Source organism: Equus asinus, chromosome 17 (assembly GCF_041296235.1).
Source record: "Equus asinus isolate D_3611 breed Donkey chromosome 17, EquAss-T2T_v2, whole genome shotgun sequence".
Classification (NCBI taxonomy): domain Eukaryota; kingdom Metazoa; phylum Chordata; class Mammalia; order Perissodactyla; family Equidae; genus Equus; species Equus asinus.
The window spans coordinates 4,958,079-5,102,257 of NC_091806.1; the positions used below are offsets into that span (position 1 = coordinate 4,958,079).

Here is a 144,179-nt window from a genome sequence, read left to right on the forward strand (position 1 = left end):
ATTCCTCCTGAGTCAGTTTTAGTAGTTCATGCCATTCTAGGAATTTGTCCATTGCATCTAAGCTGTCCAATTTATTTATATATAATCTTTTAAATCTACGTAAGGTTTATAGTAATGCCCCTTCTTTCATTTCTGACTCTACTAACTTGAGTCTTTTCTCTTTTTCTCTTGGTCAATCTAGCTAAAGGTTGGATAATTCTTTTGATCTTTTCAAACAACCAGATTTTTGTTTCGTTGATTTTTTTCCTTGTTTCGTTAATTTCTGTTCTAATCTTTATTTCCTTTAATTTTAGTTTGCTCTGCTTTTGATCAAGAAGGGCAAAACTTCAGGGTAGTGAGACATTCTGTGATTCTGAACATGCTGTCTTTCCTAAAGTGAATCTTGGTTCTACAAATATTTGTTTTATATTAATATATTAAATGATAAGTCATTTGGTATTAATGGAAAGCAGAGTGTTAAGTCATAGTAATAATCATGCTCACTCCATCCACAATCACGTATGACGTCTACATAGTTCCAGGCAGTTAGTCAAACTTCACATAAGATCAAAGTAACACGAAATCAAACTGAACTGTGATTAAACAAGTCGATTAAAGAACTGTATCCATCTTATCAACTCAGGGCATCCTTCCAAGAAAAAAATACTTTATGATTTTGGGAGACTTGAGTGCTGAAGACAATCATTCAAATTCCATGAGGTAAAATTTTGCATAAATGTCCAAGAAATGAAGCCAAATTCCAAAAACGTTGGTTAGCCATCTGAAAGATTCATAACTTTCATGATTACTGTCCGTGATAGTGGTCATTAAATGAAGATATCTTTGCCCATTAGTAAATTCCTTTACTTGGATTGAATCAGGGATTCACATATATATGTGTGAATATGTATATATGTGCTATTGTATATCACTCTGTGGCAAGCATTATTATCATTTTATGCACTAGAATCCTTGAGAATGTCTTTCTCAAATCTTGGTACATGTAACTCTTGAGGCTGTAAAAGTGTGGGCAGCAGCTTGAAAATTTCGATCACAGTAGGTAACATAATCTCCATTTTACAGATGAGAACACTAAGGCAGAGAAGTTAAAGCAATTTGCCCAAAGTCACAGGGCCAGTGCACGTGATGACGGCATTTGAAATCAGCAATCCTGACTGCAGAACCTGTAATCATAATGACTATACTATACTGACTCAAAACGTCATGAATCTTGGAGCACCAATATTATTTGAAGATTTTAGGGAAACACATTACTTTTATATTGAAATAAGCAAAGATATATTATGGAGCAGAATGAAAAAATGTATGAGAATTTTTCATACGAAAAAGGAGACTTCAAAGAATGTTTGTTCTTGTATCTTGTTTTCTTCAGGCTAAGGCATTTGATCTCAGGGGGTATGCATTCACTGTCCTGTGCCAGTGCAAGTACTTCAGTGACAACACGAAAATTGCTATATTATACAAATTCTCTCCTTGCTATGCATTGAATCTGTTAATATTTATAAGTTTCTTTTAGGCATGTGGTTAGACCAAGTTCTTCAAAACTTAGGAGAAAATAAAAATACGTTGAAGGAATACCGAAGTACATAAACACAGCTGCAATGGAAGAGTTTGCATTACCTAAATTGGTGATTTCTCTTTCTCTACCAGAATTTCAGCAATCTCACAGGTTTCATGGGACTTCAAAGGGAATCACTGCCACCAAGAGGATGTCAGGAATCCAGATTCCTGGATTCCCCCAAGTCACCCTGAGGTGGGCAGAGAGCTGAGGTTTGGACCTCCACGCTATCAATTCTAAATTTGGCAGATGACGCAAAAGTTGCTTTTAAAACTTCGGGTTGTGAGCTCTGTGACTTGCAGAAAATACTCTCCACCCCAAGTTGAATGGAGAAGATCTTGTAAATTAGATCTACTGAAACTCTACTGAAACTATAGACTTGTTCTAAATAACAAAATACATCTTTTTATCCCAGATGCCTTCGATTGTATGTTTCTGAGGTTTTCTTCCATCACTGAGAGGCCTGGCTACCATAAGGAAAGTGTGAGAAATTATGATTAAAAACAGCCAGTCAGAACTCTTAGAGAACTCCAAAATAATATTGGCCAAGACATATGTTAAATATATATATTTCTAAACATAAAATAAATATATTTGTACATTCAGAAGGGCCGGCTGGACAGGTGTCAACTTCTGACTTTGAGTTCTCTTGTTTAAAAAATGGGGATATTATTGTATGTATAAAGTTTTGACATAGAATTCATACAGAAAAACTTAAATAGTTCTTGTTGAAGGAATTATATTATTGTATGTATAAAGTTTTGACATAGAATTCATACAGAAAAACTTAACAAATAGTTCTTGTTGAATGAATTAATTAGGTATATTTAATGTATTTACATATTTACACGTAAGGTCAGCTCATACAAATAGAGCGGTCCACGTGACTATTAAGAAATTTGTAAAGATATCATTATCGACAAGAAGTAGCTAAGGCATATAATTTAATGATATTTTAGATATTACATACCACAACACTACCAAAAATTTTGCTACGGTGTGTATCATCTCATTTTTATAAACAGTAATGAAGAAATTTAGGAAGTTTGAAAATTCTGTTACTAAAGGTCACAGAAGTTGTAACTCACAGAGGATGGATTTGAGCCCATGACAGTCTGATTCCCAAATCTTTGTTCTTTTTCTAATGAACTTTCAATAGCTCAGGAGTATAGGAAATGTTTTTCTCATCTTCCTGAATGATCAATCCAGCATACAATGTTCCCATGAGTACTTACATGAGTTAATGCAACTATCACTAAGGCCAGAGGTATAAAAGTTCTGAAGCGTAAAATCTTTCTGAAATTTTAAATGAAACTGTCAATCCATGAGATTCCTTGGTGTCTTAGATAATAAAGAACAGGAGATTTTATATCTTGCAACTTAACTGAGTTCATTTATTAGCTTTTATACACTAATAATAAACCATCAGAAAGAGAAATCAAGACAGCAATCCCATTTACAATTGTATCAAAAAGAATAAAATGTCTAGGAATAAATTTAACCAAGGAGGTGAAAGACCTATACACCGAAAACTGTAAGACACTGATGAAAGAAATTGAAGAAGACACAAATAAATGGAAAGATAATCCAAGCTCATGAATTGGAAAAATTAATATTGTTAAAATGTCCACACAAATGTCCAAAGCAATCTACAGATTCAATGCAATCTCTATCAAAATTTCAATGATATTTTTCACAGAACTAGAACAAATAATTCTAAAATTTGTGTTTAAACAGAAAAGACCCTGAACAACCAAAGAAATCTTGAAAAAGAACAAATCTAGAGCCATCACACTCCCCGATTTCAAACTATACTACAAAGCTATAGTAGTCAAAATAATGATATTGGCGTAGAAATAGATACACAAATCAATGGAACAGAATAGAGATCCCAGAAATAAACTCACACACTTATGGACAATTAATTTACAACAAAGGAGTCAAGAATATACAATGGAGAAAGGATAGTCACTTCAATAAATGGTGTTGGGAAAACCGGACAGCCACGAGCAAAAGAATGAAACTAGAACAGTATCTTATAGCATACACAAAAATTAACTTAAAATAGATTAAAGACTTGAATGTAAAACCTGAAACCATAAAATTCCTGGAAGAAAATATAGGCCATAAGCTCCTTCATGTCAGTCTTAGTGATGTTTTTTGAATCTGACTCAAAAGGCAGGGGAAACAAAAGGAAAAATAAATGGAATTACATAGAACTAAAAAGCTACTGCACAGTGAAGGAAACCATCAACAAAATGAAAAGGCAACCTACTGACTGGAAGATATTTGCAAATCATATATCTGATATATATCCAAACAAACAAACAATTGAAAAATGGGCAAATGATCTGATAGACATTTTTCCAAAGAGAACATACAAATGGGCAACAAGCACATAAAAGATATTCTTTGGGACCAGCCTCATGGGATAGTAGTTAAATTCAGCACACTTCACTTTGGCAGCCCAGGTTTGTGGGTTCGCATCCTGGGCACTGACTTATACCGCTCATGAGCCATGCTGTGGTGGTGACCCACATACAAAGTGGAAGAAGACTGGCAACAGATGTTACCTGTGGTCTAATCTTCCTCAGCAAAAACAACAACAACAACAAAAAAACCAAGATGTTCAGAATCACTAATTATCAGAGAAATGCAAATCAAAACCATAATGAGATATTACTTCACATCTGTTAGCATACAAGAAATAACAAGTGTTGGAGAGGATGTGGAGAAAAAGGAACCCTCATACACTGTTGATGGGAATGTAAATTGGTGAAGCCACTATGGAAAAAAGTATGGAGATTCCACAAGAAATTAAAAATAGAGCTACCATACAATCTATTTATCCTACTTCTGTGTATTTATCTGGAGAATATGAAACCACTAATTTGAGAAGATATGTATGTACCTCTATGTTCATTGTAGCATTATTTACAACAGCTAAGATACAGAAACAACCTAAGTGTCCATCAATTTACTTGATAAAGAATGGATAAGATACACACACGCACACACACACACACACATAGTAGAATATTCTACAGCCATAAAAAAGAGGGAAATCTAGTTACTTGTGACAACATGGACAGACCTTGAGGGTATTATTCAAAGTGAAATAAGTCATAAAGAGAAAGGCAAATACTGTAAGATTTCACTTATATGTGGAATAAAAAACCAAATAAACAAAACAAAACAAAAACAAACTCATCGATGCAGAGAAATTGGTTATTACCAGAGGAGAAGGGGGTTGGAGAGTGGGCAAAATGAGTGAAGTGGGTCAGTTGTGTGATGATAGATGGTACCTAGACTTATGGTGGTAATCAGTTTGTAGTGTATAAAAATATTGAATTATAATGTTGTACATCTGAAACATGTAATGTTATATACCAATTTTGTCTCAATTAAAAAAAGAGAAAATATGAACTTATTTGACAATTATTTGTAACCTCAGTGAATTCCATATCGTGGTATCATAGCTGATGAATCTACCATTCAGATTACGATAGGAATCTACCATATTAGATTTGCATGTTAGAGTAATCAAATCAATAGTTTCACACATCGAGTTTTTTTGACATTTGTGAGTAACATTTTAGCAAGTTTAGGTTGAAGTCAGATAGAAAACTGTGAGCCTGAGGGGTGGCTTAAATATTCAAGCTGGTCTTTGGGAAAATCATCTTAATAGTAATTTTAGTAGTAATGTTAGTAAGAATGGTTCTACAGGAACTCTTTATATTCTAGAAAGCATGCTCATATAAACCATCTAATTTCCTCTTTGTAACACTTCTCTAAGGCAGGCAGGTAAAGTTTAGTATTCTTGTTTTAAAGGTGAAGAACCTGAGGGTCATAATGATGAAGCGATATGCCCACTGTCATGGGATCATGAAGTGGTAAATCTTGTCTTCAAACCCATTTTTAGCTTTATCCATCATATTGTAAAAGAGTAAATTTACAAACTAAGTTAATCCACACGGTATTGATGTTATGGTTCAAACAATAAACATGCAAATATGAAGTTTACATTACAGGACTGTTACATCTTAGGCCATTTTAACTTATGTTGCTTAAGTATTTGTGAGGAAAGAAATCCCAGAAACCTTTTAATATGCGAGTAGCGATCTGAGATACTCAAGTTAGATCTTGGTAGATATATAGAGAAATGTACTAACTGGCCTTATTATCAGATGGATATTGCATAACTTTTTCAAGAGAAATGACTGATTATAACAAAATATTATTCTTCAAGCTATGGACTTCCAGCTCTGTCTTTTTAGCTTCCCAGGTTTCCTTCACATGTTTCAAGGATGAAAGAATGTCTCAAAGCAAATACATATTTAAATTGAAATTTTTCGTATGTGTCATCATGGCTTTCTTTGTGTGGCGACAGAGGAAAAAATATTCTAACATCTAATTTCAGTGTATCCATTTTGCCGATGGAGTTTTCCTGGCATCATAGAGTTATGGCAGATTAGCAAATCTAAAATGCAAAGTGATGCTGGAAGTAAAAGAAGGTGCTGCATGAAGTTTCTCATGCAGTAGTCATTGTACACCGCAGAAGACTGGAGCTTAGTACCTTTAGAGACTTCTCTCTAGAACCATTGGAGACAATGTGATATTTGCATCAGTTATCTCAAATGCGGGTGAAGAAGCTGGGGTATTTACAGATCGCTATATCACTACGTCATTCCCACTATGTCATTGGCTGAGGGCTGCTTCCAGCGTTAAATCTCTAGTAGTTCCATCTTGCTAGTGTCAGTAAGTAGCCTTCAGTATGTGGAGTTGAGTGAGGGTATATGGTGGACTCCCGCAGTGTCTGCTACAGTCTTTCCTAGGGTATTCACCGTTCCCTAACTCTGCGCTGTCAACACTTCCAGCCTTCGTTCATATTTGGAATGCTTTCCACATGGGATACTCTTAGAGAATCTACTCACACTAAAAGATAGGTTCTTCTCAGAGTAGAACACCTCTCCACCCCTTCCTAATCGCCCTCATGTGGTGCCATTTTTCACCAGCAAGAGCTAAAAGTGACCCTTAGCTCCCTGTTCCACCGTGATAGAGTAACTCCTTTTTTCTCAGGCCCTCCCAGTTACAAATAAAAAACTTGAGCATAATAAAACTAGCAAACATAGGAAGACTCTGAAATGTGGTTAAAAGTTGTCTTGCCTAGAAACGTCATTACTTGAGAAACAAAACAGTAATGATTTCTGTGGATTTTCCTATTTCATCCCATATATTCTGGACAAGGTGCTGCAGAAACTGAGGACCTGGAACCATCAACAGGCATGCACAAAAATAGCTCCCAAAAGAGCCTGATACCCCTAGTTAAAAGGCCAGGAAAAGAGTAGCCTAAAAACAATAACACAAAAATGGTTTTGGTGATATCTGTCATACTTTAGCCCACAGGGATATACAATTAAAATGAGAGCAAATTTCTCATCTGAAACCACGGAATCCAGAAGTAAGTTGTTCAACAGATTCAAGAGCCACAAGACAAGTACTGTCAATTCCATATTCTATATTTGGGAAAAATAGCTGTCAGGAATGCAGAGGAAATCAAGACATTCTCAGATGAAGGAAAACTAAGAAAATTTCTTGCTAGTAAACCAATCCTTAAAGAATAGCTAAAGAAAGTTTTCTCAAAACGTAAATCCACCTTCCTCTTCAACTTGGATAATTTTATGTATCACTATAGTATATTGTGTTCAGAATTATATATTATTATTCATTATTGTCTCTCACCCAACAGCATGTAACTTATAAAGCATATAAATCCTGTCTTAAACTTTGTTGCGTCCTAAAAGTGCTGAGCACTGCCTTTCCATGGTAGTCATTAGAGCTATTTGCCAAAGTTCTCTTGCTCTCCATCTTCTGAGAGCAATATATTATTGCTTTTACTGGCTCCTTTGTAGCTGGGTTTGACCATGTATTATTTAGCTAGTGCTGTGAAACCAACTTTCCACCAATTAATGGCTTAAACTGGCATTTCCTTAGTTCATGCTTATGTGAATTGCAAATTAGGCTGGGCTCAGCTGGGTGGTCTTTTTGGTCTCAGAAGGGCTCCCTCATATTTCTGCGGTCGGCTTCTGGTTACTTTTGTTCTTCTTCACTTGGTTGACTCACTTGTCTGGGATCTTGGCTAGGAAAACTTATCTTTTCTCCATAGGGTTTCTTATTCTCCATCTGACTACCCAGGACTTGTTCATGTAATGATTTCAGGGTTAAAATGTTTAATTGTTGATGAAAGCTTTCCAGTTCTCTGTTTTTTCAGAAAAATATTTCAGAAGAAATAGACATGTAAATGAAATCTTCTTACAAAAATTTTACCTTGACAATTTGAGGGTGATGAAAGTTACAAATTCTAAATAGCAGTTCTCAAACCAGAGTTTTTGAGGATATATGGCTAATATTTGGATGAAAGAAAACAAAATATAAGCAAACAAAATGATTCACATTAGCTATATAATTTCAAAGTCTCTATTTATTTAACAAATATTTAATTGACCAAGTACTAAATGCCAGGAATTTTTCCAGCAACTAGAAATATAGCAATAAATAAAACAAACAAAAGTCACATCCAAGGGAAATTATTTTCTGGTGCCTCCATATTTGGTTGACAGAACAACCGCAATCAAAAAACTGAAAGTTAAATTATATTCTATTTTAATCCTTCCCCGCTGAGTTTATCTATAATTTCCATCTATATGTTAATAACACCCAATTTTATTTCTCTATTCTTGGTTATTTGCCATTCCAATTTTTATTTCTAATAGGCATTTCAATCTAACATAGACAAAACATAACACTTCATTTCCTCATACTCATCACTTCTTCCCCACTTTATCTTAACTTCCACCCTTCAAACATGTCCTTCCTCTCATCTTCTTTATGTTATATCAGTGTGGTGGACACTGTGATGTTCTACTAAGATGTCTCTTCAAAGTAAAATTTAGCACCATCAATGCTATCAATGCTGTTAGCAAACTGCCTTCAGGGGTCAGCCCATTCAGATATTGTCTCAGTGGCAGAGAACTACAACAGCGTTTCCCCTCAAAATTTCTCTTCCCACGGTGGCCCACATCCAATGACTGATTGATGTGGAAGTATCAAGGTATAGCTTTCTTGGTCCAACTCAGGGCAACCTTACATGATTACTGTAGCCCTGGAGCTTCCTGTGGTATTGGAGTAGCATATAATTAGGACTGCATCACAGCTCAACTTATCCCTCTTCCCTTCTACTTCTTTCCATTTTTTTTTCATAGATACTGATACCAAGGATACTCAATGAACACCTTGCAAGCTAAACACCATCTCACAGGCTGATTATTAGACAATTATTTTTGTAACGGTTGGTATCAATAATGGCCCAAGAAAGCAGATGCTAAAATATGTTTTGAATTAGATTATTCTCCAAAGGCCAAAAATGAAGACTCAATCATTGGTAGAACGTGGGATATAGACATGGCATCATCCTGCTATGATATGGATCCAATTCTTAAAGCTTTTCCCTTGGAAATTTAGAAGGTATGCCATCTGAAATGAATGCATAATCTGGTGCAATGTATCAGCTATTTTGGAAATTTGTGGGAATTAATAGTTATAAGGAAAATGGAATTGCATGAATATTGCTAGGCTTGGTTGAGGCCATGAATGGATAATCAGGAGTTCGATGGCATTTACCCCAATAATATCAATAAAAAAGTCATATTCCCATGTCCAATTTCTGGAGAGGAAATTATTTTTAGACCCAGAAACTCATAAACAAAGAACAGGTGAGTCTCCTAGAGAAAGGATTCCATGCCACCTCAGTAAGTGTACAAAATCGTAATTGCTAAGTCCTACAACAAAGGGAGATATTAACATTTATTCAGGTAACTATGCACTGGGAAAAAGAAACATTTCAAAGACGGTTGAATTCAGAGTCCAAGTTGACACTGACATCAAGATCAGCGTTGACTGTGGCACCATGATTACTTAGGGATTTCTGACTTCACGCCTACCTAGCGTTCCTGCTGCTGCTCTTATCCCCATAAAATCGATTCTTCTGACATCAGTTTTGTTTTTTTTAAAAAACGTGAGTCAGATTGTGTTATTCTTCTGCCTAAAAGCTTCCAACGCCTTTACCTTTCCTAACATCCCATTTCCAAAGCTCTAAAGTCTCTCCGAAATATCTGAATGTCCAATTGGCATAACTTTCCTTCAAGCTGAGAAATTTTCTTTAGCGTTTCTTTCAGTTAGGAACTGCTTTGATGAATTCTCTCAGCTTTCTTTTCTCTAAAAACATTTTTGTTCCACATTCATTCTTAAGGATTATTTTTGGCAGATACAGAATTAGAATTCTCTGTTGATTATTTTTTCTTTCTGCACTATAAAGATATCAATTCGCTGTATTCTGGACCCCATGCTTTTTAATGAGAAATCAGCAATCATTTGAATTATTGCTACACACCTTTTCAGCATGTAATTTGTTATTTTCACCCTCACTGCTTTCAGAATTTTCCATTTGTCTTGGGTTTTCATCTGTTCCAGGATCGTGATGTGACTAGATATGTTTTTCTTCTTATGTTTTCTTGAGGTTAATTGAAGTTTTTGAATCAGTAAAATTATACATTTAAAAAAATTGGTGGGGCTGGCTCAGTGGTGCAGCAGTTAAGTTCGCATGTTCTGCTTCGCTGGCCCAGGGTTCGCCAGTTTGGATCCTGGGTGCGGACATGGCACCACTTGGCCAGCCATGCTGTGGCAGGCGTCCCACATATAAAATAGAGGAAGATGGGCATGGATGTTAGCTCAGTGCCAGTCTTCCTCAGAAAAAAAGAGGAGGATTGGCAGCAGATGTTAGCTTGGGGCTAATCTTCCTCAAAAAATAAACAAAAATTGGGAAAGTTTTGATGCTTATTTCTTTAAATATTTTTTTAGCCCAATCTTTCTCTCTTTTCTTTTCCTTTTTTTGTTTTTGGTGAGGAAGATTAGCCCTGAGCTAACATCTGTTGTCAATCTTCCTTCTTTTGCTTGAGGAAGATGGGCCCTAAGCAAACATCTATGCCAATCTTCCTCTATTTTTTTAATGTGGGACATCACCACAGCATGGCTTGATGAGCACTCTGTAGGTCCACACCTGGGATCTGAACCCGCTAACACTGGGCCACTGAAGCTGAGCATGCAAACTCAACCAATATGCCACCAGGCCAGCCCCTCTCTCTTTTATTTATGGGAGATATTAGACTTCTTGATATTATCTCAAATTTCCCTGAAATTCTGTTCATTTTATTTTCAATCTTTTTTTCTTTTCTCTCTCTTTTACAATAGATAATTTCTCTTTATTTTCAATTTTACTTATTCTTTCCTTGTTATCTTCATTCTATTGTTAAATTTAGGCAATTTCAAATTTCAGATATTTTACTTTTCAGTTTTAAAATTTATAATTGTTTCTTTTTTAATACATCTTATTTCTCTGCTATTTCATACATATTCATTCATTATTAGCATATTTTCCATTTCATCATTGAGTATAGAATAGATGTTTGATATTCTTTTATGCTCAATTCAACATTTGGGTCAAATCAGGGTTGGTCTATATTGATTTACTTTCTCTCTTTCGAGAATTGGTCATGGTGTCCTAATTCTTCTTTTGTTGAATAATTTTGGATTGTATCCCAGACATTTTATATATTCTATTCTGAGTCTCTGGATTCTATTTTATTTCTCTGAAGAACATTGCTTTTTGTTTCTTTATTTTCAAGCTTTAAGATGTTTGGACTCAAAATGCAAAGTCTGTCTCTTGGGTAGCAGCTCAAATTTCCCCTCAGTTCTTTTATCCTTCACTGAGATGCTTTGACGCTACGTTGTGCATGTATAATTTTGAGGTCAGTCAGATATTTAGGCATAGTTTACACACAAAATTTGTGCTAACCTCCCCATCTCCCTTGCTTCCTGCTTCTCTAATATCTGAATCATTAACTTAAATTTTCAGTTGCTGTAGTTGCCTCAAACTCTGTCGTCTGATTTTCTAAGTCCCGGAAAATGGAAAGTTTTCAATTAGTTTTGGTCACTCTTTGTGTGCAGAATATGTCCTGCTCACAGGCCAGGAACTGTAAAATGAAAAGCCCACCCCACCATTTTCTCTTCTTAGTCTTGGCATCCTTCCAGAATCTGCCTGCATTGTTGCACACTTCAATACCTTCAGATAGTTGTGCTTTTTTGTTTTTTAAAATATTTTGTCCAGAATTTGAGTTGCTCTACAAGAGAGTCAATCCGATATGAACTTATCTCACTATGGAAGTGGCAGTTTCAAACTTTGCAATTTGATTAAAATCCAAATCCCTTATAACAATGTATAAGGACTATCAAAATCTGTCTCCTGTCCACCTCCCTTATCACATGTTGCTCCGTTCTCCCATTTGTTCATAAATCACCAACCCCATTGGTCTTCCATAAACATTCCAAGCTAGTTCAACTTTAGGATCTTTTTACTTGTCTTTTTTTTTCCACCTGAGATTTCTGATCCTAACTCTTTACTTACATGGCCATCCGTTTTCATTAAATTATAATTTTATATGTCACTTCTCTGAGAAGCCTTATGTGATCATTCAATTTCAAAAAGTGTTTTGTCACAATCACTCTGTTCTTACTACGTAGTTTCATTTTTCTCATATTAAATATCACTATATGAAATAAATCATTGGGTAAATTTATCCATATTTTACATCAGTCTTTCCTCATATATAATTTAAGACCAGAGATCAGCATTTGACTATTTTGTTTACTGGATCTCAACCACAGAGAACAGTCCTTTGACACATAAAAAGTGTTTAAGAAAAATTTGGGGGGGGAAATTTGGTAAAAAAAATTAAAGTATATTATAAATGCAATTTTTCTACTAAAAGATGTAAGATGTGTAAATGTATATACATTATTCCTCTGGAGTTTTACTTGGATGTGCTTGAGTGGAACTACTCAGTGTCTTCCGTTACGGGAAAATTTAGATATCTTTTGCTTTCCTCAAAATCTGTCATTAATATCAAGTCCCATTCCAATGAAATTAATTAAGAAACAAAGAAGGAAAGCAAGGGGAGTCCTTTTAGCATCAAGGACTAGGTTGGAGCAAATTTAATCAAATTTGAGCAAATGACACCCCTACATCAAAAATGGTACTGTAATCACACATAATAAGCTCGTTAGAAAGCCTCTCACTAGAAAGAAACTCCTGGATGATATATTCTAGATGATGGCTTATAATTTTTTAATTGCGTAACCATCATGTTTCTTTTGGGCTGGACAGATAGCCAACGTGTTTGTGTTTGTTTATTTTATGACAAGTGCTCATTTTGTACAGCTCATTTACTCATCACTGTGAAATCCAGATGTGAGTGACAAAGCTCATCTCAGTTCTTCCCTCTCCTTCCATTTTGTATACTAGTTTATATATAAATGATCTTGTGTCAAATTCTTATTCAAATCTGAGTTGTGCTTACATCAGAAATATTTGCAAATATTTCTTGACATGTCATGAAATAGCTTGTCAATTTGCACCTTCCAAATTTTTACACATACTGACATTCCAAATGCTGTCCTTGGCTCAAACAAGATGGCAAAATTACTCCACAACAGGTGTTTGTCAATAAGATTTATGTGAAGTTCTAAAGCTGTCCAAAAACCTAGAGAGGCTTTTCTCCACTTCAAAATTTCCATTTCATTATATACTAATCTTACATAAACATTACTTTAAGAGGAATTATACTTACAGCAAAAATAAATTATTTAACTTTTATGAAGACATGAAGAAGTCTTCCTTATTTAGAAATGATATTTATTTTTGAAAATTTAGCTAGAGAAAAAATAAAACTGGGTACTTAAACTGTAGGTAATAATTTCTTACCCGTTTCCTTAAGTAGCATTCTGCATAATTATAGTCTTCTCATAGCTTGGAATACTTTTCAGGAAAAAGACATTTTTTTCCCTCTATCTTTCAAAGAGAGACTATGTGAATATCTAATTGCATATCTCAGTTTTTAGATCATCAATGTTATATCTACAGTAAGTGCATAAATCTTAATTTCAAGTTTCTGGGAAACAATGAAAAGCACTTTTTAAAATTGTTTATTAACAGCCATTCTTCTTTAACCAAATCCAATAAATAAAATTCCAGTTTTACACAGAGATATATTGTGTAGACAGGGAGAGAAGAAATAACACACACGTTTACCACTGGGTACTTTAAAATATTAAATTTGATTTATGACGTACTATAGGAATTTATTTTCATACATTTTGTGGAACATAATGACTTATTTCTAAATACATGGTTAAAGCTATTATCTTAACTGTGGTTTAAATCCTCATTATAGTTTCAGAAGTAGTGACTGATAGGTTCAAAGACATAAAAAAGACAAATATTGTATATTGTATTTTTCTAAACCGTTAGTCATTATTGTTGAGGAAACTTTAAAGATTATTAAATAATGCCATAACACATTTTATAACCTCACTTATTCCTCAATCACCCAAATTTTAAAATTTAGGCTAAAAAAGAAGCAACATATTCCAGTCGTACAAATAACTTTCCTTCAGCACATTGTCACTTTCCTATTGGTGCTATTGCACAATATTTAATTAAGAAGATACTCTGTAAGCTGTGTATATCTGCAAGAGAATGGTGAAAATATATTGCAATTTTGGATAATCAATTAAGTACATATCTTGTGTGAAATGCTGATTTTTTTCAAGAAAATAACCTATTCTATAACTATATTTTTGGATCTAAAATAGGCTAATAATTAGATGATTTAAGTAAGCTTAGAAAAAGCTATGATCTTCCAGTCAAAAAAGGGCAAACAGCGTATATTGCAAGTACTCACTCCAAAGGTTCCACAGGACTGACAATAAACAAAATAAACAAATATATTAGTTGATTTTAAAAGGTAAGAATAAAATCCTAACAGCGAGGTAAAAATATCAGGGATACTGTCAGGACTGTCCTCGGGTTTGTGAATCTGAGGCAAATATTTTTTGGTGGGGCCCCTGTCTATATAAACAGTTTGATTTGACAATGTATTATAAAATTCACTGGCCATGTGAGATATATTGATTTTTCAGTAAACAGTTATAATAATCAATAGAGAGGAAGTACTAGCTCATGTGTATTATTGTCCAATCATATGAACATCCTCCATAGTGTCCAGGTAGCATCTCTTACCTTTCAGGTCCAGGAACTCTTTCTTGCTATCTTTTATTTTTAAATGAACTGGTGTTAGATAATTTCATATCTCCCAACACATAATATTGGGGTTGAACAGCATCAGTCAAAATTCATATGTTGAAGCCCTAACCTCTAGTGCCTTAGAATATGACCTCATTTGAAAATAGGGCTGTTGCAGACACAAGGAGTTAAGCTAAGATGAGGTCATTCTGGAGTAGGATGGATCCCTAACGCAATATTACTGGTGTTCTTATAAAAAAGGGGAAGTTTGAACACAGACACACACACAGGGAGAACACCATGTAAAGACTGGAGTTATGCTATCACAGCCAAGGAACTACGAGAAACTATGAGAGAGACCTGGAAGAGATCTTTCCCTAACACCTTAAGAGGGGGTATGCTTCTGCTAACACCCTGATTTTGGACTTCTGGTCTCTGGAACTGTTAAGACAATATATTTCTAATGTTTAAGCCACTCAGTTTGTGGTTCTTTGTTATGGTGGCCCTAGAAAACTAATATATGTGGGAAGAAGGTAGCCAACTGGTATCATCTGCAATACCATGGCTCTTCAGAAATGGCATTTATTACAATAATATAGATCTTCAGCTTCTGCTGTTCTCTAGTATCACTTGTTTAATAGTTTTACATCATTCCTCATGATGCTGCATCATTCTTTATGCAGCCGGTAAATATTGGCTTCCAATGGCTCTCACAAAGGTTGCTACTGTGTTTTGTCGATAATGACCATGAATGAAAGTCCTGGCCTGAGTATGCAGGAAAGTATGAGCAGTAATTTATTTTCTATTCATGTTCAATTTTCTGTTCAGAATTTCATAGTGTAAAGATAGAACATCACATCTTCCAAGATCTTTAGAGAAATCTTTAGACCAGAATCACTTCATCATTGAATTTGATCTCTCATTATTGATTACTCTCCTGCCTTCCACACATCACCACCAGTGGGGAAAACAGTCAAAAAGCCCATTGATGGAGTGATAAGAGTGGTTCTGTTTGTCAATGTTCTGTTTACCTGTCCCTCCTTTGCATGGCTTAAGATCCTTCCAGGAGAGAAAAACATTTCCACACGGGTAAGAGGCAAGAGAGGACATTAATTGCAGTAGCCCGTTGGCACTGCAAAGCAAAGGCCTCCAAAGCCTTTTGAGGACAAGCGAGAGGCCACTCCTGAATGACTTCCTGTGATATGTGATATGGAGCTTGCAAGGGGTAAAAGACTACTGTTGCCACTACGGTGATGGTGGGAACATGGCTGGATGAAAAACCAGGTGTGGGCCCATGGATGGGGAAATCAGTCATGTACCATTGATATCCAAGAGGCTTCAGTTTTTCCCTGTCCAGCGTGAGCAACAGTCATCTAAAATCAGCATGTTGGAATCACTCTTCACTCCGAACCATCTCGCAAAAGAAATAAGCCATTTAGTGGGAGTGACTCACTCACCAGACTGCCTTCCTAGAATTTGACAAACTACCAGGTCTCTGGAGCACATTAGTATTTTAGCTTGATCCCATGTGAAGTAGCCAGTAATAAAGAGTTGGAACGCTTCTGACGGATGTAAATGGTGACCCGAGACAATGTGGGTATTGTCCTGGCTCTAGGAATCCTGTCTTCACAGCTCTTCCAGTCTGGTTGGTGCCAGACAATAGAGAAGGTACTAGAAAATTTCAGGAAAGGCATTCTAAAGCATAGTTTATGCCACGGTGTGGGCTTTGGGCCGGGTACCCCAAATTGCCTGGGTATAAAGGTATTATTGCTACGAAGTTCAAGAGGGTTCTTCAGTGTAAATATGGCAGCACACACATCTACATCTACCAGGGGTTTTATCTGACAATAAATTTAAAAAAAATGAATACATAATTTTTTAAAAAGCAACATTCCATTCTAACAGTGCTGGAAAAAATGTAATGGGCACCATCGATGGTCCAGAAATCTTAAGAATATGTGCAAGGAAGCAAGCATATGAAATCCAATAGATGGAGAGCACATACATACATCATGAGCATGGACTTTCCTTGGGAAAGTCTGGGTTAACTGTGATCTACAAAAAGCTTGACAAAATCAGGGAACAATTACCAAGATAATTTATTTTATAATTGGTAATTGTATAAGTAGATGGTCAATAGCGTTCCTTTCTTAGGGAAAAGAGAATAGCTGGCAGGAGTGGCTTTTTCTTTCAAGCTAAAGCCTAAGAACTGGCCTCTATAGAGCAGGAGAGATGTGTTTAGGTATAGATCCTAGAAAGGTGCTGGGGCAGAAGAGAGTAGCAGAATAAAGGCTGAGGCACTATTATTTCTTTATCCCAAGAGAAAGCCTTCCTTATTTTCCCAATTGTGGAGTTTCACTTAGGAAGTCCCATTGGAACTCTTTCCACTTAATGGAACTAATGACTACCATTTCCATGTAAGAGTAGTAACAGTTGGAGAGAGAGTCTCATGTAACTGCAAGAGAAACCCGTGTCAGCTCCTTGTGCTAACAATAGAGCTCACGTTTTATAGAAAGGCACAATCAGCGCTAAAGATCATAGTAAATCTGAGGAACATAAATAGCATGAAGAAAATGAATTAATATAGGATGCAAAGCAAAGTGTAAACAAAATAAGCAGACAAAACAAATACAGAACAATAGACAAAGATAATTCGGGAAACCAAAGATATGCTTTAATAAAATTCTAATTACTATCCTCAGATCCAAGAGGAAATTTTAGACCTACTTTAAAAAACCTACTTTAAAAAAAAATGCAAAGAGAAAAAAAGAGTTTAAACTGGTTTTTAAGATAGCCATATCTGGGTTGATTAATTGTTCAGTGAGAGACTGTCTTCAAGTTTTGTCAGTGTCACTGTGATATTTTTATCTTGCGTCAACTTACCTACCTAGAGCCGTAGTTCCCAAAAATCACTTTTCTGAATGGAAGTTGTCCAAAAGTGAAATGTTCATGAGACTTAGAATTTGGAAGTGAAACAGCAGATAACTCTCTAAAGGTTGTCCTGATTACATGCGGCAAAAGACGGATGAGAGATGCCAGTGAATTCCAGCATGTCCTCACTCTCTGTTCAGCTCTTCTTCCTGACTGCCATATTCACCACCAGATGCAGTGACAATATCCGTAGACTTCTCCACCAATTCTCCTTCCTTGTCTCATTCTGGAGGCTACATATATTTGGCTTCCCCCATTTCTTTGCATCAGTACTTCAAGAGAGCTGATGGGTGACTTCTCTGATTCTCCAGCTTCCACTGTTGGGCCCTTGCCTCCCCAGCTGCTCCTGTGATTGGGTAGGTCTAGTTCCTATAATACATACTTCATTGCATAATATTCATTGTGGTTCTGCTTCTCTAACTGACCTCTAATTGAGGCATAATTTCTCTCCTAAGTAAAATGAAGGTGTCAGTTAAATCAGGTATTTTCACACTGGGATCTCCGAGGTCCAAGAGGATTGTAGCTCAGTGACTTTCACTGTGAAGTGGGTAGGAACAGCCAAAAGTTCGTGCTTGCACTCTCTGCCTTGAAGAGAGTAGCTATTTTATCTGTTCTGTACTCTGGGCTTCTATAATGATTTCATGAGAGTCAAGTTATCTGTGCCACCTACACCCATATTTGAAAACCACTGGACTAAATAATCCATAATATCTCATTTAATTCAAAATCCTTTCAAAATAGTGTGATGAACTCCAAAGTAATGTGTGCAAAGTCCATCTTCCTCTGCCTCCATGAGGATCTACAGAATTTCATTCTCTTTACTTACATCTCTCAAAATATTCTTTCTGGGGGAGCCAGACATACTTACAGTTTTATTGTCTGCATGGTCACAGTTGTAGCCTAGAAGCTCTCAAATCACACAAGCATCTTAAATTCAACATGTAAACCGCAGAACTAATTATATTATCATATAGCCTCTAAACATGCACGGTATTTCTATACATCATTTTTCAAAATCGGAATAATCATCACCAAGTTACTTCTCAAAACAGTAAACCAGGATATCTTCCTTGTCTTTCCCTTTTCCCTTACCTCCTCCATCGCCTGCCAGCCAAGAAATCCACTTGGCCATAAAGCGCTTTATATCTGTCAGTTTTCTCAATCCTCTCTTCTTTGTTCTTAATGCTATTGCTTTCATTCAGGTCCTCATCACTACTTTTTTTTCCTTTTTAAACAGTGTTATTGAAATATAATTCATTTGCCATAAAATTCACTCACAGAATACAATTCTATGGTTTTAGTATATTCACAGATATGTGTAACCACCTCCACAGTAAATTTTAAAACATTTTCACCACCTCAAAAATAAAAATTATGCACTTTATCTGTTACTCACCTGCTCCTTCACCTCCCCCAGCCCTAAGCAAACACCAAACTACTTTTTGTCTCTATAGATTTCCCTGTTTCGGATTTTTATGTGAATGAAATCCTATAATGTTTAGACTTTTGTGATGGTCTCCTTTCACTTAGCATAATGTTCTCAAGGTTCATCAAGCCATCATATCTACCAGTACTTTATTCCTTTTTAATCGCCAGATAGTATTCCATTCTATGGATACTCCATATTTTATTTACTTATTTATTAGTCCATGGACATTTGGGCAGTTTCCACCTTTGGGCTATTATAACTAATACTTCTATAATCATTTGAGTCAAAGTTTTTGTGTGGACATATATTTTAATTTCTCTTGAGTGTATAAGTAAGAGTGGAATTGCTGGGTTGTATAGCAACTTTATTTTGTCATTCAAAGAACGTCACACTGCTTTCCAAAGTGGATACAGCAGTTTACACCCACTTCTCATTTCTAATTTGGATAAGACGAACAGTTGTCCAGCCTTCAATTTCACCCACACTCCTTCACTCCAGCTTTACAATCCATCCTCAAGTTTATTCATTCTCATCCAAATATTACCATATTGTTCTGTGCATGAAACCCTATAAGTTCTTATTATCTTCAAATTAAATTGCAAACTCTTGGCATACATGGCAAGATCACTTTCTATGTATTGTGTGCTTTTTTAAAAAAAATGTAAATCTTACTTTCCAGTAAAAACAAACTACACCAATTTGTGCAAGTGTGCTATGCTTACTATATAACTGCATGCTTTTACACTTGATGTTTGTTCACCCAGGACTTCTAGTATTATTTGTTTATCTAATCGTCCAACAAATCTCTGCTCAGTAATAATATCTACCACAATGATGGTCTGGGTCAGTTTCCTTCCGCTTCCGTTAGCATCTTGTGCTCATTTCTAGCAAAGTATTTATGTGCTTTGCTAGAAACTCTAATTTAATTTAATAGAAACTCTAATTTAATTCTGATTTGTAATATACATCATTAAAATAAAACAAAAAACGTATTTATTCAAGTCAACGACTCTGTATTTTATATCTTCTCTAGTTCCTGACCGATAACAAAAAAACAATAACTATGTGCTGAATGAATGAAAAAGATACTATTGGGTCACCTCAACATAAGACTATGGGAATCATTCTAAACTAAATCATACTAAAACTAAATTTTTATGTTGGGATCTGTACTCAAATGAAGAGTGTCTAAGACAATAGGATATACAAACATTTGCATTAATTATTATTAACACATGGAGAAAATAATTTAATTAAATTAATTTGCCCTTATATCAATCTTATCTCTAGGATTATCGCCAAATACAGGGGAACTGGGGACATTGTGAATTCAGCTCATAAAAATAAGGGCACTAATATTTGATGTTATCACAGTTTAGATAATAGTTGGGCAGTTGCATGTGGCTATTTTCAGGAAGAGCTGCAAATACTTTTTGAGTGCTGGATGAATTCCCAGAAGGCAAGAATGTAGTTCCATCAATGGAAAATAAGCAGATAAGCAATCGACACCTATGTATTCAGAAATAGCAAGCACAGAGAGGAAGTTCCTAAATTAGTTGTAGCTAAAGCTTGACAATTGTCTTTTATCAAGACTAAAATAACTGGGCTCCATGGTACTAGAGCAGTGAAACTGCCAGTTGGTTAAACCTGGTGAGACTGACATATCAGATTAACAATCTCAACAAAGATCACACTGGAAGAACATCAAAATGAGTCCAATACTTACTCTGGTGGCTAAGGAAAAAGGGAAGGAGGTGGAAAGAGTGAGAAGGGGCAGAAATAATAGCGCATTTTTATTTGTTTCTAACTCTTTTTATCAACAAATAAAAATGAACATCTACACAGCTACTCCAGTCACTGATGATCAATCTTAAAGTTCACATCCTCTGATTGGCTTTTTACATTGTTAACTTCTACCTTTAAAATCTCCCATTCAATGTGATTTGTGCTGTCATACACCTGAATGTAACCATGCTCAAGATCACACAGCTGAAATACATGTTTTCTGTTTCCAAATCCAATGCTCTTTAATATGCCATGTTTCTTGTGTCCTATAACTGTATGAAAACACAGATTTATATACTTCTTTCCCATATCATTTAAACTCTACAAATTCTGGATTAAAAAAATACAGAATCTTTTATACTATATATTACTTTGTAGATATTGTGTTTTGTTCATCATTTTCTGGAACAGGCTCTGTCATATGGTAGGTGATGAATAAAGATTTGTTCATTATTTTAATGGATAAATAGATTCATGATTGCATCTTACTATGGATATTTTATTTTACCTGAACAGAGAGAAATAATTATATATAGCTTACTGATCTATTTGTTTGATAGTTCATCAAGGGTAATATAGATCGTTCTGAAAATTTTGACTAAGGACCCCAATTTTAATTCTATCTGATTTCTATTTTGTACATCTATTAAAAGGTAAGAGAAATAGAAGTTCACAAATAATTTGGGGAAAAATTGGGGAAAATGAGATTAATCAAGAAAGAAATCTATTTTTCTCTTTCTTTTGACAAGATTGGCTCTGATGCTTAGTGTAAAAAGAAAATGAGAAATCTCTGTTTTATTTTTCAATTTTCCTATTCTCTTCATAGAAAGGCTCAACTATTTTAACAAGTAGTTTATGTTATGGATGGAATGGTAAGCTTAGAAGACATTCTAAATCTACTCCCAAGTATCACTGCCAGTAGATATCCTCCATGAACTCAATCCTATGGACCTGTATGCATTCAAATGTTGCCAATGAGTCATGTTTCTAACAATTCAATAAGCATACGCATGAAATTCAGTCGCAGCAAGCTCCTCTGTATCAAATGTCTTTCTTTCTATGAAATTTTCATTACAGTATATAAAATGTCAAAAAAAGTGTATATTAGGTGCATGAAATTTGATGAACTTTAAAATATTTTGGTAATATTTTAACATGTTGAAATATGTTGGAAGCATATTAAGGTACATTCTTCATTTTTATAAAAAGAATTTAAGGTTTACTCTGATCTTTTGCCAAGAACTATCAAGTAAGTGATATCATTTTTATACTCACACTTTGGAGAGCAAGATATTTGTCAATCTGTGATTAGCAGTGACATTCTGAACTCAAAATGTTTACCAGCCTCAGCTTCATGTTTTTCTCAAGATGGAGGTAGTGATGGCACTTAACCAAAATTCCTGAGCAAATATCGAATGAAGCAGAGGTAATTTCCATTTTTCAGAATCTTTATAACCTCCATTGATTGTAGTTTAAAATGAAGTCAATTTTTTTCAAATAACTGGAACATGATGGGACATTGAAAAAACTGAGCATCCAAGTTATTGTCCAGTGGCAGCTGCTCAGTTATCCATATTCTTAGCCTCTGCTTTGATATCTACTCTTAGAAATAATCATAAGTCATTCAGCCCAAACCCTGTGCTAGGCACTTCATATATCTTCTAATCTTACCACAACCTTGAAAGATGAGTGCTATTAAACTCATTTACTGTCTATTTCTCCTTTTATGTCTGTTAATAATTGCTTTATATATTTAGTGCTCCTATGTTGGGTGCATAGATATTTACAAGTGTTATATTTTCTTGTTAGATTGTTCCCTTTACCATTATGTAGTACCCGTCTTTGTCTTTTATTACAGTTTTTGTTTTAAAGTCTATTTTGTCTGATATAAGTATTGCTACCCTCGCTTTCTTTTCTTTGCTATTTTCATGGAATATCTTTTTTTATCCTTTCACTTTCAGTTTTTGAGTGTCTGTAGATCTGAAATGTGCCTCTTGTATGCAGCGTATATATGGGTCTCGTTGTTTTATCCAATTGGCCACATTATGGCATTTGATTGGAGCATTTATTCCATTGATATTTAAAGCAGCTTTTGATAAATATGTATTTATTGCCATTTTGTCACTTTTTTTTTCTGGGTGTTTTGGTAGTTCTTCTCTGTTCCTTTCTTTTTCTCTTGCTCTCTGCCCTTGTGGTTTGATGGCTATCTTTAGTAATATTTTTGATTTCTTTTGTCTTACTTTTTTCCTGCTTGTTATAGGTTTCTGATTTGTGGTTACCATGAGGATCCTATTTAATATACTGTGCATGTAACAGTCTATATTGAATAGATCGACTCTTTAGCTTGACCTCTTTCTAAAAGCTTTACTTTTTCACTCCTCTCCTACCACATTATATGTTTTTCACATCATATATAGTCTCTTGTTTAGTATGTATCTATTCATTACCCTCTTATCATTGAAATAGGTAATTTTAGTACATTTGTCTTTTAACCTTCATATTAGCTTCACAGGTAGTTGATCTGCTGCCTTTACTATATTTTTACCTTACAAGTGGTTTTATTGCCTGGTCTTTTGTTGTTGTTTTGGTTTTTTTGCTAATTTTTTTTTTATCTCTATTTGTGGTTATTGCTTTCTCACTTAAATAAGTCCCTTCAGCATTTCTTGCAGAACTGGCTTCTTGGTGATAAACTCATTTAAATTTTTGCTTGTCTGGGACGCTCTTTATCTCTCCTTCCATTCTGAACAACAACCTTCATGGATAGAGTATTCTTAGCTGTAGGTTTTTTCCTTTTAGCACTTTAAATATGCCATGCCATTCTCTTCTTGCCTGTAGGGTCTCAGCTGAGAAGTCCGCTGATAGCCTGATGGGCTTCCCTTTATATGTCACTGTGGCCTTTCTCTTGCTGCTTTCAGGATTCTCTCTTTGTCTTTAATTTTGGACATTTTGATTATAATATGTCTTGGTGTGGGCCTCTTTGGGCTTATCTTGTTTGGAGCTCTCTGTGCTTCCTGAACTTGGATGTCTGTTTCCTTCCTCAGGTTAGGAAAATTTTCCTCTATTATTTCTACAAATAAACTTTCTGCCCCTTTGTCTTTCTCTTCTCCTTCTGGGAACCCTATAATCTGAATGTTAGCACGCTTGATATTGTCCCAGAGTTCACTTACACTGTTCTCATCCTGTCTAATTCTTTTTCCTCTTTTCTGTTCTGCTTGGGTGATTTCCTCTAGTCTTTCGTCTAGCTTGCTGATCCGTTCTTCTGCTTCCTCTACTCTGCTATCGAGTCCCTCTAGTGAATTTCTCATTTCCAGTATTGTATTCTTCATTTCTGATTTTTTTTTTATATCTTCCAGTTCGTTGCTGATGTGCTCACTGTGTTCATCCATTCTTCTCCACATATCTGTGAGTATCCTCATGATATTTTGTTTGAACTCTTTGTTGAGTAGGTCGCTAGTTTCTGTTTCACTTAGTCCTTTTTCTGGGGTTTTGTACTGTTCCCTTGCTTGGAAAGTATTCCTTTGCCTCCTCATTATGCCTCTTTCTCTGTGCTATTTTCTTTGTAGTAGGTGAGTTGGCTGTGTCTCCTGATCTTGGAGAAGTGGCCTTATATATGAGATGCCTTATGAGGCCCAGCAGTGTGCTTCCCTCTCATCACCAGTCCTTAAGAACCAGGAGTGACCCCTTTGTGGGCTACGTGTGTCCTTCTGCTGTGGCAGGGTTGCTCCCACTGCAGGTACACAGAGAGTCTAATCTTTCCTTCCCTGCCCAGCTGTTTGTAAATCCGGTTTGGGGAGCCTCAGCACTGTTGGCTACAAAGTCTATCAGCACTCTCTTATTGCAGTTTTCCTCTTAATTGGGTTGGTACCCAGTGTAGCTGGTTGCTAGGCTCAGGGGCATACAGTTGTGAGAGGCCTCAGGCCAACAAGGCTGTTGTCAGTTCTCTTGGGAGTGCAGCTGAGTGGGGCTATCCCTTGGCATGGGGGCATTCAATTGTTTCAGGCTTTGGAAGGTGGGGCTGATCCTTTTTATGGCTATTCCTCAAGCACAAGTCTTCTGCTGCTGATAAGCCTCACCCCCCACAGGACCACACACATTGTCAACATGGTCCTGGTCCGTGCACCCTTCTCAACCCCCTGGAGCATACCTGATGCCACACTGCAGAGGCCCACACCTCTCCACCAATGCCCCCTGGTCCTCACACAGGCCCTGCCCCACAGAGGCAGACACCCTTGCCTGCCTGTAAAGGATCAAGGCACCCAGTCAACGCATGTTGAAAAGTAGCCTGAGGGCATGCTGTTAGGTGGGGCCAGTCCCTAGGCAGATTGCCTGCCCTGGCTGAACTGGATTAAATCTGTGCTCTAGTGTGCATGGCAGACCCCTGGGCTAACAGCCCAAGGAATGAACCTCAATGGCCCCCACCTGTGTCCAGCACACCTGGACCAGCTCAGAACAATGGCCCCCACCAATGTATCAGTCTCCAGAGAGGTCCCTCCTCTCACCAAGATACCCCTAGAGCCCACCAGGTGAGTCTCGTTTCACCAAAGGACTGTCAGTCTTCTCTCTGGTGATTTTAGGCTGCAATGAGTGAGTTTGTGCATGGGCCCTTTAAGACCAGGGTCTTTTCGGCTTTTTGCAGATAGCTTTTCTGAGGGTGTCTCCGCAGCAGTCAATAGCCAGCAAAGCCAGACAGTAAGACCCCTGTCTCAGTTGGGCTGAGTCTGAAGATGCTTATAGCAGTATCGCCCCTGCTCCGGACCTCACTCCTCCAGGGAGGGCTGCGTACCTTAGGGTGTCTCCTGCCTGGCCAGCTGAGAAGCTCCGCTGCTCCCAAGGGTGGCTTTTTTCCTCTCCACTGGTAATTACTGCCTCTTCTGCCTTCCTCAGGACTGTCCCTTGTCATGGATGTTCTTATCCAGTTTTCAGTTTTCAATCCAGGGTAATTCTTCCAAAAATTGTTGTAACCTGGTTGTGTTTGTGGGAGGAGATGAGTTCAACGCCTGCTCACACTGCCATCTTGACGAGATCTTCACCCTAATTCTTAATAATAACTAACATTATTAATATAGCAAACACAAATAGAACTTACTATGTTCCATGTATTCTTTCACGTATTAACTATTTGAAAACTCTCCTGCTCATCTCAAAATATACCCATTTTACAGAAGATGAAACTGAAGTATAGAGAGTACAAGTAACATGTCATTATTATTTGTCTGTCATCATATATATGTGTATCTTTACCCCTTATGCCCACCCCCCCAACCCCCTTCCCCTCTGGTAACCATTAATCTGTTCTCTTTGTCTATGTGTTTGTTTACCTTCCATGTATGAGTGCAGTCATGAAGTATTTGTGTTTCTCTGTCTGACTTATTTTGTTTAACATAATACCCTCAAGGTCCATCTATGTTGTTGCAAATGGGACGATTTTTATTTTTTATGGCTGAGTAGTATTCCATTGTGTATATATACCACATCTTCTTTATCCATTCTTCAGTAGCTGGGCACTTGGGTTGCTTTCACGTCTTGGCTATGGTGAACAATGCTGCAATGAACATAGTAGTGCATAAGTCCCTTTGAATTGTTGATTTCAAGTTCTTTTGATAAATATCCAGTAGTGGGATAGCTGGCTCATATGGTATTTCTGATAGAACTATTATTAATAGGTAGGACTAAAATCTAGACATTTTGGATGTCAAATTTGTGCTCTTATTACAATACCATGTCTACTCAAACTGATTCTCTATTGGAGTTCTAAATACACTCCAGGATTCAAGCCTTACCCAAGACCCTGAACTTGTAGCCAAAAGACAAAGGGCTTGCTAAGATCCAAGTGTCTGGAATCTGTCTTATTCTACTACCATTAGATTTTGCTCATCTAAGCAGGAAGCCTGAGAATAACTACTGCCAGAATCACATATATACCTGTGAAATCCTTTAGATTCATGTATCCATGGAACTCAAGAGACAATGTTTTCAAGCAAGTCAATTCTTTTCAGAACCTCTATCCTTCCCTCCTGAATATCTTACGGTCATACGGTATACTCACCTATAGAGAGAATCAGGATCAATTCTCTTGTTTCTCTGGAGGACTGCAGAAATATAAACCAGAGAGCTATATGTATGCTTTCTCTATTCCTAAGGAAATAAGAAAAAGGAGCCTCTGAATCTGCTTTTAAACATGTGATCCTGCCCAGCAATTTAGAATATGATGTTATAATATCTGATTGGTACACCTTCTTCTAATTCATTTTTAGTAGTAGACATTTAGACAAATATTTATATTTCTGTATAACTTTCATTTTCTTCTCTCAATTTTTTCTACCATGAGAACATAAACTAATATCTTATACAGGTCATGATGGCAACTCTCCTCCCAATGACATACCTGCTCCCAAGCTTTAATAATAGAAAATGGTACCACTAGCTCAAATCTTATGATTTAATAGTGATTAGGTATGCTAATGCATGGAGGGAGGAGTAATATGGGCAATTCACAATAAGAATGTGATTGGTTGGGCTTTTATAGGTCCTAGATTTTAGTCCAAAATTTGGATGTCATTTTCCTCATCAACAAAAATGAGTAGGATGAAGTGAACTCAATGATTGTTACAGGATTCTGGACAAATCTCCTGAAATTTTTAACTTTCAGTTTCATTCTAATAAAATAGAGATGATGACATTTACCACAGAGAGTTCCTAGGAGGTATAAATGAGATTTAGTAACCTTAATATAGTGATTATTCTATAAATATGATTCTCTCTTGTTCTTTCAATCCCTTTCTCCAAATTTAATTACTCCTGAGACTAAGAACAGTCAGAAACATTTCACTATGCCTCGTTTCACAAACAGCCCCTCCTTGTAAAATTGCTTGCACTTCATCACTGAACAGCAAATTAAGAAGATGTCATTTCAGGCGGAAGTGATCTTTGGAGTCTGCAGGACATGGTGGTACACTGAGGCTGGACATTCAATCAGATAGTTTAAAGTTTTCTTCAGCCGGGGGATGAAAGACAAATGAGATAAGATTCCCAAGAGTTACTATCAATGCTTGGACTGGCCACAACAATAGTAAATATCATGGACTTGAGAAAAAAGTATAGAAATTCTGAAATGTGTCTGCTAGATTAATATTGTGGTACCACCAGAGTAACTTTTCTATCCCTAATTGTTTTCATGCTTTCATTTTATGAAAGATTTGATTAGATCAAAAACAGAGCCCCCTTCAATGTGACAACTACAAATAGCATTTCATAAGCCATAATATCACCAGTGGTGGATAGCACAATGCTAAGGAAGTTTTTCACATGATACTTGGCAATAGTACACTGTCTCCTGCTAATGAGCCTTGTTCGAAATACCCATTTGACTCTGTCCAAAAAGGAAGCACACTTTTAGAATGATCTGCCATGACAGATGTCAGAGAGAGTGATTCTGAAATCCCAAAATACAGTTACTTAAATACCATGCTACATATAGGAATGTGTTTTTTTAACCAATCCAGGGACATATCTAACTTACGTTGGAAGAATATTCCCCAAGAGTCCTGTGTTTTTGCACAATTTGTGAACAGGGGCATTAATGGACTTTGTTTTATACTATCTTTACAAAGACTGTTTGTATACTGATAAGCCTTGGGGATAAAACGTCTTCCATTGGAGTAAACAGAAGGCATACTGACTTACTATCCAGTATGTGAAACGTAATTTTTCTCTCTCTCTGGAGCACAAGGTAGGCATGCTTACTGACCATTACATAAGATTCAGATTTCCTATGCTCAGAGTTCCTCTTCAGTACCTCAACCCACTGTATGGGTGTCACCTGGATCTCTTTGTGCTGTCCTGTAGGAACTGGGGCTCAGGGAACCAGGACACGAAAATGCTGACATTCTGTCTAATGCTATTCTCTGAGTTACACTCCTTTGGCTCTGACCTAGGATTTGCTTGTCTTCTTCTACCAAACGAGAAACTGTGACAGGGTAACTAGTAAGCTGGCAAGATCCTTCACAGTTCTGGACAACTTGTTTATCCAAAGTTAACTACAGAATGCATGATTTTACAGGAACCTTTAGTTAGCCCAGTTAAGTAGTCTTTCTGGTTGTAGGATTCTGTATTTTCTAAAAGTGCATCCTCAAAGTAACAAAGAGAAGCATTCATTGCCAGAGATATGATTATACCTCAGATAGGTCATTGTTGTTGTACTTATAAACACTATCTCACAGAGTTAAAGTTAATGGATATTTGCTGCATAGATGATTTTTACTTTTGTGTACTAGCAGCATATTTGTTTTCTTCTGGACTATCAATTCCTTGTGGACGATGAAACTGTCTAAGAATTATTAGTACCTAACAATGAATAGCACATAATAGATTTCTAAGAAAATAGGGTGGATTTAATATGAATTAAAAAAGAAAAATGTGTTTTTCTATCAAAATGTCAACATAAATGAAGAAAAAAATCAGTAGGTTACTAAAAGGAACTACAGTGTTCTTATAGAGGAGGAGAAACTTCATTTTTCCAATGATACATTACGTTCCTAAGAAGTGGTACGGTAGCAGTAGACCTCAAGAGGTCTTTGTGAAAGCTATCTCCATCTCACATAGTTCTATTTTTAAACGTACAGTAGGTTGAGTTTTAAAAATTATACACACTTATTAACTGCACCAAGGGACCTAGATATAGAAAACATTCTTCAATCCAGAATGTTTCCTTTTTGCCCTTTCCAATCAATACTGTCTCTGTGGGAAAACAACCATTGTTCTGACTGCAGTCACCATATGTTAGTTTTGGCCATTCTAGAATTTCAGAAAATAGGAATCATCCAATATATAATCTTTGTGTAAAGCTGCATTTGTTCAGCAAAATATCTGTGAGATACATGCTTGTCGTCGCATATGACAACTGTGTGTTTATTTTGTGAATTAGTGCTGTTGGTGATACTGAAGTTTAAATCATTTATATTCTTACTGACTTTTATTTTGTCTCTACTTATTCTAATAATTACAGGCAGAGGGCTGTTGAGCTTTTCGAGTGATGCCATAAATAATTGGTCAACTGTGGTATCATTTAATGGCATGAGAATTTGGGGATAAGGGAGAAAAGTTTGGTGACAGAATTCAAACAGTGCAGTTCAACTGTGTAAAGTTTGAGATATCAGTGAGACATTTTTGTGAAAATATTCAGTAGTTAGCGGGAGGTTTGAGAAAATAATACATGTAAAAGAATTAGTGTAGCTCTTAGAGCATAGTAATTGCTTAATAATTATGAAGTGTTGTAATAACTATATGACTTGAAGATTATTCTTTTTAATTTCTGTCCTTGATTGTGAAAAATAAAGGCCGACTAGACTTTTCACTACTGTCTTGGGAAAACAAAAGCTCTTGACTGTCAATCTCTTCAAATAAGCTTTTAAGAAAACTTGAAAAGAAAACTCTCGAAGGAGAAGAACTGTTACTAAAAATTCTTTTTTAAATGTGTGATTTTATCTTTGAGAGCATCCATTATATTGTGTTTGGATTTATTAGACATCTATAATGAACAGCTACAGAATACATATTCTTTTCAAAGCATGTAGCATATCCCCAAAGCTTTACCATAAAACTAAAATTTTAATAGTTTTAATAGGATTAAAATAATACAGGAATATTCTTTGATGACAATAGTATTGAATAAGAAGTGCTTAGTCTTTGGGATTGTTGAGAATTCTTATTTCTCGAGATTATGCTTTTCACCCTCTCTTGCACCCTAACTCACCTTCTTTTTGTGTTCTTAATGGTATTTCTCAAATTTTATAATTATTTTATTTATTTTGCTCTTTAGGACAAGTAACACCAAGAGAATGGTCAGTATAAGCATTTCTGTCTAGATAGAGAAGCATCTGAATTCCACAGGTATAACATCTTGGATTGCAAGTCCTAAAACCTCAGAGCGGAAATGTGTGTATGAAATGGAGTGGGATGAAGATCAAAGCTGTGAGAAGATGTGGTTCTATATAAACCAGCCATGTAGCCATTGAACCTACCCATGGTGAGGACAGAATGGGGAGTGTAGGAGAATATTAGGAGTCCAGTAGGAACACTTTTAGTGAATGAAAGTTAATGGTCTCAGATGATGTCCCTACAGAGAATGGGTGAGGACATAAGCTTCAGATGAGCACAGCGTTTAAAAATGTGGAATCAGAATGTTTTGGAAATAGTATTGGAAAGTGACAGAGATAGTGCAAAAAGTGTTGTGGACTTCCTCAGTCCGTAGGAGGGCAGCGAGGTGCTGGAGGATATAGATCTGTGAATGAAATAAGTTAGTCTTTGACTCTCTCTAACTGACCTCGATCTGCAGAACGTATCCTTTCCATTTTTCAAATGAGAGAGGACTTCACCTCTTCATCATTAGTATTATTTGGCAAGTTGTTAGATTTTGTAGGAGCAAGAGTTCTTCCAAATCCAAAGTGGGAAAAGTTACGTAAAAGTCATTAGAATAAATACAATTATTTTTCTTATTCTATTCCATTCCACAAAGTATATGGGAAACTAAAAGAATCAGAACCCCAAAGCCTATAAGGCTGAGCCTTGCTGTCAGGTTTATTCCAATGAATCATTTATTAAGCGACTCTGAAATCCCTGCTGGACTGCTTCTCTGGCTTCCTTTTCATTGATATAAAGGAAATAATGCAAGCTGCCTCTCTCATGAAAACTACTTTTTTCCTGAAAAAAATATTAAAAGCGTGAAGGATGTAAAATGTGTGTTTGTTCTGAAAGTGACAACATGTAATCACTGTTGGTTCTCAATTAAAAATTCATATATCTGGGTTGTTCTTCAGAGCAATTGAATAACAGTCTCTGAATTGGGGCCAGAAATCTGGATTTTAGGACTTGCCTTTGCATCTGTTGTGGACCCAATTCTTTAGAAGCACAAACTACTTCTAGAGATATTCACAGTAATTTGCTCATTTTAACATCACTTGGCTTATCCCTCAAATGCTATCAGAGATTAGTTTTCTTTTACATTTAATTTAACATCTGATTAATGCATAAGTAAAATTTTCCAACTTCATTGCAGAAAAATATATTTCATGATACAGTTCAGTTAGTAAGTTAATGATTCATGAATTAAATGATTTATAGCACATGAATCATAATGATAATATATTTGGCTTTATGGTTGAAACCATTCTCTATTCTTTGAATCCTTCAATGGAGGGTAGAACATATTTTGTCAGAAAGTATCTGATAGAGAAATAATTAAAAGAAAGTTTTCTCTCCCATCAGAAAAAAAAAAAAAAAAAGCGGGAGGAATTGTGAAGAACAGTGATAAAATCCAATAGACAGAGATAAGTAAATTCTAGGTTTATTTGGGTAGATATTACCAAATTCCTGCTACATTTATGAAGCCAAAGACAATGAAATATTTTCTTTTGAACCAGCTTTCCTCACACTATGCATTCTCTAAGCGAAAAGAAATTTGATGCTAGATAAGAAAAAATATCTGCAAATAATATTTCTGTTAATGATGTCCATGGAGTATTGAAAATGTCTGAGACACTGAAATATATGGTTGCTATTCTTAGTCTCAATCTATATTTTACAGATTGATGACCTTAATATTTGAAAGAGGCAAAATTCTAATTTGGTTTTGCATTCACTTCATGTTTGTGAGCATCTCAAGGAGGAAACAGTGACTCAAAGAACACAACCTATTAAGAACAAGTCAAACAAATCATTCTTGATACTGATAATGAGTAGGTCAACTAGACAAATAAAACAGACAAAATATAGCTGGAGTCCAGCAACATTCATGCATCAATTTACTCTGGCAAAATTGTAGAAATTTGGGGAAGACAAAAAGTGGATTAGATACATATTTAGCTGACAAATCTCAGTAACACAACTGTGCCCATGTAATTAATTTGTACCAACAGATTTGGAGTTCTTCACTGATGTATTGTCACTTACTTCCTAATAAATTATTTTTAATTAACTTAGGTGAACATAGAAACTGGATTTTTACACAAGAAATTGTAAAGAGTATATTGTACTGTATATTCAAGATCTAAAATAAATTTGATGTGTTGGAAATGGGCTAACTTTAACAAGGTGATGTATTAGTTTTCTCATTATTACTGTATAACAATTTTCCCCACATGGTAGTGGCTCAAAACAACACACACTTATTTTCTCGCACATCATTTGAGTTAGGAGTTCAGGGCGTAGTTTCATCATTTGTTTCAGGACATGGTTGCCAGACATTTGCAAGTCACCAGCTAAATTTGAAGTTCAAATAAACGAATTTTGTTTTAGTATGTTTGTCTGAAATATTTTATGGACATACTTATATGAAAATTATTCATTGTTTCTTTGAACTCAAATTTAACTGGACCTCTTGCTTTTGGTTTCTTTCTTTCTTATTTTCTGCCTTTGGCAATCCTGCTTCAGCTTCTGTCACACTATTGCAATCAAGGCATCAGCCAGTGATAAGGTTTCATGTGGAAGTTCAACTTTCAAGGTCTACTTCTAAGCTCATGTGGTTGCTGGCAAAATTCAGTTCACTAAAGAATTTTGGACTAAGGCTTTCACTTCTTCACTAGCTGTTGACCATAGGTCACCCTCAATTTCTTTGCTAGGGGTGCTCCAAACAACTACACAATTTCACAAGGGATCTTCGAAGATTGGAAAAATATGGAGTTTATATTCCAATGGTTACTTTAAGATGTTTCAATAGTATTATTTGGCCACAACAGAAGTGATAGCCTTTCTTTACTCTTTTCTCAATAGGCCACAACCATGATATTGTGTTCTGCTCTAAACGCTGTGTTTTTAAGGAGTATCAATAAACTGGAAATAGACAGATTGGTAAGGAAGCTTTAGAATATATGATTTCTTATTGGAAATAGTGGAATTCTTTAGTAGGATTCCCTAAGGGTAGAAGTCTCAGAGGTGACACAAATATTTTCAACTTTTTAATAGGCTGTTACATGGAGAAGGGACTGAAATGTTATTCTGGGGCTTTGAAAGGAAGACAAAAATAAGTGGGTGGAAAATATTGAAGGAAAAACAACCTAAATTATGAAAGACTTTTCTGATAGATCTAGCTCAAAGTTAAATGGGATATGTGGAAAATTAATGTTATCAAAATCAGCACCAGTGTTCAAATTTATTTGTTGTTGTTAGTGCCATCAAAATGATTGTGACTCCTAGCAACTCTGTGTACAGCAGGGCGTGACCCTGCCAGGTCTCTTTACTCCATCCTCTCACCTTCTGGTGCTCTATCAAACAATGCTCCTGTGCTGTTCACAGGGTTTTCATGGCCAGTTTTTTCAGAAATGAGACGGCAGATCCTTCTTCCTAGTCTGTCTTACTCTAGAAGCTCCACTGAAACCTGTCCACTATGGGTGACCCTGCTGGAATTCGAAATACTGGTAGCAGAGCTTTCAGCATCACAGCTACACACAGCCACCACAGTGTGACAACTCTCAGATTAGTGGTGTGGTTCTCTGACCAGGAAAGGAACGGAGGCCCCAGCAGTGAGTGTCAACTCTTAACCACTAGACGACTGGGGCTGGCTCTCAAATTTATTTATAGGATAAAAATTCTGTAGAAATGTAGTTTTGAGATCAGTGTTCGGATTAGCTAACTTTCAAGATTTACTAAAACGCTGAAATTCTTTCATGATAGATAATCTCTTTAGAAGAGAAAAAATTAATAATAATTTTAATAAGGAAGAAATATTTTGACAGTGTAAAATGAAATTTCCCAACTGGGAAAAAATAGGAAAACAAACAATATTCATCATTTTTGCGTATTCCAGGTTTCATAAAATGAGCAAATTGATAAGAAATTAAGACTATTTGGTTTACAGCACTTCTTTTTTAGAGCCAACTAGGTTGAATCATTTTTATATTTCTATTTTTTACATAGTTCCATGACTTAGCCTATCAACAAAATTCCCCTTTAGATATTGTTCTTAAAGTGTTTCTCTCTGTTCCTAATTGACCTAACGTTTTTTTTTTAATGTAATGCTTTTGACCTACTTGCAGCAAGATATCAAGGACCTTGTTAAGCACATCCTGTTCTCAGAGGAGAGTCCAAGTTTTATGGAGCCTAAAACTTATACAACTTGGGAACTAGGGAAAGAATACAAATTCACAAATACAAAATCTGATTTAAAAATTAAATATTTTGGATTTTAAGAGGTGAACAGAGAAGGAGCCTGCCAAGGAGACTGAGAAGTGACCAGAGAGAAGGAAGACCAGTAGGTGTGGATATCCAGATAGCATCTCAAGACGTCTAAAAGTCTCGTGCTACTACACATCGGAACGCGGACAGACTTCCCCCCCGGGAGGAGGTGGAAATAGGTGAAAGCTCTCCGACCCCCGACCCCCGACCCCCGGACAGCCTAGTTCCTGCAGGAGGCTCTATTCCAACGGACTCCACCATAGCATCGCCACGCACCAAGGACAGGAGTGTGCACTCATCAGTGGAGCAATGGTGGAAACAGGTGACAACAGTCCTACCTAAGCCCCCCGTGATTACACCTAAGCGCAGGGGGCATCTCCAGGGTCCCACACCCACCAGCAGGGAAGGCCTCCACTCGCCATTAGCAGGGAGGCCCTGCCCAGAAACCAGAACAAAGGCAAGCTCCCAGCGAGCAGATTCCCCTGCATGGCACCAGACCGCCAGCTGCCGCTGGGCCCACGGTCTCCGGCCCTGCACGGGTCGGTGCAGAAGGCCCCAGACTTCCTGTGGATGTGCTTGGGGACAGGGGTGCAGCTCCAGCGCCTGGCTCTGCAGCCAGTGCAGAGGCTCCGGGGTCCCGCACCCCCCTGGCATGGAAAGCCTCTGGTCACCATCAGCAGGGAGACCATGTCCAGAAACCAGAACAAAGGGAAGCCCCCAGCGAGTGGTTTCCCCGGCATGGCACCAGACCACCAGCTGCTGCTGGGTACATGGTTTCCGGCACTGCACGGGTCAGTGCAGGGGGTGCCCGGACTTCCCGTGGACGTGCTTGGGGACTGGGTGGAGCTCCAGCACCCAGTTCTGCAGCCCAGGGGGAAACACCAGGGTCCTGCACCCCCCACCCCAACAGGGAAAGCCTCTGCTCACCATTAGCAGGGAGGGCCCGCCCTGAATTCGGAACACTGGGAAGCTCCCTAGAGCAGAATTCCTCGCAAGCCAGCAGCTTACCAGGCACCACCAGGCCCACGGACTCTGGCCATGTCCCAGGCGAGGCAAGGGGCTCCCAGAAATCCCGTGAGAGTGGTGTGGGGCACAGTGGAGCTCCGGTGAAATGGCTACGTGGCCCAGGGGGGAACTCCAGGTTCCTACAGAAGCCTCAGCAAAAGCCTGGGCACAGCACTAGTGGAGAGGTCCCAACGGGGAATCCCAAGGCGGGAAGGCCCTGGGGCAAAAGTAACACAGCTAAGTGAGCTAATGACAGACTGCATAAGATACCCATAGCTCTGCTGGGACCTATAGTGGACAAGTGTGATCTTGTGGGCTCTGTCAGTGACAAAGATGCAATTATAGGTGATCCTGCTCCCGGCTGCTGGGAAAGCCCATACCACTGCAGACCACAAGGAGGGAGCCTGTCTAAGTGGGCTGCAACAGTAGACACCAGCAGCCTGAGGTCCCCTTGCGATTACCACCACAACCGATGAGGGACACCACAGGACCACTGTGACTACGAGGAGGGGTCCAGGTCCAGTCAGTAACAGCTGACAGGGTTCCTGGTTGGGGCAGTCTACACAGCTGCCCCCCCCCCACACACACCAGTCGCAACAAGTGGAAGAAGTGACTAAACTCTATCTCTATGCGGAGGCACAAATCCATGCCATCAAGCAGTATTAAAAAATATATTAAATCTCCAGAACAGAAGGAAAATGATAAGCACCCGAAAACAATCCCAAAGACAATGAAATCTACAACCTAAATGATGATGATTTCAAAACTGCCATTATGAAAACACTCAACGACCTAAAAGAGAATTGAGACAGACAACTCAACGAGTTCAGGAGCTATGTCACAAAAGAGCTTCACACCATAAAGAAGAACCAATTAGAAATACTGGAGATGAAGAACACAATTGAGGAGATTAAGAAAAATCTGGACTCTCTGAACAGTAGGGGTGATAATATGGAGGACAGAATTAGCAATTTTTAGGATAGGAATATAGAAATGCTGCAGGCAGAGGAGGAGAGAGAATTAAGACTAAAAAGAAATGAAGAAACTCTCCAAGAATTATCCTACTCAATTAGGAAATGCAACATAAGGAATATAGGTATACAAGAGGGAGAAGAGAAGGAGAAAGGGGCAGAAGGTCTGTTCAAAGAAATAATAGCTGACAACTTTCCAAACGAGGCAAGAGAGATGGAACTTCATGTGACAGAAGCCAATAGATCTCCAAACTTTATCAATGCAAGAAGACCAACAAAAGGCATAGAGTACTGAAACTAGCAAAAGTCAATGACAAAGAGAAAATACTAAGGGGAGCCAGGCAGGAGAAAATAACTTACAAAGGAAACCCCATAAGGCTATCAGCAGATTTCTCAGGAGAGACCTTACAGGCTAGAAGAGCTGAGAATGAAATATTCAAAACTCTGAAGGACAAAAACCTGCAGCCAAGAATACTCTACCCAGCGAAAATATCCTTCAAATATGATGGAGAAATAAAAACTTTCCCAGATAAACAAAAGTTAAGGGAGTTCATCACCAGAAAACCTCCTCTTCAAGAATTGCTCAGGAAGAAACTCATTCCTGAAAAATCAAAAAAAGGAAAGGAGTTACAAAATCCAGAACAAAGGAGATAAGCAGAAGGACAATAACACAAAGTAACAGCTCTCCATCAGGACAAAATGCAAAAGAACCTGAAAGCAAGTGATAAAATGGTAACAGTAGGCCACCACGTTGCAATAATCACTGTAAATGTGAATGGATTGAACTCTCCAATCAAAAGGCACAGAGTGGCAGGATGGATCAAAGAACAAGATCCAACAATATGCTGTCTCCAGGAAACACACCTCCGCCCCAAAGACAAACACAGACTCAAAGTGAAGGGATGGAAGACAATACTCCAAGCTAATAATGAACAAAAGAAAGCAGGTGTTGCCATACTTCTGTCAGACAAGGCAGACTTCAAAGCAAAACAGATAAAGAAAGACAAAGAGGGGCAGTATATAATGATAAAAGGGACGCTACACCAAGATGACATAACACTTATAAATATATACGCACCTAACACAGGAGCACCAAAATTCGTGAAGAAACTCTTAGCAAAACTAAAAGGAGACATCAACAGCAATACGATAATAGTAGGGGACCTCAACACCCCATTAATACCAATGGACAGATCATCCAGACAGAAAATCAACAAGGAAATTATAGAATCAAATGAAAAATTAGATCAGATGGACCTAATAGATATATATAGGACACTTCATCCAAAAACAGCAGGTTACACATTCTTCTCAAGCACGCATGGAACATTCTCAAGGATAGACCATATCTTGGGAAACAAAGCAAGCATCAGTAAGTTCAAGAGGGTTGAAATAATATCAAGCATCTTTTCTGATCACAATGCTATGAAACTAGAAATCAGCTACAAGAATAAAGCTGGGAAAGGGCCAAAAATATGGAGACTAAACAACATGCAACTGAACAAACAATGGATTATTGAAGAAATTAAAGAAGAAATCAAACATTATCTGGAGACAAATGAAAATGAAAACACACCTTACCAAATTATTTGGGACGCGGCAAAGGCACTCCTAAGAGGGAAATTCATTGCAATACAGGCTCACCTCAATAAGCAAGAAAAATCATACATAAACAACCTCAAATGACACCTAAGGGAATTAGAAAAAGAAGAACAAACAAAGCCCAAAGTCAGTAGAAGGAGGGAAATAATAAACATTAGAGCAGAAATAAATGATATTGAAACAAAAAAGACAGTAGAAAGGATCAATGAAACAAAGAGTTGGTTCTTCGAAAAAATTAACAAAATCGACAAACCCTTAGCCAGACTCACTAAAAAAAAAAGAGAAATCTCAAATAAATAAAATTAGAAACGAGAGAGGAGAAATCACAACAGATACCGAAGAAATACAAAGGATCATAAGAGAATACTATGAAAAACTATATGCCAACAAATTGAGCAACCTAGAAGAAATGGATAAATTACTAGACTCATACAACCTACCCAAACTGAATCAGGAAGAAAGAGAGACTCTGAATAGACCAAACACAAGTAAAGAAATAGAAACAGTAATCAAAAACTTCCCCAAAAATAAGAGTCCAGGACCAGACGGCTTCTCTGCAGAATTCTACCAAACATTCAAAGAAGATTTAATACCTATCCTTCTCAAACTGTTCCAGAAAATAGAGGAAGATGGAGCACTCCCAAATACATTCTATGAAGCCAACATCACTCTGATCCCCAAACCTGACAAGGACAACACAAAGAAGGAAAACTACAGGCCGATATCACTGATGAACATAGACGCAAAAATCCTCAACAAAATTTTGGCAAACTGAATACAGCAATACATCAAAAAGATTATACACCATGATCAAGTGGGATTTATACCAGGGACACAGGGAAGGTTCAACATTTGCAAGTCAATCAACATGATTCATTACATTAACAAAACGAGAAACAAAAACCACATGACCATCTCAATAGATGCAGAGAAAGCATTCAACAAGATCCCACATCTGTTTATGATAAAAACTCTCAATAAAATAGGTATAGAAGGAAAGTACCTCAACATAATAAAGGCCATATATGACAAACCCACAGCCGACATCATAGTCAACGGACAAAAACTGAAACCCATCCCTCTCAGAACAGGAACAAGACAAGTGTGCCCACTTTCACCACTCTTATTCAACATAGTCCTGGAGGTTTTGGCCAGAGCAATTCGGCAGGAAAAAGAGACTGATGGTTGCTGTGGACTCAAATTATTTGTGAATGAACAGACAACTGCAGTTTCTCATTTGAATATTAGCGCAGAATCACTAGCTTAAACGATAACGGAATCCCCTGAATCTGAACAGAGCACGAAAATGTCAGGGTTTTCCTGGCCTTCCTATCACTTCTCCAGGTCCTACTGACATAAGGAATATTCAGTAGAAGAGCAAAGGGAAACTTTCTGAAACTCGTCTTAATATCGGAGCCACAGACACTTCCTGTGCTTCTGTCTTCTGTTAGGAACAGAGAGAGGAATCATCATGTATGTCAGGGAAATACTCCAATGACCCTAAATTTGGGGTGGGCGGTCTGTATTTAATACCACGGGCTCATCTCTACTATACAAACTGTTCCAGCGGCATTCGATTTTCTGGAAGACTTTTCTGATTGATTTACGTTGTAAAACACACGCCCTCCTCATCCTTTCTCTGAGGTGGGAGGCAGGCCAATTCAGGGAACACGCGTGAGGCCTGAGTCATGTCAGTCCCTGCTCTGGGCAGCTGGCTGTGAGGAGGCCTGGAGTCCAGAGCTCTTGTGTGCGAGAACCTCAACGTGGGACTCTGGTCACAGTCATACCCTAGCCAAGAGTCCCAATTAGGAGTCCCAGCTCCAGAAAAAGGTCTTTGTTGGACTTAAGAAGAATAAAGTTGTTTTAACTGTTGAGAAAGACATTGAAGATCATTTTGGTGGCTGCTAAGAGAGTTACTCTGAAGCAAATTCTTCTGTGATCGCACATATTCATAAACCGGGAACACAGTCATCATATTAAGCTAGTAAGAACAACATCTACCCTAATTCTTTTGGTGTCAGTAAGCTTACCTTACTGTCAAGTAAAAGAGTACCTCCCCGTAGGCGTGTGTACGTGTGGCAGTGTAACAACTATCAAATCGGACATCTAAGCACTACCTGTCCAACAGGTCAGAAAAATTAACATGTTGATCAAAAAGTACAATCCCTAAGTGAACCCCCACTTCTCACTGAAAAAGGGATGCCCGATGATGTCACCAGCGAATTCCTCTAGGACTCGAAGGGCCATCTTTCTGCAGGTTCAGGCAAGACTTGAGGCTCCGGGGGCCCAGAGTGGGTGGGAGGGGGAAGGCAAGACCAACTCTGAGAAAGAGAACACGTGGAGGGCAAACCAGGGAGGCCAGAAAGGGGGCTACTTGAGACTGGACTCCAACCCGGGCCACGGACCCGGCCCCAACGTCCGCTCTCAACACCCGCACTTCAGCTCACTCGAGCCGTGCCCGGCTTCGGGCGGGGCCGCACAGCCGTCGAAACTCTGGAAACCGAAGACGGTCTATTTTGGGCGGAATGAGAAGAAACAGGGTCAAGACGACAGAAAAGCTTAGAGAGAATGAGAATGTGCTTAATTCTCTGGTTGCAAAGTACCGAATTGGTTGGTGCAAATGTGTCCACGCCTGCATTATGTATGGGCGTGTGTGTGTGTCTGTGTGTGTGTGTCCAGCATGTCCCATAAGTCTTGGTGAAGGCTTTCTCACTTCACAAGTAGAAGTGCGACTAACATAAAACACGTTACTGGGAGGTTTAATTACTTAAAGTTTTATTATGCTTATGTTAAATAATAAATGATTAGTTTCCATTTTTGGGTGAGTCGTCCTGAGTGAAGATGGCAAAGGTTGATCGAGACAAGAACAACGTTCATATTCAAAGCCAAATAAGCGTAAAATAAAGCGGGACTTCCAGACTGACAAAACCAAAAGCTTGTTACGTGGACAAATGGAGTGGAGACTGGCACAACATCGATGAACCTGGCGGGCGTTACGCTCAATGGAACAAGCCAGACAGAGGAAGACAGATACCGCCTGGGGTCACTTAACACGTGAACTCGAAACATGACCAAAGAAAGGTCAGTTCACAGAAACGGAGAGTACAAAAGTGGCGGCCAGTGGCTGTGGAGTGGGAGGGAGAGGGAGAGGCAGGTCAAAGGGGACCGACTCTCAGCCCTGAGATCAAGGAGCTCTGAGGATCTCACGTCCGACGTGGTGACCAGAGTCGAGGACGCCGCACTGTATGACTGACATCAGCTAAGAGAGCAGCACTTCAGTGCCCTCGCACGCACACACAGAGTCAACAAGTGAGGTGGAAACAACAATCGGAGTTGAGGACAGAGGAGAGTGAGGGTGTGAGTCCCCGGGAACTAGACCGCATTCCTGGGAGAGCTGCAGACTTTCAAAGGCCCTGAGATAGGTGGGTTCAAACCAAGAATCCAGGAGACGCAAGGAACCGGGTGACATCCGGCTTCCAGGTGGAAGAAACAGAAAACCAGCTAAGGTCTAGAAGGCCCGGGAGGGTGGAGGGAGGCAGTTGGAGGCCAGTTGGTGGCGCAGGGGCTGGGGTCCAATCGGCTGCCCTCCTCTAGCCTTCGCCCGCTCAGGAGCCCCTGTGACACGGCCACAGTTCCATGATGAGGGCGTGGGGTTCTAATCTCCAAGTCACTCCCAGCGCTCAGCTGCCTGAGAGTGGGACCACATCCGAGATATGGAAACTCCTATCTTATGTCTACAAAGCATCGCCGCTACCTGCTTGAGCTCCAGTGCCGCTTCCTGGGTGATTGGGACCATCCTCCGCATCCTGTATGGACTGGGGCTCTTCCTCCTGTTCTTTCCCCCCCGCGAAAGGAATTTGCCCTCACAACCAACTGACAAAAGGAGAAACGTCAGGAAGGTAAGAAATCCTGGACCCAGATCCACCACAAGACGAGTCTCTCTCCTCTTTGACTGGGATTTCCACTTCTCTGAATCAACTAGAGGGACTCCAGGGATGGGAAAGAATAGAACATCGTCCTCCTAGAGACAAGCCAGGTTGGGTGGGCAGGGGGGAGAGTGGGCACAAGGATTTCGGTCCGAAGACCTCCGAGCAGGAGTCCCGCTGTGGTACAGGGCTCCAGGGAAAGGCCCCAGAGGCCAGCGACCAGTGGCCACGGACGGGATGCCGAGTGGGGTCTGTGGGAAGACAGGCCCTGAGCACCGCTTCCCCAGCCACCTCCCCGGGGCAGGTGTCTCAGGCGGGCCTTTTCTCTGTCGTGGTTGATCTGAGGGCAGAGCTGAGCCCCCGAGAGCCTCTGGGCAGGACCTGGAGTGGGACTGTAGCCTCAGGAAGCAAAGACCTCCCTGAGGAAGCTCACAAGATTCTGTACATCTGAGAATATGCGTGTTTCTGGAGCAGAGGAACAGTGACAGAAGATGCATGCTGGTCCCACATGGGGACCTTCTTATGATCCTCAAAGAAGGAAGGCAGCAAATGTCCATTTTGTGTTCAATTATCCACTTCAAAAGTAAGTAAAAGGGAAGAAACACCCCAGAGCCCCAGGAGTTCAGGGTAGGCAGTCATCCTGCTCACAAACGCTGTGCGTCTGCGGCTGGTCCAGAGAGAGGACAGGGAGCCTTGGGGCTCAGACCCCCCAGTTTCTTGTTTTTTCTCTCATTTCAGTGTCAAGTGGAGCCGAGAGGGAGGAGCAGCAGGAGCAGGAAGAAAAGGGGAGCTTGGAAAGGTAAGCTCCTGCCATTCAGCCCTGTGCCCCAGAGCTGGCCTCCACCTCCTGTCCCTGAGCGCCCAGCTCCGTGGGCTCGAGGAGGCCAGGGACAGAGCCTGTCCCTCAGGAAACAGAGCCCTCAGCGAGGCTCCCGGGAAGGAGAGGAAAACCTGAGTACTTGCCAGATTCTGTGCTGGGAACTGAGGCCCAGGCCAGCAGGCGTCTGGAACAGGGTGTTGCCCAGCAGGGGCACGTGGGCTGTGGTGGAGGTTGAAGCACTTGGTCCGTGACAAACCTCAACCCATCAGCAGCCTTGCCATCCCCGTCAGGGATCCCGTGGCCTTGGGCACTGGTGCCTGGGCTCCAGAGTCTGACCTCAAACCGTCTCCCCTAAAGGCACACTGCACGCAGCCTCCTGCGAGAGCCCTCGGCCCCCGCCTTCACCGCTGTGACCCAGTGCCCTCATTTCTAGCTTACAGAGCTGGCCGGAAGGACCTGGCAGAAGTGGGGGTCCTGAGGTCCCTTTTGCCAAGGTAAGGAATCTTGCCCTTCTCTCCTGGGCTTCTTCCTCGCAGAGTCTCTGACGTTCGCCAGGGCTACAGGCAGCTTGGGGCTGAGCTGGGAGGGGAGCCATGGGGCAGGGGGTGGCAAGAGGCCTGGGGGGAGGGACAGCAGGAGAATTCGGTGAAGTGAAGGGAGGGCCAGGGAGGGCCGTGGCTCTCAAGGGGCCACCCGCACCTGGCCTGGCCTGGCCTGCCCTGCCCTGCCCTTCCCTGCTGTCCCAGGGCCCTCTGCTCCTGGCTACAGCTTGTGCATCTTGTTTCCCGCAGCTCCCCGGGGAGGCTGTCTTGTAAGGGGTGCTTCCATCGCTTGTCATCTCAAGACTCCCCTGGGGAGGCATGCAAGGCAGCGTCTGCTAGAGTCCGCCAGCCATGCGGGAAGCCCGTGAAAGGTGCTCCTCTCACCACGACTCCAGCACTTTCCCTGGCTCTTCTCACCCAGCGCACTCGACCTTGGGCCTCCACCCTGCCAGCAGAACCGCCCTCGGCCCTGACCACCACTCCACTACGCCCGGTGGCCATGAGCTCGGCTCCAGCTCACTCGTCTTGGCCATTTCCCAACTCAGGCCATGGCCGCGTGAGCTGTCGCGTTGAAACGTTCCCCTCCCGATGGAACACGATCCAGGCCTTGTTCTTCCCCGTGCCGTCGCGCTTCGGGTCCCAGCAAGGGCCCCTGTCCTGCCACCCACCAGTGGCCTCATTCTGGGGAGGCCCCACAAATAGGGGGGGAGAGACCGACAGCTCCTCAGTTGCCAGCCCTGACGCCCAGAAGCTGCTCGAGACAGACATCACGGAAAGCATGCCAACGGAGGTCTGGGAAGAAGAGCAAGATGACCCACGCCCTCCTCAGATGCTCCAAGCACACACGATCCCGCCTGGGCTGAATTTCCGCTGGGGCCTACCCCTCCTGTCCTTGGGGCCTGCGGCTCCGAAAGCATGTGAGGCTCAACCCTCGGCCCTTCCACGGTCCCCTCTGCCCCCCGCAGCCACCTGGGATTCTGGGGCTCCCTCGCAAGCTGACTCTGCACGCTTCATGGGAAAACCTCTTGAGCCTCCTCCGGGTGACCAGGTCTTAACTTTGACGACAAAACCATCAGTTCCCAGGCTGGCCCGTCCCCTCCCTGTTCCCTCACCTGTGTGTGAGGAAAATCAGAAGGCCCTGGAAGGGACCCTACCCGGCCATGGCAGTGGGCCCTCAGAAGCCTCTCTCTCGGGACAGGAGGGCCGGCCGCCTTCTCCAACCTCCCCACGCAGCCTCTCAGAGAGCAAAGGGCAGGGTGGGACCTTCGTGGGGGCCGAGCAAGGCCGTCGGGGTCCGACTTCAGGCTCCCCAGTGGCCAGGGAAGAGCCTCGGGAGGAGAGTAGCGGTGGGGCCTCACCAGAGCCCTGCCGTGGGGTGGCAACACTGGACGGGGAGTCAGGGTCCCAGTCTCGGAGCCAGGTCGAGGACATGGGAGACACCCTCGAGACCAAACCCCTCCTGCCCCCGCCTGCAAAGGAAGAGGATCTTCACGACAGCCATTTCAGAAAAATGTTGAGACGCCTCCTGCCCTGCCTGAGGCCCAACAAGGAGGAAGCACGAGAGGATCCCCTCGCAAAGGCAAGCCCGCCTCAGCCACCGCCCAGAGCCGGGCACGGGTCACACACAGCTCAGCGTCAGATGGCGGGGCTGTTCAGGCGCCATCGACAGTGACATCCTGTGTCTGCGTCCTGGGAGGGAAACTGAGGCTGGCCGAGAACTTCTGGCCTCCCAGCAGAAGCATCGTAAAAACCATTTCAGGCCTGGCAAGCTGGACATACCTGTTACCACGACGTTCCCTCCTCCCCAGAGCAGAGTAGAACAATCACAGAGGACAGTCCCCAACCTACCTCCAGGGACCACAACTGTCCGAATACGAGGGAATGGATCAGAACAGGCGTGGAAACTGGAACTTGCCATCCAGGCAGCCACGGCCCCCAGCCAAACCCTGCCAGCCTGGGCTGAGGGTGGCAGCTGCCTCAGCCAATCCATTACCCGTCATGCTGTCCTCAGATATGTGTCTCCCGGGATGAGTAGACTGTGCCTGACACCCCTTTCCTCGTAGGAACGCTTCTCTCCCCGAATGGGCAAGCGGACGAACAGAAAACCTCGTTCTTCTCCTTATCCCACCCTCCGTGCTAACGCCGTCTTCCTACCCCAGTTTTCCCCCAATACACTTGTTTTCTCCTTAGAGCTCGTGGCTTCTGTCTGTGCCCTGCTAGGGGGAAAAACGGGGTCAGGCTCCGCCCTTCCTGAGCGTCTGCTTTGGCTTCCAGCAGGGACAGGGCCACGGGGGGGTGGGGGGGGAGGCCGACGGCAGCGTGGCTCACCTGCCCTCGCCCCAGCTCCCCCATTGCACCTCAAGTCCCCATCACACCGTCCTCCCAAAAACAGATGGAAGCTTTGGGCTCCTTCCAGATGAGCGAAACTTCTAAGACCCCAAGCCCACGATGGGCCCTGCCTGTCCTCTCCTGCGTTCTCTGGCCCTTGAACTTGTGGGGCTGTAGGGAGGGGGTTTTCAGAGGCTCCAGCAAGTGTAGAGACAGGTTCACAGGTCACAGAGTGCAGAGGGGAGTGTGGGACAGTGCTGGCCCTGAGTCCGGAGGGCGAGGACCTGCACCCCAAGCTCTTGGTGGGAATAGGTGACAACGCTGCCCCAGGAGCTTCTTCTCTCCCTGCTGAAGCTGCCACGGAGATGGGCCTGCGCATCCCTCTCGGCCCAGCGTCCCCGTCCCTCCGTGCTTGTCACAGTCGGGAGCAGCAGCGACAAGGATGGCTGCGCTCCCGGCTCTGAGGGCGGGCGGGTGGGGAGCACGCGTGCTGCTGTGGGCCCTCACCCCTCTGCCCAGAGGAGCTCAGAGCCCTGCTCTCCTGCACCTGCCTTCTCCTCCTGGGGAATGGAGCCGGGGCTGAGTGCGTGGGGTCACCACCGGACGGTGGGACGCTGTGCGCCTAGGGTGGGGCGCGGGCGAAGGAGACAAAGTGCCACTAGAGTTTAACCGCTTACCTACCGGATGGCATTTTTTGATTTTTATAATTTCACCCCTTAGAAATAAACCTGCCATGAGCTTCTCTGTGAAGGTTTTTGGGTGAACTGAAATTTTTCTGCCCGGCAAATATCAAGGGCAGTGAGGGGGTGAACATGAGCCCGCCTCCAGGATCTCACGAGGAAACGCAACATGGGTTAGAGGTTGAAAGGGTGAAACAGGGCAGAGAGAGTCAACCTAACACCGTATCTTGGATTTGAGCCATTTCCTGAGGAAAAGTCCGTTACTTAACACGCGGCACAGATGCTGAGGACGTGGGAGGGACGGGGATCTCCACATTGAATAAAACACTGTCAGAACGTATCTGGACAGGAGACCCCTGACCTTTAACCTGTCACAAGCTCTTTGTTCTTCGTCTCCAGAGAACATTAATTAGACAGAGATCCACACCGATCTAGCGGGTCCCCTGAATGAACTGGATTTCCACTTGAATTAATAAGAAACTGGTGGTTGCTGTGGACTCAAATTATTTGTGAATGAACAGACAACTGCAGTTTCTCATTTGAATATTAGCGCAGAATCACTAGCTTAAACGATAACGGAATCCCCTGAATCTGAACAGAGCACGAAAATGTCAGGGTTTTCCTGGCCTTCCTATCACTTCTCCAGGTCCTACTGACATAAGGAATATTCAGTAGAAGAGCAAAGGGAACCTTTCTGAAACTCGTCTTAATATCGGAGCCACAGACACTTCCTGTGCTTCTGTCTTCTGTTAGGAACAGAGAGAGGAATCATCACGTATGTCAGGGAAATACTCCAATGACCCTAAATTTGGGGTGGGCGGTCTGTCTTTGATACCACGGGCTCATCTCTACTATACAAACTGTTCCAGTGGCATTCGATTTTCTGGAAGACTTTTCTGATTGATTTACGTTGTAAAACACACGCCCTCCTCATCCTTTCTCTGAGGTGGGAGGCAGGCCAATTCAGGGAACACGCGTGAGGCCTGAGTCAAGTCAGTCCCTGACCCGGGCAGCTGGCTGTGAGGAGGCCCTGAGTCCAGAATTCTTGTGTGTGAGAGCCTGAATGTGGGACTCTGGTCACAGTCATACCCTAGCCAAGGGTCCCAATTAGGGGGAATGGCTCCCCGTCTGGTCTGCAGATCCCAGGAGGCAGCTGCTGTTTTGGCTGCAGATCCACCTGTGGGATGAGCCCACCAGGCAGTCACAGAGCAGACCCTTCCTCTGAGTAGCTGCTGGCCACCCCAGTGGTGTTTCTTATGTTTCTGCTTTCATCAGCAGTAACGTGAGGTCCCAGGCTGCATCACAGTGACAGTGCAACAGCTGGCCTCCCTGGGAATGCCTGATCGAGGCCCCATTTCCTTGCACTCTTCCCTGGTGTCTTTAAAAAGAGCCTTAATATCGACCAAGATGGCAGAGTGAGTGGTCTTCTTTGTCTCTCCCCCTTCGAATCTACAACTAATTGGACATTCACTGATTAACAAAGGATATCCAGATAGCATTTCAAGACGCCTAAGAGACTCGTGTTGCTATACATCGGAAGGCGGACGAACTTCCCCCAGGGAGGAGGTGGAAATAGGTGAAAACTCTCCAAACCCCGACCCCTGACCACCGGACAGCCGAGTACCTACAAGAGGCTCTCTTCCAGCGGACTCCCCCATAGCATCGCCACGCACCAAGGGCGGGAATGTGCACTCACCAGTGGAGCGACGGTGGAAACAGGTGACAACACTGCTACCCAAGACCCCCGCGATCGCATCTAGGCCCAGGGAGAAATCCCCAGGGCCCCGCACCCACTGGCAGGGAAGGCTTCCCCTCGCCATTAGCAGGGAGGCCCTTCCCAGAAGCCAGAACAAAGAGAAGCTCCTGGCGGGCCGGGCACGGCACCAGACCACAAACTGCCACTGAGCTCACGGTCTCCAGTGCACGGCTCTGTACAGGGGGCACCCTGACTTCCTGTAGACGTGCTTGGGGACACGTTTGGAGCTCCAGCACCTGGCCCTGTGACGCGGGGGAAGGCTTCAGGGTCCTGCAACTCCCCGGCAGGGAAAGCCTCTGCTCGCCATTAGCAAGGAGACCACGCCCAGAATCCAGGAAAAAGGAAAGCTCCCGGTGGACGGATCCCCTGGGGCGGCTCCAGACTGCAAGCTGCCGCAGGGTTTACAGTCTCTGGCACTTGGCTTGGTGCAAGGGGCACCCGGACTTCCCATAGACATGCTTGGGGACATGCTTGGAGCTCCAATGCCTGGCTCTGAGGCTCCGGGTAAGGCTCCGGGGTCCCGCATTGCCCTAGCAGGGAAAGCCTCTGCTCGCCATTAGCAGAGAGACCACACCCAGAATCCAGGAAAAAGGAAAGCTCCCAGTGGGCGGATCCCCCGGGGCGGCTCCAGGCCACAAGCTGCTGCTGGGCTCACAGTCTCCTGCACACGGGTCGGTACAGGGGGTGCCTGGACTTCCCGTGGACGCACCTGGGGACTGGGTGGAGCTCCAACAACCGGCTCTGTGGCCTGGGGGGTTGCTCCAGGGTCCCACACCTCCCCAGCAGGGAGGGCCTCTGCTCGCCATTGGCAGGGAGGCCCCACACAGCATTCGGAACACCAGGAAGCTCCCTAGAGCAGAATTCACCACAAGGCAGCAGCTTACAAGCCACCGCCAGGCCTACAACTCTGGCCGTGTCCCAGACGAGGCAAGGGGCTCCCAGAAATCCCATGAGAGTAAAGTGGGGCAGAGTAAAGCTCCGGTGAAACGACTATGTAGCCCACGGGGGAACTCCAGGTTCTTACAGCAGCCTCAGTGAAAGCCTCTGCACAGCACTAGTGGAGAGGCCCCGACTGGCAATTGCAAGGCGGGAAGGCCCTGGGGCAAAACTAACACAGCTAAGTGAGCTAATGACAGACTGCAGAGGATACCCATAGCTCTGCTGGGACTTATAGTGGACAAGTGTGATCTGGTGGGCTCTGTTAGGGACAAATCAGAGATTATAGGTGATCCTGCTCCTGGCTGATGGGAAAGCCCACAACACTGCTTCAGACCACAAGGATGGAGCCTGTCTAAGTGGGCTGCAACACTAGGCACCAGCAGCCTGAGGTCTCCTTGCGATTGCCACCACAACCGATGAGGGACACCACAGGACCACTGTGACTACGAGGAGGGGTCCAGGTCCAGTCAGTAACAGCTGACAGGGTTCCTGGTTGGGGCAGTCTACACAGCTGCCCCCCCCCCCCCACACACCAGTCGCAACAAGTGGAAGAAGCGACTAAACTCTATCTCTATGCAGAGGCACAGATCCATGCCATCAAGCAGTATTAAAAAATATATTAAATCTCCAGAACAGAAGGAAAATGATAAGCACCCGAAAACAATCCCAAAGACAATGAAATCTACAACCTAAATGATGATGATTTCAAAACTGCCATTATGAAAACACTCAATGACCTAAAAGAGAATTGAGATAGACAACTCAACGAGTTCAGGAGCTATGTCACAAAAGAGCTTCACACCATAAAGAAGAACCAATTAGAAATACTGGAGATGAAGAACACAATCGAGGAGATTAAGAAAAATCTGGACTCTCTGAACAGTAGGGTCAATAATATGGAGGACAGAATTAGCAATTTTTAGGATAGGAATATAGAAATGCTGCAGGCAGAGGAGGAGAGAGAATTAAGACTAAAAAGAAATGAAGAAACTCTCCAAGAATTATCCGACTCAATTAGGAAATGCAACATAAGGATTATAGGTATACCAGAGGGAGAAGAGAAGGAGAAGGGGTCAGAAGGTCTGTTCAAAGAAATAATACCTGACAACTTTCCAAACTTGGAATGTATGACTTCATGTCACAGAAGACAATAGATCTCCAAGCTTTATTAACTCAAGAAGACCAACCCCAAGACATATAGTAGTGAAACCAGCAAAAGTCAAGGAGAAAGAGAAAATACTAAGGGCAGTCAGGCAGAAGAAAATAACTTACAAAGGAAACCCCATAAGGCTATCAGCAGATTTCTCAGGAGAGACCTTACAGGCTAGAAGAGATGGGAATGAAATATTCAAAACTCTGAAGGACAAAAACCTGCAGCCAAGAATACTCTACCCAGCGAAAATATCCTTCAAATACGATGGAGAAATAAAAACTTTCCCAGATAAACAAAAGTTAAGGGAGTTCATCACCACAAAACCTCCTCTTCAAGAATTGTTCAGTAATAAACTCATTCATGAAAAATCAAAAAAAGGAAAGGGGTTACAAAATCCAGAACAAAGGAGATAAGCAGAAGGACAATAACACAAAGTAACAGCTCTCCATCAGGACAAAATGCAAAAGAACCGGAAAGCAAGTGATAAAATGGCAACAGTAGGCCGCCACGTTGCAATAATCACAGTAAACGTGAATGGATTGAACTCTCCAATCAAAAGGCACAGAGTGGCAGGATGGATCAAAGAACAAGATCCAACAATATGCTGTCTCCAGGAAACACACCTCCGCCCCAAAGACAAACACAGACTCAAAGTGAAGGGATGGAAGACAATACTCCAAGCTAATAATGAACAAAAGAAAGCAGGTGTTGCCATACTTCTGTCAGACAAGGCAGACTTCAAAGCAAAACAGATAAAGAAAGACAAAGAGGGGCAGTATATAATGATAAAAGGGACGCTACACCAAGATGACATAACACTTATAAATATATACGCACCTAACACAGGAGCACCAAAATTCATAAAGAAACTCTTAACAAAACTAAAAGGAGACATCAACAGCAATACGATAATAGTAGGGGACCTCAACACCCCATTAACACCAATGGACAGATCATCCAGACAGAAAATCAACAAGGAAATTATAGAATCAAATGAAAAATTAGATCAGATGGACCTAATAGATATATATAGGACACTTCATCTAAAAACAGCAGGTTACACATTCTTCTCAAGCACGCATGGAACATTCTCAAGGATAGACCATATCTTGGGAAACAAAGCAAGCATCAGTAAGTTCAAGAGGGTTGAAATAATATCAAGCATCTTTTCTGATCACAATGCTATGAAACTAGAAATCAGCTACAAGAATAAAGCTGGGAAAGGGCCAAAAATATGGAGACTAAACAACATGCAACTGAACAAACAATGGATTATTGAAGAAATTAAAGAAGAAATCAAACATTATCTGGAGACAAATGAAAATGAAAACACACCTTACCAAATTATTTGGGACGCGGCAAAGGCACTCCTAAGAGGGAAATTCATTGTAATACAGGCTCACCTCAATAAGCAAGAAAAATCATACATAAACAACCTCAAATGACACCTAAGGGAATTAGAAAAAGAAGAACAAACAAAGCCCAAAGTCAGTAGAAGGAGGGAAATAATAAACATTAGAGCAGAAATAAATGATATTGAAACAAAAAAGACAGTAGAAAGGATCAATGAAACAAAGAGTTGGTTCTTCGAAAAAATTAACAAAATCGACAAACCCTTAGCCAGACTCACTAAAAAAAAAAAAGAGAGAAGTTTCAAATAAATAAAATTAGAAACGAGAGAGGAGAAATCACAACAGATACCGAAGAAATACAAAGGATCATAAGAGAATACTATGAAAAACTATATGCCAACAAATTGAACAACCTAGAAGAAATGGATAAATTCCTAGACTCATACAATCTACCCACAGTGAATCAGGAAGAAAGAGAGACTCTGAATAGACCAAACACAAGTAAAGAAATAGAAACAGTAATCAAAAACTTCCCCAAAAATAAGAGTCCAGGACCAGACGGCTTCTCTGCAGAATTCTACCAAACATTCAAAGAAGATTTAATACCTATCCTTCTCAAACTGTTCCAGAAAATAGAGGAAGATGGAGCACTCCCTAACACATTCTATGAAGCCAACATCACCCTGATCCCCAAACCTGACAAGGACAACACAAAGAAGGAAAACTTCAGGCCGATATCACTGATGAATATAGATGCAAAAACCCTCAACAAAATTTTGGCAAACCGAATACAGCATTATATCAAAAAGATTATACACCATGATCAAGTGGGATTTATACCAGGGACACAGGAATGGTTCAACATCTGCAAGTCAATCAACGCGATTCACCATATTAGCAATATGAGAAACAAAAACCACATGATCATCTCAATAGATGCAGAGAAAGCATTCGACAAGATCCCACATCCATTTATGATACAAACCCTCAATAAAATAGGTATAGAAGGAAAGTAGCTCAACATAATAAAGGCCATATATCACAAACCCACAGCCAACATCATAGTCAATGGACAAAAACTGAAACCCTTCCCTCTCAGAACAGGAACAAGACAAGGGTGCCCACTTTCTCCACTCCTATTCAACATAGTACTGGAGGTGTTGGCCAGAGCTATTTGGCAGGAAAAAGAAATAAAAGGAATCCAAATAGGCAACAAAGAAGTAAAACTCTCGCTGTTTGCAGATGACATGACCTTATATATAGAAAATCCCAGGAATCCATACAAAAACTATTAGAAACAATCAACAACTACAGCAAAGTTGCAGGGTATAAAATCAACATATATAAATCAGTAGCATTTCTATATGCTGACAATGAACTAACAGAAAAAGATATCAAGAACTTAATCCCATTCACGATTGCAACAAAAAGAATAAAATACCTTGGCATAAATTTAACCAAGGAAGTGAAAGATCTATACAACGAAAACTACAAGACCTTCTTGAAAGAAATCGATGACCACATAAAGAGATGGAAAGACATTCCATGCACATGGATTGGAAGAATAAACATAGTTAAAATGTCCATACTACCTAAAGCAATCTACAGATTCAATGCTATCCCAATCAGAATTCCAATGTCATTCTTTACAGAAATCGAACAAAGAATCCAAAAATTCATATGGGGCAACAAAAGACCGCGAATTGCTAAAGCAATGCTGAGAAAGAAGAACAAAGCTGGAGGCATCACAATCCCTGACTTCAAAACATACTACAAAGCCACAGTAATCAAAACAGCATGGTACTGGTACAAAAACAGATGCACAGATCAATGGAACAGAATTGAAAGCCCAGAAATAAAACCACACATCTATGGACAGCTAATCTTTGACAAAGGAGCTGAGGGCCTACAATGGAGGAAAGAAAGTCTCTTCAACAAATGGTGCTGGGAAAACTGGACAGCCACATGCAAAAGAATGAAAATCTACCATTCTTTTTCACCATTTACTAAAGTAAACTCAAAATGGATCAAAGACCTAAAGGTTAGGCCTGAAACAATAAGTCTGCTAGAAGAGAATATAGGCAGTATGCTCTTTGACATCAGCTTGAAAAGAATTTTTTCGGACACCATAACCCCTCACATGAGGGAAACAATAGAAAGAATAAACAAATGGGACTTCATCAGGCTAAAGAGCTTCTTCAAGGCAAGGGAAAACAGGATTGAAACAAAAAAACAGCCCACTAATTGGGAAAAAATATTCACAAGTTATTTATCTGACAAAGGGTTAATCTCCATAATACACAAAGAACTCACACAACTCAACAATAAAAAATCAAATAACCCAATTACAAAATGGGCAGGGGACAGGAACAGACATTTCTCCAAAGAAGATATACGGATGGCCAATAGGCACATGAAAAGGTGTTCATCATCACTAATCATCAGGGAAATGCAAATCAAAACTACACTAAGATATCACCTTACACCTGTTAGAATGGCAAAAATATCCAAAACCAAGAGTGACAAATGTTGGAGAGGCTGTGGAGAAAAGGGAACCCTCATACACTGTTGGTGGGAATGCAAACTGGTGCAGCCACTATGGAAAACAGTATGGAGATTCCTCAAAAAGTTAAGAATAGAAATACCTTATGACCCAGCCATCCCACTACTGCGTATATATCCTAAGAACCTGAAATCAGCAATTTCAGAAGCTCTATGCACCCCTATCATCATTGCAGCATTATTCACAATAGCCAAGTCACAGAACCAACCTAAGTGCCCAGCAACTGATGTTTGGATAAAGAAGTTGTGGTATATATACACAATGGAATACTACTCAGCCATAAAAAAGGACAAAGTTGTCCCATTCACAACAACATGGATAGACCTTGAGAGTATTATGTTGAGTGAAATAAGCCAGACGGAGAAAGACGAACTCTGTATGACTCCACTCATAGGTGGAAGTTGACATATGGACAAAGAGACCTGATCAGTGGTTGCCAGGGCATAGGGGGGTGGGGGGAGGGCACTAGGGGTGAAGTAGTGTACCTAGAACATGACTAATAATAATGTACAACTGTAATTTCACAAGGATGTTAACTTTTATAACCTTAATAAAAAAAATAATAAACAAGAGCTGAACCAACACAGGAAGAAGAAAAAAAATTAAATATTTTGTTATTTTGATAAAAGAATACACAACATATTAAATATTTAAAAAGTGTTTAATAGCATTAACAAAACAAAATTCTTCAAATTATTGTAAAATGTTCATTTATCAACTGCCTGAAACATTTCTATTAATACTATTTGCCTTCATTTTTAGTGACATAGTTTTTTAGTACATCTTCAAAGTTCAATGTTTCTGTGATAGTATTTACGCAGAGAAAATACAAAGCTAATCCTTCATTCCTCTAGCTGGGTTGGTTTTTATATATTTCATTTTTCTCAGGTTCAAAACTTTTTATTGGGAATGTTATATAAATGTTTAGGACTGTTGAAAAATTGGAAAAATTTCTATCAAGTGTCTTTCATATGTAAGCTCTAACATGGTACTGTATTTAATCTTCTAAATTTGGCTGTCTGCAATTTACACATTGTTCCTCATCCCATCCCCACATATTTCTGGTCTTGAAAGCTGTGGGAAAGCTTCATACTCTGAGATGAACTCTGGCCCTGAATGTGTTACCCTCCTTATGAGTAAATGAGATGAAAGCTATTCCTAGAGCGATATGGTTAACAACAACTAAGCTACACACAAGACTGAATGAAAATCACACACAACACACACACATATACATATACATATATATACCTACATACACACACACACAAAGGTATGTTTAGTACTAAACCTAATGTACAGGGAAGCCTAAACTCCACTTAGCTCAAACAAGTGTCCAACTGCGTCTCAACTTCCCATGAAATAGATAACAGATACATCTGAAGCCACTTCAGCACCGTTTAATAGGAGGGAAATGTGACAAAGCGGACATTGGAATGATACGATGGCCTCATTAGATCTTAAAATATTTGTTTTTCAAATTTTATAAAAATCTGTGTTCAAGTAGAAACATTGCTTATGCATCTTCCAGGGACCTAGAAAATGACTAAAAAAGTGAGGAATCTTCCAACTTTGCTTTCCACCCCATTTACTGCATGGAAATGCTGTGGTCAAATTAGTCTCAACAAACTATTTTCAACACTAACTTTTTCAGGACATGAGAAAAAGGCAAAAGGAGGTAGCGTAGAGTCGGGGCTCAGTTCAGAAGGAGAGAGAAAGCTCAGCTAAATAAGCTTTGAGTGGAAAGTCAGGGCAATATCAGATACAGATAGAGTGCTTTGGGCTCACAAGGGAGGGCGGAACTATTTCTAGCATGAATGGATTCAGCAAACTACACTTAAGCAATGGGTAATGGTGGAAATGCACTAAATTCACATTTATGTCAGCAAAAAGGGGGAAAACTGAGACAATCATCCAGAAAAACACTGTGTAATCCAAATTGGAATTGGTCAAATAGAACAAAGTGATGGTATAAAATTGCATATGGTTTGACAATGTCTTATGAGAAGAAAGTGAGCAGGAAGGGAGAGTTTTGATGTGGAAGGAGACCAATTGAGATGTTTTACAATCCTGCAGGAGACACTTTCTTTTAATATATCCTGTCAATTTTTGCCAGGGGCATCGTAAAAAAAGGTATACCTTTATAAGAGAATGCTGCATTCAGTGTGGATGATAGTTTGTTAATACTTAGACACATACTGAAATAAATTTATTATATATTAATAATGGTTTCTAATATTTATAAATGCTTGCTTTAAATTAGGAAATGTATTAGGCATTTTTTTATGTATTATGTGATTTAATGCTCCAAATGATCCTATGAGAATTGTTGCTTGAATCAATTATTACTTAAACTTACAAATGGAAATGACACAAACAGGTTTGTATCGTTTACAAATGATGACGAGAGAAAAAGGTTAAAACATTTCCTTGGGAATTTTTAAAAAATCACACCAAAACAAATACAGCAAATAAAGCATGATCTCAAATTCAGTTTGTTTCTACAATTTTTCTTTCCCGTACGCAGCTTATGGAATCAGCTTATTTCTGGTCTTCGTTATCAGACTCAGTTTGAGTATCATATTGGCTCTTCTTTGTCGTAAGGTTTTCATAGGATCAATCAGATATGTTACACCCTTTCTGTAGCCCAGTCTCTAGTTCTTATATTTCTAGGTCCAATTTATAAACTCGAAGCCCCATGAAGCCTGAGGCTACCTCCTTTGGGCCTGCTTGACCTCACACTTTCTCTGGTCTTCAGTTAGGACTTGAGTTTATTTTATTCTTGACAGGAAGTTCATCCTAATTAGCGAGGGGCATCGACAAGGAATCACATTAAAGTTGTGAAAAACAAAGCCTTGAAATCGTGTGATTCTGTGGGACGGAGTTGAGAGCAGGAGCATCATGCCGGGAATATTGCCTCAACATCCTTTTTTACTTTCACCTTCACTGAATGAGCTTTTTGGTTGTGAACATTAATACATGATTTGAAGGCAAATTTTCTGAATAACTGCCTAAATAATCACTTTAACTAGTGTACTCAATCTTTATTTTTGTGAGTTTCAATCTACACTTCATCTAGAAGGGCAAATAAAATTTGGAATGGCATAGAGCCCAAAACAGTTTTGAAAACAAAAAGCCTTTATCATGTTTTTAATTAGGACTAAATGGTTAAAATCATATTTTCCTTCCATTCATGAAAATGAAAAGATAAAAAACTTCATGAGCTGTGAATGCTTCAAAAATTACATTGTGTTTTCCATAGCTTTGATATACGAAATGTTTAAATTTTATAACCATAATTTCTAGGAAATAACAATATTTTGTATGTTAAAAATGTTGGGATAGACAATGTAAGGAAAGATAGACATTTTGTAAGACTGTTTGAGAAAGTATTAATTCATTCAAACAGCAAGTATTCAGCACCTATTATCTTGTTAGATAGTATGTCAGCACGCTTATTTAATTCAGTTAGTGGATTGAATATGATAATAATACAAACAAGGTTTTCATTGAAATCCTAGTTTAGCTTTGCTTTTGACCTTGGTTTCACAGTATATACTTTAGATCTGGGGCCCCTACATGCCCCCAAGGCTCAGTCAATTTAAAAGAGAGGGAATCTCAAGTCAATTCTTAGATCTGGCCAGAAAACTTTTTCAGAGAAACTGGTGGGTCACCAGGATAAACTATGTGTACAAAATGGACCATTAGCAGAGATTTCAGTGAACGTTTGCTCTCTAGTTTTCTTGATGTGTCTCAAATTCCAAATTTCATTCTCACCACCACACAAGAAATAATTGTTTTACTTGTTTTTTATGAAGACAATTGAATTAAAAATATGACTTTCATTCCCACATCTTTACAATTTCACTTCCTCCCATCATGCTACTTGGAAACTGGTTCTGAGCACTTTTATGGCTCAATGAACTTTATCCAGTAACCTTCCCCATTCCTCCAAAGCACACTAAATATACTTCCTTTCTCTGTACTGTGTAAAGCCTAATTTGTTTTACCTCTTGCCTCTCTATAGCCCACGTTGCTTATTATGAGTTATTTAATTAAGCATGTAATATTCTTGAACAAATGTGGCTGTGTGTGTGCACACACATACATGCTCTTGGAAATGTCTGAGAACTGGAAAGTAGTTGAAAAAGAAGACTGGCCAGTCCAGACACAATAAACAATTGCTTTGGAAAATCATTAAGGATAAAGTGTGTTTTCTTAAGAGCATGATTTGTTTACCCAATTGTGTCATTGTTGCAAAACCTGAGGCTCATAGAATTTGATTAATCTCTTTTCAATTCAATCTAATTGGATTTATGGTATAAAGTACTCTGGTAAAAGAAAACAGTAGATTATATTTACTCTTTGATTTTCATTTAATGATTTATTTTAACTTGTTACATTTACTTGGCTCTTTCTATTTTATATCAACTGTGGGACAGACACTGCATTAAAACTGTATAGCTTAGACTTTCAAATCCACTTCTGATAAATTTTTCTATGTAGGGATCGTTTATTCTTATGAGTTGCATTATAATTGTTAGTGGCAAACAGAAAGTAACTTTTAAGTAGGAATATAATGAATTATTTTTCACTTTATGAAATTGAGAAAGATGATGAATAAACACTATAAGAGAGGTACATAGTCTGAAACTTTCTGATTAGTGTTTTCAATACCAACTGTCTCTCACACACACACACATACACAAGCACACAAGCACAGACATTCAGCTATGTAGGTCTTGTAAGGATTACTCAAGCTTTCTGAGCTTCAGTTTTCTCATTGGAAAGTGGGGAAAAAATCTGTAAGCAAGTTATGCAACACCATAGAAAAAATAAGTTCAGGTACCTAGCAATTCTCTGACTGAAAGAGCATCCGGGTTGGATACATAGGTGCTACAGCTGGTGACAGTAGCAGTTATCTTCACTAGATGATTGCTAAGTTATCTTGTATATAGACAGCAACACTAATGTTTTATACGTTGATGCCCAAGGCAGTCTATTTGAAAAATTATGTAAGATAAATTTATACAATTTGCAGATGATCAAAGTAATGAAAATGAAATATGCAGACAGTTTCATTAATTTTTTTAATAAACAAAAGATGAAATAGAAAGTTTACATGCTATAGGTCCAACAGGAAAATTATGATTCTGAGATACTAAGATTCTAATATTCACGGTATTATATCTTAGAATCGAAATGATTCAGAGCGGGTCTTCAATGATATTCAATCACACATTTAATATACTTTTACAACAACAACAGTAACAACAGCAGCTCCATCACTGCTACAATAGAACTCCTACAAATATTAATGGTGGTTGATATGTATTAGATACTCGCCATATATGAAGCATTGTGCTGTGTGCTTTACTTATACTGCTTCATTTAATCCTACAGGATTTTTTCTGATTGCTTCTATCATAAAGGTGAAGAAATGGAAGCAAAGGACTTGGAGCAATTGGCCCTAAATCACCCAGTAGCGGTGCCAGAGTCATTAACTCCAGTCTCGTTAACTCCAGAGTCCAATTTTTAACAAATCCTGCAGAGTGTCAAGTTTCGGAAAAGATGGGAATCTCTAACAAAAACATGCCTTTATTAAGAAAATTGTATTTGTTTTCTGTTGCCACCACAAAAATTACCACACATTTAGTGGTTTAAAACCATACACGTTTAGTAACTTATGGTTCTGTGTGGCAGAATCCTCGTCCAGCTCTCACTAGACTAAGACCAAGGTGTAAGCAGGGTTGAATTTCTTTCTGGAGGCTTTTGGGGTAAATCTGTTTCCTGGCTCATTCAGATTTTGGCAGAGTTCAGTTTGATGTGGTTGGAAACTTGAGGCCCCAGCTCACTTGGTGGCTGTTGGTCGGGGCTGCACTTAGAGTCCAGAGGCCTCTCCTCACCCTTGTGCATACCCATCTGCATCTCAGGACCAGCACTGGGAGTCACATTCATCATTCTCAAACTGTCATTTCTCTGGCCCTCCGTCTGATATGGCATTCTGCAGCTGGGAAGTTTCTCCACTTTTAAGGACTCTGGTGATTCTTAGAACGGACCCACTTGAATAATTCAGTCTATTGTCATCTCAGGGTCCGTGTCTGTGAATTCTCTTTTGCCGTGTAAGACAACATATTCACAGCTTCTGAGGATTAGAGTATGGGCAGTGCTGGGGGCCGTTATTCTGTCTACCAAAAAAATCCCTGAAGGCCAACTTCAAAGCACAACCTTAGGTATTCTTTCACATGACCTTATTGTTCTTAACTGTTATTATTATTATCACTTGACATGTCAACTTCAAGAAATAGTTAGCAGACCAAACGTATCTGATTATCTTCAGCACTTCTGTGTGTGTGTGTGTGTGTGTGTGTGTGTGTGTGTGTGTGTGTTACATAGGGTGTGATGGGGCAGTGGAAAGCAAGAGAAACATTTCCAAGATGGCAGAATCTACATGAATCCAGATTTAAATTTGTAAAAAGTATCCTAGAATTGTTTTAGTAGATATTTTTTAACTTTTAAACTATTTCCCCACAACCCATGTATGTTCCCAATTACCCGAGTCAATAGGTGAGAAGGAAAACAAAATCTCGTTTGATAGACTGAAGAGAGGTTTTAATCAGGTCCCAAATTTCAGGGCAGATATAACCTGCTTAGATAGGAGACTTTTAGTTCTCTCTCTTCTTGATTTTCTTTCTCCTTCCTCCTTCCTTCTCTCTCTCTCCCTTCTGGCTTTCCCCCTTTTTTTCCTCTCTTCTTTCTTTTCTTCACTGTTTTCTTCCTTCGCTCTTTTCTTTTTCTACTTTTCTTTCTTTTTAATCTGAGTAAACATTCTATAAATATATGAAATATTGGGAAAGTTGGTCCAAAGAAAAGTGATTACCACTGCCTCCTTTTTTCAACCTAGGGCTGAAACTATGGAAGACAGTTTGCATATATAAATGCACTCAACAATTACTCATCATATGTGAACAGTATAAGTTGATGCTGCCGTAATATAATGTCAATACACACAACCATAAGAATTTCTATTCCCTGTCAGCACCTCCACAGCGGAGTCCTCCTGTCTATCATCCCCTCAGGCAGCTCTGCACTCGGAAAAACAGGCTTAGGCCCATGGTAAACCTCCTTTCATGTGGCAAATTATATAATTAGTTGTTCTAAAAACTAGTGCCAATTATTTAAGGATCCTTGGTACATAAAATCCTGAATCTTCTAAGGCTTAAAAATGTTTTGTTTTTGTTTTTGCTTTTGCTTTTGTTTTGAGGAAAATAAGCCCTGAACTGAGAAAATTCTTCAACTTGATACTTAGTGGCAGAAATTTGAGGGTACTGGCAATTTAGTAGAATGGAGGTAAAGCATTGCCAATGAAACTCCCTTTGTTTTGGAAACACAGGAGGGGGAGTACTTTATATAGATGCAGTATGACAAACATCTGCCCTTATTTTTGTAAATAACTCTAATGTCCTTAATTCTGAAAACTGTCTTGATGCTATATTTTCTTTAGTAATAAAAAATTCAAGATGTCTTTAGGTAGACTTCCCCTTAAGAAAGGAATATTTCATCCCACAAAGGAGCTTTTGACTACTGGTGACCACCAAGTGGGACTAATTCAATTGAATATCCAAGACTTTGTTGACCTTTGTTGGTTGTATCACATAGTTTTCTTTTGTCTCTCATTTCAGTGAGTTAAGTAAGGTAAGAATTATTTGTGTTGGGCACCTCTTGATATAGGTTCAACCTGTATCACACATCCAATCATGAAGAACGGCTGCAGAAAGCAACAACAGGAGAAAACAGGATGCTTCCATGAGGGATTCAGACTTTCAGGCAAGTAATACTCAACTCAGTTGAGCCACCATAGTGGTCCTTGTGAACATCAAGGAAGAGAATTCCCACGAGAATAATGGGCTACTCATAACACACAGGGTGGGGCTTGTAGTCATATTAAAGGAGTTGTAACTTCATTTTTTGTCAAAATTATTAAAGCAAGTCATATCAACTACAGCCTACAGAGTTGACCAGTGTTTGGACCTACATGCACAGCCCTGATGGAATATTGGTAATCCAGGATTAGTACAAATTATTTGGAATCACTCTTAATTTTAGAAAAACCTATACATTTTATGAAACACTTTTAAAGAAAGCAACCAGAAAGAGATGACATTTTATCAAAATCTTCTGGAGCACAGAAAATTCTGATTCAGTTTTACCACACTTGATCAGGCTGAGACTTTTATGTATTGTTTAAATGGATGAGAAGTCAAGCTCTGGAATAAGACTGCCAGGGTTAGCATTTTTATCCTATCTTTTACTTGCCATATGAACTTAGGCAAGTTTTTAAACTTCTCTTCATCTTGATTTCATATATATTATATGGAAAAATAACAATACCAGTGTTGCAGCTTTGTTGCAAGGTTTAATTTAATCAATATATCCAAAGGCTTAGCTCAGCATACCTTAGATGATCAACAATATTGGCAAGTATATGATAATCTTCATTCACTTTTCCATAGAGAAGTGCTTTTGTTCAACATTCCTAAAGCCTTATGCAGCTCAATCCCACTACTTTCTATCATGGATTTACCAATAAAATAGATAGATGTGAAAACAATGATAAGATATTACGTTTTCATCTGTGGTCAAGGGGGAAAAATACCTACTCTCATCTCTGGTCTTAGGAAAGAGAATGATAATCATTAAAGATCAGATAACAGAGATGCTGTAAAACCTCATCATCAACAGATGGACTTCAATTCCAGGTTTGTTGAACAAATTCTGACATTATTGTCACAATATATTATACAAACTGAGCACCTCATTGCACTCACATCAGAAGATTCTCTAATTTATTTCTTATACCAACCTGTAACTTTATTAACATGCAACCAGAGTTCTGCATTACCAGGAAGATAATTAAACATGAACTGCCTAACTATATACATCTTAAAGGTATTAAATCAGGCTCAGCCCCTGATATCCTAAAGCTTAAGCTTCTTCATGGAAAAAGAAAAAGAGTAAATCTGATATCATCAGAGTCCTTTGGTGTAACAGGATCTTTCTATGCCCAAAATTGATGTTTTCCCCACTTGAGTAAGGGCCAATAAATTATAGCAAACATTGGAAAGTATTACCCATCAAGTTTAGTAACAGTTCAGAAACAAGAACTAAGAGAGTTTCAGGGGTGTTCCTCCAATCCTAGGGAAGATGCCTTTTAATATGGCTGAAACAGTCTACTGAGATACCAGAAGTATGCCAGGTACCAAGTAGCAAAAAGAAAGAACTTGTTATGCAATGTGAAATCACTTGTATTCTGTGGATGAATAGTGCTTCACAAGAAGTGTCCAAGAGTTTAGAGACTTGTCTTGGATCTGAGAGTGTCAAGAACTATAAATCATGCAAGTTAAATTACTGCTCATCAGAGAGAAGCTTGCTTATGTACTATGGCTCAGAAGAGTAGTTGAAGTTGGTTGCTAAGGCAGCAGTGGGTCAGAGAATGTTTACAGAACCTGTTCTCAACAGCTAAGGACAAGGACAAATAAGTGGGACACTTTGAGTGATGCCCCAAGTATCAGTTAATGGGCATTTCCTTTGTATTTCTTAGGAAACTGCACTCTGAGTCAGTCAGAAGCAGAAGCCCCAAGTCACCAAAATGACAGAGTGTGAGGAGGAAAAGGGGAGCAAGTCCTCTGGAAATGGACAAAAATGAGGACTCAGCCTAAAAAAGTGAAGGATCTTTACTATAGTCATATAAGATCCCCAGGGGGAGAGTAAGGAGTGGATGTGGAGGGTGTCTTACAAGGTCAAAAATGGACAAGAATGGGAAAAATGGATAATCAAGAAGCCTTAATGATAAACCTTCCTAAACCGTTATAGATCTAATAATGTGGACACAGGCAAAATAAATATTATCGGGATGACCTGAGGTGTTTACAACATAAAAAATATCAAAGATGTTTTGATAAATAATAAAGAAGTTTTTATTCTAAATATTCCAAGCTCTTAAGATAGCAGAATCAGGATAGAGAAATGTCAGCACCTAAAACAAATTATTTAGTAATTGGGAGATCTTGGTTAGATTTGAGAAAAGCGAAGGGTGTTGGTATTTAGTAGTACACAATTCCATACATCGACAAGTGATAATTCTTTATGTAATTTTATAATAGGCTTCGAAGCTACCTCCTATTAAAAAATGAAATTGAGTGCAAATGTGTAGTATAGATTCAGAAGTTTGCCCATGAAACTGTTATATGATTATAAGGCTGGAATTACCTGACTGTGGTGTGAGTGTGTGACGATGATCACGTGGAAGCAACGGCTGCGGAAATAAATTAGTGCATCTGAAATCAAAGCATGCAGGAGCTGAGCACATTGGGAGAGAGTAATTCAGATTTCTTTACACAACGTCGTCTAGTATGGCAGGTAGCATGAAGCAATAGCACCTGTGGACATTTTTCACGTCTCACATTTTGGGAAAGATAGAAATGAGTTCTACTTGTTACAGTAACTTCTTACCACTATTGAGGGGGCCTGATCATGTTCCCAAAGAGGAACTTTTTCCGCTGAGGTGGAAGGAGGAACTGGATAAAAACTACAGGACCCTTGAACATTTAGGTTGTGATCTAGAAACACTAAAATCTCAGGCTGTTTCATGGGGCCAGCTTAAATTGACGCCAGTTTATTGGAATCCCAGAACACCATAAATTTCTATTCCTTTTTGTTAGTGGGGGAGAAATTCAAGAAAAACGTGAATGCCTATTGTTTACTGAATAATATTGAATGTCATAAAATAAACCAATACAATGTACTCCATGTTTGAAATACCCTAGTCTACCCCAAAGGGTCAATGGATGTCAGTGCAGGATTTAGGGGGCGGGCATTATCAAGTATTTAACCCTCAAGACGACAAAGTAAAGAATAATTTAATTTATTAAATTGCATCTATTTGAAAGGATGCTTTACGGAATCTCAGAGATTTTTCTAAAATTTAATGTTTCGTGGATAAAGCAATTCAGAGCATCATTATTGTTATTTTTTTAATTTAAATTCCTTTTTCTTTCTAGATTACAAAACTGGATTTGGCAGATTATAGAAAACTTTAGCAAAGCCTCGTCTAAACTGTCCGTCGGCAGAAGAAAAGCTGCCCATATTCTTCCAGGCTGGATCAAATGTGTCAAAACAACAGGTGAGCATAATCCCAAAAAATCTCTTCCATAACTATATTTCATTATCCCATTAATTATGGAGGCAATCCTATGATTTTCAAGTATGATATCACTACAGTAAATTTGTAAAACACTTTTCTCCCTGTTTGCATACGCCCCATTCCCACATTCAAATGCCTGTTGCTGATACTCACTGAACCACATGAATCAGGAGGAAGAATACTGTCAAAAGATAGCGCGTTTAACACAAAGCAAATGTGAAGTCCGAACTTCTTCCGCTGTGCCTCCTTAGCTGGATTGCCATGAGAAAAATCCTTAAGTCTGTGGATCTTTCATTTCCTCATATGAAAAATGGATAGGGTGTCACACCTCTCCATATTGAATGGTTGTGTTCAGTGTCAAAGTTAAAAATTAGATAATTTTATAGACAAAAGATGACATGAAATTAACAAACAGATCAATAGCATTAATTATGGATTTAAAAGTAGACCCATACTTGTACTACTATTGAAGAGTTTTGAAAAGAAATCAAGCAACCCAAGGGGGGAAAGAAAAGTATTTTCATCAAATGGTGCTGAAATAAATAGTTCTTCTGTGGGGGTAAAACTGTGTTCCTACCTCACACTATACAGAAAAGTTAAATTGAGATGTGCATCGTAAACTTAGCCGCAAAGCTTTAGAGGAAAATATGGAAGAATATTTTCATGATTTAGGGGTAGGTCAGAAAACATTCTTTTAACTATGTAAGGGCAAATGCAGATTAAAAATAAGAAGATTAATTCTCCCTGTTGAAAATAAGGAGAGAGTCTCCCCTCCTCCCTTTTTCTTAGAGTACGTACTCTAGAAACTTGCAATTGTAAGTTCCTTTGTTGTGCTTTGAGGTGTCTATAAATAACCCTCTTGCCAGCTTTAAGACCTTGGAATGTCTTTCTCAAGGATATGGGAGCCACAACTTTGAAAAGTAACCATCAAGGAAGATAGCACCCCATTTCTGTTTCTGTGGGAGAGTAGGAGCCTAATTTGGTGAATGCCTACTTGCAAGTTGCAAATTCCCGCTTGTCATAAGGATATAAGAAATTTACTTTTCCTTTACATAAAGCCAATTACATAACACAGATGGTCATCCCAAATACCAAGTGAATTTAAAATGAGCTATATGTGACAAATGGTGCTGTCTGATCGTCTTACTTGAGGATCAGTTACTGTTTATCTTAAGAACTGGTATGTAGTGGGATGTATCTGCTTGACTCGATAAAGCCGTGACGTTTGTGTTGATTATCACTTAATGGATGGCTTGTCGTGTATATCACATTCTGATTTAATATGTATTCAATAATAAAATTATTTTCTTTCTTTTCTACTTTTATGGAGAGGTTTTCAGGATTGGGAGGAGATTTTGTCTTTAATTATATTTTCCCAACAATTCTGGTGATGAGAGAAGGACATCAGGCAGTTCCAGCACTGAGCAGACCAGTTGAAGCTCTGTGACCACACAACAGTCAGGTAGGAGACCCTGAATTACAAAAAGTCTCCCTTGTAACTCTTTTCTCTGATGAAGAAATGAAAAGGCAATAAGAAAAGTTAATATGTATTGGGGTATATAAGAAAGCCATTTGGTGTAAAATTTGGCCTGATCTTGTTTTTCTGGAAAGGCCTGATGTGGCCTGTGGAGCATGCGTTGTGCATCTGCTTTAAACATTTACAATATCCCAAAGCCAAGAATGATGCCTTTGAACATAGGGATGTATGCCTCTCCCCCTATCAGCGTTTGTTTAAAGATAAGAGTTTCTTCCCAGAAACTAAGGGTCAAACTGACCTACTATGCTCAACTTGTGACCACTGATCTGTGACCCCTGACCTGCTGTGCTACATCTTACGACTGTAGTAAAAAGTGATATTCCTGTCATCTCTGACGTATATTCTTTGTTCCAAGATGGTGTATAACCGTGCTGTACACCTCGCTTCTTCTGAGTGTTTCCTTCCTTGGTGAAGGCACCCTCCTGGGCTATATAGGCTCAGACTGGCTCGTATAATGAACTCACTCCAATTTTGATTTATAGATTGATTATTGATTATTTGCGTCGACGTCTCTTTTGGAATACTAGCTGGATGAATCACCTTCTACAAATTTAAGATTTTAATATTGAATAAGCATGTGTAATTTGGGCTCTAAAATCATGACAAGATTGTTATATGGTTGGAAAATATAGAAAACCAGGAATGTTGCATACAGTTTTTTCCTTAAGGGGCTGATATCTCTCTGTCATACTGGAATGAGTACATGAGAATCCAGGCTTGCAGTGGCCTTGGGTCAGTTCTTTCAATTTGGGTTAATTAATGTAAGAGAGAGAGTGTGCGTAAGCCTGGCCTTCTTCCTTTATTGGGGTCAAGGGTGGGGGCCTAGTGTTTTGTGAGCTGAATTTTTATTTGTGAATTTAAAACATAAGAGTAGGAATTTAAAGCATGGGAAGAGAGAAAAAGAAAGCAAAAAAAAATCCCCCAAAAAACAAAAAGCAGCCCCAATGGCCAGTTATCAAAATCAACAAAGATCTTTAAAACAAAGGACCATCAGTGCAAGAGGCAGCCTGGCTCTTTATCTAGCCCTGTGGCTTGCAATGTGTTCTGTTTTTTTAAAGATATTTTATTGAGGTCATATTGGCTTATAACACTCTGTAAATTTCAGGTGTATATTATTACATATCAGTTTCTGTATAGACTGCATCATGTTGACCACCAATAGTCTAAATTTTATATCTCCAAACATATGTGCCCCTTTACTCCTTTTGCGTTCCTCTACCCCTTTCCCCTCTGGTAACCACTAATCTATTCTCCTTATCCATTTGCTTGTTTGTCTTCAACATATGAGCGAAATCATGCAGTGTTTGTCTTTCTCTGTCAGGCTTATTTCACTTAGCATAACGCCTTCAAGTTCCATCCATGTTGTCACAAATGGCATAATTTTGTCTTTTTTAATGGCTGACTAGTATTCCATTATATATATATATATATATATATATATACACAACACATCTTCTTTGTCCATTCTTCTGTTGATGGGCACTGTGGTTGCTTCCACGTCTTGGCTATTGTGACTAATGCTGCGATGAACATAAAGATGCATAAATCTCTTTGAATCATTGATTTCGTGGTCTTTGGGTAAATACCCAGTAGTAGGAGAGCTGTATCATATGGTATTTCTATTTTTAATTTTTTGAGAAGTCTCCATACTGTTTCCGTAGTGGCTGCACCAGTTTGCATTATCCCCTTCAGTGTATGCTAGTTCCCTTTGCTCCACATCCTCTCCAATATTTGTTATTTCTTGTCTTCTTAGTTATAGCCATTCTGACGGGTGTAGGGTGATATTTCATTGTAAATTTGAATGGTATTTCCCTAATAATTAGTGATGTTGAACATCTTCTCATGTGCCTATTGGCTATCTGTATATCCTCTTTGGAAAAGTATCTGTTCATGTCCTCTGGCCATTTTTTGATCAGGTTGTCTGTTTTTTTGTTGTTGAGTTGTGTGAGTTCTTTATATATTTCAGAAATTAACCCATGGTCAGACATATGATTTGCAAATATTTTCTCCCAGTTGGTGAGTTGTCATTTCATTTTGTTTATGGTTTCCTTTGCCTTGCAGAAGTCTTTTAGTCTGATACAGTCCCATTTGTTTATTTTTTCTTTTGTTTCCCTTGTCTAAGTAGACATGGTATTTGAAAAGATACTACTAAGAACAATGTCAAAGAATGTACTGCCTATATTTTATTCTAGTTTTATGGTTTCAGATCTTACCTTCAAGTCTTTGATCCATTTTGAGTTAATTTTTGTTTATGGTGCAAGATTACAGTCTACTTTCATTTAAAGGTTCTCACTCTCGCCACTCTTATTCAACACAGTACTAGAAGTTTGGCCAGAGCAATTAGGCAAGAAAAAGAAATTAAAGGAATCTAAATTGGAAAGGAAGAAGTAAAGCTCTCACTGTTTGCAGATAACATGATTCTATATATAGAAAAACCTAAAGAATCCATCAAAATACTATTAGAAATAACCAACAACTACAGCAAAGTTGTGGGGTACAAAATCAACTTACAAAAATCAGTTGCATTTCTATATGCTAATAACCAACTAGCAGACCGAGAAGCCAAGAATAGAATCCCAACGAAAAGAACAAAATATCTAGGAATAACTTTAACCAAGGAGGTAAAGACCTATACACTGAATACTGTAAGACATTATTGAAAGAAATCAAAGAAGACATAAAGAAATGGAACAATGTTCCAAGCTCATGGATTGGAAGAATAAATATAGTTAAAATGTCTTATTACCAAAAGCAATCTTACAGATTCAACACAATCCAAATCAGAATCCCAATGACATTCTTCATGGAAATAGAACAAAGGATCCTAAAATTTATATAGAACAACAAAAGACCCTCAAATAGCCATAGAAATCCTGAGAAGAAAAAAAAAAAAGTTGGAGGTATCACAATCCCTGACTTCAAAATATACTACACAAACTATCATAATCAAAATAGCATGGTATTGGAAGAAAAATAGACACACAGATCAATGGAACAGAATCGAAAGCCTAGAAATAAAACCACATGTCTGTGGACACTTAATCTTCAACAAAGAACACACAATGGAGAAAGGAAAGTTTCTTCAGTGAAAATGGTGTTGAGAAAACCAGCAATGTGTTTTTTGAGGTAGCCATCTTTAAAGTGGATGCCTCTTTGAAGTATTTTCCTCCACAATCAAAGGTTAAGCCAGGCACTTGCACTGCAAAAAAAGAGAAAACTTAACCATCAGGGCTTACACTACAATCTCATTCTAAGAAAAAAAATTGAGAATCATTTTGATAGCTAGAAGAAAATAATTAGAAAAATAATGGAAGAGGAAATGTGAGAATTGAGGGCATTTTCTCCTTTACAGAATCTTCCTCCTCCTTTCTCTGCTGTCTCTGGTCCTGCTGCTTCCCCTGCACGTTTATCCCTGTGTACCTCAAGCTGACTCTAAGGCAGGGGCAGGTGACAATATTTTAGGTGAGTGGTTTTCTTCATTAGTGGATTTACTTGTAAAGAGGGATGACGGGCGCAACTTATTCCTCTGGTAATGAATTACCTGCTCTGTTTGAGGACACAGGTTTGTGTGCTTTTTGGCCTATCCCTGAGTCAGAGCTTTTAGGTTGGGTTTTTTTTTTTTTTTCATCCAAGTTCCTTCTTATCCACACACAATGTAGCTGGGAAAGCAGACATGATAAAGAGATGTGATCAGGGAATAATTGATGAAGTACTCCGGACTCCTTTGTTATTCACTGCCTTACTTGCCAGCTGACACTAGTCCTTTGAAGACTTCTTTTTCCTGTGCCCAAGAAGTTTGCAGAAATACTCAGAAGCATGTTTTCAGCTCAAAGCCCTACACAGGAAGATGTTCACTGTCTACTGAATAGAATTCTGCAGCCAGAAGACTTTGCTCCTTTAGGATCCCCGAGATCACCACATCAAAGGTTATGGTGACCAAGGAAGCCAACCATTTGCCGCAGTCCCTCCCCACAACTACAGAAAAATTAAGCTCATTAGAGACCCATCGCAAAGGACTGCTAATGGCAGTGCTTGAAGGCTATACATTAAAGATGAGCTGAAATTTCATCGGGGGAAATTTCAGTGTGTACCCAGAAGCCAGGTGAGTTCCTCCACTGATTTCCATCAAGTGGTTTCTTAAGGCTTTCTCAGAATTCACTGGCATGAACCTGGGGGCAGATCAAAATCACTTTCTACTTTTAGCAAAGCTTGTCTCAGCTTCCTTGTGGACTATCCATCCCAAGTTAAAGAAGAGGTGGTGGAATGGCAAGGACGGACTATTACTAAAATCTTAGCAGCAGCTAATAAGTTTTGGGACAAAGCAGAGAAAGACGAAGAAGACACTAAAGACTGTGGTGCTGCCTGCTCAGTTATAACTTAATAAAGGGAGTTATCTCAATTTTGGCCAAGATATAAAGGGAAGCAAGGACAAAGGGATACTGTATGCCATTATTGCAAAAAGCCGGGACATTGAAAGAGAAGTTGTAGAGATTCCGGAATATCTGTGAATTGCAGAAATGAGGAAATCAGGAAATCCTAGCATAAAACCCTCAGTTAGGAAATAGTGAATGGCTCAAAGTTGACGACTGAGGGAATTTCAGACGTGGGAACTGGGAAACCACATATATCAATAATGTTTCTTCAGGTTAGTCTATCCTTGCCTTTTCTGATAGATCCTGGTGCTATTTATTCTGAATTTCCTTAGAATTTCTCTCATTCCATTTGGTGATGATCAATAAAGGTTGTCAGTATCTCGATTTGGCCTTCTTCCTTTTCCTTCACAGTTTCCATACAGATTGTTTCTCTCTATGAGGAATGTGTGTTCTATTTTTTCTTCTGGTTCTCCGGTAAATCTAATGGGGAGAGACCTGTTGTGCAACTTAAAAGCTGCTGCTGTGCTCGGATGCGGTGTCTGTAGAGCCACTTGAAAAAAGACATCCTCATCTGGTTACAGTGTGCCTTCTGAAAGAAAGGTGGTGTTAAGGAGAGTGGCGGCCTCATACTGTGCTGGAAAAGCACCCCAATCAGAATCAAATTGATGCATCACTTTGGGAATAATAATAATACTTTAATTTAAGATACAGAACCAATAAAAATAGTTTATTAAAAGCATAAGCCATGGCCATATGTAAAACAATGTCCTTTGTCTAGAACTCAATTAAAAGGAATAAAAGTGATTATAAAAGAATTTGAAAAACAAGGAATAATTTGAAAGTGGGACACTCACCCGTTAATAGTCCCATACTTCCAGTAAAGAGAGAAGGTAAATTTGATAAAAATGGTCAACTCTATAGATTTTTACAAGATCTTAGCCGTTAATCTTCATAGTTCCTAGCCCCACAACTATTCTGACTTCTGATTTTGGTACTACTGCCTGCAAAATTTTTCTTTATAATTGATCTATGTTTTGCAATTTATTTCTTTTCTGCTTCTCCATCTCTCCCTGCCTCCTGTCTTCTTTCTTTCCTTTCTTCTTCTCTACTTGATGAGTCTGCACTTTTATTTGCTTTTGTTTTTAAAGGAGTGCAGTATTTATGGCAAGGAATTCTTTAAGGATTTCAGGACTCTCTTGCGTTTTTACCTAATTATTTCCAAAAAAAAAAAAACTTTAGAGACATTGTCCCATGAGAAGGATTTATAATTATTCAAAATGTAGATGACTTGCTGGTGGGATCTGAAATTAGATATCAGCACAGAATTGATATTTTGACTTTGTTATAATTCTTTGCTTCACAGGGCATAAAGCCTCACTGGAAAAATTGCAATATTGGTCAACTAAATAAAGTATTTAGGACATTTGTTGTCAACTGTAAGCCACAGAGTTACAATCTATGAGTCAGTCCACCTTGAAGGTAAAACAACCTACTACAAAAAAATAGATAATTTTGGGAACTAGTCCAGTACTGTAGAGAGTAGTTTCAGCTTTTGCAGAATGGATAAACCCTCTGACAGACAATTACGTGATAGCTCTCCAGATCCTCTGGTTTGGACTGTAGACTCTGAAGAGGCTTTTGAACAACTGAATTTGGCTATAGCCTCTCCCCCAGGTTGGGCATTCCAAATTTCGAGAAACTTGACATGATTTATCTGATATTGCTTTTCTTATTGCATATTTGGTAATGTCTACTGATGGATTGGGACAAAAGTGGCTCACTTAAAGTTTCTTATATGTAGTGACATACAATACCTTGGAGGCTTATGTTTTGTTTGGAATTAAGTCTGTACAAGCAGACAAGATGGCAGCAGTCACTGGAGCTGCAATTCTTGGTTTTGGTTTTAATATGAATATATACTAATGAATATATGTTTCATGCCTGTGATGTAACACAGCAAATTTTTTAAAATAGAGGATTTTTTAATTCAATGAGAACTGAAATATATCGTGAAAATAATTGGGGGCTCACCCGGTGGTGCAGCGGTTAAGTGCGCACATTCCAATTTGGTGGCCCAGGGTTCACCAAGTTTGGATCCTGGACGCAGACATGGCACCGCTTGGCAAGCCATGCTGTGGTAGGCGTCCCACATATAAAGTAGAGGAAGATGGGCACGGATATTAGCTCAGGGCCAGTCTTCCTCGGAAAAAAAAAAAAAGAGGAGGATTGGCAGAAGTTAGCTCAGGGCTAATCTTCCTCCAAAAAAAAAAAAAAGAAAAAAGCATAATAATTGATAGCTATTTTGTCAGAGGCTTTATAACTGCCTGCGGAGATATCAGTAATTCATCATAGAGCTCACATGGGGCAGAAGGATGCAGTTTCTAAAGGCAACAATCTTGCTGATAGAGCTTCCATAGCTGTGGTTAAAACGTGGAAGACTCCAAACTTAGAAGTTCTACTTTTAATACAGTAATAAACTTTTGGCAAAGAGAACAAAAGCGAAATTAAACAAGCCAGACTACATCAAACTAGAAAGCTTCTGCTCAGCAAAGGAAACCATCAACAAATAAAAAGACAAAGTATGGAATGGGAGAAAAAATTTGCAAGCCGCGTATCTGAGGGGGGTTAATATCCAAGATATGTAAGGACCTAATACAACTTAACAGCAAAAAAGCCAAATCACCCAATTGAAAAATGGATGAAGGACCTGAAGAGACATTTTCCCAAAGAAGACTTACAAATGGGCAACAGGTACATGAAAAGATGCTCAAGATCACTAATCATCAGGGAAATATAAATCAAAACCACAAAGAGATATCACTTCACACCTGTTAGGATGGCTATCATCAAAAAGATAAGAGGTAACAAATGCTGATGAGGATGTGGGGAATAGGGGAGCCTTATGTATTAGTGGGACTGTAGATTGGTATAGCCACTGTGGAAAATAGTATGGAGATTCCTCAAAAGATTGAAAATAAAACTACCATATGATTCAGCAATTCCATTTCTGGGTATATAAACAGAAGAAATGAAATCACTATCTTGAAGAGATATCTGTACCCCCGTGCTGACTCCAGCATTATTTTCAATAACCAATAAACTAATGTGAGGAAAAGTGCTCATGGGTAAAAATGACTTGACAAATTATATCTCTGAGAAAAATATTTGTTTTCTTATATTCTTCTTCTTTTTTTTTTTTTTTTGAGGAAGACTAACCCTGAGCTAACGTCGTGCCCATCTTCCTCTACTTTGTATGTGGGACACCTGCCACAGCATGGCTTGCCAAGCACTGCATAGGTCCGCGTCCAGGATCCAAACCAGTGAACTCTGGGCCACCGAAGTGGAACATGCAAACTTCACCGCTGTGCCATCGGCCTGGCCCCAATGTTCTTACATTTGAATCACATTTATATATTCAAATTTTTATACTTTTATGTATATCTTTCACTTACTATAAATCTAAACATTTTAAACACCTCCAGAAACAGTGAAAGGAGAATTAAGAGGAGAAAAGTTAAACTAAAAAAACACACTTCAGAAGTGTTAATATCAAATTTATATTTTGCTTTATTTCTCCAGGAATCTATTTGCCTGTCTGCCCTTGTTTAATTTTTGTGGGTATATAATATGTCAAATGGTTAAAAATGGAGATTCAGAATCTTCCTATGTTGTAAGCCCAAAGACTTTAGTTCTAATTTGGAAAACAGCTGAGGACTTCAAACTCTCTTAAGCAAATGATTTGTATAAGTTAGGCAAAAACTAATTTGCCATTAAAAACCTAACCCTTTTATAATTAATAGCATTAATTATGCTATTCTATTTATTTTTGTATGACTTAGTATACTTTAATGGAGAAATATTAATATTAATTACAGAGACTACCTCAGAAGCTAATAGTGGTGTTAGGTAAACGTAAATCTACTTACTTTATTATTTTTCTAAAATCCAAAAATATATGAATGCAAATGACATTTGATTATAAATATGTAGGATAAGTTGTGATATTTGTTTTTATTGTCTTAAAATTTTTCAGTGTCATCTTATTTACATAAAACAATTTATGGAAGTCCGTTAAATGCTAAGTAAAGCAAAACACAAAGTTTTAGTCTTGAGAATTTTGTCAATAAGCTTTTTTAATGGATTTTTGATATTGATTTGATGGCTCAAATCAAACAGGAAAATAGTTCTTAAATGTATAGTAATAATATTAAATAATATAATAAGTATTCATATTTATAATTCATAGTGCATTTTTGCATGTATAAGTTCAATATTTCCCCAAATGTGTTTCATGTTCCAATTCAATAGGATTTCAGGATTAAATGTCAGTAGAAACTAGAGATAAATTACCCAGCTCATGGAGAGTCAGTGAACTTCAGTATACTAAATCTCCAGTAAATATAGTGAAACTTTTTAACTTTGATTTTTTTCCCAGTTTTTCCAAATGTGTTTTACTGCAGGAATCTCTAAATATCTGTGAGTGTGTGCACTCACACATGCTCACATACATGGGCACACACATGTGCTATATGTGAGATGAGTCAACATCTCACTGGATACTTGTTCTTTTGTGGAAAAGTTTGTAACGCTAAACTAATTCATTATTTAATCCTCAAAGCCTGATGAGTTATCTCATGCTGGCAGTGTTAGCAATCATTAGAGGTCTTAGATTTTGACCATGGGAGGGCGTTAAATTCATAGTTCCTGAACTTTGGTAAAATTCTGATAGTGAGAATCACCTGAACAGCAAATAAGCAAACAAACAAAAACATTGGATTCCTGATCTCCACCCCTCGAGAGTCTGATTGAGCATCTCTACTATTAGTAAAGGACTCTTCCTTTATTAGACATTTCCCAGTGAGTCTGGTGATGACTTAGCTTGACAAATCACTAACATTCTTATATAATACTAATGTTATATAATTCAGATGTTTGGAAAGATGCTGATTTTCCCCAGACACTAATTCCCTGAGGTTGTGGAGTATGTATTATTCACTTAATCATCTTAACACTTGACTAATGTCAGGTACACGCATTAAAATTTTACAAAACTCAGGGCATGAATTATTTCACTGATTTAGAGTGTTGGAATTGTTGAGAGTCTCTTTATTGCCTATACTAGTTTAGAACACATTGAAATATGGACACAGGATGGGGATCAAAATATTACATCTGTTACTGATAGAACCATTGGAAGACAAGGCTTAGTCTGTGGCTAAACAGACTTGTTAATACTTCACCATTAAATTACATGTAATTACATACATATTCACTGAAATAGCTGGACGAGTTGTAAGACTCCTTTAAAAAGGCGGAGTATTATGGTGCATAGCAGAAAGCAAATCTGACCACCTGATGCTTGCAGGTGGCACATCTCAAAGTGAATACTAGAAGAGATCAAACTGAACAGATCTTCTGTCAGTTCCTTATCCCATCTTCAACATATTAGTCATCTTTCTATGTGAAAGGAGAAATAGGCAAGGGGCAGGAAGAGAAGCCAAGAGTGCTAATTTCCACAGATAAGGGTCTTCTTATGAAAATATCAGAACATATGATAGAACGGGCTCAGAAAAAACTGGAAGATTGTAAAGTCAAACTCAATTCTGGTGTTTTGTTTTCCAGTCCAATATTTTTTTCCAAAATCAAATCTAGCAGAGAGGGTCATGAAATTGACAGTTGCAGTCTTTGGATTCTCATTATATATTATTCCTATTATAGATGAATGGTACATATAAAATTATATTATATTCACTTATTCAATAACTTTTATTCAACTTCTTTAGGTCAGAATGTATGTTTGGGAGGGAAATAAAGCAGTGAGTGCAACTCATTGTAGCCCACAATCCAGAGTCACAAAATAAATGATATAGCACACTATAGTAAACACAATGATTGCAATATTTGTAGGTTGTTATTGAGGGAGAGGATAAGGGTACTCTGCCTGCAAGGAGAACAGGGCAAGATTCATGAAGGAAGTGATTCCTGAGCTCAGCCCCTGATGATGAGTGGGAGATAATAAGTTAAATGCAGGTGTGGAAAACTGGGCATTCCAAGCGTGGAAAAAAAGCCAAAATAGAAACGAAGGAATGACCATGATATGTACGGTACATTCTGGATAATTTGTTGTGTCACTGTAATACTAAGTTTGCGGCAGAGGACTGTAGCAATCAGACTAGAGGGCTAGGTTGTTGTCAGATTATAAAAGACTTTATTGTTTCAAGGTTAGAAGCTAAGAAGTTATAAGTGATTGAGAGCCTGAATGAGTTAGAATTCTTTCAACTGCAAATAAAAGAAACACAACTGAAAATAACACAGCTCAATAAAGGAAATGTATTGACCCATATAACTTTGAAATCCAGTGGTGGATCTTTTAGAGGCTCATATCGTCATCAAGTGAGATATAATGGCAAGAGCTGGTGCAGAATTTTAAGCTCATCAGTAAGGTATTGAAGACAGAATATAAAAAATATAGAAGGAACCTGGATTCTAGACAACTGGAGCCGTTATATCAGCCTGAACTACTTATGCTTGAACTGCTTTATGAGAGAAAAGAATGAACCCTTGTCTCGCTGAGAAACCATGTTAATCTGGCTTTTGTTACAGCAACAGAAGCTGTACTTTAACAAATTTATATATGCACACTGAACCTTCAACTATTCCCTTCTCTGCAGCGAGGAAATCAGACAAGTTAGACATGTTGGTCCAAAAATAATTAATTAATTATTTAAACTTACTATGACAATATCAGAAGGAAATAAAAAGTGTTTGCAGTACCAAAGAAAATTCCAAAAGTTCAGGCTCTGTTTAATTCCCTTTTATTTACAACCCAAGGCCATTCTAGTATAAATGCATCTTTTATTCATCATATGATTTCCTTTCAAATACGTCTCCCCAGCCTCCCTAAATGAAAGTTAGTTCCCTCCATTTTAATAATTAACTCCATTTTAAGGTAACTTTCTTATTGTAAAATCAATATCATGGAGAAGAGACTAAAACATTACCAAAACTACAAAGATTTTAGTGCAATACATCACAGTATCAGTTACATCCCCAATTCCATTTTTTAAAAACACCCTTGCTTTTGCTCACGAGTTTTTTTTTCCCCAAGAACAAAAATATTTTACAGTCACCTACTAATATCTTGCTTTTGCTCTGTCTTTTGCTGACCTGGCCATAGTCCCTAAACTGGCTGAACACATACTTTCTATTGAATATGCATAATAAATTTTCTTTCTCCAGAGAAATACACATTCTCTCCCTCTTCCAATCGATGTTACCCAACACTTACTATCTGATTATCAACATAGTTCTCTAAGTTTTTTTATCTCCTCTGAAAATAAGCTTGTAAGTTCAATGTTTTCTAGATGTATTTTTCCACTTTGACCAGCGTATACCATCAATTTCTCATCTGATCAACTTTTCCAGAATCAATCACAATATTTAATGACCCCATAGTATATTTCTGACATCTAGGTATTGAATAAATTATTTTTAATAAATTTATTAATATCCTCCTCCTACTTCCCTTTAACCAAATTTCTTTAAGATATAACTTGTACAAATTCCTATATATGTAGCTTTGTGATTTAAAAAAAATGTACAATGGTTTTTTTCTATCATCGTATAAAAAAACTGCAAAGTAAAAACACGTAGGCAGGCATGTGACGTCAGCATCAGGGTGGAGTGAACTCTTCCTTAGTCTCTTCCTCATAAGATACAAGGAAAGAAGCATTCATAAACCAACAGAGGACATTCACACAACACAATAGATGTCCGAGAGATCCACACAGCAATGCGTCTGAAGGTCGGGGTACTGGAACCCCCAGGAGGCAGTGGAAGGAAGTAAACAGATCTCCTCTCCATCCTAAATGGCAGCAATCTAGAGTGTAGAGCCTTGTTCTGTGGCCAGCATGTGACACTGAAGGGAGAAGGGAGGAAAGAAAGCCTTCTGTGGGAATGTTTGCACTCTTGGAGTTGCCTGCAAGCCTGTTGGAATGCTCCACTTTGAGGCAGCTAAGCAATCATGGGGGCATCCACACCAAACCAAGCAGCCCAGGCAGGCAGACAGCTAGTGCAGAGCATGGTCACGTGGGATCATGATGTGAAAGAAAGAGTCCCTCCTCCCCCTCCTGCTTAGTTCACCAGCGTGGCCAGCCAGCCAGAGCAGGGGATCCCTGCCAGAGCACCTGCACATACGTGTGAAAAGCAACAGTGGCCACCGGGCAAACATGGACAGGTCCTGTGGGCAGAGCTTCCAATAAACAGGCTCATGTACCAGGGGCCACAGGAACATGTTCCTTCATATTCAGTGGAGTAGAGAGGACTATTCATTTAACCATAGAGTAGGAACCCTTTTCTTCAGTCTGATTGAGCTAATGTAGACCATGTGCCTACTTTTGGACCAATAATAACCATCAGGGAATACCATATGTTGATTGCTTTAAGCCAAGGCTTCTGAACTATCATTGGTAAGAATGAAGGAGTACCATAATTGGCTTAGACTAACAAGGATTAACTCTGAAAACAGAGTCAATGTTACCCGAGTCAAAAAGACTGTTTGAAGGAGAGGTGGATAACCTAATACATTACAGTTGAATGCAGTCTACAATGTTGTTTAAATGCTTCATCTTTTTATATAAGGCGAGATTTTATAATAGTCTACAGTCGTTATAGTCATAAAGTAGAAAAGCAGTACTCTCCCGACATACATGGCCAAGCCAATGTTTGTTCAAGCATCCTTTCTTCAAGTCGACCACCGTTCATGATATCTGATTTTCTGGGAGATAGTGAGAGAAATGAACTTCCTTCCTCTGCTACCAATATACTCCTCTACAAAATATCCTCAATTACTTAATGCAGTTGGGTAAGTTGTGTCAGAGTCAAAAACTATCTCATTACGTGGAGGAAATAGATTGGGAATATACCTAAGCAGTCCAGTGAAGAGAAGCATGCATAAGAGCAGGAACATTTTATTCATTGCCACTGCTGTCATCTCTGGGATATAACAGTGCCATATTAAGTAAAAGTTTGATAAAATTTTGTTAAATAAATGACTCTTTCTTGACTACATACATAAGCCTAGAATTTAGTCTCTCGAAATATTTCTGTTTTACTAAGTGTTTATAGTATTTTTAAATTATATACTACTTTATCCTACCAGGTATTAGGCTCATTGGGAAAGATATTATTGTGGGTGTTCACTTTTACTTTGCATCAATCTTCATTAATGATTCTAAAAGACAACTAAAAAAGTAGGGTCTTTATTTTCTTCTTTCATCACAGAATCTCCTTCTCTACAATAATGACTATATTGTATCATTCTTAAAAGGTATTTAGCTAACTTCAAGTGAGGCCATATTAAAATATTATGAACAATTTTAATAATTTAATAAAACCTATTTATATTCTTGATGCAAATCTATGTGCTATTTTAATGTCTAAATAAATATTAAATTTTTCAAGATTGTTAGAAAAACAGCATATCCATATATCAACCAAAAAGTCAAACATTTTATGTGTTTTTTAACTCTTTAGGTATAAGTTTTCAATGAGAATATGCACTTATTGCAATGTCATTCAAAAGTTTGGCTAGTTTATTTTATCTGTTTATATGCTACCAAAGGGTACAGGTTGACAGTTCGAAGGCAGAAATCCCTGTCTGGTGTGTCATGTTAAGTTGCATCAATCTTATCCTGTTCAGGAAAATGTCTCAATTGAACGCAACAGGACTGCTGTAATCTGAAATCCCTTAGCCCTAACAGCCAGCATTACCTAGGAAAGTGAGAAAGATAAATTTTGAGTGGTACTTTTCAGTTCTGTCCTGTAAAGCAAACTATGATGTCAAGTAACCAACCGCTTTTAAAAACTAAAATCAAAGGAAAGTGTCCAGAAGATCTTGCTTGGTTTTGCGTACTCAAAATATTTTAAGATGCAAGAATCCTCCTTCTGCTTGAGTTGGCAGGAGACCAGGCTTGGATCTATCAGAATTTCTGGTCAGACTGCTCAGCACATATTCCACAGGACACGTTATAACCTCTGGGGAGTAATTACTCTGCAAAGGGTTAGCAAAACAGAGCTCGGACGCTGACGGGCAGGCCTCACACTTTGCTAAACTGTATTGGCAATGCTGTCCAGACAATAGGTAATGCCTCAAGAACAATTCAAAGGTGACATCAGAGAAAATGTAACTGAGCTGAGCTTACTAACAGTTGGGGCTTCTTTGTAATGGCTAGTGTCAGTAAACTGTGGGAAATTCACTTTAAACTGATTTCATCCAGCTTTGTAAATAATTCCCCTTCCAGCAAGTTAGAGAAAAACTATTTAGGAAATCATATTGGGGTATTTTAGGACTCTTCACAGGCAATTTGTTACTGCTTTCTCCATCATAACTTCCTAGAAATGTAACCAGTTAGCTTTAAAAGAAATGTCATATTACAGCAATATCTCACCTGTCTCACCAGAGATCACATGTCCACAAAATATTGTCAAGAAACTGGAAGAAAACAAGAATCTTCTCAATCACTAAAATAGATGTATGTAAAAGTAGATTTTTACATACACTGATGTATGTAAAAATATTCTTGGGGCTGACCTGGTGGTGTAGTTGTTAAGTATGAATGCTCCACTTCAGCAGCCCAGGGTCGGCAGGTTCAGATCCTGGGTGTGGACCTACACACCGCTCATCAAGCCATGCTGTGGCAGCATTGCACATGCAAAGTAGAAGAAGATTGCCACAGATGTTAGCTCAGGGCCAATCTTACTCACCACAGAAAAAAAAATTCTTATACCATCATTGCTCATTATCATTAAACATTTACTCCATATACCATCACTACTCATATTCAAACTCCACCACAGTCCTGAATCTATGCTTAACAAACAAATGGGTTATACTTTTACTTTTTATGGTTACTTTTCGATGGAAGAATATGTTGACTAATAGCTATAAGAGCCTGGTTCTTTTGTCAATTGTGCTACTTATATTCATTATCAGCAATAGATAATAATTCAGATTTATATGAACTTGAGTCTATTTGGATGATAACTTCTAAATCATCTGGTACATTTTGGTAGGCAAGGACCTTACTATTCGTTTTCATTGGTAATAATATGGCATCAGGTGAGTTTTAACTTGATGTCTGTTTGTAGCGACTCAGGCCATGTTGTAGAGGATACGCAGATTACACTGAAGAGCAATTATTCTCTTAATAGTTAACCAACCAACATTCACTGTCACCTTGAGACACTTAAGTTGTTTCTGTGGCCATCCTGGCAACAGCCTTTAATTCCTCTACAGCTTTCTTCCAATGTGAATAATGTTGCTAGTCATAACAATGAACGTTAAGAATCAAGAAACTTTTGTATTTCTTCATCACAAGAAAAGTGTGAGTATTTTAAATACAATATTATCATCTTAAGGGTCTTTTTTTTTGCCTTTGACTCTTAATTGGCTAAACTTACTTTGGAAGACTGACATATTAGATCATTTTCTTTTTTTATTACTCAATGGCATTAAAATAATTTTAATATAGTATGGCAGTCAGCCAGCCCTGGTGGTCTAGTGGTTAAGATGCAATGCTCTCGCTACCGTGGCCCAAGTTCATGTCCTGGTCAGGGAACCACACCACCTGTCTGTCCTTTGTCATACGGTGGTGGCTCCCTATTGCTGTGGTGCTGAAAGTTATGCCACCGATATTTCAATACCATCATGGTCACCCATGGTGGACAGGTTTCAACAGAGCTTCCAGACTAAGACAGATTAGGAAGAAGGACCTTGCCACCTACTTCTTAAGAAATTGGCCTGGAAAACTCTGTGAATAGCAGCAGAGCCTTGGCTGATACAGTGCCAGAAGGTGAGACAATGGCACAAAAAGAATGGGTAGGGTTCCTCTCTGCTGTACACAGGGTTGCTAGGAGTCAGGATTCAGAACCTACTCGACGGTACTAAGAATAAAAACTATAGTAGTAAAAATATTTAACAGTTGAACAATGCCTTTAAAATACTTTCATTTATACAATATTATGTTATTTTAACCTCATATTTGGTAGAAGTTATGGACTGATAATTTTGTAGGGAAATTAGACACTTTGGTTAAATGAATTGCCTAAGATCCGTATAGCTAGAACATAATTAAGCTGGTTGTAAAATTCAGGTCTCCAGTACTCAAAGGAATACTTTTCACAACCATAACAGCTAGTTCATTCATCTCCAGATAAAATTTTAAGTGGGTGACTAAAGTTCTGATAGATCTTTCCACCCAATGTGAAGCAAATATCTAAATAACCAATTTCAGAATCTAAAACCAATTGGCAGCTGGTGCCAGAAAGATGAATGAACAATCCTTAGATGACCACCTCCCCAAGAAATAGCAAACCAAGAATGCAGAACTATGCCCAATAAAAAGGGACAGTTTTTCTTAGAATCTTTTTCTTCCCTAAAGAGATAGATTTGTGAGCATCTTGTTATAACCTCTACTACTTTTTTCAGCTGTTACATTCCATCTTTTCCTTTGCTAGCACATTCCCTTCAAAACGAAGAATGTAACATCAAATGGTCTATGTTGTCTGTCTGAGGGAGTAGCCAAATGTTCTAATTGACCCACAATATTTTGAGCTTCTAGCATATATTTAAAGTTTGTGGGCATTGAAACTCTATCTCAGAAATAAATTATTAATGCAAATAAAAAACCATAAAACATTATTTAAATGGATTATACACAGTCATACACAAAATATATAAAAAATATATAAAATATTGTATACTAAAACAATTTCCAAGCATTGCCTCAAAAATTCTGAGTTTTTTTCAAAAATAATTAAATACTTTCTCTTATTTCTCAGTTGGTACAATTTCTCTCATATCTTGGGCTTGAGAATATTTATCCTAATGTCAAGGTCAGTGCTACTTTTGTTTAGGTCAATAGGGAACAATTAGTCTTGTACATTCCTTTCCTTTCTCTCTATATATTTATTGGTTATCTACTAGGTATTGTAAGTGCTTCGGCAACATCAGTCAAAAAAACAAGATCTTAGACTTCCAGACTGTTCATTCCAGCAAAGAGAGACTAAGCAACAATAAGCAGTAAAGAAAAAGCATAATATATTAAGAAACTATATAATATGTTAGGAAGTGAAGTTGTGGTAGGGTACCAGAGTTTGGGCTCAAGACTGGTGTTGGTTACAATATTGAATAGGTGGTCAGGTTTGGCTTCATTGAGAAGTCAGGACTTGAGATAAAACCTGAAAGAGGTGAGAAATCAGCAATGTAGATATTGTTATAAGAGAACAGCTGAGTGAAATCCCTGAGGCAGGAACAATTCCAAATTTAAAGGCAGAGCCAGGAGTGTGACTATAATGGAGTGAGCCAGAGGAAATTACTGGATATATGGGCATAAAGCAAAGTGTATGTGAGGGGATGAGGTATTAGGAATAAAAGACAAATTAATCAGGGCTTTCTAAATTTTTGGAATAATTTTGGCATTTACCCTAAGTGAAATGGAAAACCATTGCAACTTTTCTGACGAAATCTTGGTTGAGTAAAGATTACCTCCCCCCACAATCACATCCAGCACCTTTTTCTTTAGTGAAAGATTGGGGAGAAGAGCCACCTTCTGTAGATAATATACCTTTGTAAAGGAGGGTTGATAAAAGGGATGAAAGCCAAATCCAAGGGTAAATTCAGATAACTACATTAAGTTTCATTTTGAGGAAGGAATTCAGTTTAACAAATAGTGCAGATTTTCCATCTAGACTCCTTGGTTTGCTTGTTCAGTTTCTTAACCACCCACTGGGTACCAGAAAGGATATTCAGACTCTGGTTAATTGCACTGGTCCTTAATATTTAGTTTTAGATTTATGGCTTAGTTCATAGAAGAGTTCAATAATTTTATAAACCTATGTAAAAACATATTTAAAATGGAATGATTTAAGTAAAATATTATTTTACCTAGATTCTAGATGTACAATTTCATGAACTGTTTCTGAATTCGATATGAGTAACAATTCATTCACTTCTAACTGAATCTACTAATAAATCATTGGACTATGTTTGTTATGTGAGGCTGAAATAAAATAGCTCTGTATTCAATTATTTGGAAAACATATCTGCTCCAATTCCAGGAACCAAAGATGCCATTAGAGGGATTACGAAGTCAATTCAACAAGCATTGACAGAGCATTAACCATGTGTCAAGCCCATGCTTGAACCTATGAGGAACACAAATAAAAAGTAAATGAAGTGGCATGAAATAAAACAAAAATGTACGACTGTTTTGGTCCTAAATAAATTAATAATCTATCAGAAAAAAATAGACGATTAGGTCTATAGGGAAGAATACTCTGTCTGATCAATCCTCTGAGGTTGTCCTTTTTCCTTCTGTCACACCCTCCAACCCTCATGCTCATTTTGGAAAAAAATAATTGTTTAGTGATTAAGAAACAAAAAAAATGATCCGGCCATGATCTTTGCCGTCAACAGCCTATGACTTTCTTTTGTCTGAGTTCAATTAAAGTAATTAAGTTCTGTTGCTGGAAATACATCATCAAGAAATGTTCATGCTTGAGGTATAATTAGGAAATATCTATATATTCAGATATACATGTACGTATTTGTATACATGTCTGTTTCTCTGTGTGTGCAGTTTATTGTTCACCACTTATAAAAATTAGGAAAACAGTAAGTATGAAAGCAGGCGAATATATTCTATTTTATTTGTACATCCTAATGTAAGCAATTAGACAAAGGGTCAGTGAACATTTTCTTTAAACGTTTAGATAGTAAATATTTCAATAGTACTTTGTTTACAAAAACAGATAGTGGACTGGATTTGTCCCAAAGACTGTTGTTCTGACCTCTGATTAGACTATTAATTACTTAGTAGTAGTGCCCATATGTTGGTCATCTCTGTATCTCTGATCCTAACACATCTGGCATATACTAGAAATTCAACAAATACTTGTTGAGTAATTAACAGATAGTAAACATAATTTAGAAGACTGCATAATTATGAAAATAATATTGACAGCTAAAAATCCCATTTAAGTATGTAAACACAGTAGCCTAATTGGTAAGTCTGATGTGCTATGATCAGTTTCCAGAACGATCAATTCTTAATTCTAGAAAACTCTAAATAAAAGATTCTGAAACCAAGTCAGCCCAGGATAAAAAGAAAATGGAAAGTGGTCAATTACTTGAGTGAAATGGAACTGTTTAGAGAGCAATCTAGCCTCTTTTAAGAGGGAGGAAAGGAGATAATGAATTTAAAGGGCATGGAACTTCAAGAGTTAATGTTGAGGAATTAGGGATTTAGAGATCCATGCTTCCATTCTCTAGCTACTGTAAGACTTTATGGCCATATTTATTTTTTAAACATCATCAATAAAATCTAAAGATAAAATGATTCCAATAGCAATAATATGATTTCACAAAATCAAATATTCATTTTCATACTTTGTAATATGCAGTATAAAGCAGCTATTTATCAATATAAAAGTCAGAATAATAAGGAAAATCACACAGTGAAAGACAATAATTTATAAATACATATTTTCTGGCACTGTTTAACTTAGAGCTATCTGAATAAATTAATGAGGGCTTAGGTCTTTAAAAGTCACTAAATATTAACATCACCTTTACAATATATCCTGGGACAGTTGAAACTGATCCCTATTATATGGAAGCTCTAATTTCAAAGACTCTGAACTGTGGGAGAAGTTACTGACAAATTCTTTGATGTTTGTAACTATCTATCACAAGGACAAAACCAAAACTGTATACATACTTTCCAAACATTTGGGGAAATGATTTACAATCATATGACCTGTTTTTTCAGAACTTCTTTCTTCTAGGGATTTCTTCTCTAGTGAGGGAAAGTAAATGACCAAAGACGAAATCAGACATCAAACTAGTGAAATAAATATGAAATCAGGACTACTTAATATGTAACCACATGGGGAAAGAGCCCAGCTGTATGCAACAACTAACTTGATCCGTATAAGAAAATATGAAATCCACTAACTAGCCATAACATGAAGGATTTAGGAAGTCATTTTTTCTTTTTTATTATCACTAATAATGTATTGACAGTAAATTTGGGACACATATAGATTGTACTCTACTAATTTATTCGATGTAGACATCTACCTTTAGCTCTTTTTTTTTGTCCTCAATCCCAGAGCTAGAGGAAGAATGAAAGAATAACCACCACCTGACTTTCTTCTTACCTCACCTCTTCCTCCTTCTACTCCTTCCTCCCCGTCCTCCTTTCTTATGCATCCTCTTTCTACTCCTCTATTGCCTTACTCCTTACCTATCATCATCATCATTTATGCACGTATTCATTAATTTCTACTTCAAAAACACTTTCACGTAATATGCATGATTGGTAATGTGTAATAGAAAAGAAACATGAATAGGGTGTACGAGTGATATGTGGCTAAAAAGAAGATAAACAAAGAGGAAATCAATATCGATAACTGCATAAATTATCTGAAATTCAACCATTTGCTGAAATGGAAAACATGCTGCAAAGCCCTTGGGTATAATCACACTTCTTTTTAGACAGCTCTCACTCCTAGACAGTCCCCCTTCACTAGGAAATTTTCAGTTGAGTTTCAAATGCATAGGGAAGCTGGTTGTATGAGGATAGGTGATAGATAGAGCTAGACAGCAGAGGTGGTGTTGTGATTATTTTGTGGGTGAAACTCAGATGGGCTTAGTTCTTCAGTAAGATTTTTCATTTAGTCAAAATAAGTTTATTAAGGATATTTATGTTCCCATTAGTGTACTAATTGAGGGTGATGTGGTAGGAAAGAAATTAGACATGATTCCTCAAAAAATATATGTTCTGATGGAAAAGAGAGTCAACTATTAATCATATTATAGGGAAATTGTTACAAATGTGAAACGAGCTTCAATGTAGTATATTAGGTCATGCTTTACCATAGAGAGATTGAATAATATTCAAAAGACTATGTAAAATGCTCCCTTGACCATGAGAGTTATCTTTAATTATCTCCACGCATCATTGACTCCGTGGTGGTAACGACTTCCTAAGAATGATTATTCCGTTATGAGTCTCGAATATAGTACCTAACTGGATCCTCAGATAAACTCTAATTCTGATACTCAGAGACATTTTGGCCAGAGTCACACTGCAAAAAGTTGGTAGAACTGATACTAGGCCAGATCCAAGTGGTTCTGAATCACACACAGGTGAATGCACTTTCATTTTCATGGATATCAGATACATATGAATGACATTGCGTAAGTGCAGTTAATAGCCTGTAATGCCCAATTTATATTTTCAGGCTCATCTATGATTCTTGTGATGGTCAAGGTTATCTCTCTTCAGACTTGGGAGGTGAAAAACCGAGTGGCAGCACCCACTGATCATGAGATGCCCTTTATCACTTTGTTTTAGTGCTGTATTAAAAGCTGTGTCATATAATGAAAATAGCAGATGATTGGCAATCTCAGTATTTAGTCTTCATTTTGACACATATTCATTTTTGACCTTAAATAATCCACTTAAATATTTTATGTATAAACGCTCCTGAGTATAAATTCAGGAAATTAGCTAAGATTGTTCACCTATTTTCCTACCTGTAGGAAATTATTCCACAGAGGTTCTCAAAAAGATCAAAAGATTAAACTGCCTCTATCTTGCCAAACTTTCTTTCTGTAACTGATCTCTCTACATTTTAAGATAACGAATCTTTTAATAAATAAGGAATTCACCTTAAAACTGCGTGTATGAAACCACTAACAGCCAATTTGATTCACAGCAGTCAAAGTATCTGAATGACAGACTAAATAATTAAGTGAAATAATATTTTGCAATAGTCATTATTAATCACTAAATTAGCGTAATGTCCTTCTAGTGATTTGTTTAATAATTCTATCACTATTTCTTACAACACATTCTGGAATAACCAGTCACCTTTGGCTATCTTTTAGAATGCGCTGAAATTGAGATTTGATCTGGCCTTGGCAGGACTTCAAGCAAAGAAATTGTTCATCGATTTGGACGGGGTTGATTGGAACTCTTTGTTTCACAGGAGCCATGATCCTACCTTGCTATTTTTTATTTTTTAAAATATATAGGACAAAACCTAGGAGAAGTATACCTATTTTAAAAAAATGAAATGGTATGAATTTGAGGTGGACGAAGGCAGGCACGGAAAGTAAATGGTCATCCGTGTGCCTGGGCCACCTTCTCACATCTTGAAAGCGGAATGCATCAGTAAAGGTTACGAACTCAGTCTCTCAGATTTAAATTCAAAGAAGTTTTCAAGGTTTCTGTTGTGTCATAATCTGAAAAAAATTTTTTTGAAAAAGTTTAATCCTTTGTTTGAAGTACTTGGCTATTTCCATTAATAAAAATTTTCAATTAAAAAATCTACAAAACATATGTAAAATTAATTTATTGGTAAGATCTTTTTATAATTCTATTAGATTGTTGCTTGTAAAATTGCTGTTATGGTTACTAACCAGACACCACAGATAGACATTTTAATGAGAATAGAGAATTTTATGCAATTTAAAAACAGTCTCTTGGTGTCAAAAACAGCCATGTAGCTTGCAGCGCTTCTGAGAAGTCTCTCCTGTAATTAAAGAGATGAGTATGGTAATGTCTTCCTCTTATTGGGAGAAAACAAGGCCCATTCAACCTTCACTATTATGTTTTCTATTCTATCTTCAGTCTCTCTTTTTATTTTTTTTTCTTTGATTGAAGATAAGGACGTTAAAAAGATTCTTCTAGAATAGTTGCAGAGGATGTAATGAGAAAAGTCACAGACTTCACTTTAAGTGGGATATCTTAGGCTATAAAATTCTTCTACACTCTGAACTTGAATGGAGTACAACTATATAAGGAAACAACAGTTTGAGTCAAAGTAAAGAAAACTAAAATATCTATCTCAAAAAAATTGAAAAAGCTATTTATCCTTAAAACCCCTACTTTGATGATCCCATTAAATAATAAACTGATCACTAGTTTTACTAGTTTTGTGAAGATATTATTCAATCTCTCTCATTTTTTTTTTAGTGAACTCTAACAGGGATTAGAAAACTCTGCAATATAAGGCCAAATCTGACTCACCATCTGTTTTTGTAAATAAAGTTGTATTAAAACATCCATATCTCGTCCCTTAAAATGTGGCCTATAGGTGCTTTTGCACTACAATGGCAGAGTTGACTTGTTGCAACAGAGACTATAGAGCCTGGAAAACCTAAAATATTTAATATCTGCCCCTTTACAGAAAAAGTTTGCTAGGGGCTCTAGGCATATCTCCCTAATGGGAATTAATTACGCTGTCAAATAAATGAGAGTGCATTCTTCTAACTCAGTGAGTTAAAAGACAAAGAAGTAAGTTCCTATAATCTATAACTAGAAGAAAATAAATAGCAAGGATACTCTGGAAAGTTATAGCTCAAGCAATAACTTCGTCAATGGGACAGAGTTTTCTACCAAAACTGAATGTCACATTCACTGAAATGTGATTATTCCGATTCATCTAACATTTCGTTGAGTACCTACACTGTTCTAGGCATTTTATCTAAGCCTTGCGAGTTCATCATCATAACACATTTTTGAAGTGGTTATATCACACTTTATAGTCAAGGAAACCTGGAATTAGAGAAAACAAATTGCCTAAAGTCATTTATCTCGTCTGCAGTATAGCCAGATTTCAAACTCAGACGTCCTGACTTTCCTCTGGCCAGTTTAGGACCTCAGAATAGTTTAAGTCCTACCTGATGTGTAGGAAAGAGTGAGGCGAATGTTCTCAAACTGTATAAGAAGAGGTGATTATAAATTATATATCTAAGCACTACTGAAAATATTTTGATTTCACCAGTCTGCACAAAACCAGATATCTTTATTTTTTAGCGAGCACCGCTAGTTATTCAGACTAATTTGTTTGCAGTTCACTTTACCTCCACCAAAATGTGAAAAAAAGAGATGCTATGCAGGAAAGGCGTCTTCAGTATACTTTGCTATTTAAGGTGAAGAGCAGAAAACCGTAGTGTGACAAAACCCAAAATAAGTTAAATGCAAGAGCTGGTTTTCAAAGTGGATGATTCCAATTTAGTTCATGAAGAAATCTGAATAATTACTATTTTCTTTGTGAAGGCAAGGAAATTTTATTTTCCCTAAAATACAGAAATAGGTTTTGGGGAAAAAGTAGTTAGCTCTGTTTCTTTGTTATTTGGTCAATTTTCTGAGTTAATGGAAAAATCCTTTTATATATATGGGAGACATTTAATTAGGAATGGAAATTTTATGAATCTGGCAGATATCATTTTTCAGATTGTCACATTGATAGATAAATTCTCCCAAATGAATCCCTGCAGAAGAAAGGGAAAGTGTTTTTTTCTTTTTTCTTTTCTTTTTTTTTGTTTTTACCACAGGCAATGGAGACTTTTGTGATTAAATGTCAGGATTATAGGCTTAAAATGTCAGAGTTACATCTTGTGCTGATACAAGAAATTTTAATTTCAATACTGATTCAACCTTATGTTGTACTTTTCTTTCCTTTGTGTTTACATCATTTAAATTTAAATTCTTTAGAGCTTAGAATCTCCATGGTCCAAAACACCTGTTGTCTCTACCTGTCAAAACGAACCAACCTATCTTATTTTTCTTGTTGTTAATGAACTTGACATTTCTCTAGCAATTGAGTTTACATTGACTTCTGGAGTTCTTACTAAAATGGTCCATCAGCTGTGCAATGGATTGCCAGCCTTCTTTAAAATTCTTATATAGTGCAAACTTAAAAAAATATAAATTGAATTATTTCACTTCTGTAGGGAGGTGGTCTCTTGAGGACAGAATTAGTGGAATATTCTATTTGAAAGAAAGTGATCCTGAGAAATAAAAATGTAAGTTCCTCCTGTGAATATACAATCTAGCCTTTTGGAAATATTAAACATGCATTCATGAAGGGAAACAATGCCAGAACTGAGATCAGAAAATGTAATTAAAGAAAAGAAGGAACTGTGTTTGAGGTAAGAAGAGAGAAAGTACACTAAAAATAGTGCAATAATTATTCTCCCTAAAAATTTTTGCATTGTTGTTTAGTTTTGTGCTCAGAAGCATTTTTCAACATAATTCTATAAAAAAGAACTTTCTATTAATTCTATCTAGATAAGACATCTTTTTCAATTCAATAGAAAGCACACCACATCACCTAAGACCAGGTGTATTTTATGGCATTCTGTTCAATTTAGAATATTCCAGCCCTCACTTACCTAATCTGTATAACTTCATTATGCTTTTCCAGTTGAAGTCAATCTGGTCACAGCATAGCAAATTTACCAATTCAAACCCATAAATTTAATTTAACAAAAGTTATTTCATTTGATTTGATTAGTGAAATACTTTTTCTTTCCTGTGAAATGAATTGAATTAAGTTAAACAAAGATCTGAAGTCAGACTGGTCCTGACCCATTTAATTCCATTCCAGCTTACGGAACAGGATCAGATATTGTACACAACATTTAATTTAATTAACTTGAATTTCATTCCTGCTTTTCATTAATTTTAACCTAAAGTATATCCTCATTCTACAAATCTCACTCTTAATAATATAAGAAACCTAAGATTTTTGCATTTTGTAATTAATCTTCTTCTTTTGGTAAATCTGTAAGTTTTCCAAAACTAAACTTTTAAAAAGGATCTTTATTAATAGAATTAAATCATCTGTCTTCTCAATCACTATTAATTGTATGTTCCAATATTTACACCCTTCTGTGTATAAGGCGCTTCGCTAAGACTTCAAAGTGCAGGGGCCGGCCCAGTGGCGCAGCAGTTAAGTTCGCACGTTCTGCTTCAGCGGCCCAGGGTTCACCAGTTCAGATCCCAGGTGTGGATGTGGCACCATGTGGCGAGCCGTGCTGTGGTGGGCGTCCCACATATAAAGTAGAGGAAGGTGGGCTCGGATGTTAGCTCAGGGCCAGGCTTCCTCAGCAAAAAGAGGTGGATTGGCAGCAGATGTTAGGTCAGGGCTAATTTTCCTCAAAAAAAAAAAAAGACTTCACAGTATATAGATAAGTTGAAAAAGAAAAAACTGCCTTCAGAAGCTTGCAAGCTAGGACAAAAAACAAGAAGCAAGAAAATATTGTAGTGTAATGTGGAGAACTAAGTAGATCACAAAAGAAACATAACAATGGTGGAGGTAAAAGATGAACAGAGACTTCCACTCTGATAACGCCATAGTAAAAAAAGTTTTCCCATTATTTTTCTCAAAATCACCCCAAAACAACAAGAGGAAAGAAAAATAGACACAAAGATATTAAGAAACAGTGAAACCATTAGTTACAAATGAGTGGAAATCTGCATGGACGGGTGGAAGCTGAGCAGCAGCTGCAAGTTGAAGTGAAGCAAAAGAAAGAAATGCTGCATTGTGGATTTCCGAGATAGCCAGGGCCATATCTATTAGAGAGGCAAATTTGTTTGAGATAGAAAACCTAAGTCCCTTGTTTGGAGGAAGAGGGACAAATGATTGTGCTGGAACGAGAATCTTACCTACACTAGGTTAAATTACAAGAATCGGGAATCATGGCTAATGAAGGAGTCACAAAGACACACCATATTTGAAGGAAGCTATATGTCCCCAGAGTGGCAAGGAAGACAAGAGATTATTGTATCTTGAATAAGCTCCAGTGGCTTATTTTCATTGGCTGGTGGAAGTAAAGTCTAAGAGTCTCCCCCTGGTTCATAGCCTCATCCTCAGGAACTCATTGTCCCTGCAAGATGTGAAAATGGTCCTGGCTCCTTCCCCTACGAGAATCCATTTCAAAGAATTGATCTGGGAAGAACAGTTACCCTTTGAAAATAAGTTGGAAAGAAGCAGCTAAAGATCATATAAAGACATTATGAATCAAATACAGATGAGACGTAAAAAACAAACGTCATGTAAGAGAACAATCCCCAGAAAAATGATTTATGAAACAAAGGACAATTAAAACTAATTGTTTGCCTTAAATAGAATTCAAAAAGAAGAAAGAAAGAAAAGAAACAAGAATACATAACAAAAATCTAAGAGCCTTTATAGAAGATGAAAATAGATCAGAAGGTTATCAGACCTGTGCTCCTGAGCTGTCGAGGCACAAAGATGTGAAAAAAATTTAAATTTTCATAGAAAAGGAAGGAAAGCAGAAAAGACACTAAGGATGATAAAGAATGTTGAAAACACATCAGGAAATATGGAAACCAGAAATGAAAATGGTATTAAAAAAATAAAAACTAAAAATATAAGAGAGGAAATAATAAATAGCTGGAAAGGACATCCAATATATACACAATCAATGTCCCTAAACAATAAAGTTTAAACAAGAAACACAACAAAAATTTTAAGATATAACTTTTATTTCTGAAATTTAAAACAAGTTGAATCTACATTTTAAGTATATCATATTTTAGGAAATGTTGATCCAGAATGACTAGCATTAAGTCATATACGAGAAAATAAATGACCATTCATAGGCAAATAAAAAACATTTTGGACAGCCAAGCAAAAAGATAAAGTCATTTGGGGCCGGCCCAGTGTTGCAGCTGTTAAGTTCGCGCTTTCCACTTCTTTACAGCCCGGGGTTTGCCGGTTCGGATCCCGGGTGCGGACGTGGCACTGCTTGGCACACCATGCTGTGGTGGACATCCCACATATAAAGTAGAGGAAGGTGGGGCATGGATGTTAGCTCAGGGCTAGCCTTCCTCAGCAAAAAAGAGGAGGACTGGCAGTAGTTAGCTCAGGGCTGATCTTTGTCAAAAAAAAAAAAAAAAAAAAAAAAGAGAGAGATAAAATGGTTTTACTGGGCAAACTTATAGAATGGCCTATGACTTTTGCAAAGCAATGCTGGACGCTAAAATATAGTGGGGAAATGCCTGATGAATCAATCCAGAAAGAAAATGAAAACAGAACAAAAGATATCCAAACTATCACTTACGTGTACTCAAAGGAAATTAGTGTCTATTTTTACGAACATTTTTGGTTTATAGAATTATCAGTATTACTTGTTGAATGCTGAAATAGATCAACTTTATAATAATACAAATTATTTGCATCCATCAGTGTATTTCAAGGCCTTCATAAGTGAGGTTTGTTTTTAACAGCTTTGTTGAGATATAATTGTTAAACAAGAAACTGCACATATTTAAATTACACAATTTGGTGAGTTTTGATATACTGATACACCTGTGAAACCATCACCACAATCAGGTTTTAAATATATCCATCCACTTCCTGAGGTTTCCTTCTGTCTTTTATTTCTTTGTTGTCATTTGTATGTTTGTTTTATTGAAGTAAGAACACTAAACATAATCTCTACTCTCTTAACAAATTTTCTTTTTATTTTTGAGGAAGATTAGCCCTGAGCTAACATCTGCTGCCAATCCTCCTCTTTTTGCTGAGGAAGACTGGCCCTGAGCTCACATCCGCGCCCATCTTCCTCTACTTTATATGTGGGACGCCTGCCACAGCATGGCTTGCCAAGTGGTGCCATGTCCGCACCCGGGATCCGAACCGTCGAACCCCGGGCCACCAAAGCGGAACGTACACACTTAAGTGCTGCGCCACCAGGCCGGCCCCAACAAATTTTTAAGTGCACAATACAGTATTGTTAACTATAGGGAAAGTGTGGTATAAAATGATCTCTAGAACTCATTCATCTTGCATAACTGACACATTCTTTTAAATGCCTAACAAGAAAGACTATTGTTTCCAAAGGCCATTCTTACATAATCTACTGGAATAAAACCAAGAAATAATTTTAAAGGCCAAACACCTTGCAATGAGAAATCATCTGCTCGTCTTCAAGAATTAGGCCAAAGCACACAAGCGGGTGACGGTTCCAGAACTGAATATAAGTGCTGTAAACTCTGACGAAGTAGAAATAATATAACTAACACAAGAAGGGAGAAAGGAAAGAAGGCTGAAAAACAGCAAAGTCTGCTGGCCTTATCTTTGATAGCTTCAGGCAAAAATATTTTAAACAAATTAAGAAATTGAGGTCGAAATATAGTTAGATTAAAAGTAAAAACAAAATGACATACTCAAATGAAATCAGGTGATAAGGAGAAAAATGAGAGAAGAAAAAGGACAATACTAATTCCACAGATTTTCATAATAGATATTTAATATATAGTTACTAAAGTAAAAGCTAAGAATATAATGTAAAGTTAGGATTTTCAAAATTAATTACCTGGTTAAGATGATTTTTTCTAAATATTAGAAGAAATATATACACATATAAGGACAGGTGAACTGATTAATGAAAGCAAATCAGCCCAGAAATAGAAACGGCCATATGTGGATACTTGCTTGATGGTAATGTTAGTTTTTCAATAAATTGTCCTTAGAAACTTGGATATTTATAGAGAGAAAAAAACTTGATTCTTACTTGACACTATGCACAAAAGACAATTGCAAGTGGATTCAAAAGCTAATGAGAAGGGGAAAAAATAAATCTACAAGAAAATAACACGGGAAAATATCTCCATGAATTTGGAACAGTTGAAGACATCTTAAACTGTGTGAAGAAAAGCTGGCCATTAAGAAAAAACTTGGCAATTTGGACAACATTAAATGTTTCTTTTTATAAAGAGACATGGTTAAGAGAGAAAAAACAAAGGATAGAACGAGATAAAATATTTACCACACATATAACCACAAAGGATCCATCCGGAATATATAAAGTCCTATAAATTACTAAGAAAAATACAGGAAGCGACTTCACTAGACAATTTTAAAAGACTATCAAATTGCTCATAATGAGAAGGTGCTTAACTTCGTTAGCAATGAAGGAAATGAACACTAAAACCACAGTGAGGTACTCCAACACAAACGCTAGCAAGTCACAAATTAAAGGTCTGATAATATCAAGTACAGTGACAAAGTGAAACAATTGTATCTCTCTCTGAAACTCATTTTGCATTATTTGCTAAAACTGAATATGAAAATAGTTAATGAAAGTATCAGGAAGCTTACTGCTAGAACCCAACAGAAAAGTGTGCACATGTTCACCAAGAGACCTGTACAAGAATCTCCAGATTTATATTAGCTTCAAAAGAGAAGCCTTCAAATATTCTTCAGGAATAAAATTAATAATATTTTTTAATGTAATATATTCATGCAGTGGAATATTTTAGAGCAATAACAATTAGCATGTAATTGCTACATGCAAAAACACTGATTTTTACTGTATACAAATCTAATGAAAATCTGCATTACAAAATATCAACACAAAGGCAAAGACATATTAAAAAATCAAAGGGAAATATCTGTAACTTACATCCCATGCCAAAAGAAAATATCCCTAATATGTAAAGAGCACCCATTAATTAGTTTAGAATTTACCGAAAGTCCAATAGAAAGATGGAAAAAGGGTATACTAGAACTTAAAAAATAGAGAATATAACCACTTTTTAAAGATGGGGAAAAACTCAATTGTACTTATAAAAGCATAAGGAGAATTCAAAATTAACTTGAGAATCTATGTTTTTTTCAAACTCGTATTAATTATATTGTGTTGATAATATGTGAAGAAACAGGCTGTCTTACATTGTTTGCAGGAGTGTAAATTATGATAAATCTCTAAAGAAGGAAATCTGGAAATATTTCTCAAAATTACAAGTGCGTATAACATTTGAAAGCAAATACGTTTTTAGAAAGTTACCTAAAGATATGTTCATATACATGTGGAGCCACACATCATAAATGTTATTCAATGCAGCATCACTTTGATGAGAAGCCTGGCCACTATTTAGATATTGATCAACAGGGAGATGCATAAATTAATTATGATGTATATAAACTATATAACCATACAAAAGAATGAGGAAGCTTTTTGTGTCGTAATATACAAATTTTTGCAGAAAAAATATTAACAAAAGCAAGGTACAGAATAGTAGGTATAGCACTCCATCAATTTTATGAAAAGCTTTTGGATTGTTGAAGGGCAAGGATGAAAGGAAGACTCATTTTTATATACTTTGAATTTTGAAAAAATATTATAGCATTTCCTATCTAAAGTTTTGGAAACTGCAATTAATGTTAATAGTTAAATCCACAGACATTGAAAGGATAACAAGAAACTATTATGAAAACCTTACAACGTAATATTTAGCAATTTATATGAGATGAACTGATTCCTGGAAAAATGCAAATTAACAAAAGAAATACACAAAAAAGTAGAAAATCTGAATATTCATATATCTAGAAAAGAAAGAAAATTTTTTAGCAAAATCTTTCCAACAAAAATATTTTCAGGCCCAGATGAATGTATTTGTGAATTCTATCAAAAAGAAATCAGGAAGAAATAATACCAATGTTCCATAACATCACACAAAAGAGTAAAAGAAGAAGACAACTATGATAAAATAGCTTGTATTGACTAATCCTTCTGCCAAAAATAGCCATAAACTGGGCCAGTCCCCGTGGCCTAGTAGTTAAGCACGGTGTGCTCCCTTGGGCGGCCCAGGTTCAGATCCCAGGTGCAGACCTACACCTCTCATCAGCGGCTGGGCTGGAGTGGCAACCTGAATAGGAAATAGAGGAAGATTGGCAGCAGACGTTAGCTCAGGGTGAATCTTCCTCAGCAAAAATCCCCCAAAGAAACCAAAAAAACCCCAACATAAAATGCAAACAGAATACACAGAAAGACACTGTCTGAAATCTTCAGAAAGGAATTAAAGCAGGCACACCTCATGGGGCTGCAGTTCCTGTGGGAAAGAAACACAAGGTAAAGAGTTCCACATGTACCCCAGCTCTTTCCCTGAGGCCGTTTGCCAGTTGAAAGTTTTGGAGAATAACATGCTAGAAGAAAGCACCAGGCTTATAAGCCTCAGGACTGAAGCCCAGAGATGCCAAGTTTTGAGTAGCAAAATCCTGGGAAGTGAGGGATCACAAAGGGGTAAGCCTCAAAATGTGTGCAGGTTCCTGTCGATCTTTGGCTAACTCCAAAGTTACTTATGCGTCAGGCAAAGCTCTTAACAGCCTACCGCAAAGAGAAATTGCTTGGCCAGAGAAATAAACAAGTATTTAGGCAGCTGTATTTTCTTGAGGAAAGAGATGTTGAATTTGGAACTCTTCCAGGGAGGAGTGACTAAGTCACCACTCCAGGCTTTACGTAAGATGACAGAAGTTCAAGCCTCTCTAAGGTGAAGTGGGTAGGTCATCAGTCTAGGCTTTCTGGTGGGACAACAGAAGTTTAAGCTCCTACAAGGTGCAGTGTTTAGATGATCACTATTCTGTGCTTTCAGGTGAGATGATTGTAGTATCTATCTATCTATCTATCTATCTATCTATCTATCTATCTATCTATCTATCCATTTATCTATCTACCTATCTAGAGAGAAAGAGAGCAAGATTTATGAGGAATTGGTTCACCTGATTATGGAAGCTGGGAAGTCCCAAAATCAGCCATTTCAAGCTAGAGACCCAAGAAAGTCAGTGGTGTAATTCAGTTCCAGTCTGAAGGTCAGAAAACCATGGGAGCTGATAGTGTAAATCCCATGGCTGAAGTGGAGATGAGATGTCCCAGCTCAATCAGTGGGGCAGGATAAAAAGGGATAAATTTCTCCTTTCTCCCCTTTTATTCCAGTCAGCCTTCAATGGATTGGATGATGCCCATCCACACAGGGCAATCTACTTTACTGAGTTCACCAATTCAAATGCTAATTTCATCCAGAAACACCATCATAGACACACCCAGAAATAATCTTTAATCTGGCTACCTCCTGGGCGGTCAACTTGATGTGTAAATTTAACCATTACAAGAGCAAAGGCAAAATTTAAATAGACTGATCATAATAAAACCTAAAATAAACCCTTGATGAAATCAAAGTGATCTCCTAGTTTCTGTCTGCTGGAAGAAAATGTAATCAATTTTAAAGTAAAAAAACATAATGCATCACCTCTAAGATTTTCATATAAAATTACAAAGTATGCTAAAAAAAAGCAAATAACTAAAAATGAAAAGAAAAGAAAATACAATGAAATAAACCCACAGATGATTTAAACATTGGACTTATCTTAGGTTGTTTAAAATAGTTATGATTAATATATTAAGAAAATATTAGAAAAAGTTGGCAGAATTCACTACACATCAGTAATGTATAATTTTAAAAGACAGGTGGGAATCCTAGAAATGACAAGCGCCATAGCTGAAAACAGAAATCAAAAGATGAGTTTAATAGACAATTAGACATGACAGAAAAAGTATTAATAAACTGACTGGATTATAGTGATCAGAGAGGTAAATGATAGGAGATAATACTGGACAGGTGGATTAGAACAGGCTATGACTCTTTGCTGTGATTTAGAAAGGCAAATTCCGCAGAAAGTTGTAAAAGTAAAATCAATTAATACTAAATATAAACAAACTATTAAAACTATTAATATTACAAAAAATGAAAGAAATATAATTGGTTGGAGACATCAAGGTACAACATTTGAGATGAAACTTCAATCGTAAAAAAAAGTCAGGAGGTAGAAATGTGGTACCCAGGAATGCAACTTTAACACAAGTGAGCAAGAAGTAAAGAAATGAAACAGAAGTCTACCCTGAAGTAGCCTCTAGAAAATAAAAGGGGTTACGGTGTCGGAACTACAAGGGTGGCAGAGAAAGAAATTTGGAGAAGATGAATTTGTAAGGTATAGCAAATTATAAACAAAAAAAATTATGGATAATAATGAAAAGAATGGAGTTTTCTCTAGAATGGGTGATGGATAGTTTCACGACTCCAGCACTGAAAATGAGGATGTCAAGTTGAGGAACTGGTTAACGATGGACGATGATGAGTTAATTATGGACAGGCTGAACTTAAAGTGTCAGTGGAATGGCCAGAGAGGTGGAAGTAGTGTTGGAGGAGGTCTTCTAGAGGACATGACCTCCAGTTGACCCAAGAACTGGACCTGGGCCATTAAAGGCAACCTATCCCTAACCTTGTCCTTGGAATGTATGCTCCACCCACTGTTCCCATGCTAGGAACCACTTCAAGGATACAGCCTTGACACAGTAATGTGTTATTGAGACCATTTGGACTGAATCCCTTTGAGGCCACTATACAAACTCTGAAGATTCTGGCTGGTGGGCGTGGAGATCTTCTTCTCTCGCAGAACCCCCAGGACTAGCCTCATTTGGAAGTTCCCTTGTCTATTAAAACTGCTGCCTGCCAATCGGGAGCGGCCTGCCTCATTCTTCAGTCTCTCCTTGCCCCCATATACGGGGGCTAGTTTTGAATTTCACCTGGGGAACTCTCAAGTTTGTGAACCAACAAGTAGGCAGTTCATTAGAAGCGGGGAGGTGGAATTAAGATTTTCATCCTCATCTTAGTGGTTTAGAAAATATCCACTTAAGGTAACGGTTGAAGAAGAGGAAATGAAATTTCTGAGGAAAAGCATAGCCCAAGAGAAAAGTTTGGGAATTATAAGAATACAGATGGCTTTGGAGAGAGCCTTTTCACAATAACAGTGAGGGCAGGAGTCAGAAACAAGGACTTAAGGCAATGTAAAAATTCATTAAGAGGGAAATGAAATATAAGTAAACCATTCTTTGAAGAATGTCAGTGGCAAAAAAAAAAAAGAGTCAGAAATAGGACAGTATTTGAAATGGGCAAGTGAGAAAAAACATTCCTTTCTGATTAGATTTGAGAGTAGAAAGATAAAAGCTAATGTATAATACAGAAGAAAAGATTTGAAGAAGCAAAGTAAATAATCAATAGCAAATGACATAAATGGTATATTGAATCATAAGTGTAGATGTTTACGTAAGTGTGGACATAGTTTGGGAGAAAAACAAAGGAGATGTGAAATGCTAAGAAAAGGAACATTTTTCCCCTTTTGGAGAGAATCACCATGGACTTTTAATCAGCTCTTTAAAGCTGATGTTGATATTATCTATTCAGAGCAAGAGAGGTTAGACAGGGAGCAAGAGGAGAGAGGAGATGCTTTGGAACACAGCTTTAATTAATTTGATAGGGAAGTAACAAGGACTGAACAAAAGAATTTAAAACTCCTAGAAGAAAACACCGGGGAAAACCTCATGACATTGGTCTAGGCAATGATTTCTTGGATGTGACACCAAAAGCACAAGCAACAAAAGCAAAAGTAGACGAGAGGAACTTCATCAAATTAAAAAGATTTTGCCCATTTTTTAATTACTTTTTAGTCAATTTATAATTACTTGTCTCTTAGTCTTAAAAATTCTTATGTTTCAAGTCTATTTTTTTTCAATTCATTGCCTGTGATGTCTCGCCCTAGAATAGCTTCTTATCTTGGTTCAAAACTTGACTATTATCTTAATTTTAATATCTGAGGTCACAAAAGAGTTGTGCTTCATCTTTATTCGAATTTGTTAGACATGAATTTCTCCCTCAAAATTTTCTTTCATGTATTTTAATACTAATCTGCTTTTATTTTGCAAGCCACTCATTCTTTGAAATTGATTCTTGGACAGCACTCTTAATATGATTAATTTTATCAAGCTATTCCAGGCCTTACCAGAATATGATTAAAATTGTGATCATGAAGGATAATAATAATAATAACAACTAAATTTCTCTTTCATCCCAATGACTTCAACAACTTCAGGAACTTAGACAAAGTCACATATATACCATTTATTTCTGTGTATTTTCCCTCTGGGTGCTTTTTACTAGGAAATAGTCTATCGTGTTTAACATTACAATTTGCTTCACTTAAAAGTTGCCTGATGAATTCATTCTCATGGATGCCAATAATGTCCATAAAAGGGGGGTTCCTAACTGAGGATATTATCACAGTACTACTAAGACCAAAACAAAATTCAATGTGACAAAACTTTGAATAATTTCATGGCTATTTAAGAATACATCCACAAATAATTTGATATGCTTCATTTCAAATTATCCATCTTTGAATGTAAAACTGACTAGTGGTTCTTCAAATGAATAGAATGTTGCATAATGGGCACCATATAATTTCTGAGGCTAGATCAAGGAATTAATGCTTCCATCTTCGTCTCTTGGATCACTCTATCGAACAAGAAGCCAGCATACTGTGAGGGCACATTTGTAGCCCTGTGGAGAAGTTCATGTGTGAAGCCCACGTAGAAAGGAGCCAACTTGCCAGTCTCATGAGTGAGTCAACTTGGAAATAGATGTTCCAGCCTTAGTCATACCTTCAGATGATTTCAGCCCCCCAAACTTCCAGTCTTTGACTGAGGCCCCAGACATCACATAGCAGAGACAAGCCATCCCCACCGTGTCCACTTGGAATTACTGATCAATAGACAAGAAATAGTATTGTTGTTTTAAAGCACTAATTTTGTTTTAAGGCACTAATTTGTTATGCAATAATAGACAACGAATACAAAATGTATGTGGATTTTTTTGTATGTGTGTAAGGAAGATTGTCACTGAGCTACCATCTGTGCCAATCTTCCTCTCTTTTACGTGGGATGCTACCACAGCGTGGCTTGACGAGTGGTGCTACGTCTGTGCCCGGGATCCAAACCTGCAAACTCTGGACCACCGAAATGGAGTGCATGAACTTAACCATTACGTCGCTACCAGGCTGGACTCCAGATTTCTTTTTAAAAGTATGTCATCAGGCTTATACTATGAGCTTATACTCCTTATTTTATAACACAATGCCCTACCAATTTTAAAATAAGGGAGTAATTTTATTACACTTACCTACAGGTTATTTTGTAATTTTTCATATATATTTTGCCCAAGCCCATAAACGATCACCAATGAAGTATCACATTCTTTAAGCAATTTTTGGAAGAATAAATACCATTTCCTTTAGTAATTGGGATATGGATGCTTCATTTTTTAACTAGAGCATATAAATGTCTTAAAGCCTAGCTATTGGAAAATTACAGACCACAAATATGTAAATATGTACATGCTGCAGGGTTATGCAAAAAACCCAAAACATATTAATTAAGTAGATGATTATTTATAATTAAAAAGTCAGCAAATGGAAATCAAGACCATGTCAAGATATCACCGATAACTCGTTACTAAGAAAGCGTTCTTGTGTCATACATAATCTCTGCCCATCTGCCCGTAATCATGTGCTGACTCAGTAAGTGGCTGCATTAGAGCCTTGAGAACTTGAATAATATGCATGTAATTTTGGAATACTAAGTATTAGTGGCCTTTGATAATTTACTTAGTAAATTATGAGTAATAAGTCCTTAGCTATATGCAAAAATGAAAATCAATTCAATTTTCTGTCATTTGCCAGTTAAAAACATACTTGCATCTTTAAGGGACTTTCTGGCCAATGGGTGAGGATTTTCAGAGTCCACATGCAGCAGGACTTGGAAATCATGATCCCATAGAAATTAGACCTTGTCCTTGGTCAGGATGAGGAAGATACTCACCATCTTGTTTTCAATTTTCTCCTTTCTCTTTTTTATCCTAAGCACTATCCAGCACCAAATACATCTTCTCTCCCTGAGTAAGTGAATATTTTACAGAGAAAACTTCCAATTCCTGCATGAGTAATCTCAGTTGACACTTACCTGGTCACACTGCTTCATGATTAGTATTTCAAGAAAAAAAGAAAATTCTACCATATGTGACAACATGGATGAAACTTGAAGACTTCATGCTTAGTGAAATAAGCCAGTCACAGAATGACAAATACTCCATGATTCCACCTATATGAGGTACCAGAAATAGTCAACGTAATAGAATCAAAGGTGGGATGGTGGTTGCCAGGGGCTGGTGGTAGAGAGAAATGGGGAATTAATAATCAAACGGCATAAAGTTTCAGCTAAGCAAGATGAGCACATTCTAGACATTTTCTGTAGAACATTGTACCTATAGTCAGCAATAATATATTGTACACTTAAAAATTTTTTAAGAGGGTGAAAAAATGGCACTGCTATTTCCAGTGCTCAAGTCTATGGATTATAATAAACTGAGGAAGTTTAAAACCTAAGATAAAAAGTTCAAGTCCAGTCAAACCCAATAAAAGGTTTATTAAGTTTAAAGTGTGAAACCTCACAATGGGAAAAATTTGGTTGTTTCAGAACTCCTTTTATCCAATGATTGCTTGTATCAGCTTAGTTTTTACATTTAATCTTTTCTTTTACTCAGTGTTATACACTGCAGTGCATTTCAAAATTTATCGTCTTATAAGTTTAATTGTACCATTCCTTTTATAATAGTTTTCATCTACAATTCCCACACACCAAATAATATTATAGTACATATGCATATTTTTGCATATCTCTTCTTGTTTTCTGTGGTTATGTAAGGGGAAATGATTGGTCATGGAGTAATATATTGTTAAAGGATTTTCAAGCATACTACTGAATTACCAGAATCCTCTATGTTGTAAGAGTTGAAACAATCTCTAGAAATATGGGCAGAACATTAAAAGCTACATTTTCTTTCTATGTGTACTCACCTAAATTTAGATATAGTCTCTCCAGGACTTTTTACTCAAGTGCTAAGGAGCAATTTTTATCAGGTTGGCATTTAGGTCAAAAGTAAAAACAACTTTTAAAATGTACTGATAGAGTAACAGTGAAATCATCACTTAAAAATGAATTTATTTTCTGAAATGCAATTCACGATTCTGATTCATTTACATTTACTTCATCAAATTGTTTTGCAGGAAACATTTGATGTCTTACAAGACTTTTTACATCCTGGAAAATAAGACATGTTCTTTCAATGGGAATAAACTCATGCCACCTAAAACACTATATGCAATTTACAACTAAAACAACAAATCTTCAAGGGATCCTGATTATAGAGTAATACTTGATTCCATTTCTAAATAAAAGAGTCTATATGGTACAAAGCAAGTTGTTTGATAAAAGTAGCAATTTATTTATGAAGAAGATTGTGGAAGGCTCATCATCATCTTCCCATTCTCAGTTGATGGGATAAAATTGACTTTTAAAGCTTAATTTTTGGACTCACTTATCAACACCCATTTTGAGTATGTTCATTCTATTGATACCTGGTGTATACTAGAAACACTAGTGTGTTAGACTTACTCTTATACCTATGGATTTTTCTTGTTTCTTGCTCGTATACATAAACTGCACTTTTTCAAGAGTCAACTCTTCATGTCTCAGTGTTGCTGTTTGTTTTCAATATTTATCTATATACCAGCATTATTAATTTGGCCAAGTTGGCTTTAAATGCCTGACTCTGCTGAATGTCTAGAAGGGTCTTGATAATTTCTCTGCTTACTATGGGTAAAGAATTGGGGGATGAAGGGGCCTCTTCCTTGCAATAAGCCATGACCTCCTGAAACTGAGTTATTTACTGTTTCCCTCAATGACTTCTTTCAGTGAGCTACTTAAGTTGAATCCCCACGTTTAATGATAGACTCTAATTGAGAAATGCAGATAGGATTAAATAATTAAATCTTTTGCATATCAGGAGAAGACATTTGTAGGAAACGATTATTTATTTTTAGGGATTTTATTGATAGACATGACCTTGTTGTATTTGAAATTTAGGAAGTTTACTCCAACTTCAATGAGGCATATGAATTTTTCCATCTATTCAGCGAGCAAATATTTTAGTGCCTACTCTGTGCAAGTACTGAAACAATAGGGTTTTAATATGTTAGACGGAATCTTTTAGTTCTAATCTTAGAGAAGACATTAAATTTTTGTATTTATTCATTCCTTCTTCATGCATTCATTCAGTTTGTACTCAGTGTCAAGATTTGTGATAGGTCTTGGGGAAAAAGCAGTAACTATGATGTGATGTTGACGTCACTGAACTTATGATTAACTTTCTCTTATAGACAAGACTGGGTTAAATGTCCTTTAATGTGATCCCATAATACTTCATATTTAACTATTTAGTAGAAATTATCATCCTCTATTTTAATTGTACGCACCAAGAGGTAGTTGTAGTGCATTATTGACAATATTAACAGTAATAAAAATATGTATTGAGCAGCTGATTTTAGATTTATCATATTAATAATTTAACATTTTTTTAAATCATTCATCATTATATCCCTAGAAAGTAGTCTTTCAGTGAATAAAGTAGGTATATCATTTTACTTAGAAGTCTATTTTAATAGTCTGGGAGAGGAAGCCAGAGGACCTGGATTAAGATGGCGTCAAGGTTTAGGTAGAATTGAGAGGACATGAGACCAATTTAATGTGGAATGAGGAAAGAGATGATGTCAAGAACAAATCACAGATTTCTGGTTTGGACAACTAGATAGTGGCTTTCCTATTACTAATAGAGAGATATTGGAACAAGACCCTATGCAATAAAGGCGCTCAATCTTGGACTTGTTAAGTTTGAGCTTTGTGTAAGACAACCAGGTGGAGGAGGTGAGCAGACATTTGGATATTCAGTTCTGAAAATCAGAGAAAAACTCTGGCTCAAGATGAAAGAATTTTAGAATCATAAGCATATGGAATATGCAATTGTGTAAAATATCAACATTGATCAGACAATAAAATTATTTAACTTATGTGAACTTAAATATGTTTATCCAAAATCAGAGTTAGAGAGATAATATTTTAAATATTTCAAATGTTCCAGAGATAATGTGACATAGGAGACATAACTGTGATATTCAGTATCAGTATTTTCATAATTTTTCTTCACTAGTATTTTGCTCTGAGGAGTTATTCTATTTTTGAATATTGAATTTGTTCAACACGATCCCTTAATGGAAGAAAAACACTTCATTTTATGTTTAAAAGAAGAGCAATACTGAAAGTGACCCTGGCTCTGGGATAAAGAGCAGATAGGATGTCAGTCTCCAATGTGACTTTTCCTGGAAGACTTCCAAGGAGAATTTATATCAGACCCAATTTTCAATGCACTCTATATTTTAAGTTTATTGAGAGTAAATTTGATCATAAAGAGTAAATTGTCACTTTTACTTTGTGACAAACATCAAGAGAAGGATCTTGAAACTTTTTTACTAGAGAAAATAATCGGACTCAATGGGAAATATTCAAGAAGAGAGTACAAGCTAAAATATACATGCAAAAAAATATTTTTTTTTCTCCCAGTGATTCCTATTGACTCTTCTTTGAAATGTATGCAAAATCTGACAGCTTAACCTCACGTGATGTTACAACCTTGCTCAGGCCACCACCACCTGTCTTCTGAATTATTGAAATTCCCTCTTAAATGCTTTCCTTGCTTCTTCTCTTGTTTCCCCACAGCCTAGTCTCCACTAGGAGACTAGTAGCCAGGATGATCCACCGAAAATGTAAATCAGAAAATGCTCCAAACCCTCCGAAAGCTATTCATTATAAAAGCTGGAATTTCTCTAGTCTCTATCAGGCCGTTCACCGTACAGCCTATGGTTACCACACTCTCTTTATCTCCTGCTGACTTCCTTGTTGTTACTATTGCTCCACTGTAATGGATTTATTACCATTCTTCAAACATATCAGTGAGCTGTAGACTGAAGGCCTTTGAGTTTGCTCTGCTTCCTGTTTGGAGAGACCTTTTCCAAGATATGTCCGTGTCCCATTACCTACCCTCCTTTCTTGTTTTATATTTCTCTAGAGCACTTATCATGATCTAACATGATGTGTAACGTATTTTCTACTTATTTTGACAGTTTTAATCACAGACCATAAAATTCACCCATTTAAAGCATACAGTTCATTGTGTATTGGTATTTTTGCAGATCACCACAATGTAGTTTTACAATGTTCTCTTTATATCAAAATGAAACCCTTTACACACCAGCAGTCACTCGCATTCTCCTCTCCCCAGTGCTGGGCAGTCATTAATCTACTTTGGGTTTACCTGTTCTGGATACATGATACAAATAGAATCACACAAAACATTTGTGACTGACTTCTTTCACTTAACATGAGCTTTCTAATGCTTGTTCATTCATGTTGTAGCATGTATGAGTACTTCACTACTTTTTATTTCTGAATTATATTCCATTGTATGCATATAGTACATTTTGTTTATCTGCCCGTCAGTTGATGGTTCGTCATTTGGGTTGTATCCACTTTTTGGTATGATGAATAATGCTGCTATAACACTGGTGTACAAGGTTTTGAGTGGACATCATAATATGTATTTTACTTATGTATTTATCTATTACTTGCCTGCATCAGTAAGAACATGAGCTTCATGAGAACAGATTTTTAACAGTATTATTCATATTTTAAACCCCAATGATAAGAAAACCATCTATTTCTAATTTCTTGAGGAATCTGCGTACTGTTTCCTATAGCGACTTCAACAATTTACATTGCCACTAACAGTGCACAAGAGTACCCTTTGCTCCACATCCTTGGTAAGACTTGGTATTTGCTGTCTTTTGATAATAGCCCTTTTGACAGGTGTGAGATGATATCTCGCTCTAGTTTTGATTTGCATTTCCCTGATGATTAGAGATGTTGAGCATCTTTTCGTGTGTCTGATGACCATCTGTTGGTCTTTTATTGGAAAAATGTCTATTCAGGTCTTCTCATTTTTAGTCAAATGGTTTGTTTTTTTGATGTTGAGTTGTATAACTTCTTTACATATTTTGGATATTAACCCCTTATTGGATATATCATTTACAAATATCTTCTCCCATTGAGTAGGTTGCCTTTTCATTTTGTTGATGGTTTCCTTCACTGTGCAAATCTTTTTAGTTTTATGTAGTCCCATTTGTTTATTTTCACTTTTGTTGCCCTTGCCTGAGGAGACATATCCAATAATATATTCTAAGACCAATGTAAAAGAGTTTATGCCCATGTTTTCTTCTAGGAGTTTTATGGTTTAAAGTCTTACACTTAAATCTTTAATCCATTTTGAGTTTATTTTTATATGGTGTAAGAAAGTGATCCAGTTTCATTCTTTTGCATGTAGCTGTCCAGTTTTCCTAACACCATTTATTGAAGAGATTGTCTTTTCCCCATTGTATGTTCTTGCTTCTTTTGTCATAGATCAATTGATCATATAAGTGTAGGTTTATTTCTGGGCTCTCTTCTGTTCCGCTGATCTATGTGTCTGTTCTTGTGCACAAATCACACTGTTTTGATCATTATAGCTTTCAGGTATAGTTTGAAATCAGAGGGAGATAAATCTGGCTTTGTTTTTCTGTCTCAAGATTGTTTTGGCTATTTGGGGCATTTGTGGTTCTATACAAATTTTAGTGTTATTTGTTTTAGTTCTGTGGAAAACGTCAATGGAATTTTAATAAGATTGCATTGAGTTTGTAGATTGCTTTTAGTAGTATGGGCATTTTGAAAATATTAACTCTTCCAATCTATGAGCGTGATATATCTTTCCATTTATTTGTGTTGTCTTCAATTTCTTTCATCAGTGTCATAGTTTTCAGAGTACAGATAGTTCACCTCTTTGGTTAAGCTTATTCTTATATATTTTATTCTTTATGACCCAATGGTAAGTGGGATAGTTTTCTTAATTTCTCTTTCTGATAGTTCATTGTCAGTGCAAAGAAACACAATGGATTTCTGTATATTGATTTTGTGTCCTGTAACTTTACTGAATTCATTTATTGGTTCTAACCTTTTGGTAGAGTCTTTAGAATTTTAGAAATAGTATCATGGCATCTGCAATTAGTGACGGTTTTACTTCTTCCTTTTCCAATTTGGATGGCTTTTCTTCCTTTCTTTTTCTTCGGCGTCATCTCAAATCACATTTCCGTTTCCCATAATAAATGGCATGAGGTTTATTGAAGAAGGCATGTGGTATACATGATTTCACTGAAGCTAATTTCTCTGCCTGATGATGTACACCTTCCATCAAAGTTTAAATTGCGAATTCATGTAAATTAACATGTTTCTAGAAATCCTTCCATGACCCTCAAATCAAAGTCTGATTCGGACGTCGCTCTTATTTTCATCCCATAGCATGTTATTTAGTCTTCTATTGTGCACACGTCATATTTTGTTGTGCTTTATTTTCACCTTATCTTGCTTAGTAGACTATAAATCCATTGAGAACTGATACTGTACATTATTCAAGCTGGTATCACAGATGCCTAACATGATACGTATCACACTGTAGGCACAGAAAATATAATTGCTTGTTAGATAAAATTACTGTGGATTTGTACAGAGATTGAGAAATCCTCAGGTACTCTGGAGACAAGTGCTTTAGCTTCACCATGACTGGATAGTAAGGTGAAGACTGGAAAAGAATACTTCATCTGATTTCTGCCCTAGGAATTAAAAGATGGGTTTAAGTGTAACTGATGGAGAAGATGGTAGCAAAATACTATGTTTCCTTGCCAGATGTTAACAATGTGCATGCTGTAAATTAAGGCACTTTTTGTTTGATATCTTATTTTTGAAAATAGTAGTGTTTGTTCAAATATGTTGGTGACTTCCTAAGTCTGAAGAGATTCACAGCAATTTCATTTCAAAAAGCCCTGGACAGTATATGCTGAAATAGAAACTGTTGAAGCAATCTAGCGGCATGAAGCAGGAGATAAAGTACTCTGAAAATTGCATGGAATGTCATTATCAAACTGCAGTATTGTTCTTATGGAGAGTAACAGAGTGTGTCTATTTATAGAAAACCCATATGGACTGTGTATAAATGAAAAGCATTCAATATATATAAAGTATTGTGAAGAAGTTAATGAGGCGAATGTTCATTTAAACACTCTCCTGATTGACATCTAAAGTTACCTCTTTGTGTGTGTGTGTGTGTGTGTGTGTGTAATTACAAATATCTCCATGTGTGAACAATTAAATTTTTCCAATTTTTTCTCAAATTTTTATTTCTTATATTATTGCTTAAAGTCCTGTGTGTAATTCTATGAGGAGGAAAGCAATATAAATATTAAAATCCCACTCTGAAGTTCAGATTTCAAGTCTCACCACTTGTTACCATGAACAGGGGCACATTACTGAATTTATCTTTGCTACGCTTCTCTCATCTGTAACTTGGAGATAATAATAATAACCATACCATAGGATCATTTTAAGTATTAAATGAGTTAAAATACACAAAGACTTTAGAAGTGTAACCAGACATTTTTTTATAAGTGAGTCACTTAATGCTAGTTATTGTTTAGGCTCATAACCATTCTTAATTCAATATTTTCTGGTGCACGTTGTTGTGAGCAAGTCCACTAAACCATGTGATTATTTCTGATTAAAAAGGAAACATAGCTGCATTATTAATGATTTCATGCATACTAATTCCACAATTAAATTAGTTAGACCTATAATTATGAAGCAAACCTGCTTTATAAATACTGGGATATTTATTTGTATACAGCTACAGAGTGGGATCAACATACAGCAAAGATCTCAAAACTGGATCTTTGGGTCTGGGTCTTCTTCAGAAGGACATCAAGGATTGCCCTTGTTCTCTCTCAGTCTCCCTCCCTCTGTGTGCATGTTGAGAATGTCTGTGTGTCTTGCACACATGCATGTGTGCATGATAGGTAAAGGGGAGAGCTACATGCTAAGGGATCATCAGGTCAAAATGGAGAAGCTCTGTATTTAACTGTTTTACAAATTCTTTCTATGTTAGATTTCATTTGGCCAAGTCCTTCCTTTATTTTATTTTTATTTTTTAAGTTTTTTCAGTGTTATTGAGGTATAATTGACAAATACAATTGAATATATTTAAAGTGTATGGTACAATCATCTGACATATGTATAATTTGTGAAACCATTACCATGAGCAGGTTAATTAACACATCTATCTCTATGCATAGTTACCTTTGTGTGTGTGGCAAATACACCTAAGGTCTACTTTCTTAGCAAATTTGAAGTACACAACACAGTATTATTAACTACAATTACCATGCTGTACATTAGATGCTCTGAATTTATTCGCCGTATAACTGAAGGCTTGTATCCTTTGACTAGCCCCTGCAAACCATCGTTGTACACTCTGTTCAGTTGATTTCAGTGACTAGTTTTAATGTCCATAGAAAATTCTTTCATGAAATGCAGCAGACAACATTCTTATTTATTTTACATGTTCTGTGTCCAGAATAGTCCTAGATAAACTTTCACATTAAAGAAAACTTACTTGATAAAGTCAAATCTATTTGATATTTGAGCCCAGGAGATGGAGCACTGACAAGCATAAATGTATGGAGAGAAACACTTCACACTTTCACAGTACAATAAATCCCTTCTGTTGACTAAGCGTAAATTTACCTGAAGTTCCACTTTCATTCTGTATTCTGTGTATCTTTCAATAAAATATTTTCTAATAATCTATCACTTCTTTTAGACGTATACAAAACAATGTGTTGGCTCATAGAAGAGTTACTGGTTTGCGACTCTTTTGATTTCACTCCACTTGCTTTGATCACGATGGAAATTTTCCATGATTTTTCTGCCTACTCTCTTACTGTTTGAAAGACTCGCTGTAAAGAAGCATCCCATTAGGAAGTCCACAATTTGCACTTCCAGCGTGTGTCTATAGTTGTGAGGAATTTTTACTAGTCACATGCCAAAAAGAAAAAAGAAAATCCTTTGTTTCGTACATTTCCGAATAGCAGTTTGACTTAATCAGATTTTCCCTTCTGTTTTGATTTTGTGATTTTGTGTAGAAATCTTGATTTCAATGTTAGCATTAAGGACTTGAAGCCAAATTGTTTTTTCCGCAAGTTGCCAAAAGAACCAGTCAACAGAGTAAATGTAGACAGAGCATCGTTGATTTTGACTGGATGTATAACATCTGTTACACGGGACTCTGTTCCAGGGCAATTACAAAGTAAAGAGCAGCTCAGCCAAAAATATTGTGACAGTGACTCCTTAGCTCAAGACAGAATTCATGCTCACGTGTAAAAATGTGAATTTGGCTGAAGGATGCCAGACCATCCACCTGAAATCTGAATGTCATCATCATCATCCAGGATATGTTCATCAGTTCCCTGATAGTCTAAAAATTTGTCAGATATTGAGAAAGGACAGAAAGAAAAATGTAGTTACCAGCCTTTTTGGGGATTAGAACACAATCAAATCTCCTATCTATGATTTGTGAGGACATCTATAAGTTATGTGAAACAAACAAAAAACCCTTAACAGCATCAATAAATAAGATCAATAATGTAAAGCACAAGAAAGGAGAGATAGTTCTGTGGAAAAAAGAAAAAGAAGGAATAAATGGCGAGACTATTTCCTATGAAGAAATCCTCCACAATTTTTCAGGATTTTCCCAAACTTCACTCATCTTATAATCAAAGGATCCATCATTTGTCATAACAGGCACCAAATAGAAATAATTTAAGTATGGGTAAGAGTTGAATTACTTTGCACATTTAAGTGTGCCTCCTATGTGAATTATAATTATAATTTTAACAGTATTCTATCCTCAAACTTAGAACAATTTTCTCATGTTTATCTACTAATTGGAATTAATATAGCACTACTACTATACTGTACTACATAATCTCTCACCTTTAAACATTTCTTGGGCAGCTGTGTTGATTCTGATTTCTCCCTCATCTCAAATTGGTAAGTACATATTCTCAGGAGTTTGTCAGGCATCTTTGCAAATCACTGCTTGCTTTTGATAAGAAGCTATACATCTCTGTGGAGAATTATTTTGGTTGGTCTGTAATTAATTACTATTTATTTATGCCTTAATTTCCCATGCTTTTCATAACAACTTCATAGAAATATCAGTAATCAAAACTCATGCAGCATGTGGAGCCGCGTTCCAGTTTGGCTAAGGTTCAACGTTTACATGTCATAATAAATAGCGCTGCCAGATTGTTACCAGCCTGCAAGGTATACTTTTAGATTCTTCATCCAAGGAGATTTTTAAAACAAAATTGAACAGCTTCTAGGCACATTCATCAGTGTTTTCCCACAAAGCTATGCGAAGTACAAAGAAAAAGGGAACTGACCTTTTAGCTCTGGGCAACTTGCGGTTATCAGTAGAATATAATGTGAAGCTTGATGTCCCCGTCAACTTATCACTGTCCCTCTGCCTGCTGTTGTAGTACCATAAAGGGCTAGCGAGGCAGCAGTAAAAAGTACAGCCCTGGATAATACAGGAAAATATACTGTTCTCTTTATGTTTGTTAACAGGGCATGACAGTTGTTCCCAAACTGCCGGGAAGCCGTTGTGCCTTACTCCTCTGGAGTGTGACAGCTGATGCAATGAAGGACACAGTTACTTAGCTATTGCAAGCAAGGCATTTCCCCCACCCTTGAGACACCAAATGCTGGGAGCACTCCTGGGCTTTGGAAAGCCCTATAGGGATTTTCTTAGGCAGGCAAACAAAGTGGCTTAATTTAACCCCATTTATTTAAAGTAGGTCCAAAGATGGATTACTCCATTTGGATTTGGAAAAGAGATTATGTTTTAGGAGCTGTAATTGCCCTATTAAATGATGCAAAACAGGAGTTCATTGCATATAATAACAGGAAGCATGAATATTAATCAAAACAACATTCTGTAATTAATACAACTTTATAGACATTTGTGGTTTCCCAACCCTTGTTAAATTCTCTCATTTAGTTCTGTAACTGCCATAATACTGGGAGATAAATGTTACTACTGTTCCTATTTTATAGGTAGAAAAAGGAGTCGGTAAAGCTAGGTAATTCCCCTAGGGTTACAGAGGTAATACTGGCTGAATAAGGATTCAAAACCTGATGAACAGTGCTCAGGAAAGAAAATCATACTTTCTACCATACTTTGTTCTTTTTTCAGTTAATAGCAATAATAGCTACAATTAATTGAGAGCTTACTAGATACCAAAAATTGTGCCAAGCTCTCTCTATATATTGTTTCATTTAGTCCTCACTGTAATCCTCTTAGAAATAATTATCTTCATTTACAAAGTAGAAAATCTTATTCTTTTGAATTACTAAAGAATAAATATTCTAGAAATGGTTTACCAGAGTAACTAAACCAAAATTCTAAGCTATACATTTTCTCTTCTAAGATGGTAACACTAAGAAATTAATTCTAGGAACTTGTAAACTGAAGAAGCAGTTACAGTAATTATATATGTTCTTTTCCTTAAATAGGGAAAGAAAATAATTGTATAATTATTTGAATGTAATTTTAAAGCAAACTTTATGCAGTGAATTACATTCTTCTAATGAATATATTTATCCAAATAAGCTGTAGATTTAGATGCATTCTATCCTAGGAAAGAGAGATTCAGGCTACAGCTATCAAACAATTCAACAATATATATACTTCTTTTTTTACTGGTTGCTAAATAATGTTTCAGGAATTGTGGACATCAAACTTGCAATTTTTCAAGAATGCTAACACTCTATGTCAAGTAGGTAGGAAAGAAATTCTCATACACTTCTGATGGAAATAGAAATTAGTACAAATATTCTAAATTAGTTATATGTGCTAAAATGTAATATAGAAACATCTTTGTTTAAAACAAGAAAAGAATGTTCTTAATATACAACAGCACATGTTCCAAGATATGAAAGATAAATTAACCTAAAAAGGTACTAATGAGAGACTGTCCTGATCATTTCTATGTGTCAACTTGGCTAGACTGTAGTCACTTATTCAAACACACCACTCCAGGTGTTCCTGTGAAGATGGTTTGTTGATATGATTAAAGTCCATAATCAATTGACTTACTATGTGGGGGAGGTTATCCTGAGCCTGAGTCAATCAAGAGAAAGACTTTAAGAGTAGAACTGAGGCTTTCCTGAGGTAGAAATTCCACCTAGATGACAGCTTCAGCTTGCACCTGAGAGTTCCATCCTGCCCCTCCTGACAGCCTGCCTTGTGGGTTTCAGACTTGCCTTGCCAGCTCCCACAGTCATATAAGCCAATTCTTTGCAATAAATCTAATATATACACCTTATATGTTCCATTTATCTGGTTGAATACTGACTGATTGTGATTTGTTATGGAAGTAACAGATAACTATGCAATAAAATAATTTAGAGCTGCTAAAATGTTATAGCATAGTATTTGTAATTATGAGAATATCTTCAAAATATTGCTAGAAGAAAAACAGTCTATAAAGAATCTACCTTGTTATGATCATATTATATAAACATATGTATGTGCATATGTGTACATGTGTACAAATATCTATATACAAATACGTAATTTTATAACTAGATGTAATCAGAAACCAAAATGTTGAGGTAGTTTCACTTTGGCAGGTGTGATTATGTTTTTGTTTTTTTTTAAAGATTGGCCCTGAGCTAACATCTGTTGCCAATCTATTTTCTTCGTCTTCTCCCCAAAGCTCCCCAGTACCTAGTTATATATTGTATTTGTAGGTCCTTCTGGTTGTGCTGTGTGGGACGCCGCCTCACCATGGCTAGGTCCGCACCCAGGATCTGAACCAGCACCACCCTGGGTCACCACAGCGGAGCACATGAACTTAACCACTCAGCCACGGGGCAGCCTTCCTCCCCTTTTTTGTTTTTTGTCGAGGAAGATTCTCCCTGAGCTAACCTCTGTGCCAATCTTCCCCTATTTTGTGTGTGCATCCTCACTACAGCATGGCTGCTGATGAGTGGCATATATCTGGGCCTAGGAGCCGAAATTGTGCTGCCAAAACAGAGCGCACCAAACTTACTAGGCCATGGGGCCAGCACCCATGTTTTGTTTTTATTTTGCTTACTCGTCTTCTTTTTTTCTGCCTTCCTGTATTTTCTAGAAGACAATAGAAACTATGTATTACTTTTGGTTTTAATTACAAAGAACATTTTGTGCAATGCATGTACATATATACACACATATGACATGAGTATGTATACACGTGTAGGTACAGATACGGATACAAACGTGACTGCGACTTTCAGCCCAGGTTTTTGGAGGATATAAATAGGAGAATAACATGATGTAACTTACTTTTTTCCCATTAATTTAAGCCATAATATACAGACAAACTGTCCTTCCTTCCTTCTTCTCTGCCCTTCTCCTTCCCTCCCTGCCTCTCACCCTCTCCATTCTTTCCTTCTTTCCTCACATAGATATTTTTGAAAGTGACAAACTTTGTTCCTAAGTAAAACACATATTGCTACGCTATTTTGCTTTTTCTTTATTGAGGTGCGGTTTACATCCAATTACGTAACCACCTTTTAAATGTACAGTTTGATGAGTTTTGACAAATGTATATGCACATATAGCACCCCCATAGTTAGGAAATAAAGCACTTTCATCACTTCAAACATATTTCCTTTGTGCCCATTTCCAGCCAACTCCACCAACAAAGACAACCACTCATGACTGCTATTAACACAGCTTAGTTTTATATGCCTTGGAAATTGAGGGGCTGGCCCTGTGGCTGAGTGGTTAAGTTTGTGCGCTCTGCTTCAGTGACCCAGGGTTTCATTCATTCAGATCCTGGACGCAGACATGGCACCGCTCATCAGGCCATGCTGAGGTGGCATCCCACATAGCACAACCAGAAAGACCTACAACCAGAATATATAACCGTGTACTGGGGCACTTTGGGGAGAAGAAGAAGAAGAAGAAAGAAGATGGGCAACAGATGTTAGCTCAGGTGCCAATCTTCAAAAAAAAAAAAGAAAAAGAAATTGATATAAGGTAAACTACACAACATACTTCCTTTTACATAGTGTGATGATTTTGAGATGCAGCCATGTTGATGCCGTGTAATGTCAGTCTGTTTCTTTCTATTGGGGAGCAGTATCTCATTGTGTGAATGGACCACAGTATATTCATCTAGTCTGTAAATAGACATTAATGTCGTTTCTTGTTTTGCTATTATGACTAAAGTTGCTCTGAAAATTGTTGTACAGTTCTTATTGTGGATATGTTTCTGTTTGCTTTGTGAAAATATGGAGGAGTGAAACAGTTTGCATTACAGTGTAAGTGAATATTTTTAAGTAAGAAACTACCAACCTTTATCATGATACTCCCACAAACAATGTATGACCACCCTAGATGCTCAGCATCCTCAACACAATTAATATGCTCAGTCTTTTTAGTTTTACACTTTCTACTAACTGTAAAGTAAATTTGAATTTCTCTTACAGGTAATGATACTGTTGTGATATTGGGCCATTTGTATATATTCTTTCCGGGAGTCTCATTTTAAGTTTTCTTTGTTCCATCATTTCATATGCTCAAAAATGAAAGAATACTTTACAGACAATAAAATTCACCTATTTGAATGTACATTTCCATGAGTTTGACAGATGTACAGAATCATGGAAACACTACTGCAATCAAGATATACAAAAACTACATAATCTCTCCAAGTAGCCCCGTCCCCCACTCTCACCTAGACCTTAGCTAAAGACTGATTTGTTTCCTGTCCCAATATGGCTTTCATTTCTGGAGAAATTAATAAAAGTGCAATAATATATTACGTAGTCTGTGGAGTCTTGCTTATTCTCAGTAGCATGTTTTATCTGAGGTTCATTTTCTATTTGTACCAGGAATTTTCTTTTTTTTCTGAAGAATATTCCATTGTATGGCTTGACCACAGTTTATTTTTCCATTCACCAGTTGAAGGGCATTTAGGTTACTTCTAGGTTTTTGTGATTAGATATAAAGTCGCTTTCATATTTGCATAGGAGTTTTTGTGTGATCATATGTTCTCATTACACTAAGGTAAATACCTAGCATTGCAAATTCATATGGTAAGTGTATGTTTACCTTTGTTTGAAACTGCCAAACTTGTCCAAGGTAGTTTCACCACATTGCATTTAAACAGCAATGTATGAGTTCAAATTGCCCATCATGCTCAGCAGTATTTGGAATTCTCAAGAATTTTTTCAATTTTAGTCTTTATATATATCTGCTGCTATATCTTATCTTTCAATTTCTATTACATTAATGACTAATGATGTAGTGCAACCTTCAATATGCTTATCTTATGCATATTTTCTTTGAAGAACCCTCCATTCAAAATTTTGCATGTTTTTATTGTTTTCTTTTATTGTTTTTCAAATTATTGTTTATTTTTAAGACTGTATTTCTTTAGAGCCACTTAAGGCTCATGGCAAAATTGAGGGGAAGATATAAAGAATTCTCATCATCCCCTACTGCCCCCCTCAGTTGCATAAACTTTCGGTGACCAACATTCCCCACCAGAGTGATACATTTGTTGCAATTGATGAACCTACCTTGACAGCATCATTGTCTTCCAGAGTCCACAGTTCCCGTTAGGGTTCACTCTTGGTGTTGTACATTCTATGGGTTTGGATAAATGTATAATGACATAAATCCATCATTAGGGTATCATACAGAGTATTGCACTACACGAAAATTTCTCTGTGCTCCACCTTCATCTCCCCCACCGCTCAACCTCTGGCAATTACTGATCTTTTTACGGTCTCCATAGTTTTGCTTTTTTCCAGAACATCATACACTTGAAATCATACAGTATGTAGCCTTTTCAGATTGGCTTCTTTCACTCAGTAATATACATGTAAGGTTCCAACATATCTTTTTAAGGCTTGATAGCTTATTTCCTTTTTGCGCTGAATAATATTCCATTGTCTAGATATATCACAGTTTATTTATGCATTAACTCACTGAAGGACATTTTGCTTGCTTCCAAGTTTTGGCAATTATTAGTAAAGCTGTTATAAACATCCATGTGCAGGTTTTTGTGTGAACATAAGTTTTCTACTCTTTTGGATAAATGCCAAAGAATACAATTGCTGGATTGTACACTATTTTCAGTGTTTCAGAAACTGCCAAACTGTCTTCCAAAGTGGCTGCATCATTTTACACCCCTCCCAGCAATGGATGACAGCTTCTATTGCATCGCATCCTCATCAGCGTTTGGTGTTGCCAGTGTTTTGGATTTTGGTCATTCTAATAGGTGTGTGGGAGGATTTTGTTGTTGTTTGAATTTGCATTCCCCTGGTGCCTTATGATGTGGAGCATGTTTTCATATGTTTATTTGCCATCTGTGTACCTTCTGTGGTGAGGTGTCTGTTAAGGCCTTTGGTTCATTTTTCAGTTGTGTTGGGTTTTTTCGTATTGTTGATTTTTAAGTGTTTTGAATATTTTGGATAACAGTCCTTTTTGTTGGCAGTATTTTCTCCTAGTTTTGACTTTGTTTTTCACAGAGCATTTATCTGTTTCAGGAGTTTTCTTGTTGTTTCTTTCAGATTTTCTACAGAGACAATAATGTCATCTCCAAAAAAAGTCAGTTTTATTTCTCTCTTCTCAATCTTTATAGCTTTTATTTCCTTTACTTGTCTTACTGTTTAGCTAGGATTTTCAGTATAATGTTGAAAAGGAGCAGTAAGAGGAGACATCCTTCCTCTGTATCTGATCTTAGTGGGAAAGTTTCAAGTTTCTAACTAGTAAGTATGGTGTTACCTGTAGGCTTTTTGTAGATTTTTTTTATCAAGTTGCAGAAATTCTCCTTTTGTCCTAGTTTGCTGAGATACTTTTTTTAAAGTCATGAATGGAGTTTGTATAATGTCAAATTTTTTCCTACATCTATTGATATGATTACATGATTTTTCTTTTTTAGTCTATTGATATGATGGATTATATTAATTGATTTTTGATTTTTGAATGTTGAATCAGCTTTACGTACCTGGGATAAGTTCCTCTTGGTCATGGTGTATAATTCTTTTCATAATTCTTGAATTTGATTCGCTAATATTTTGTTGAAGATTTTTACGTCTATGCTTATGACAGATACTGGTCTAGTTTTCATTTCTTGTAATGTTTTTGGTATTAGGGTAATGCTTGTCTCAGAAAATGAGTTAGAAAGAATTCTCTTTGTTTCTATCCTTTGAAAGAGATTATAGAGAATTGATATAATGTCTTCCTTAAAATTTGTAGAATTTGCCAGTGAATGCATCTAGGCCTGGTGTTTTCTATTTTGGAATGTTATGAAGCATGGACTCAATTTCTTTAATTGATATAGACCTATTCAAATTTTCTATTTCTTCTTGTGTGAGTTTTGGAAAATTGTCTCTTTCAAGGGATTGATCCATTTCATCTAGATTATCAAATTTGTAGTCATAGAGTTATTCACAGTATTCATTTATTATCCTTTTAACATCTATGGGATCTGTAGTGATGTACCCTCTTTCATTTCTGCTATTAGTAATATGTATTATCTTTCTTCTTTCTTAGCCAAGGTATAGCCTCATCTATTTTATTGATATTTTCAAAAGCTATTGATTTTTGGAAGATTTTAAAATATATCTAGATTCAAAGACCTTGTTGGATATATCTATGTTTTGCAAATAATTTCTCCTAGTTCAGAACTTGTCTTTATAAGGCTCATCTTTGCAAAACATTTCCATCTCTCTGGTGAAGTTACATATCTTTATTAGTTGACTTATTTATTATTTATCTTTATTACATAATAACTACATATAATAACATGAACTTGCATGTTTGTCTTTTCCACTAGACTCTTCAACATATCACATATAGTTATTTCAAATTTTCTGATAGATCTAACATCTATTACATACTTAAGAATGGTTCTAATTATTGCTTTTTTCTCTTCCCAAGTATTTCTGTTCCTCCTTCAGAATTAGAATTTTATCCCTCTATCTTATATGCATTTTCTCCAGCTGCAATGAGTATCTACCACTGTTCTGCCATTATTTTTTTGAAATTTGTTCTTCAAATTAAAGTTGAGGTTTTTTTCTTTGTGTTTTTGTTTTTTCTGCGTGTGAGGAAGAGTGGCTCTGAGCTAACATCTGTGCCAATCTTCTTCTACTTTGTATATAGTATGCCACCACAGCATGGCTTGGTGAGCAATGTGCAGGTCTGTGCCTGGGATCCAAAACTGTGAACCCTGTGCTACCAAAGCAGAGTGCATGAACTTACCAATACACCACCAGGCCAACCCCAAAGTTGAGTCTTTTCCCCTCCTTTTGTGAGGCAGTGTAGTTGGGGCTGGAGTTTCATTTTCCCAATTAATATGGTATTTCATGAATGTCCTCAGTAATATTCTTTCCTTTGCAGACAGTCTCGTGCTTTGTATGAGAGACATATCTGACATGATTTCCCAGTAGCTGCTCTCCCCTCTCTCCAGCCAGAACCAATGGAGGTGATTTTGCCAGATTCTCCCCAATGGTATCTGTGATCATGATTATTGGGGTTCCTGGAGAAAAAACCCCCAAAATGATGAAAATGCCCTTTATGACTGTTGCCTCTCAGCAGTATCATATCCTCATGCTGGCACACACTTGGCCTCCAGCATTTCTTCAAAACTTCTAGTTTAATATTCTTCCTGGCTTATATGGCACGTAGAAGTTTCATGTCACGTAAGATAACATTTGGGTCCCATGTCTCCTTGCAAGCATCTGCTCTCTTCAGATTTTGGGATGGTGATGCATCCTGTTTTGGTAGGCTGCACTTTAAGATATTCTTCAAGACTCCTGTGCCTCTTGTGTACACACCCTGTGTAATCACTGGGCTGTGAAAATAATGGAGTTCACCCTGTGGTTGGTGATGGTATATGGCCAGAAGACTTTAAGAAAAGGAGATTACCTGGCTGGAACTGATCTAACCACATGAGCCCTTTAAATGCATATCTAACACTCAGAGGCAAAGAAATCAGAGTGCCATGGGAGAGAAATTCAATGTTAACAAGTTTTCTCATGGCTGGGTTTGAAGTGAACATTAGTGCATGCCAAGGAATGTGGAAAGCCTGTAAGAGCTGAGAGTGGCCCCCAGTTGACAGCCACCCAGAAATATGGGCTGCCAGTCCAGTGCCCCAAAACTCTGAATTCTTCCAACAACAAAAAGGAGCTTGGAGATTGATGTTTTCCCTCAAAGTTTCCAGACAAGACCTTAGTTCAGCCTACATCGTGCTTTCAGTCTTGTGACACCCTGAGCAGATAACCCAGCCACCTCTATAGACTCTGACCTCTAGAACCATGAGGCAATAAGTGGTTTTTTAGTTGCCCAGTTTGTGGTAATTTGTTACATAGCAATAGAGAACTGATACACCTGCTGCTCCACTCTCTTACGAGTTCACTTAATTTGTTGCCTATCCAGGTTTTTCTTGCATTAAGATTGTAAGCTTATATTTTTTAGCATTATACGTGCTCAAACTAAAACCTAAAATACTATATTTTTTTTATCTTTTATGTCTTCCATTATATGTTCTCTTGGTTCTCTTTAATATGTTTATATTTTGTTTGAAATTCTGCTTCTAATCATATACTCAAAGGAATTGAAAACTATTGTTTAAAAGAAATCCAAAAAGTGTAAACAAATGTTCATAGCAGCACTATTCACAATAGCCAAAATGTGAAAACAACGCAAGTACCTATCCACAGATGAATGGATAAACAAAATGTGGTATATCCATGCAATGGAATATTATTTTGCTATACAAAGAAATCATATACTGATATGTGCTGCAACATGGATAGACCTCAAAAGCAATATGCTAAGTGAAAGAATCCAGCCATAAGAAAACCACATATAATTCCATTTATATGACATGTTCTGCGTAGGCAACTGAATAGAGGCAGAAAGTAGATTAGTGGTTGCTTATGGCTGGGGAAATGAAAGGATAGGGAGGTGAGAGCTAAAAGGTACGGGGCTTCTATTTGTGGTGATAAAAATTTTCTGAAATTAACTGTAGTAATGGTTGCACATATCTGTGATTATACTAAAAAACGTTGAATTGTACACTTTAAATGAGTGAATTGCATGGTAACAATTCTTTTCAATAAAGTTGTTTAAAAAATTGACAATAATAAAGACTATTTTTAGGTGAAGTAAGATTTATAATTGTCCCAATTTTAAGTAATCTTAGGATGAACATGTTACTATTTGTTTTCAAAGTACTGTCAGGATTTAGGAGGGAATAGAAAGCTGCTTGCATATTATAGTAATTAGGTAATTAAGAAGACTGGCTTTATAGCCAGTCTAACCAGAGTTCAAATCTACTGTAATACAAATTATTTATCACAGAATGCCTTCCACAGATAAGTGCTTGAAATGAATGTGGGATAAATGACCAGGATTTGATTTATTGATTTCTGATGATATCTTAATCTTTAATATAACTTCCAAGCAAAATGCAAAATATATGTAATAATAAAGAATGATAGTCATTGAGTCACTCAATTTTCCTTAAAATAGCTTAATGACATCTTCATGAATTTGGAAAACGGAATCAGAGTTTTCACAAAGATTTAAATATTTACTTGGGAGTGCTTCTAGATGTCTTAACAATTTCCAAATATCAGAAAGAAATTTTAACATTAAAGAGTCATGGACATCTGTTTCTCTGATTAAAGCCACACAGGCATGGGTATGAATTCTTATTTGGGTCTCTACTAAGTATTTCATTTTGGGTATACTTCTTAATTTACCTGATATAAATAATTTTCACCTGTAAGGTAGGGTTAACTCAAGTATTTCACTTTCTCCTCGAGAGTAAATAAAATAATATATATAGCATGTTTATCACTTTGCCTGCCACAAGTAATGCTCACAATAAATATTAGAGCTTTTACCTTCTAATTTAAATTGTACAATTTCAGGAGCCCATAGAATAAATTCTGAGCTAGCCATTTCAGAGGTGGAGAATTATTATTTTTTCAAAATTCATTATATGAAAATCATGCAATACATGACCTAACATTGGGGGAAAAAAATCCAAAAGATTCACCTAAAAGTCCAGCTGTGAGGTTTGCTCATACATTATGCTAACAAACAAAAGCAAGAACAGGCTAGGGAATCCAAATAAAAAGATTTAGAGCACATTGTTGCTCCCCGTCTGCTCCAGCCCCTTACCATCCAGCTCCTCTATCCTATTACAGACAGTGAGGAGTTGGACTGAGGAAGGGTTTCTGCTTGGCGTAGATAAGCACTTCGAAGGTTGTGTGTTTATCTCAACCATCAACACTTTTGAGACAGAAAAATTACTTTGGATATCTTTCCAGAGCAGCTTTACTTATGATATTTTTTTCTTCTTTCTAAAGTCTTCAGAATAAAAGTACAATGAAAAGGCATCAGTCTCTATTCTTCTGACCCAACCAAAGTCAGAAATTCTACAAATCGAGCATAAGGTGTACTTTAGAGGTTAGTGGAAGATTATAAATGTCCTAAATTTATCAAAGTAGCCATAAATTCCTACAGTAGATTTTCAAAGGAGGTTGCCACCTAGTTGTCAAAAAACTCCTCTATTGTGCATTTCTGGAATTAATTTTATTATATAAGGAAGGAAAAATACGGGAGAAAAGAATAAGGGAGAGGAAGGCAGATAGTATGAAAGGGAATTCAATGTTGATACTAATGACCGTAATAAGACCAGCTGGAAATGTTTTCCTAATATAAGAGTATCTCAGAATGTATGTTACACTTATTTCACACACACACAGGATATTTTTACCGTTTTCCATAACTGGAGACCTGATTTTTGCAAAACTGTGACTTAAGTCATTTATAATTCAGAAAATAAAACAGTTATACAGGGGCCGCCCAGTGGCCGAGTGGTTAAGTTCACACCCTCCACTTCAGCAGCCCAGGGTTTTGCCGGTTTGGGTCCCAGGCCCGGACATGGTCCTGTTCATCAGGCCATACTGAGGCAGCGTCCCACATAGCACAACCAGAGGTACTCACAACTAGAATATACAACTATGTACTGGGGGAATTTGGGGAGAAGAAAAAGGGGAAAAAAAAGAAAAGAAGATTGGCACCTGAGCTAACATCTGTTGCCAATCTTCCTCTTTTGGCTTGAGGAACATTGTCCCTAAGTTAACATCTGTGCCAATCTTCCTCTATTTTGTATGTGGGATGCCTTCACAGCATGGCATGATGAGTGGTACATATATCTGCACCTGGGATCTGAACCCACGAACCCTGGGCCACTGAAGTGCAGTGCATGCAAACCTAACCACTACACCACTGGTCCAGCCCCTTTATTCAACCTTTATATGAAAGTGGGTATTTTATGTATAGACCCCTCTGTTTGCCAGATAAGAGGTTTTTTCTTTTAAATAGCCTACCCCCAACTAGAAGAATTTATTTCACTTGTTAGAATTTTAAACAATCTGCTATCTGTTTAAAGCTTTAAGCAAAACTTAAATGACAAAAAATTGTGTGGTGGAAAGGACTCATTTAGTGGACACCTTTAACAAAAGTTTTCTATTTTCTTAATTGTGTGTTCCTGCCAAACTTCTCTCTGATCCATTGATAAGACATACATTCCTTTCACTTTAAATTACCTGGTCACTGTTTTCTAGTGAGGATTGGCAGGCAGTCTGCCTTCATGATTCATAACCCCTATGTGATAAACACCCAACCATCATTCTTTCGTCAGTAACTAGGATCACTGAGACCTATGTTTTCACGCAAAATTCCTGTCCATTCACCACTAGGCACAATGGAAAAAGACCAAGTATTTGAATCAACAATACTGTCTTGTTAAGAGGTAAACACTAAGGGCTGTATCCTATATGTTTATGTGATTACAAACTATATTTAAATGCACTCTCATAGCAAATACCAAACATAAATATTATATTTAATTGCCCCATTTTACATTGAAATAACCTTCCTTTGTGATTCAGGGGCTATGCCATTGATTGAACTACGATTATTCCTATGTTAAGTTCTTTTTATTTCCTAATTGTCCCTCTGGCAATCACTGTCTAACAGGTTTATGCAGCATCTTCTCTTTTTTTTGGTGTTTTAATGGTTTTATTGTCAGATGCTGTCACTAATAAAACTAGCGAAAGTCCTCTTATAAACATTCTAGTACCTGTTTGAGGCACCATGATTACTATTTTTGTTGTCGTTGTTTTTCTGTTGTTATTATTGGTTGCCATCGGATGTATGATTTTGTGGAGTCACAAGTCTCTCATATACATAGGAAAATTAGCATTTTCTTACTAAGTGCTACAGGGGCTTCAGGCAGGAAGAAATTAATTTATTATTTGATCTAAGAAAGATGCAATATTTACTGAAGCAGCTGAAATTAAGTTTCCCATTTATAATTGAATCAGACCATCAGTAAGACTACTTGAAATTTCAGTGGGCAGCAATAGAAGTTTATGAACTATAGCTGCTAATACCAAGTGGATTTTGAAAATGCATAATTTACTTCTTTTTCCTTTCCAAGCTTTTTTTCTTCTCCTGAGTACTGCTTTATATAGTAGAGGATTGAATTGTGGCAATATTGTCTACTCTTGACTCTGTCGTTTCTGTAAATCTGGATCATTCAACATCGTTTATCACCTCACCAGTGACCCCATTCTTCATACTAAAAAATGACCTTTAAATTTCCGAGGTAACTTTCCTGGAATGACCAGAATAAAAATGTGTTCCCTTACTTTTCACTGTTTTTCAATCCTACACAGCCTTGGGAGAACACTCTAAAAGGATTTAGAGCCTAAAATAATCTGAGGACAACCCATTTAATTGACAAACAGACCTTTAACCTGCTGGATGGATACCTCTTTCTAATAGAACAACATGCATTTTGTTTTCCTGCTCAGGCATTTTTGTCAATATTGGTCTGACCCTACTTACTCGTTTATATAAGAATAATGCTGTATAAGAAGCAAATCCATCCTGATGTTTCACAGACTCCCAAAAGATAATAGGACCAAAAATAAGGTAATCGACATCTTTCTTCCCTTCTAGAGCTCCATTTCTTAGAATTTTTGAGGATGGCCCAAGTTTTCTTATCTGTTTAACTAATGTTCTTTTTCCCTCTATGCTTTTCATTCTAGGCCTTTTTCTATTGACGTGTTTTCCAGTTCACTAAACTTGTTTTGTTATGTAGCCAATCTGTTGTCTTAATTATCAAATTCAAATTTTTTATATATTATTTTTCAAAGCTAGAATTTTCATTTCATTTTTTAACATAAGTTTCAGCTCCCTGTTGAAATTCATCAGTTCATGTTTCTATCCCTCTTATTTTCTGTTTTCCTAACATATTAATTGCCGTTATTTTAACATTCTTTCTAGTAACTCAAATACCTGTATTATCTGTGCTTCTGTTTCTTTTTTCTTCTATTGATTATGGCTCATTTTTTTTGTTCTTGCCATGTCTAGAATAAAAGAAGCAAGGAACCTCCAGATAATACTCTCCACCTCCCAAGACTAGTCTCGTTTTTGTTTTTTCCTTTCTTTCCTTTGTTAGGCAGATAGGGCGAGGATGGATATGACAATCCAAAATACATTGACCTTTGTCAGGATTGAGTTAGATTTACAGTAATGCTCACCCTACCTCTGGTTCAACGTTATTTCTCTTGCTTGGACTCCTGGGGTTTGAATTGGGAACCTGGTTGATTCTCAGATTTTTCACCTTGAAAATTCACAATAAGTCCATGTCTTCTAGTTCCTAGACCATCTCTTCACCATCCCACACCGTGCAGTACGAAATCTAAGAAGTGCTGGAGACTGGTTGCATGTTGGTAGCAGGCTGCCTCTCTTGTTCATAAGTCCTGGGAGACTGAAGGATATATCACCATGCCTTTAAGAAACTCTCAGCTTAGCCCCTCAGTCTCCTGTATGCAAACCCATAACCCAGCAAAAGTGCTTGTGCCAAGCCAACTGATCATCTGAGGTCTCTAAGTCTCTGATTGTTTTATTCCCGTTCTGAGTGGCCACTAAAAGGTTTCCTGGTTTCTCTTTCCCCCAGTGTGGCCTCTCTACCTAGGATGAGCCTAATCTTTAATCCATACCAGAAACAAGAACCTCCACTAGGGGAAAGTTGCTCTTGATTATCAGTGTAATTTGTAAAATTAAAACTCTGAGAAGGAACAGTGAAAGAGGTATAGGACATCCAGGAAGTATGGTGCTGTGGAAACAAAGCATAAGGATGTTCCAAGAAGTATGACCTTCCATTGCTCAGTGACACTGCCAGAGACAAAATTGTGCTGCTTTGTTCCCCTTCTTACTCTTCTGTTGTTAAATCCTATGGAAATTGAATATGAAAAGTCTCCAATATCTTAATTTCATCTTGGTGAAATCTACGATTGGAACCTGAAACCAGAGGTTTCAAAATTAGGGATCATGAGAAGAAGAGAAGTAGAGAACCTGAGTGCTTTTGACAATGCAGTATATTGATTTAGCTGTTAACCTTTGTCCAAATAAATAAGGAAAGTAGATAAAATTTACACATCACTGTATTTTGTCACCATCTGGTTAAATTTCTGTTCAGATCTATATAGTTGGGGCAAATGCTTTCTGTATTATTTAGTGGCTTAATTTACTAGTTCCTATAGAATTTTGTGTAAGCTTGAAGTTATAAATATTTACGATGGGAAAGTGTATGTGGTACAAGGTTTGTTATGTAAAATGTTTTTTTCTCATTTAAATTCCAAAACCATGTCTGTCTTCAGGATAAACTCTCTCTTTCCCTTATGATTTTTAACTACTGACTGTGAACTGATAATGTTTAAAAATTACTACTTAATCTACATAATTGACTGTGAAATTCTTTTAGAGTTGCAAACATACCTAAAGTTATTTCTTCTAGTAAGTTGTTCTTTAGCTAAAATAAATATACGATTCTTCAGGTTTTAAAACATGATGAAAAACGTTATCTATCTATAAACCCAACGTTCTCAGAAAGAGAATCGTCTACTTACTATCTAAAACTGTCTTGAGTTAAATATGTAGAGGTGGAGATGCGAAGCTAAAAAGAATATCAATGTGGGGCATTGTTTAACACTTTATGTCCATCTGTGATTTCTATTAGTTGAGTAATGGGCACATAGATAAGTTTTCCCAGTATTAATACAGTGTTTTATCCATGTATTTGTAGTGTTTGTGTATGTACCCACCCACAAATTATTTCAACTCAAAGAATTCATATATGAGGTGTTTATACCACTGAACAAATTCCACAATAATCGTAATTACCTTTCTAATAAACCAATAAAGCATACTATGGTGCAAATAAAGTTGATGTTCACAAAAGTATAAAGCTGAATCCAATCCCATCTATACAAAATATATCATCTTCACACTAACTATATTTAAGATCAAATTTCTCAGGGCATACTTTATAACTCACCTCCTGCCACACCATTTTGGTAAAACTCTAAGTAGAAAACTAGGGCAACAGCCGCAAATAGTGTTATAAAATTGGATGAGCTCATGTGCACACATCAATTAGAATCAGAGAATCAAAAAATTACAATTAACCTCTGAGATATCTATCTTTGTGTTAAACACACCAGAGAAAAGGATTTACCAAATTGAGCACAATGCTTGCCTTTTGAGTATTATTCAGGAGGGGGATAAGACTTAAAATTGCACAGGGCAGCAGTTTGGTGAAGATTCTCAAATTCGGTGTTCCCACAATTTAAGCTTTCTTTCCTTTTTTTTCCATGCCATCTCTTTCAGGTGCTTATGGTAAGAGTCATAGCCAGCTCTTAATCTTTGGAATCCTGAGGAGACCCTTATTAGTTTGCTTTTTAACTAAAAATGAAATTCAAAAGGAATTAACTCAAAACTGCAAGACACGTATCATGAAATTGTGTATATTCAAATGAGGTCGGGATAAATTTATTTTTGAATTCTACCAAGTTGCTGGCAGTTTATATCATACTTCCACGATATTGGTTGAAATCTGATTTAAATGCCTTAAATAACTCTAAGCTGGATAATAGTCCCATGGTCTTCCACTGATTGAAGGTAAATGTCAAGGTGATAAAAAACGAATCAACTCTGTTTTACTCCATTGAAATGTTAAAAATTCCATAAACCTAAAATTCACAAAAAATAGTTGTCCTTACTTTAAGGACTCCTGATATTACCACTTTTATGACTCTACAAGGTTTCCAGAACAGCTTCTGTGTTCATATCAGACACCTATAACTGTCTCAAGCTTTATGGCTTTAAGAAAGGAAGGCTGCCAAAAGACTACCAGTATTTCAAATAATTTTCCTCTCTTATAAACTTTTTTAGAAGCTGAACTTTTCATTTTAGTAGAAAGTCACAATTATTAATCTGAATATCACAAGATAATAAATCAAATGGTCAGTATAGTTGGTGTTCATAATTATTTTGAAATTATATTCTATATGAATGACTGAATTTTTTAATGTTCATTTATAAAAGCAAAATGGCTGTCAGATGATTAGTCATTTGTGAAGCATTACTGCCTGGAAATCTTTCATGAAGCTTGAAATTTACAGTAAGTCGACTTTAGTCATTCTTTCATTCTTTCGGAATGAATGGCTATAAATCTCAATGTGTATGAACTATGTCAGTGTGATAGCCCATGGTATCAAGATGGAATACGAAATTCTCAAAGCTGTGTATTTAAATATGCTCCACTTCACTCAGAATTAGGAAGCACTGATTATGAATCAACCTGATTTAAAGATATTTGTTTCCTTCTTTTCTTCTTTTTTGGCTATAATCCAAGAAATTCAGACATCTAGAGAAACAACACGGCTTGAATCAGGAATAACTTCTTGTCGTGGTAAAAGAGTAATAAGGCAGGACTCTGCTGTATTGAATAGAACCCAAAATAAATACAATATAAGCCTGTAGTTAACTTGTAAAGGAAAAAGGAAAAGATGCTTAAACAGCAATATTGAAAATATTGCACAATTGTTTTAATACACTTACGTACTCCTCACATATTTATCTTTAAGCTAGAATTCTTAGAATAATATTTTTCCTAATAAGCAAGCAGATTAATCTCTTGGCACCCTGGGCATCACACCATGAAGAATTTCTCATTTGGGCATTCTCTCTTTTTTTTTTAAAGATTTTATTTTTTCCTTTTTCTCCCCAAAGCTGCCCGGTACATAGTTGTATATTCTTCGTTGTGGGTCCTTCTAGTTGTGGCATGTGGGACGCCACCTCAGCGTGGCTTGATGAGCAGTGCCGTGTCTGCGCTCAGGATTCGAACTGATGAAACACTGGGCCACCTGCAGCGGAGCGCAAGAACTTAACCACTCGGTCACGGGGCCGGCCCCACATTTGGGCATTCTTATAATTAATCTGGGAGAAAATAGTCAGGTGAGAAGGAAGAGACTGCTAACTGGTGATAAAAAAGAGCTCAGATTCATGTTCCAAAAAATATTCTCCATTAAAAATTCGGGTCAGAAAGGTGATATAAATCTCCTTGACAGGAAGTAGAACGAAGTTATCATTCAGTAAAGGCTAGACACCTCACCACTATCTCTCCATCACAGAGTTGCCTAAAAGATAAAATAAGCAAAGAATTTGTCAATCCTGAGGTCCCAACTTGATAAATAAAAAGGTTCTGATTAAAGTGAACAGAGAATAGACCTACACAGTGTGTTTTCCTTTCAGCAAGTAGGGAAGGGAAGAAAAACCTGTACTCCAGACCTTACTCATCTCTTAATAGTTGTTGCTGATCTTAAGAATCAAATCTATTCAGCTTCAAATTGACAATTATTTGTTAAATTGAAGATTGCTACAAATTCAAAATCAGAGTACAAAGTTTGGCAAATCTGTTAGTTGATATGCTTGCTTCAGAAAAAGGTATTCAAATTATATTATTTGCTGTTAAAATTTATAATTTTAATATATTGAAGTATTTCAATTAAAAAAATTAACACTAAAAATTCTAAACATATGGTTATCTTTTTCCAAATGGTATCCTGTGTTTACATACCTTAGCAGCATATTTCTCTAGTTCATTCCTAAGGTCCTTCCTAGGACTGAGACTATAACTTTTATTTCTTGTCATCACCTCTGTGCCAGTAAGAAGTCACCACTCAGTAAGCAATAGTTAATATTCTGAACAAATAGCCCTTGAATAGATGTTTTTCTAGCAGACCTCTTCCAACAGTTCTTCAAAATATCCGTGTCTCATCCATTTTCCTCCTGCTATATTGCTGGATTTTGGCCTCTTCTTTATAATTTCTCTACCACAATCAGTACTCTGATCACCTGAATAAAGAAAGTACTCCTCAGGTTGCGTTTTATGCCCAGACAATATATCTCCAATGGCAGAACTTTCTCTCCTTTATATTATGTTACTGATGTCTGTCCTTTAATTTGTAAAGCCAGCTTCATTAATTCCTAATATTCAGCACCTAGAAGAGAGTTGTGAATGCTGTTATCAAATATCTAATTTTCCTAAGTAATCTGTCATCTGCAGCTTTGACAACATCATTCTACGGGGTGTTGAGAGGAAAAAGAACTAAACTAGAAATCAAGAAACCTAAGTTTAGACCTAACTCCAACAATAGTTTGAGTCTTCGGGAAATTCTCTTGATAATCTAGAGACACTTCGCTCATTATTAACGTAAAGGAACAAGCCCGGATAAACTAAGGCCAGTTACATAATGTATAGTGCTATGTTTCTCTGGAAGGATAATCTGTTTGCTATAAATATCCTATGTGGTAGAACAGAAAAAAAAATGGTTAGGAACCAACTTAGATTAAAATCCAGTCCCATTATTTACTAGCCATGTTCTCTTTGGTACATTATTGAATGTTTCTGAATCTTTGTTCTCATATGCAAAATGAAAATAGCAGTAAATACTTTATATGCCTGTTGTGTGTTTTTATGATGGACTATAGCTAAAGGCTAAATTAATATTAATTCCCTTCTCCCATTATTCAAGGCACAATTCAAATAGTTTGCTCTCTTGAAGGTTTCAACGATTTCTTTTACTTCAAGGCATACACTATAATAGACACTCAATTTCTTAACCACATGAGTCATTATCTAGAAGTAATCTGTCTTTATTCTGAATAAATAATGATTACTATGTAGCAATGATTGTAGTATTGAGTTAAAGTTGATTTCAAAACGCATTTAGTTATGTATGTCGTGTTTAGGATTAATAAAATAGGTCATAACTTTGTCCTACATAATAAAAATGGGAGAATAAGTGAGTGAAAATAGTATTGAATGTCAATCCATTGCATCGAATCAGGGGTTTTAATTACAAAGGAGTTGAGGAGTCAGTCAAAGTGCATGAATGAGTGTCTGGGTTCTGATCTGGAGAAGGAAAGAGTTGCTGAAGCTGGAGAAGCCAACTCCGCCCTTGGAAGATACTTGGGTTTCAATTAAAATACAAGCCATTGTGTAGACTGTGCTGTCGTTCAGGAACCCTACACACTAGAACTTAACAATAGGAAGAGAATTATAATCAAAGCAATTCTGAAGAAAGAGTAATTAAAACAAAAAATGACATTGAAATAAAGTTTTAGATACCCTGAAATCCTTTGTTGAACTTTTATTTGGTTTTTGATCACTTCTACTTTATACTTACAATAAATAAGGGTAAAAGCAAACTATAAGACTTAGAGTGACAGTTCAGAGTTAAGTTTGTGTATTGTCAGTTGTGTGGTGTGCATTTAGCTAAGCATTGATATTTGGAACTAGACAATCTTATGCATCTCTGAAGAGATATGCAATGTTTATCATCTCATACGCCTTCTTTACTGAGGGCTCGTCATTAAAATAAACCTTTGCATTATGGTTTTAATTGTGTTTGATCTTGACACTTAAGACTAAATAGTTTTATTTTCAGCTAAGGTGTTTTTTTTCTCTCTCGCCAAGGGAGATAACCTTGGAAGTCTAATTGCAGAAGTTGCCATATCCTACAACAATCAAACCAACTCTTTAGAAATCATTCAGTCATTACACAGAATCAACAAGTATGGGTGCAGATTTCTACAAAGCTTCTGTTCTCAAAATCAAAATTCCAATTTTAATGTTTCACGATTCAATAATTATAAAATAAAAATCATCATTGACAGTCTACAGTCCAGTAAAGCACATCATTTGACTTTGTTTTTAGAGTTTGAAGAGGAATGATGATTTCTGATCATATTACATACTGTCATATTTATTCATCAACTACTGCTCAAATTTTCAGGATTGTATAAGTTTTTCATCAATAAAACACAGAAAGATGATCTAGTTATGGATATTGGTGATTTGAACTTAATCCAACAAGGAAATACATAGCTTTCTAAGTGTCAACACTAGAGTCGTTCAAGAGGTCTTTAAAGGAGCCAGCCCAGAAACCAGTCAGACACAGATGCTGCCTCTGGGAACACATTGGAACCATCTCCATCTGGGGCCTTCGTTGTGCCAAGTTTTTCTCATAAGTGGTCACAGTAGTTAGGTTCTTTGCTCCAGATGAGAAAGGCACCAAAGGGAACTATTCTCCACCCTGCAATCAACAAGAAAATGCTGCGCCAAGTAAAATTGTAATTATACATACAGTGATGTGTTAATGAGCTTTGAAAATATGTGGTTGGATAAGAGAAAAGTGTCTGGATTGACTAAAACACTATGTATCTGAAAATACAATACGCATTGTTAACTACAATTCTGTGTGCCAGGGAGTATTTGCCTGTATGTGTGCATTTGTGGTGAAATTGTCTAACATCACATAGATGGCACTGTGTGTGCTTATCCATTTAGTTTATTAAAATATCTCCATCTGCATTAAGACATAGCTTTAGAAAGAAAGCAGTATAACTTTCAACAAATTTTAGATAAGACTACTAAGTTCAAGAACAACCACCTTTGAAAAGAAAATTGTCTTGGAAATGTTTTCATTTTAATATGGATCTAGTTACAAAACCACCATGGTGGTAATGACCCTCTGGGCTCCCTGCCCACAAACCATCCAGTTCTCATAGCTGTAAATTAACCTGGTCCAGGTTCTTAAATTAAAAAACGAATTTCCTGGTAAGTACTTTAAAGGAACCCTGAATACATAACAATATAACTTACATCAGTTCAAATTCTCTGCTGATTCCTAGATGGACTTGTACGTTATTTGAGTAACCAGATTGTTTATTTATAGGATCTACTTTTTTTTCTCAACCTCACACTTCATCCAATTACAGCACTAACTCCACCACTGTGTTTCTTTGTCTAGTATTTCAGTTCTTCCAGAATTAGGTTACTGCCAAGACTGTAGGATGAAAATTTCCCAGTTGCAAAGTTTAAGCACCAGATAACTATTTCTCAACGCATGGTCGGAGGCCTACTGCATCCAATGACCTTAGGTGTTTGTTAACAGTGAAGACACTGCATTAGCTTTGTTTTTTACAGTTTATTATTAAAGATTCATTAAGTGACCAATTGTGCAAACGACTTGATTTTTAATAATTTGAATAAGTTAAATTTACCTCAATATGGTTTCTCATGTAGGTACTAATATGCTTTTATAAGTAGGGAAAACACGTAAAATTAGTATACGCCATGATTTTTAATTATAGAATGCATAGAACATGTATGTATGCAATGCCTGTTTCACGCTGAGATGGGAAAGAATGACTGAAGAGCTAGGGTACTGAAACATTTAGCTTGAGGCTAGGATTCTCCAACTGTATGCCCTGCAGCTGCAGCCAAAGTCTGCTGTCTTCCTACTTAAAGTATGGTCCATGAACTGGTAGAATCAGGATTAGTATTACGTAGAAGCTTGTTAAATATTTAGAAACTCAGCCCACCACCTCCAAACTGTGTAAATCAGAAACTGCAGTGCAGTTTAACAAGATCCCCAGGTGATTCATTCATACATTAAAGTTCAAGAGACACTACTCTAATATGCAGGTTCATCCAGTTTCTTGGGCTTCCGTATCATCCTAGAATTATCTGTAAATTTTGTTAGAGACTAGGTCTTGATATGCCTGGTATATCCTAACACAGGGGAGTAAAGGCAAATGCCATGAAACGGGCCTGTGGCCAATTTTGTAGGCAGAGATGCCAGGAAATATTTGGCAATGCCAACAGTAACAGTTCCTGAACCAGTGGTTCTCCAAACCTGCTTTGAATTAAAATCACCAGGGGAATTTTACTTGTGCAGAAGCCCTACCCTAAAACAATTAGGTCAGGATTACTAGAGGTGAAGCAGGGTTATTGGGAGTTTTAAGAAGCTTCCAAGGAGATTGTAATTTTCAGCCAAGGTGAAATCCACCACAGTATAGAAAATTTATCAGGGATTTTGATTAAATTAAAGTAGTCTGAACCAAAGATTTTCAAATCTTTCTGGAAGATTCCTAAATATATAAAGATTCAGGACCCGAAAAAATCCAAAATATAGGTGCCATTCATATTTTTAACAAGCACAAACATACTGAGAAACTATCGTCATGACTAATCTTTGCTGTGAATTAAACCATAGTGAATTTTCCTGGATGGAACAACTTACTCCTCTACTACATGGATATAACCAAAGTTGGAATTTATCTGCAAGCAGGTGGAGTCATCTGAATAGAGTTTAATTGAATTATACTAACTTATGATTGATAAATTCTTCAAGATTTTCTTTCTTTCTTTCTAATCTGTATCCTTTCATTTCTTTCTCTTGATTCATTGTGCTATCTAGGAATGCCTCACAATGTTGGACAGGAATTATGAGCCAGGATACCCTTCCATTGTTCCCAGTTTCAGGGGGAAAGCATCCAGTCACTCCCAATTAAGTATGATGTTAGCTGTAGTTTTATTTTTTAAATCTTTTTTCAGTTCTATAATATTATTTGTAATTCATAATACATATGTGCCCCTTTACCATTATGCCCAACATCCAACCCCTTTCCCCACTGGTAACCACTAATCTGTTGTCTTTGTTCAGGTGTTTATCTTCCACATATGAATGAAATAATGTGGTATTTGTCTTTCTCTGTCTGGCTCACATTGCTTAAGAAAATACTCTCAAGGTCCATCCATGTTGTCACAAATGGGAAACTTTCGTCTTTTTTATGGTGGAGTAGTAGTCCATTGTATACATATACCACATCTTCTTTATCCATTCATCCATTGATGGGCACTTGGGTTGCTTCCACGTCTTGGCTATGGTAAATAATGCTGTAACGAGCATAGAGGTGCATAAGTCTCTTTGAATTGCTGATTTCTAGTTCTTTGAATAAATACCCTGTAGTGGGATAGCTGGGTCCTATAGTATTTCTATTTTTAACTTTTGAGAAATCTCTGTATTGTTTTCCATAGTGGCTGCACCAGTTTGCATTCCCACCAGCACTCTTTGAGGGTTCCCTTTTCTCTACAACCTCTCCAACATTTGTTACTTCTTGTCTTGCATTTTCCTAATGATTAGTGAAGTTGAACATCTTTTCATGTACCTGTTAGCCATCTGCATATCTTTGAAAAAATGTCTATTTGTAATCTCTGTCAATTTTTTGATTAGTTTGTTTGTTTCTTTGTTATTGAATTGTGTGAGTTCTTTATGTATTTTGGAGATTGACCCCTTGTCGGGTATATGATTTGCAAATATTTTCTCCTAGTCAGTGGGATGTCTCTTTGTTTTGTTTCTGGTTTCTTTCGCCTTTCAGAAGCTGTTTAGTCTGATGTAGTTATTTATTTGTTTATTTTTTCTTTTGCTTCCCTTTCCTGAGTAGAAGTGGTATTCAAAAAGATGGTTCTAAGACCAATGTCAAAGAGTGTACTGCCAATATTTTATTCTAGGAGTTTTATGGTTTCACGTCTTAACTTCAAGTCTTTAATCCATTTTGTGTATGGCAAAAGATAATGGTCTACTTTCATTCTTTTGCATGTGACTGTCCAGATTACCGACACCATTTATTGAGAGGATTTCCTTTCTCCATTGTGTGTTCTTGGCACCTTTGTTAAAGATTAGCTGTCTGTAGATGTGTGGTTTTATTTCTGGGCTTTCAATTCTGTTCCATTGATCTGTGTGTGTGTTTTTCTACCAGTATCATGCTGTTTTGATTACTAAAGCTTTGCAGTATATTTTGAAGTCAGGGAGTGTGATGCTTCTGGCTTTGTTGTTTCTTTCTCAGGATTGCTTTAACTATTCAGGGTTTGCGGTTGCCCCATATAAGTTTTAGGATTCTCTGTTCTATTTCCATGAAGAGTGTCGTTGGGATTCTGATTGGGATTGCGTTCAATCTGTAAATTGTAAATTTCTGTGACTTGGGGATTCATTTCTGCATACTTGTCATTTTCCTTCTGGTATGGAGGTTTAAGGTAGTTACTTCTTGGGAGCAGTAGTGGTGACCCATCCTTGATTTCTTATATTGTTAATTTGTGTCCCCTGTTTTTTGCTGTTGCTGTTGTTTATTTGTTTGGGTTAGCCCCCACATCTGTATTTGATAAAATAAATCCCCAAATCTTTATTTGATAAAATAAAGATTTATCAAATTTTTTCTGAGAATATTTCTGGCAGGGCAGATCTGCTGGCAATGAATTTTATCAGTATCAGTTTTTGTCTATCTGAGAAAGATCTTATTTCCGCTTCACTTTTGAAGGATAATTGTGCTGGCTACAGAATTATTGGTTGTTTGATTTAATGTAGGTGAATAGAATGAATCTTAGCTATGCTTGATTTTTGTGGGGGATTAAATGGAACTTATTTTAGCTTACTTGAACAAACAAAAATATTTCTTGACTAGGTTATTTGGATAAAATTTGATTTAATTGAATTTAAAAGTTTTAAGTGACTAATATGGAGTAAACTTACTGAGTCTTGATGCTTTCATTTTCATATGTTAAAGTGTCTTGCATTAATTTAGATTGCATTGATATATTTCAATTCATTATAAAATGATTTTATAAGGATTTCATATTATAGTTTGCCTATTTTGAATTATATTCTAGTGAATTGTTTTGTTTAAAATGGCTTGAATTAATCCATTTGGTCTACTGTGAATTTATTTGACTTAAATATTTTAATATTAAGAAATGTTACTTTTTACGGCATTGTCAGTTCTTCTTTGGATTAAATTTTATTTAATTAAATGGTTCTTTTTCTCATCCTGTTCAGATTAAATTTATTGAATCTAGTTTGATTTCCACTTATCTAGTCCTTTGGTTTGGATAAAAATTGGAAAGGGAGAATGGGAAGGGAGCTTTAGAAAAGATATGTTAAGCGAGGCTAGAATATAATAGAAAAATGTAGTTCAGGTCTGGTATTTCTTAAATGAATTTAATTGAAATGACAGGTGAGGCCAGTCTTTTAGAATGCTTCAATAAGAATTATGCATTTGTCTTTCTAAGAGATAAATAGTCTATAAGAAATATTTCCTTTTTTTCAGCTTTTATTTTTAATTAGTCCCAGATTCTACGACCTTGAATAAACAGGTCTTGGCTTTTTTCCCTTATTTGCATTCCAAAATAACAGAGAAATGATGTTCAAATTTTCTTTCCAACAGTTAATTGGCATCTGGTTTCAACCTACTTAACCAGGTCTGTCATTTTCTTTTTTCTTCTAGTTTTATTGAGATAATTGATATATAACAGTGTATAACTTTAAGGTGTACAACATAATGATTTTACCTATGTATATATTGTGAAATGATTACCACACTAAGGTTAGTGAACATCATTACCTCACACAGTTACAAAAATTTTTTTCTTGTGCCGAGAAATTTTAGGATCTACTCTCTTGGCAACTTTCAAATAGATAACATAGTATTGTTAACTAAAGTCACCATGCTGTACCTTAGATCCTCAGAACTTATTTATCTTGTAATCGGAAGTTGCTACCTTTGGATCAGCTTAACCTTTTTACCCCACCCCCAACCACCCATCTCTGGTAACAACCAATCTGTTCTTTGTTTTTATGAGTTCTTTTTTTAAAAAAACATTACACATATAAGTGAAATCATATGGTGGTTGTCTTTCTCTCTGTGACTTATTTTTTGCCTATCATAATGCCCTCAAGGTTCATCCATGTCATTGCAAATGACAGGATTTCCTCCTTTTCTATGGCTGAATAATATCCCATTGTATGAATATACTACATCTTCTTTATCCATTTATTTATTGATGAACACATATGTTGTGTCTACGTCTTCATTATTGTAGATAATGCTGCAATGAACATGAGAGCACAGATATCACTTTGAGATAGTGGTTTTACATCCTTCAGAGATATACCCAAAAGTGGAATTGCTGGATCATTTGGTAGTTCTATTTTTAACTTCTTTGAGGAAGATCCACACTGTTTTCTGTAGTGGCTGCACTAATTTACATTGCCACTAACAACACACAAGAGTGGCCTTTTCTCCACATCCTCCCCAGCACCTGTTAATTCTTATTTTTCATAATACTCATTCTAACAGGGGTGAGGTGATATTTTACTGTGTTTTGATTTACATTTCCCTGATTATTAGTGATGTTGAGCACCTTTTCATGCACCTGTTGGACATCTGAATATCTTCTTTCGAAAACTGTCTATTCAGGGCCGCTGCCCATTTTTTAATTGGATTATTTGTTTACTTGATATTGAGTTGTGTGAGTTCCTTATATATTTTGGATATTAACTGCATATCAAATATGTGGTTTGCAAATATTTTCTCCCATTCTGTAGGTTTCCTTTTCATTTTGTTAATGGTTTCCTTCACTGTGCAGTGTTTCTAGTATGATGTTCTAGTTGCCTATTTTTGTGGCTTGCGCTTTAAATGTCTTATCCAAAAAATCGGTGCCAAGACCAATGTCAAGGAGTGTTTCCCCTATGCTCTTTTCTAAGGATTTTATGATTTCAGGTCTTACATTTAAGTCTAAATATCTAGCTAAACAGGCCTTTTACAAGCCTATATAATAAATAAAGTGATTAACTTGTGTTCCTTCTCTTCTCACTAGAATGTCAATCCTATGAGGACAGGAAAGTTTGGTACATGACTATTGGTATATTATTAAGCGTTTGGTACACTACCATATCCTTAGCACCTAAAACCAATGCCTAACAAATATATACATATATATATGATGACTGAATCTTACACTTGCATAGCACGTTATGGTTTCTAGAAACACTTTCATACACATGCATATTGTCACCTGAGATCATCGTGATAACCCTATGACATCTAGCTTTGCCATTCTCATTTTACATATAAAGAAACTGAGGTCAAACAGGTGAAGAAAGCTGCTCAAGATCCTCTAAGAGTCATTCATTCTGACTCTCGCTGCTGTCATAGGTTTGTAGCTTGAAATAAACGCTTACACACAGTCAGTGCTCGGTTTTCTGGACCCAGCTAAGAGAAAATAAAGCATGGTATTAATTGTTACCTCTTTGTTTTAGAGGGCCTCTGTTTTTCATTCTCAGATAACTGTACTTAGTCAGGGGGTATGTGACTGTTGGATAATCAAAATGTGCTACCTTCGTGGTGAGTAATTTTATACATTGTACTTGTATTAAAAAGAAACATGGATATCTTATAGGTCATTATGCAAAATTTTCATTAACTTAAGAAATACGGTATGAGTTTTAAACGAAATTTGTGCATCAATGGCTTCAGATTGCTTCAGAATCGAACACAAGGTCATTCTCCTCTGCTGTTAGGGTTACCTTAGCAGAAAATTTTAAGAATCATTGATTGAGATACGTCAGATAGGTTGATGTCCTAAGGCAGGATTTTGTTGAGGTTTCTTTTCTGATTGCTGTTTTGTTTGGCATAGCAAGTCCTACTCTTGTAGAAAATCTGATAGCAAGGACACTGTGGTGGCTGTTTTTTTTGTTGCCATCTTTTGTTTGTGAATTTGGAGAAGTTACTCAACATCTATAAATCTTAGATTCTCCTCATTTATAAAAAGGACGGGAGTGTTTGCTATCTGTTAAATTAATCACTGTAAGTCGCTTTTGAAAA

The 144,179-nt window shown here is 37.4% G+C and overlaps 1 long non-coding RNA gene across 1 annotated transcript; it reads right to left on the reverse strand.

Moving 5' to 3' along the window:
• Positions 1-26,197: 26,197 nt before the first annotated feature.
• On the reverse strand, positions 26,198-115,852 carry LOC139040419 (uncharacterized). The gene is made up of 3 exons (XR_011494971.1): positions 115,618-115,852; positions 26,945-27,033; positions 26,198-26,440 (listed from the first exon to the last, which is right to left on the reverse strand). It is a non-coding gene; the product is annotated as an uncharacterized lncRNA (long non-coding RNA).
• Between the last annotated feature and the right edge of the window lie 28,327 nt (positions 115,853-144,179).